Source organism: Notolepis coatsorum (genome assembly GCF_963971535.1).
Source record: "Notolepis coatsorum genome assembly, chromosome: 6".
NCBI lineage: Eukaryota > Metazoa > Chordata > Actinopteri > Aulopiformes > Paralepididae > Notolepis > Notolepis coatsorum.
The window spans coordinates 6,428,714-6,572,892 of NC_140170.1; the positions used below are offsets into that span (position 1 = coordinate 6,428,714).

A 144,179-nucleotide genomic window follows, 5' to 3' on the forward strand; every position below is an offset into this window, starting at 1 on the left:
TCTTCATGAATCTTGATGAGGATCCTTTGATCAAAACTTGATCACAATAAATATAGTGGGAGCAAGTTTAAGAGTGCACTGATCCTCTTATTTGTGTTGTTGATATTCTATTTGTCCGGTGTAGGTACAGGTGTTTGCACAGGTGTAACTTTACATGATATAGCCGGCTGCCAATCAAGGTTCGGGGTCCTAGTAGAGTAATGATGATGCACTTTCTTATGTTATTTAAATGTATGCATTTGATCACCAGAGTGGATGTGCTTGTTCTACTTTTCCTCTAGGTGGTGCTGGATCCTGTCTGGAGACACTAAGGCTCTTGCTACATCCTGTCTCACTAAACAAAAATGAACTCCACTCATAATATATTTATATATATTAATATTTATTTTGCATTGCCAGTGACCATATTCACATGGCGGATAAAACACAACATTAGCTAAAATACTGTGATAAAACACATTAGCTAAAATACTGTGAATACATAACATGACTATCAATAAAGTTGATATCTTTTTCCTATTGAAATACTGAACTATTTACATGTTGGATAACTTGAATGTCACCAATGCAGCTCTGCTGGTTTATGTTGTAACTGACAATGTTTTAGTAAACCAACAATGAGAGACCAACTGAAACTAGGAAATGCAGCTGAAAGTAAAAATATATATATTTAATTCTAGATGTGTTGTTTTATACCACTTTGTGTTAGTAAGCACCAAGCTAACATCCTAGTATGTGTGACATTATAATTTTTAATGGAATGTCAATATGGTAAAGCTCCTGTTTGTACAGACCTGCCTTAAAATCACTGAAGCTCACTGAAATCTACTTTGTGTGTGGAGTAGATTTTAGTTGTCTTCAGTCGGCTTGTATAAAAAGTAGCATGACCTTGACTTTGCTTTGTTTTGTGACTAGCTAGCTAGAGCTAGTATGAGGAACAGCTTGGATTGTGTTGAGAAATAACTCACTCTACTGATTCAAGTCCTGTATAGTGTAGTCCTGTATAGTGTATGTCCATCGTGTCCCATATGTTACTTATGTTTATAGTGTCCTATATGTTACTTTATGTTTGTATTAGATATTTCTTTATATACACCGTGGGAAGGGGGACATTTCATTTCATTTCTCTGTAGCCTATGTCTTGCACATTTTGAGAAGCGACAATAAAGCTGACTTTGACGTTGAATTGACACTTGCTCATTTAAGCTAGCATTCACTCCTTCTCTCTACTATTGAAATGGGTAGTTATGATTTTCTATTTATTACTTACCAATGTTGTTGTTGATGGTAGAGTCCTTCTAGCTCTGACAAGTTAGCCACCAACCAATGGAATGTCAATAGGGTCAAGCTCCTGTTAACTACTGATTAATTAGTTGGTTTTTGAATGTGCAAAAAAAGATAGCATATTTTAGACCTAATATTACAAATTTATTTTAAGAGGCAAGAGGCACAAGGCAACGGGACCCCCTAAGCCCATTACTGTTTGCTGTCGCACTCGAACCGCTAGCAGAGGCTATCCGGTGTCATCATGAAATTGAGGGGGTCTCACTCATGAGCGGGGGCACCCCCCACAAAATAGCTCTATATGCAGATGACATTATACTGTTTCTGTCCTCCCCGAAAAGGTCAGTGCCTACTGTCCTCTCAATTGTTAAAGACTTCGGCGCTATCTCAGGCTACAAAATTAACCAAAGTTAATTTGAGGTTATGCCACTAGGAACCCTGACCCAATCAGACATCCCAGATAACTTTCCCTTTAAATAGACTACGTCAGGATTCACATATCTTGGCATTAAAGTCTCTCCCAACTTAGAAGATTTGTCACGTCTGAATCTGTCACCACAACGGTTAAGAGATATCTGTAACGGTGGCATGACCTCCCACTATCGGTCATGGGACTAGTCTAATAAAAATGAACATTCTACCCCGCCTTCTATACCCTGAAGCACAACTTAATGCCTCATCCTTCCAGTCGGGACCATTTGTCACATAGTGAGAGGTTCCACAGATGCAAACCCCCACAGGGCTTGTATCTTGGTTTGGCTCTTCTCGTTCTTTCTTATGCTATCGGTATCCTATTATTATGCAAAGTCTAGGTGATAGATAAGTGCCGGGTACTTGGTGCACGGCGCGACGAGTCCAGTGAAAATTGTGAAATAATTTTTGTGTGCGCACGCGTGGACATCTGTGCGCGTACTTCTGCTCAGAAAAAACTGCTAGGACGCCGTGGTACCGAGTGGGACCACCACTGCATCACTGCAGGTCGGTTGGGTGACGCCTGTACAGCAGAGACAGGAAGTATCGGGGGCAGCGTGAGCCTCCCACGCGTTACTCCTCGCCACTGAGAGTCCGCGCTGTCTGGTGAAAAGATGCAACAGGCTGCCTCCTTGTGTACCGGAGGGGCAGTGATGTACCTGAACGCGTTCAATGAACGATCGTTCGTGAACGTGTTCGTATTTTGGGCGAACGTGAACTGAACGCATGTTTTCCCCCCTAAATGAACGTAATTGAGAACGCGTTCATTCTCAGCACTGTATAACGGTGCTCAAAAGTGCATTCATTCTCAGCACTATATTATAACGGCGTTCAAAAGTGTGCCAGATTTCATATGCCTTTCAGCCGAAAACCCAGTTAAAACACACCGTAAACAGGCTTTAAAATAATGCTGAAAACCACACAATCTGGCAACCGCTCTGGGCGGAGCTTCGGGGAGTCTGGTAGTAGAGCAGCAGCGCTTGCACTTTTAGAAGGCGCTGGACTCGCTCAGAGTCAGACTCTACGACGTCGGTGTATGAGCATTTAAAAGAGTTTTAGTTAAAGTCAGTAAATGTTTTGCACTTTGAATATTGAACTTTGAGGTTAGTTATATTACGTGTAGCTCTGCTCAGCGTCATATGCACATACTTCACTTCAGTACTTGTGCACTGAATGAAAACTCACAATGTACCTTTACATACCAACATCTGTCTGGCCACACCCCCATCCACTACCTACATAAGCAGGGGTGTGGCCATGCACTCACCTCCTTCTTCACTTTCACCACAGGGAAGTGCCTTGTATACCAATCACTTTGAGCTAGGTTGTTAGTCTGAAGAAAGGAGAACAGGACAGCAAGGAGATATGTTGATGTTATATCTTTGTTTTCTCTCTCACTTTTTTCGAGAAAATGTGGCGATAATGTCTTCATCACTGGGGTGTCTGGAAGATGATGATCATTCTGACCTCCACCGGCTTTTTCGTATTAGGGGCTCGCGTCACTGGTCTAATCCCCACCTGCAGTCTTCCAAGCTGCAGCTAGACAGGTATTACCTGCGGGTCTGCAGCTGGACTGTGCAGTAGGCGTCGGCTGTTGTGAGAAACTGGCTGCCTCTGGGTGAGTGATGTTTTTGCTATGCGAGTGCCAGTTGTGTTGCTATAGGGGTTAGCTGCCCAATTTACGAAGGCCGGCCCCAGACTAGTGTCCTTTGTTCGGCCTCTTAGGCGGCGGACGGAGGGTCCTGGTTTGAAGCCCACGATAGTCAAGCTAGTGGGCCGCGACCGAGATCTGTGGTTAAAATCCAGGGTCTCTGGACGAGCGGATTCTTTTCTGTCCCGTGAAGGCCCCATCTTTCAAATGAATGGAAGTTAAACCCTAAACACGAGGAAAAGTGGGTTTGGATCTTCGTTAATGGGAGATCCATGCTCAAGTTGGCTGCAGCCCATAAGGGAATTGTGCCGACTCAGCTGTATGTCTGTTAAATCACCGTTCTGAAAACGGTGTTGACTTTTCTTTTTCTCTTCTCTCTTAGGATGAGGAGGGAGTCAGACAGCGGCCTGTCTGAAGTGTGGCTTATTATGTTCTTGTGTACAGTTCAGGTGATAGCTGCTTAGCTTGCGTGCTAGCTGGGTGGCCTACCTGTTAGCCAGTTAGCTGTTAGCTGTGGCGCTAGCTCGTTGCGTTCACTAGGCTAGGAACGTTAGCTTGTTGCTATCAGTCGGCCTGATTTGGATGTTAGCTTAATGCTACACTGTTGTACATTGCTGTGTGAATAACAAGCCTTAACACTCTGACTACGACGTCATCTTTGACAGAGGATGTTAGTCGGCCCTACACCGTGTGCCCTGCCAGCGAGAACTTCGTCAACATGGAGAACGTAGCGGCTGGTTGGCGCAGAGGACATTGCCCTCGTCACCAACGCAAGAGATGCCGGGTTCGACTCCGGCTGTCGCCGTTGACCAGTGTCTCAGCGCTCAGAGTGTAGGTAGGAGTCCTTTGGACACCTCTTCTTTCCTTCCCTTCTAAATGTTTTGTAATGACGATGTTTTTCCAAAACGTATGTTGCTGCACTACATTTGGGATACGACATGTGTTGTGTGTGAATTGTCTTGTCGCTGGTATAGGTTCTCTCTACCTAGAAAATCGGCGTTGTGTTTTTACGTGAGTAAAAATGAACTGGTTTAGTTGTGATGAGAACTTGTGGGTTCATGTAACATTAGTAACGTGGTTGTGCTCACAACTAGTTGGGGTATTTACCCTGCAAAGCTATGCTTAGTGACATGTGATCGAGGAGTGAGTCCTTCTCTCAGCCTGTGATGACAATAAACAGGTAGCGTGTTCACATATTAACAGGGCAGTACCTGTTCAACCTGGTCGTATCAAGGGTAAGGTGGGGAGGGGTGATTTTCCCCCCGGGTTCCCTGGGGCTTTTCCCCCCTCCTCTCAAACATGTTTTGTTTACAATATATTGTGTCACTATGTTTGTGGGGATACTGTGTAATCCCTCAGCTCTGCTGGGGTTGTGCTCCTGCTTGAGAAAACGATTTTTCCTAGGGAAAAGATTTTTTGGTTGCTGTCATGTGGGCTTAGCAAGGCCTGTGGCCAATACATAATCGAGGACTTGTGTCTTCTCTCGTTATGAAAAACGGCGTTCCTCTTACGGTAGTGAGAGTGTACTTTGCCTTTTTTATTGTGATGAAGGGTTGTGTGTGTCGTTAAGATCTACAACTGGTTTAGGTGTTGGCCTACAGAAGCACATGTGTAAGTCTGGTACCAGGGCTCTTAAAGGGGCCCTATCTGGATCTGTGTTTTTTCTTTGTAAAAATCAGATGGCTGTTTTCTCTGGGTCTGTGTTTTTTCTTTGTAAAAATCAGATGGCAGGTTTCACACATGAGTCTATGTGAGGCTGTTAAACGCTTCATGTAGCATGCTATGACTGGTGTCATGGCTCTACTTTGTCATTACATCGTATCAGGGGTGAGGGGTCGTAAAGGGGTGAACTGGTAAACCTTCCTCCCCTTTTTCTGATTGGTCGTTCGGGCTTCCTGTCACATTGCTGGATTAGCACGTTACAGGGTAGGGGGGGGGGGGGGGGAAGGGAGTTTCCTGGTCCCACGCCATGAAAGATTGGGCGTGTGGACCGCGGAAATTCCCCCGCCATAGAGTACGTCACTGGGCGCGTTTCTATTGGTAAGACTTCCGTGGGTTATTCAGGCTCCATGTTCTGGACCTCTGTTACAGGGAGTTTCAGAGCATCCTCCTCAGGGAGTTCAGAGCCTCCTCCTCAGGGAGATTCAGAGCCTCATGTGAGTTCAGACCCTCCCTCCCAGTGAGGGAGCCTCCTCAAAGTTTCGGAGCCTCCTCCTCAGATTGTCAAGGTGAGTAGAACTTAAAAAGAAGTTCTGCTCTGTTGTATGTGGTTGCAATATGTCTTTTCAATCTATTGCTCACGTGGGAAGTCTCTCTGGGGGTTCCCCGTCCTCTCCTTTTTGGAGTAGGTGGACGGGATATTGTTTAGGGTTTCCCTGACTCCTCGCTTTAAAGGTCTGTTGAGTCATGGGTTTCCCCCCGTCATAGGGGTACGTCGCTCCCTGTCCCCTCTTATGAAGTATGGTTGACGGGGTGGTGTTTCCCTCAGCCGCGTCACATGGGACCCATGTCCGTATTATTTTTTCTTTTTTCTGTAGAAAATTTAAAATTTAAAAAGCGGCTTCTTGTCGTTCTCCCAGGCGGCTTGGAGGAACGGTATCTGGTGTCTTGTTAGACTATCCATTGATGTGTTTTGGGTCTCGACGTGTACATAGTGCTGGCCCTGGGTGTTTCTGATAGGAATCACGCATGAGGCTTGCGCGCCTTGGTTGCTCATCATTAAAACTGCGTTTTTATGGGGCAACTGGGATGGAGTTTGTCTCTTCCGAGCGCCAGTTTACTAGGTTTGTCTCGACGAATTCTCGTTCATATCTGGGGGATGTTAACGGAATAGATCAAAGCATAGGTAGAGGGGTCTCACGCCCTTGGGGTGGGCCACTGAGCGCGGTACGAACAGGACCGTCTGGGTGGCGCCCTTTATAATGTTTTGGATCAACACGCGTACCTATCCCCTCCTAGTGTTGGGGATGTCGGTGTGATTAGGGCACGGGACTGGTTCTGGTCACGCCGGTCCAGGTCAGTTAACCCGTTGTCCGCCGGGGACGCAGATCTGCTGTTCTGGTACCCTGAGGGACTTGTGCTTTTTTCGGGGGGAAAAATGCCGGGTCGGCCCGGGTGTCACAGGGTTTGGCGTTATGGAGATGTTCGTGGTTGTGTTACTACGGATTACCCCTCACTGTTGCTTGGTCCATGTTGTGTTGTACCTTGAGCTGCGCTAAGGGGGCCTGGTCCTTCTCCATTCTTTTCGCCCCTCTCTTCTCCTGCTTACGCATGGCTGAGAGGGGGCTGTTGAGGTGGTTCTTATGGAACTCCTCTGGCATCCCTGTGTACGTCCCGGTCCGCCGGGCCCGGTCCAAAGTAGTTTTCATCCACCCGTAGGCCTGGGATAACCCCTTTTTGAAAACTGAAACACTTCTACTGCGGTATAGCCAGTGTATACCCGCAGGTGTGTTTTGGAGTTTTTTCCTGAGGGGTTATAGGAACAACCACCTCATGTTTAACCAAGAGGGTGGTTGGTTCCCTGGTGTGTTGGAGCGCAGTCAACTCCTGGGTTAACCGATTGAGTGTGCCCCCGCACGTTTCATGACGTCTGCCAATCGTGTCAGCCTTCTCTGCCTCGGCCCCTCTAGAGAGTCAGGGGGGTTTTGTGGAGGCTGTGACATGGTGCACAACAATGCCAGCATACGCCCCTTCTGCCGGGGTGCTGTTTCAGCTGACCCCTTTGGCGCCTGTCTAGTCCGCAGTGCTCCAGGCTCAGGTCAAGTGCCTGCTGCCTGGATTGAGGGATCGACCTCTTCTGGAGGTCGTCTCCCTGGTGCGCTGCCTGCTCCCGCTGTGGGTGTAGCCTCTTGAGTGCTTCGAGTTACAGCCCTGCTGACTGCCTGAGTATGCCAGGGTCAGTGAGCTAGGCGGCGTGCTATTGTGGGGAAGGGCCTGCTATTGGATGGGCCCTGTCCGAATACGCTGGCGATGTGGGGGGCGGTGTCACTAGTGACCACCTGGTGAGGTCTCGATGCTGTGGCGTCATTGGCCTCTCCAGGCCCCCTTTCTCCAGGGGGGTCCTGTCCCTTCTGGGTCTGGGTCCTCCTTCGCGCTCCGCAGCTACGGCCTTGCCACGGGGTTGGGCTTTGCTCTTGACCCCATGATTTTAGGGGTGGTAACGGGGGTTTGTTCCTTCCCGTTCGTTCCATAGTGGCATGCGGGTTGTGCGTTTTTGTGTAGTCGTGGGTAAGCCCCACGGTATACTCACCCTGTGCGCTGGAGTTGCTCAAGCTCCTCTTCGCGCACTCGGATCCGTCTCCCTCCCATCCTCCAATAGGGAGGGTCGGGGGGGCTCGGGTCCTCCCCGGTTCTGATGGTTGTGCGGGGCCTCAGTGGGGTACATTTGTCGAGCTCAGCTCTGCTCAGCTCCTGTGGTGCATATGACGCTGACCAGAGCTACACGTAATATAACATACGGTTATGTATATAACCATAGTTATATGAGTGTATTGACGCTCAGCGTCAGGACTCCACTGCGGCCCTTGATCTTGCCTTGTGGTGAAAGATTGAGAAGGAGGTGAGTGCATGGCCACACCCCTGTTTATGTAGGTAGCGGATTGGGGTGTGGCCAGACAGATGTTGGTATGTAAAGGTACATTGTGAGTTTTTATTCAGTGCACAAGTACTGAAGTGAAGTATGTGCATATGACGCTGAGCGTCACTACACTCATATAACTATGGTTATATACATAACCGTACGTTTCATACCTCAACCTGGTTCCTACCTTGCGTTGTGTTAGTACAGAGTTATGTCGGCACATGTTTATATGTTATATGTTTGCACAATGACTACTTTCACTTTTGGTACTTTAAGTATATTTAGATTATTATACTTAATAAAGACCATTCAAGCAGCAGGTTTTTCCTCATGTTTTTGAAAATATACTGTAGAGATGAAAGCTGCAGCTGCTACTAGTGTGGACTGAATGGGCGGCAGCAAAGCGTTATGGAAATGCCAGTATTCTGTGGTTCTATTATGGGTTGTAGCATTGAAAAATAATAGCTTGCAGCAACGTATTGAAAAAAGAACTATAAACTATAGTAGTCTAGCAATGTTCAAGACAGGGGAGGGGAGAATTGAAGGGGAGAATTGGCGATACGAAATTAGGATGGGAGAAAAATAAGGAGAAAAAGTGGATACAAAAAAAATGTATATATTGCTCTAATTATATTGTGCTACATTTAATTTCGTTTCTATCCCATTTAATATTCAATCTCTTTATTAAGTTGTAAAGCCCTGGCCTATATCTGATTTCATAATTAGATTATAGTGAAGGAGAGGAGTTCTTATTAATTAATTATTAATACATGTTTTATTTAATAATAATAATAATAATAATAACTTCATAATAATAATAATCATGACATTGCACTACTGCACCTATATCAGAAATAAATTTTTACTGTATTGATCATCTCAGAACCAAGCATTTGAAATGTCAGTGCTTAGCCTTATTTCTAAATCACGCGGTGCGAAGGCTATTGATGCCGGTAACGCGTTACTAAGTAACGCGTTATTGTAATCTGATTACTTTCCCCCGAAAATAGTAATCTAACGCGTTAATCTTTAAAAGCCAGTAATCTGATTGCAGTTACTTGTCCAAGTGGCTGTGCATTACTATTTCGTTACTATCTCATCATAAATTCATAATGCAGGCGGAATGCAGTATTTTATTTCGTTTTCGACAGTCAAAAATACATTTTGAGCTGTTTTTCTTTTGGGAGTGACGTAGTGTGGCAGTGAAAGGGTTACACAAGAATGTGTCCCCGCGGCGTGACTGGACACTCTGTCTGTGAGTGACATCTGCTTTGGTACAATCACATTCCCCATCCACAGTCTGCGAATCAGAGGCAGAGTAGGGCGGGTCTTCACAGCACGTCATGTGACATATGCGCCAATCGTGTGACAGCAGGGCTCCGTCGTCGGAGAATTCCACCCCAAAACGCTTGGCAAAATTAAAAGTGAGTTTCTGTTCAGACTTCCATCCCAAAACGCTCGTATAGCCTCAGTCACTACTTCACGTTCATATGCGGAGGAAACAAAATACTGTCTACCGCTAAAAACAGCACATCCAATTGCATTGAAAGCATCTGGAATCACAACACTGGGGGACCCTGATGTAAACAAGACAAAAAGTCTTTCTCTGGTCTGCATCCCCTTAACAATTGTATGTATTGAGCTGTACTGTACTGTACCCATTCTGCAATCTGTTAATAAAGTTTTCATTCATTCATTCATTCATTCACTAGCCGACGCTTCGACTAGGTACAGGAGGACTCGGAGGCCAGCCAAACAGCAAAAGAGAGAGATTGTTTCTTTCCCTTTTGATTAATGTATATTTGATGGTGGCAGAGCAAAAGCTCTTATTTGCCAGATTTACAGTTAATTTACATGTTAAAGAGAGACTGATTGTATGTTTATAGAGAGACATTTATAAAAACAATTTAATAGTTACAGTTGATATAATTGAATAGTTCAGCCTGCATTTGTTAGATGTGAATGGATATACACTGGTTTTGTAAAACCACTGGCTGGCTGCTCTAATGCTGTGAGCATATTAGACTGTTGATTTACCATACTTGATGGTACAGAAGCTGAAGCACTAGTTTAACAATTTACGTTATGTGCAGAGAAACAAGTTAAAAACAATTTATGCACTTTCAATAAAGCGGTTAAAAAAAAACGGTTGGGGGAACGACGACGACTTCGTAACCTAGTTACTTTCAAAGTAACTAAGTTACTCTGATAATCAAGTAATCAGTAAAGTAACTTGGATTACTTTTTAAAGGAGTAATCAATAATCAGTAATCGGATTACTTTTACAAGTAATCTGTGGCATCACTGATTGGCACGCGGCTTTATATTTCTCAAACAAGTTAGATACTGTTCATAACTCATAAAATCTATTTTCTTTAGTATTCCGTTCATTTTGTATTGTATTTTGTTTACTTCGTAATGTATAGAGGAGTGCAAAATAATAGAATCTTTATTGTCATCGTTGGTACATTGAAATTGAGTTTAGAGCATCACCACATACAAACATACTGAATATAGCATGTACAAAATAATAATATCAATAATATAATATCAATGTCCCAAGTGTAATAGTGCTAGTGCAAATAAATAGTACAGTGACAGTGTTATGGTTTGTAACCGACCTCAAACGCAACGGCACAGACAGGAAGTTCAGAGTTAGCCAAATGCTAGGGCGTATTTATTTACAGAGTCAAAAGAAGGATAAGTACAATAATCAAACAAATAGGGAGACTGCCTTCGGCAGAGTCATCTGCCGCTCTGCAGAATCCTCCTGGTGATAGTGGTGGGGAATTGGCATGTGACGTTGTAGCGGCTCTGCAGATACTCCCAGCAGATAGTGGTGGGGAATTGGCATGTGGCGTTGTAGCGGCTCTGCAGATACTCCCAGCTTTCGCTCAAGGTGGAAAACGGAGAGAGAGAGAGAGATATCAGAAACAGTCCAACGAAACACAGAGGCAGTGTGGTTCCCTCCTCCCTAGCTGGGTCCAGAACCAATTGACAGTGACGGTCTTCAGTGTTCCCCACAACACACAATTTAGAATAATCCAGAACCAATTGATAGTGACAGTCTTCAGTGTTTCTTCAATACACACAATCAGAATTATCCAGAACCAAACGATAGTGACAGTCTTCAGTGTTTCTTCAATACACACAATCAGAATAATCCAGAACCAAACAATAGTGACAGTCTTCAGTGTTTCTTCAATACACACAATCAGAATAATCCAGAGGGGTTTGGTTCCACTCACCCAAGCGCAACGCGTAAAGCGGGCAAAACGAGGCGCAGCTCCAAACGGGGAACAAGGTTCTCAACAGCGGTTCTCCACAGAAAGGTCCTGGAGAGAAAGTAGACCAGGAACAGCAACGGGGAAAAAACAGGCAAATGCAGTTGTATTCCAGAACGACCCGACAACGATAGAAGGAAGGTCCCGGTATATAAAGCCTTCTGGGGCACTAATCACAAACTATGACAGCTGCGTGATGAAAGTGGCAATCGTTCAAAAAGCGTACAGCGGGGAATGCACCAATCAGCACCATACCTCAGGAGAGCATGTGGCGGGGAACCAACCAAACCTCACAGTACCCCCCCCTCCACGGGAGCCACCCGGCGACCAGCCCGACCCGGCTCGCCCGGATGGGCACGATGGAAGTCGGTGATCAGGCCGGGATCCACGATGAGCTGGCGGGAGACCCAGCTCCGTTCCTCCGGGCCGTACCCCTCCCAGTCCACCAGGTACTGGAACCCCCGACCCCGCCGTCGAACGCCCATCAACCGGCGGACCTGCCACTGGCGGTGACCGTCCACCATCACGGGAGGAGGTGGTTCCGGAGCAGGAGGCATCAGGGGACTGAGAGAGACAGGCTTAACTCGGGACACATGGAAAACGGGGTGAATGTGCATGGACGCAGGAAGCTTAAGACTCACCGCCGCCGGACTGAGTACCTTCAGAACCTCAAAAGGACAGACGAACCGGGGGTTAAGCTTCTTGGCCGAGGACCGAAGCGGAAGGTCCCTTGCGGAAAGCCACACCCTCTGCCCAGGGTGGTACATCGGCGCAGGGACCCGGCGCCGGTCAGCCCCACGACAGGCATGCTCCGATGACCGGAGCAGCGCAGTCCTGGTGATCTCCCAGACCCGACGGCACCGGTCGAGGTGGTCCTGTACGGAGGGAACTGCCACCTCCGACTCCTGTGCAGGGAAAAGAGGGGGTTGGTAGCCCAGGGATACTTCAAAGGGTGAGAGGCCGGTGGCGGAACTGACCATGGAGTTGATGGAGTACTCGACCCAGGGAAGGAAACGGCTCCAAGAAGCGGGTTTATTGGCAGCCACACACCGAAGAGCAGACTCCACACTCTGGTTCATCCTCTCTGTTTGTCCGTTAGTCTGGGGATGATAACCAGAGGAAAGACTGACCGTTGCCCCCAATCCCTTGCAAAAAGCCCGCCATACCTGGGAAGTGAACTGGGGCCCTCGGTCCGAGACGACGTCCTGGGGAAACCCATGGAGGCGAAACACGTGGCGTGTCAGGAGGTCCGCCGTCTCGGCCGCCGAGGGAAGCTTGGGAAGGGCCACGAGGTGAACCCCCTTGCTGAACCGACCACGGTCAGTAGGCACGTGTTCCCCTGGGAAGAAGGAAGACCCGTGACGAAGTCCAACGCCACATGGGACCAAGGGCGGCTCGGAATGGGAAGCGGCTGCAATAGCCCGGAGGGTGCCTGGTGGGAGGCCTTGCTGCGGGCGCAGACTGCACAGGCCAGTACGAACTCCTTGACGTCGTTCCTCATGGTGGGCCACCAGAATCGACGAGCCAGGAAGGAGAACGTGCGATGAACGCCTGGGTGGCAGGCGAACCGGCTGGTATGGCCCCACTGGAGGACCCGGGACCGGACTGAGTCGGGGACGAAGAGACGATGAACCGGTACATTGCCTGGAGCGCGATGGAAGCGTAGGGCACGCCTTACCACCCCATCGATGCCCAAGGTGACTACTCCTACCACCCTGGCCTCTGGGAGGATGGGAGTCGGGTCCTCAGTGGTTGGAGCCCCCTTGGAGTGTAACCGGGACAGGGAGTCGGCCTTCGTGTTGCGGGAACCAGGGCGAAACGTCAGCGAGAAGTCGAACCGACTGAGGAAGCTGGCCCATCTTGCCTGCCGGCCATTGAGGCGCTTGGAAGCACGGATGTACGTCAGGTCCTTGTGGTCCGTCCAAATGGTAAATGGCTCCTCGGCCCCCTCTAGCCAATGACGCCACTCCTCCAAGGCAGCCACAACCGCCAGCAGCTCCCGATTGCCGATGTCGTAGTTCCTCTCGGCAGGGAGGAAACGACGTGAGTAGAAGGCGCACGGATGTACCTTCTGGTCCGTTGCCGACCGCTGGGATAAGATAGCTCCCAGTCCAGTATCCGAGGCGTCCACCTCTACGATGAACTGTCTCTTGGGGTCTGGATGGAGCAAGATCGGGGCGGAAGTGAACCTCATCTTGAGGGAGCGGAACGCAGCACACGCCGCTGAGGACCAGTCGAACGGCAGGGCGGGAGAGGTCAGCCTGGTAAACGGTTCCGCCACCTGACTGTAGTTCCAGATGAATCTTCTGTAGAAGTTGGCGAACCCGAGGAAGCTCTGTAACTCCTTCCGAGTGGTGGGTTCCGGCCACTCCTCCACGGCCCGGATCTTGCGAGGGTCAGCTCGGGTCAAGCCTCTCTCCACGATGAAGCCCAGGTAATCGACGGAGTCAGAGTGGAATCGGCACTTCTCTGCCTTGACGAAGAGCCGATTGTGGAGGAGGCGCTCCAGCACACGGCGGACATGCTGGATGTGTTCCTCGAGGGTCTTGGAGAAAATGAGGATGTCGTCTAGGTATACTACCACAAACTCCTCCAGCATGTCACAAAGGACATCGTTCATGAGCGCCTGGAATACCGCCGGAGTGTTGGTGAGGCCGAACGGCATTACCAGGTACTCGTAGTGGCCCCTGGGAGTCTTGAAGGCGGTCTTCCACTCATCGCCCTCTCGGATACGGACCAGATGGTAGGCACTCCGGAGGTCCAGCTTGGTAAAGACGGTAGCCTGGGTGAGAGGCTCGAAGGTGGAGTTCATGAGAGGAAGAGGGTACTTGTTCTTAATGGTGATCTCGTTGAGCTGGCGATAGTCGATGCAGGGTCGAAGGTCTCCGTCCTTCTTCCCAACAAAGAAGAAACCGGCCGCCACAGGGGAGGAGGAAGGCCGAATGAGTCCTGCTTCCAAGGACTCAGAGATATATTGATCCATCGCTGCCTTCTCAGGGACGGTCAGACTGTAGAGGAAGGGGAGCCCCTGAGCGGAGGTCGATGGCACAGTCGTAAGGCCGGTGAGGCGGAAGGGCCTGAGCCCTGGACTTACTGAAAACCTCCTTGAGGTTGTGGTACTCGGGGGGTATGGTCGAGAGGTCCGGAGGCAGCTCACAAACGGATCTCCGGGGCGAGGGACAGGACGCCGCCTGAAGACACTGGGCATGACAGGAGGAGCTCCACCCCCTGATGGTACCGGAGGACCAGGCGATGTGGGGCTCGTGCAGCGCGAGCCAGGGCCGGCCCAGGACTACTGGGACAAGAGGGGATCTGGTGATAAAAAACTGGAGTCTCTCAACGTGGTTACCAGCAATGGTGAGCAGGACAGGACAGGTGCGTTGAGTGATGTCAGTCAGGCGGTGTTGGTCCAATGCGAACACCTCCAATGGCCTCACGAGGTCCTCTAGTGGAATGTTGGCCCGGGTAGCAAACTCGAAGTCTAGGAAACTCTCGTCAGCACCCGAGTCGATGAGTGCCTCCACCGTGGCCCGTTGGTCCGCCCAGGCCAGGGTGACGCTCATCAGACGGCTAGGTGGTGCACGGCTCTGGGAACGAGAAGAACGGCTCACCAGGATCTCCCGGGGTCCCGGCGAGCTTGGTCTTTTGGCCGGGTGGGGCAGTTGGCGATACGGTGTCCCTCCCGACCGCAGTAGAGGCAAAGGCCAGACCTGAACCTCGCCTCCCGTTCAGCTTGGCTAAGATGTGAACGTCCCAGCTGCATGGGTTCCTCCCCGGGCACCAAACGGGAGGGGAAGGAACCACCAGTTGTGTTGGGAGCAGGGCGGACCGCAGTACTGTCACGAGTACGGGGGGTCTGGGGAACCTCTGGAGGACCCGGTCGGGTTCTCTCACGTCTTCTCTCCTGGAGGCGTCCGTCGATGCGAATGGCGAGGCTGAATAGGTCTTCGAGGGACTCAGGTTCCTCACGGGTCGCGAGCTGGTCCCTGACTGCGTCGTTGAGCCCCCTCATGAAGGTGAGACGAAGCGCTTGATCGTTCCAGCCGCTCTCCGTTGCCTCCAGTCTGAACTCCAGCACGTAGTCGGTGACCCCGCCACTGCCCTGCCGGAAGGTGCCCAACCGAGCTCCAGGGTCCTGGCCACGGGCTGGGTGGTGGAAAACAGAAATCAGCCCCCATTGCCCAGGAGGCAGTAACCCACTGGGCTGCCGGCCTGAGAGCAGGTTAGTCATATAAGCCACTCGGGCTCCCCTTGAAGTGAATCGGCTGGGTTGATGACGAAAAACCAACTCACATTGCATGATGAATGTGGCACAATCCTCGAAGTTACCATCGAACAACCGTGGTTCGGAGAGACGGGGCTCCCGAGATGCGGGATCGGGAGGCGCAGGGCCTGCCACGGCTGCGGGTGATGCTCCGGCCGAGGCTCCTGAAGTAGGTGGGGTCAAAAGCAAGGTGTTAACGGCTTCACTCAGTGCTTGTAATTGGTGGAGAATATGTTCTGACCCTGTCTGTGTCGGCTGAGGTCGTCATGGTCGGGTCGTAATGTTATGGTTTGTAACCGACCTCAAACGCAACGGCACAGACAGGAAGTTCAGAGTTAGCCAAATGCTAGGGCGTATTTATTTACAGAGTCAAAAGAAGGATAAGTACAATAATCAAACAAATAGGGAGACTGCCTTCGGCAGAGTCATCTGCCGCTCTGCAGAATCCTCCTGGTGATAGTGGTGGGGAATTGGCATGTGACGTTGTAGCGGCTCTGCAGATACTCCCAGCAGATAGTGGTGGGGAATTGGCATGTGGCGTTGTAGCGGCTCTGCAGATACTCCCAGCTTTCGCTCAAGGTGGAAAACGGAGAGAGAGAGAGAGATATCAGAAACAGTCCAACGAAACACAGAGGCAGTGTGGTTCCCTCCTCCCTAGCTGGGTCCAGAACCAATTGACAGTGACGGTATTCAGTGTTCCCCACAACACACAATTTAGAATAATCCAGAACCAATTGATAGTGACAGTCTTCAGTGTTTCTTCAATACACACAATCAGAATAATCCAGAACCAAACGATAGTGACAGTCTTCAGTGTTTCTTCAATACACACAATCAGAATAATCCAGAGGGGTTTGGTTCCACTCACCCAAGCGCAACGCGTAAAGCGGGCAAAATGAGGCGCAGCTCCAAACGGGGAACAAGGTTCTCAACAGCGGTTCTCCACAGAAAGGTCCTGGAGAGAAAGTAGACCAGGAACAGCAACGGGGAAAAAACAGGCAAATGCAGTTGTATTCCAGAACGACCCGACAACGATAGAAGGAAGGTCCCGGTATATAAAGCCCTCTGGGGCGCTAATCACAAACTATGACAGCTGAGTGATGAAAGTGGCAATCGTTCAAAAAGCGTGCGGCGGGGAATGCACCAATCAGCACCATACCTCAGGAGAGCGTGTGGCGGGGAACCAACCAAACCTCACAGACAGTCCAAATGGATGGAGGGGGGGGGAGGGGGGGGGGACAACAGTAAGATTTTGGTGGGACAAAGTGGGACAGATAGATAATGTAAATTCTTTAATTAGAATAACTGGTCTTCACCGAATAGATAAAGGTTAAATACAGATTAAAATATAATTAGATCTCTCCACATTCGAAGGAACGGCATGTGTCCTTTGCCGTTCTTGGTTTTAACTGCAGGTTTCTTTTTACTGCTTTCCAACTTGATTTCTTGATTCCTAGTTTATTTTCTTTTTTTGGACAGCGCGCTACATTTTGAAACACACATTTCTGCCAAGAGCGCTGTCAGGGGTGCAGAGTGCAGACTGCTCGCGAGCCACATTGGGCGTGTCTGCGCTGGTATCTCATCGCGCAATGTGCTTTCATGGATAGCTCCCAGACGCAGAGCAGGCTCCACGGATGCAATTTGCTTTGCGCAATCCATTCTTTGTGGATTCCGCCCTTAGTGTTTAGGTAGCTTGCTCTGCTAGCTTAGCTCTGTGAATAATGCTGGTGTTCACATCGACAAGTGCCCCTCACAAGATATTTTATTTTATATTATTTAGAAATGTTTCCTAAATAGAAAAATAAAGATACAAACTTTTAAAATAACGCTTAAATTGCATTGTCTTCCTCACAGAAATTATTAAATACTGAGACATGCTTCTTTAATATAAATTTGTACAACTTTAAAATCAAGAGGGATTTGCGGCTCCTTGTGGAACTTTGGCGACCGTTAGTGGGGGTCGGACCCCCAGGTTGGGAACCACTGGTATATTCTATAATAATTGCTCAATATCCTCTAAAGAAATGTATCATTTGTTTGTCAGACAGTTCCACAATAAGTTTATACTCAAACATTCCATCATGTCCTCCAGTTTTAAATTTTTTGTTTTTCAGTTTTCCCCAATAGTGGCTCCAGCTTCCATCTTTGTCTGCCCCAAATCCAAACACATTGACCTGGAAAGACAGACAGACAATGTTACATGCATTTGTTTCCTTCTATTTTACTAATGATTTGCCACAAATATATTTTAAGTCCCTCAGTGTGGCCACTGATTGGAGGGTTTCCTCTTATTCAGCTCAATCCCGTCCCGACTACACCATTTAGTTTGCTGAAGAAGTGATGTTTCTTCATGACAAGGTTACACAGTACAGGTCTCTAATATAATATAATATAATATAATATATTTACCTCGTCACAGATGTGCATGCTAAGCATCAGAGCCAGGAAGCCAGTAGATGGTTGGGTTCCCCTATTTCTCAGCCATATTTGATGAACATATCTCATGAAAGCAGGATGGAGGACCGACACCTGTGTGGGTTATTAATCAACAGTTAACCTATAGAAATGTCATTGGACTGATATATCTATATATTTTTTTACCTTTTATCCACTACAGCAGTTATTTGTGACTCATTGGTCAAAATGGAAGACCTGTTTCTGTTTGACTCACCAAGTCCTTGTTAGCCTTTATCTTTGCTTTCACGCGTTGGTATGTTCTGTTGGATGAAATGATACAAGAACATGTTATGGAAATATTATCTATGTCCATCTGTGTTTAAATCTCTGTTCAGCTTGACTAGTTTAATATAGGTCAACTAGTATAACAGCCCAGACACGAGGCTACAGAGTGACACTGTCTCTTTAACAACGACCAAGGTTTGAGGAGATTCAGATTCAGATTCCTTTATTAAGCCATTTGTGTAAAAACACATTGGTAATTGTTGTGGCATTACAGTGTATGCATTTTTTCTAGTGCTGTCAGGCGATTAAAAAAATTTATCTAATTAATTACAGGATTTGTAATTAATTAATCTAATTAATCACATTTTAATCGCATTACCATTTTAGGCCTGATATTCTATATTCTATAATCATATTTCAAATGGCATGTGTCCGGATGGCAGAATTCAGTACTGTATCTACAAAACCTTCTGTTTAATCATATTCCATTTATTCATTTGCTTATATTTTTCAGGTCTGGTCAATTTTAGCATGGTGTTATTCTCAGTCAGAGATAAAAAAAAAATTATTGATATTCTCATTTGGTTCATTACAATTTACTCAAGCCTAGTAACAGACACAGTATTTCTGACACTGGGAATACATTCCCTGAGATCCATAGATGTCCCTAGAATCAGATACAGATTTTTTCTTTTTTTCGATTTTTTTAATTTTGAGTTCATTTTCATAACGCGATAATTTGCTGTGTAATTAATTAATCTAATTAATGCGATAAACTGACAGCCCTAATTCTTTCATTATTTTTTTCACAGTAACAACAACACAGACACAGGACAAAAACAGTGCAGTGGATTAATAATTTAAATACATATATAGTGTAAAATGCAGAGTTCCAGTAAAGACCAGTGCAGTGTCATTGTGCCAGTGTCACTTGGGGGCGGAGGGGGGTCCTGAGGCATTGATCAGCATGGCGGCTGAGGGGAAGAAACTCAGTCTGTGACGAGCTTTCACAGCCTTTGGGATCCTCAGCCTTCTCCCAGGGGGGAGCAGGGTGAAGAGGCTGTGTCCGGGGTGGGAGGGGTCGGCCATGATCTTTCTTGCGCTCTTCAGCGCCCTGGAGTCGTGCAGGGACCTGAGGGAGGGCAGGGGACAGCCGATCACCCTCTCCGTGGAGCGAATCACCCGCTGCAGCTTGGCGAGATCTTTTGCCGCTGCAGCGGGGAACCACTCCCACTAGGGTCGATTTTGTTTACCTTTCTGTCATATCTGGATGTCTAATGTACGCCATTTCAATTATGTATTTAATCTGTGTGTGACCAGACCTCTTGGTCACTTTCTGGTCAGACACTTGTGTGTACACATGTGTGTCTCTCTATAAACTGATCTCTGTGGAAGCACAGACATTAAACCATGTTCTTATGTTTTTATAAACAAATGACTCGATCTCAATTTCTACGGTTCACTGCCGATGGCTCATTTTAAATATTCCACAACAAACATTTAATTGTAAAGGGATTTGAATGGAAAACATACTATTTGTGTGTGTGTGTTCTTCTTTTGCAAAATGCGTTATATCTCATTTTGGCTTCAGTGGCTTGCTTTGTCCTATAGGAGTGGTCTGGTGCCAATAGGCGCCCACTGAAATAATTGTACTCAATGCACCAATCACTGATCAGGACCACGCCCCTCTGCTTTGCATATCATAAGCTTGTGTGGTAGCCGCTTAATCTCCCTCCCGCTTGTTTCAGACTGAAATTTGGCTCACTAGCATCTGTACTGTATAAGAAGATGTATTATAACTAGGAATGTTTGATATTGGCTACCGATATACCGATATTGTCCAACTCTTAATTTCCGATACCGATATCAACCGATACCGATATATGCTGGGTCCCCCCCCCTTCCCCAAAAACGAAATAATATATATCTCTTGTTGTGGAATTAACACAACAGTATGCATACTTTTGACAATAAAAGTGCATTGATGTGTTAATTTCACTGGATGCATTCAACAAGGCGTTCTAGATGTAAACATTATCTGTGCAAAATATGACAACTACTTCAACTTAAGTTAGGCTGGAAAAAAGTGCCATATTTATTTAGTCTAAAAGAGCAACTTGGACCACACTCTCCCTGAAATAATCCTGACAAACACCCACTACATAGGGCACATTTCAACTTCCTCACAAAATGTTAACCACATTGTACCTATACAACTGGTAAAGTGCAAACAACTGAAATAAGATTTTTTTTTAAATGCTGGTGTTGGTCATTAGCCTACTTGGGGTAACACACTCTTTAAAATAAACTGGGCTCAATCCCTTCTCTGGATGACCGGGTGTTTTTTTTTTCTGTGTTGCCTGTTCCTTCTTTTCATCATTTTGCTGCACAAACGTTGCATTTATCTCCGGATGATTCTTGCTGAGGTGGGAGATAACATTTGAAGTATTGAAGGAAGACGTCTTGGTTCCTCCTCGCATAACCTCCGCTTTACAGTCACTGCGGCCACCTCAGGAAGAATCATCGGGAGATACAGGCAACGTTTCTGCAGAAGCAACAGGCGACACAGAAAAAACCCACCCAGTTGTCCCTTAACTTAAATGGCAAGTTTAATATCTGGAGACACTTTGAAATAATTCCAAATCAAAGACATAGTGAGCGACTCCACTAACAGTCTTGTTGTTATGCTGCAAGTGACAATGCAGTTTGATGATGGCATCAAGCGCGCGCCGATAGACGTCTGCCCAAACATCTTCAGGGTCGTGTCAGAAATGCGAAAGCCACAGCATTTATTTCGAGTTGTGCCAAACAAACATAAATATCTCAAAAACTATACATCACAGCTCTCATATTGACATTTTGAGTGAGAGGAGAAGTAGCTGAAGAGTTTGATGTATAAAATGTGCATGTTGTATAAAAGTTGTGTCATTAAAAAAGTTAAAACCGATACCGATCATTTCCAATATTACATTTTAATGCTAATATCAGCCGATAATATCAGTAGGCCAATAATGCACCTGGGAAAATGCCTCTCAGAAGCGATGTATTTATAATATTTAGGACATGACTTGAAATACTCTCGAATATCTGCTTTAAAAATGCTGTGGTATAGGGTCAATAGAGGAAGTGGAGGAGGTACATTCCATGACAGTTTTATAGAGCTCAGTTGATGTAATGCAAGTGAATGTTCCTATGGTTACGTTTTAGCAGGGTTTGCAGATGGTATGTGTTTGCATCAGGACTAATGTTGGCTCTAATTTAAGTTATTTTGTTATTGAAGAATAATGTGGAGGGGTGGGGGCAGGGTCGATGGCTCAGAATAATATAAAGAGTTTCCAGCATTTTCTGTGATAATCATAGAAAAGTATTCCTTTCTTGCCACTCGTATTTGTTTGTTATAGGCAGTGTGGGATATTTGTAGATATCCTGATGAAGAATGTGCTCAGTCAACCGAGGCTTGGATAATAACAAAGGTTTATTAACCAAACAGATAGAATACATAGAGAGAATGGCTGAGGCTCTCGCCCCAGGTGATCAGCTGAAATTACCCAGATAAGAAGCCTTGATTGTGGTCGGGAGGAGCCCTTTATAGTTCAACAAAGGGGGTGTGTGGTCCCATTTGATAGGTCAGATGGGGGGGAGGGGGTACAGGTTTGGGGACACAGGGGAGGGGGGTGATTCCACAGAGAGGGGGGGGGGGCACAGGTAAGGGGAACATATTTACATGAGGACATATTATACCACAATACTCACTTTTCTTTCTTATAATGTGGGTGAGATTAATGTATAATATACCAGGATTGTTTGGAACAGGTAAAAGTGGGGACCGATGTAATCCATCGGTTATCAGATAATGAAAAAAATAGAAAATAATTAAAATAATGAAAATGTTGGCCAATGTGTTCTGTTGGTTGGCCTAATAATTTAAACTAGTATTATTTATATACATGATTCATGACATGATCGACTGGACTGCGGTCTGTGTTATTTTGATATCAGAGATGTGGGAATAGATGTCACCCTTTTCTTTTATTAATCGCTCAAAATACCTATATCAATGAGTGGTCCTCATCTCTGATATCAAACAACAATTAACATAATCATTTGAAGCTATCGCTGTGCAAATATCTTGGCATACCTTCAGTCGTTCATGTCGTGACTCTGGGGAGCTAATGTGATCGTTGTGCATACAGGCATCGTAATAAACCAATTAAATACATGCACTGTCTGTGTGGTCAGAGTGCACAGGGTGAAAAAACAAAATTGTGTGCATAATTATTAGGAATAGGATTTACACATAAGGCTAATGTGTACAAAAACATTTTAACAACCGTTAACCTGGTGGTTAATAAAACTAACATGATTGATTATGGGAAACTGTTCAAAAATATATATATATATTTGTGCACGTTTTATGATGATTCTTGATGAAATTACTTAGGATCCAGTTGTATTTACCCTGAGTTTGAGTGTCACTTTCATCTGTGATTGCCTCAGTTTTGTTGGTCTTTACTTAGAATCAGGCAATTTTCTCCATTTCTTCTCTATAAATGAGGAGATAAAACGTCTTATGCATCGCTTCTGTATGTAATTCTAGTGCATATACTATCAATGGTTCACCATACAGGTGCAAAACAACGTTACATGTCCTCTTCTATGAGAGAATAAAACAACTGATTCTTTCTTGTCTGACAATACAATTTTGTAACCTAAGTAATTCAAATGTGATGTAATGTGATCATGTGGTCACTTCTTCCTTCAGCAATACATTTTAGCTCATTATTACTAACCATTGTTAATGCTTTCTCATTGATTTCTTTTCATCACATCCCTAGTTCATCGTTTTGCAGATACATACAATTGTGTGAAAAGTTTCCTGCTTGTGAAGGTATTAATCTGAATGATGTTGCGTCGTTGTTGACAAGGTGTTCTCTGTCGGTCGTGTGGCAGGGCCAAACAGTAACACATAAAAATTAAATAAATACATACAATAGACATTACCTTAGTGGCTAATGTGTCAAAATAAAATTGAAAACCGTTACCCTAGTGGTTAATATCAAAAGGTGATTATGATAATCGTTATGCATTGTTCTGTGGTGCATACTATCAATGGTCAAAACAAACTTGGTGTCTTGGAACAATCCAACTGGTTCTGCCCTGTTTAACAATACCATTTTGCAATGTGACTCTGTGATCATTTCTCATTGTCATTATAAAATTGGTTAATGCAATCTTACTGATTGTATTTCATCATATTCCTAGTCAATAATTTTCCAGATACATATGAACTCTGTGAAACAGTTCTTGTTTGTGAATCTGACAGTTGCTGTGAAGTGTTGATCATCTGTTCTCGGTCTGTCGTGTGGCAGGGCCAATACATACATAACAATGTGGACAATGTGTGTTCAGAAGTATCTTGTTCCACAGGTCTCTGATGATGTCTCTTCTTGACGATGCAGTCGGGAACATTCACTGGTCGTCGTTCATTCAGAGGGGGCCTACAGGGGGTCGCCGTCCGCTCCCTGTGTACCTTGTCAAGGGTCACCGGTAGCAGTCAACTATAGTGGTCTTTTCCTGCAGCCTATGTTGTTCTCCACCACAGTCACATGTCTGCCACTGTGCTCACGCTTGGCCCCTATCAGGCCTAGAGACATGGTGGTCAGGGCGTTCTTGAACGTGCTGTGTGGTGGTTGGTCCCCCCCGTTCCTCGTCATCGCGGTACTAGAGGGGCGAGGGGGCGGGCGTTTTTGAATGTGTTGTGCTGGTTTCGCTGTCCTCTCCTCGTCATTGCGGTACCACTTGATGGAGGGCGAGGGCCCGCCGGTGTAGTGGCTAGTCAGTAGGACGCTCTCTCTCACACGGATGACAATCTTGTCATGGGAATCCACCTTGATGGTCGGGGCTTTGGTTCCCATCTGTAGGTGATGGGTTTGGTCTGTCGTGGTCTGCAGTGCCGGGGTGGGGGCCGTCAAAAGGTTGATCTCCTCTTCGTCAGTGTCTCCTTGGTCAGTCTCCTTCGTGGTCCCCTGCTCCACTTTCTTGGGGATGTCTGTGGGCTGGGTTGGATGGTTCTCCCACGGTTGTTGTCGTCGCCTCTGGTTGTGTCCGCAGCTCCTTGGCGGCGTCCCTGGTGGTTCTATGCTGTCGTGGGTCGCTCAGGTCACTGGGTTGTGTTCCTCTCTGTCTGGTCCTGCCGCCGTTCGTGGTTCAGGTCACGCGTCGTCTCACTCGTCCTGTCCTCTCACCAATTCGTGATCTGAGGGTGATAAACACTGCCTTAGAAAACTCCTCACATAAATGATTCAACGCCTTTCTGCTAAAGTGGAAAATCATTTTGGGATTAATTCAATTCATTGTAAATAAAATCACTTAATTGACAATAGGAAATGCAAACCAATTGCATTAGCAGTGATAAAATCACTTAATTGACAATAGGAAATGCAAGCCAATTGCATTAGCAGTGATTCCTTACGTCAAGAAGGTCACATTCACTACAATTTATCAGGTCTTGTATCTAACTAGATCTTACAGCATTAGGCTTTAAATAAAATTTGTAAATGAATGGCCAAAGTCTTGAATCAGATAAAATAGCTCCTTGTCTTCATATTCTGATGGTCTTAAATTGAAGTTGATCTTACCTCAGGCCGCGTACGATGGTGTGCTTCTTCAAGATACTTACCTCGCCATGACTTCTCGGTTGTTCTTCACATCTCAGTGTGGCTCATCATAGCATAGCATGGGGAAAAAACATAAAATCTAGGTAGCCAGTTAATTTTGCATGAAAAACAATCATTCGTTCTGTCATCTAACCCTAACTAACCTTACTGTCATGCATTTGTCCTAATAAACTAACCTACACTGTAGCACTCAACACTTTGATGACCATTGTTACTCAGCTGATAGAGGTGTGCCTTGCCTGATGTCCTGTCGTACAGAACCTGTGAGTCGCTTTGGATAAAAGTGTCAGCTAAATGATCAATGTTGTTGATATCTTGTACATTTAGATAATTGTGCTGCAATTTTGGTGGTTGATAATTTTGCAGTCATGGAAAGTATTAGTTGTTAAAAGAATAGTCTAAGGAATAGTCATGCATGTTATTGGTTATAAACAGAGAATAGGAGGGGATTGTAAGTAAAGTTGTTTTCATCATTAATCTTTCATCTCGGGCACTTCTCTAATTCATGTGCCTCTTGAAAAGAGATGATGAAAACGACTGGTTAGTTATTGTTAGTATGGGAGTTAGGTAGATTTTCATAACTGCAAATTCAAATTCATCACCTGTGTCTAATTCATGTTAATTAAGTGGTTCTCTGTTGCCATCCACCGCCAGGTGAGTTCATCAAGTCTGTGGTCACGAGTGTAGGCATTTGCATTGCTTTGTCTCCCAAGTGTAAATCTGCATCTAAAGCGATACTTCCTACTATACTAAGTGGAGATACTAAGTTGAGTCTCTATAGATGTGGTCAGACTGGCTATTTGCATTGTCTTTCACTCCACATCGTCCTCAGCTGGTTTGAGTGTTCAAATGTAGATTACTTTGGGGTCTCAATTTAAATGATTGTAGCTGGTCTCACTTTGTGTCTTGTCTGTGTTCAGATGCAAATCACTGGAGTTTCAACTTTTGTGATACAATGTGTTTACACCCATTCTGCATCTTGACCCAGAGCCAGATCTCTTGGTTGTCTGTAAATACAAACACATGTTAATTTCCCACTCTTTTCTTTTATTCTGGGTGAATCCTCTTTGACTGTCTGTGTGCTCAACAATTTGGGTGTAGTCATTCATTGTTTTGCATCTTGCCTCAGAGCCAGATCTGTAAATACAAACACATGTTAATTTTCCACTCTTTTCTAAGACCATCTGAGTGGGTTCTCCTTGATTGTCTGTGAGCTTAACAAAACATCAGCTATTTCTCATCCATCCCGTCCTAGGATGTAATGATAGTGTTATCATTTATCAATCATATCGCATATGTACACAAGCATCATATGAATGTGGACCCACACATTTTGAATCATGTTTAAAATGTCTTACAATGGAAAGGGCTAGTTATCTTTCATTGGTTCTTTAGATAAACACATGAACTCAAGTGAATATAACCTAAACATCTTACTTTTAAACATGATCTATGTTGTTTGTGCCCAAGTTTTTCAACATTGAAAGCTTATAAAGTCTAATCTAACGCTGTTTATGTGGACAATTCCTGTACTGCCATATACTGGGAACCGGAAGTGTTTGTTTAGCTCCCATGGTCAGTATGACCGGTACGCCCACAGATGTATTATAATTCTGAAACAGACATTGTAATTAGCTTTATGTGACTTATAATGTGTAAATTAAAGCACATAAACACTCAAGTGATCTGATATAGTTGTAATTTACTGTAACTGAGATGATAGTTGTGTATGTACAGTTTCTACGTCAAATGACTCCCTTTTCTTGACTCCTTTTTTATCACAACCAGTACTGAATTTTCAAATCTGGTATGTCATAAATGTACAGATGTAGCAGTACTGACTATCTGTATGTCATGTATGTCATAATATGTCCTGATAAATTGAAAATGGGGGACCCTGATGTAAACAAATCTGGTATTGAAAATGGGGGACCCTGATGTAAACAAGACTAAAGTCTCTCTCTGGTCTGCATCCCCTTAACAATTGTGTGTTGAGCTGTGCTGTATTGTACCTATTCTGCAATCTGTTAATAAAGTTTTCAATCAATCAATCAAAGCATCTATATTTATGATTTTCATACTCACCGGGGGAAGCTGTTTGTGTTGACGTCGGTTCCTGAGGCTGTAGCACGTTACGTGTCGTTAATGCAATGTTCGGTTCGTTTCTCCGGTGGTCTGGGATAATGTAATCCTGGAAACACTCTTCTGCATCTCGCCACCGCAACTCAACACTTTCCAATAGCAGCGCGCACATACATATACAAATAAAACATATACTACACGTGGATTTCATATACCTTCGGCCTTGGGCATATTAAACTTTACGTTTGCCTATGGATAGTTTAATATAAAATCATAACTTAACGGCGCGCATAGCGTCACGTCATTGCTCCATGCGACGTTCGTGTGTTCTCATTCGCCTCGGAAATAACGCTTTGCAATTCATACAGTATTTTTCCCACGAGCTCTCAATAGCCTGGAATTCCTATACCAGCGTTTTGTTACCGAATGAACGCGCCTGTGCACATAAAACTATACTTCCCCAAATGGCCGTTCCCGTGGGCCGGTGTTCTGCGGAATCCGGAAATTACTATCCTAGTTTGTTCCCGTGAACTGCACTTCAATGTTATTCTTTGTATAACGGTAACTCGTCTCTCAATGCTCGTCGCGCTATCCGCAGCCGGTTCTTGACTCAATAAAGCAACGCGACGGGTCCTATAATACTTGTGCACATACGAACGAGACTTAAACAGACAAACAAACAATAATACATATAAGTTAACGTGTGTGTATATCTGACTGTATTGGATCGCTGTACGTTTAGTCGGCCAACATCTGTTGCGACAAGGCATTTATACCCTTGATATATAACTACACATCGTTATTAAAATCATAACGACCGAACCTGACTTCGAAATTTACCAGCGATATATTAGATTATATATACCTTTTAATCATACTCTCGGCCTCTTAACCCGCGACTAACGTCCTGTTTAATGTACTTTCCGCGACTGATGTCCCGTTTAATGTACATTTACGTACTCCCGGGACATCGCGTAATCATGTACTAACTAGGACATCGCGTGATCATCTTCCCGCTATCTGTATTGATCAATTGGTTAATTTAATCCAAAATACATCGTTTTCAGGAATGGAAGAGATTGTGAGCTTAGTTTGAGGTTGAAACAATGAATATTATGACGCTACTCTGGTAATTTCTAATTATGATTCCATCAGCTTCTCGGTCCTACTTCCCGCCTCTTTGCAAAGGAATCACAGAACGTTTTTAACAGAGTAGCGTTTTCAAGGATATCACATCATAATAAGCTCACGTATCTTCTTTTGTTGCCTATATTTTTTAGTCTGCATCAGCTAGACTAGGGGTAGCAATCCATCAACCTGTACTGTGTGCCTTAGCTTTTGGTCGGCTCCGACTCGACCTGGAATAGCACTTCAACCTTTGTGCCTAAACTTTTGGGACTAGCACATATAACCCATCCTTTCAGAACCGCCTGATAAGGACCCAGGTGCACGCGCGCCCTGGTAACGATTCTCAATACAGATCAGATATATTAATGCACATTATTCTTACTCAGCCATGATCTCAATATTTGACAACATTCTGTAATATTCACCTGGCACCGAGAAAAGCGGGACGTTTTTTAATTCCTTTCCATAAATTTTTGGTCGACCAGTCTATATACTCACTTTTCTCTGTATAGATGAAACGATACAGCATGCCGGGAGGACGCAAAAAGTCTGTCACAAGTTCGTAGACGCCAATTGTGGGATATTTGTAGATATCCTGATGAAGAATGTGCTCAGTCAACCGAGGCTTGGATAATAACAAAGGTTTATTAACCAAACAGATAGAATACATAGAGAGAATGGCTGAGGCTCTCGCCCCAGGTGATCAGCTGAAATTACCCAGGTAAGAAGCCTTGATTGTGGTCGGGAGGAGCCCTTTATAGTTCAACAAAGGGGGTGTGTGGTCCCATTTGATAGGTCAGATGGGGGGGAGGGGGTACAGGTTTGGGGACACAGGGGAGGGGGGTGATTCCACAGAGAGGGGGGGGGGCACAGGTAAGGGGAACATATTTACATGAGGACATATTATACCACAGCAGTCATGGCTTCTTTATATTATATTGCAGACTCGCAGTGAACTGTTAGCTTAGTTTTCCCCCATTTTCATTTAGTTGCTCTACAAATTCCATCAGGGACTGCACTCTCCTTTGTTTAACTGAGACTTGGTTGAAGCCAGCGGTACAAGACCACGCTATCCAGCCCGCCGATTCCTTCTCCGTTCACCAAAAGGACAGAACAGAAAGAACCACATTTCTACAGAGAGACTCAGAAGGAGCTTCTATCCCCAGACCATTAGGATGCTCAATGACTCTATGCAACACTAACTCATCCATTCTACATTCATTGCACACACACATGCACACACTCACTTTAAACATTCACTTGACACTTTTGAACACTACACCATATTTTATGTATTACTAAAATATTTGTACTACATCTGTACAAAATATTTGCATTTTTGTTTGCATTTTGATTTTGTACTTTAGCTTTGTGTATATTTTATATAGTGTTTGGTCTTTTTTTTTAACTTGTTTTACTGTATGAAGCACAATCACAGGAGGCTCAAGCATTTCACTGTATTGTGTCATGGTTTTGGCTTTATTTCGCCTTTCTGTGAGGGACAGCTGTCTTTTTCGTCTTCCTGTGAGGGACAGCTGTCAATCACTGGCCTCTGTGGTTAATTGACTGCGGTCAAGTCAGCCGTCTTTTGCTTTTGCGTGGTCAAATCAGCCGCTCTTGTTTTTCGAGTGCGCGATTAGTTCCAGGTTTACGGTAATGCATTCAAACAACCCTGGGACGCTGTTGTAATGAACCGACGTGACTTTTGAACACAGTCTCACAAGTAGATCTTACAGAAATACTTAATATGACATTGAATGCGCATCGAATCAATAGGACGTTTAGTCTAATCAATAGGACGTTTCGTATGTGCAGTATTATTGAACATCGAATCAATAGGACGCGCAGTATATTCGACCACTAAACTAAAGCTACAGACAATTCCACAGAGGAACACTTCCGGTGAGGATTTCAAAGTAAAGGATGGCATGTGGTTCATTTCTATTATTTCATAAGTAGTTTATTACACTGCCATGTTTGTACTTAATACTTCTCAAGACTACTTGCACAAATAATATTAACTACTTTTACTGTGTACTTTGAGTAATTTGAGTATCAAAGTCCTTTTTATAGAACAATGAGTTCTAAGTTCGACTAACTTTGATGTGGGATAAAAAAAGATTTTCCCATAAGCAGTTTATGAAACTTCCATGGTTGTACTTAGTACTTCTTAGACTACCTGTACAAATTATATGAAATATTTTTACTGTGTACTTTTTGAGTAATTTCAGTTTCAAAGTCCCCAGAATCAGCATTTTCGACTAACTTTGATGTGGGATAAAAAAATATTTTCCCATAAGCAGTTTATGAAACTGCCATGGTTGTTCTTAGTACCTCTTAGACTACTTGTACTAATTATATGAAATATTTTTACTGTGTACTTTTTGAGTAATTTCAGTTTCAAAGTCCTCAGAATCAGCATTTTCGACTAACTTTGATGTGGGATAAAAAAATATTTTCCCATAAGCAGTTTATGAAACTTCCATGGTTGTACTTAGTACTTCTTAGACTACCTGTACAAATTATATGAAATATTTTTACTGTGTACTTTTTGAGTAATTTCAGTTTCAAAGTCCCCAGAATCAGCATTTTCGACTAACTTTGATGTGGGATAAAAAAAGATTTTCCCATAAGCAGTTTATGAAACTTCCATGGTTGTACTTAGTACCTCTTAGACTACTTGTACTAATTATATGAAATATTTTTACTGTGTACTTTTTGAGTAATTTCAGTTTCAAAGTCCTCAGAATCAGCATTTTCGACTAACTTTGATGTGGGATAAAAAAATATTTTCCCATAAGCAGTTTATGAAACTTCCATGGTTGTACTTAGTACCTCTTAGACTACTTGTACAAATTATATGAAATATTTTTACTGTGTACTTTTTGAGTAATTTAAGTTTCAAAGTCCTCAGAATCAGCATTTTCGACTAACTTTGATGTGGGATAAAAAAATATTTTCCCATAAGCAGTTTATGAAACTGCCATGGTTGTACTTAGTACCTCTTAGACTACTTGTACTAATTATATGAAATATTTTTACTGTGTACTTTTTGAGTAATTTCAGTTTCAAAGTCCTCAGAATCAGCATTTTCGACTAACTTTGATGTGGGATAAAAAAATATTTTCCCATAAGCAGTTTATGAAACTTCCATGGTTGTACTTAGTACTTCTTAGACTACCTGTACAAATTATATGAAATATTTTTACTGTGTACTTTTTGAGTAATTTCAGTTTCAAAGTCCCCAGAATCAGCATTTTCGACTAACTTTGATGTGGGATAAAAAAAAGATTTTCCCATAAGCAGTTTATAAAACTTCCATGGTTGTACTTAGTACCTCTTAGACTACTTGTACAAATTATATGAAATATTTTTACTGTGTACTTTTTGAGTAATTTAAGTTTCAAAGTCCTCAGAATCAGCATTTTCGACTAACTTTGATGTGGGATAAAAAAATATTTTCCCATAAGCAGTTTATGAAACTTCCATGGTTGTACTTAGTACTTCTTAGACTACCTGTACAAATTATATGAAATATTTTTACTGTGTACTTTTTGAGTAATTTCAGTTTCAAAGTCCCCAGAATCAGCATTTTCGACTAACTTTGATGTGGGATAAAAAAAGATTTTCCCATAAGCAGTTTATGAAACTTCCATGGTTGTACTTAGTACCTCTTAGACTACTTGTACTAATTATATGAAATATTTTTACTGTGTACTTTTTGAGTAATTTCAGTTTCAAAGTCCTCAGAATCAGCATTTTCGACTAACTTTGATGTGGGATAAAAAAATATTTTCCCATAAGCAGTTTATGAAACTTCCATGGTTGTACTTAGTACCTCTTAGACTACTTGTACAAATTATATGAAATATTTTTACTGTGTACTTTTTGAGTAATTTAAGTTTCAAAGTCCTCAGAATCAGCATTTTCGACTAACTTTGATGTGGGATAAAAAAATATTTTCCCATAAGCAGTTTATGAAACTGCCATGGTTGTACTTAGTACCTCTTAGACTACTTGTACTAATTATATGAAATATTTTTACTGTGTACTTTTTGAGTAATTTCAGTTTCAAAGTCCTCAGAATCAGCATTTTCGACTAACTTTGATGTGGGATAAAAAAATATTTTCCCATAAGCAGTTTATGAAACTTCCATGGTTGTACTTAGTACTTCTTAGACTACCTGTACAAATTATATGAAATATTTTTACTGTGTACTTTTTGAGTAATTTCAGTTTCAAAGTCCCCAGAATCAGCATTTTCGACTAACTTTGATGTGGGATAAAAAAAAGATTTTCCCATAAGCAGTTTATAAAACTTCCATGGTTGTACTTAGTACCTCTTAGACTACTTGTACAAATTATATGAAATATTTTTACTGTGTACTTTTTGAGTAATTTAAGTTTCAAAGTCCTCAGAATCAGCATTTTCGACTAACTTTGATGTGGGATAAAAAAATATTTTCCCATAAGCAGTTTATGAAACTTCCATGGTTGTACTTAGTACCTCTTAGACTACTTGTACAAATTATATGAAATATTTTTACTGTGTACTTTTTGAGTAATTTAAGTTTCAAAGTCCTCAGAATCAGCATTTTCGACTAACTTTGATGTGGGATAAAAAAATATTTTCCCATAAGCAGTTTATGAAACTGCCATGGTTGTACTTAGTACCTCTTAGACTACTTGTACTAATTATATGAAATATTTTTACTGTGTACTTTTTGAGTAATTTCAGTTTCAAAGTCCTCAGAATCAGCATTTTCGACTAACTTTGATGTGGGATAAAAAAATATTTTCCCATAAGCAGTTTATGAAACTTCCATGGTTGTACTTAGTACTTCTTAGACTACCTGTACAAATTATATGAAATATTTTTACTGTGTACTTTTTGAGTAATTTCAGTTTCAAAGTCCCCAGAATCAGCATTTTCGACTAACTTTGATGTGGGATAAAAAAAGATTTTCCCATAAGCAGTTTATAAAACTTCCATGGTTGTACTTAGTACCTCTTAGACTACTTGTACAAATTATATGAAATATTTTTACTGTGTACTTTTTGAGTAATTTAAGTTTCAAAGTCCTCAGAATCAGCATTTTCGACTAACTTTGATGTGGGATAAAAAAATATTTTCCCATAAGCAGTTTATGAAACTGCCATGGTTGTACTTAGTACCTCTTAGACTACTTGTACTAATTATATGAAATATTTTTACTGTGTACTTTTTGAGTAATTTCAGTTTCAAAGTCCTCAGAATCAGCATTTTCGACTAACTTTGATGTGGGATAAAAAAATATTTTCCCATAAGCAGTTTATGAAACTTCCATGGTTGTACTTAGTACTTCTTAAGGGGTCCCCACACGGCGAGCGATTTTAGCCAGGCGACCGATTTTTTTAGCGAGCCGACAGACAGAATTGTATCGCCTTCATTGTTATGAATGAGAGAACCCACACGGCAGGAGATTCTGAAGCGACGGTCGCACAGCTATTTCTGTCGCCTCGCTCAAAATCGCCTCGATCCTATTTTTGGAGGCGACGGCAGGCAGGACAATGAGGAAATAACATGACTTCTACAGTAGAAGTAGTACAGAAGTTCTACTGGTGTATCATTTGTACACCATTAATGTATCATTCAATACATTCATTGATCAATAACCTACGTATTATTACCATGCTACTTATGTTCATTATTATTAACGGGAACAATTTAAATAAATAACGTTAGTTTGAGACGCTGTAGTGGCCGCTTGTCATTAACTAATAAATGAACAATGCGCCACGATGCACCTACTAGTGTTTTTATACTCGGGTAACAAAAGAAGTTGTGGATGTTGACAGAGTTTAATGTCCAGGCTGCAGCTGATGTAGTTTGTAAGGTTTATTGTCCAAAGAAAATTATGGTTGAGAACAAAACAGTTTGCGTCTTCCGTGAAAAAAACACTCTCTCAGCAGCTGCATAACAATACTTGTCCAATCGTTGGTAATGAACGTATCGTAGCGATCAGGCATGCAGTAATGTCAGGAAGAATGAGGAGAGGTTGTATTCGTATATGGTGGTTTAATTCCAGCTCAATATGGGTTTTACAGGTTAATACTCTCTCGTACTGCACAACACAGCTACCTGCTAACCCGCTTCACAACAACCTAACGTAACGTCCGGGACTCCGGTCCCGGCGGTCCGCCCTCCTATATCTCCCGGGGGGAAACACCCCCAGCTAAACAGAGCGACACATAGCTTATTATACCTGAGAACGGTCGCCTCTGGTGTGGGGGGCTAAGCGATTGTCATTGAGCGACAGGCAATCACATCGCCAGGCGACGTCTGTCGCCCGCCGTGTGCAGACCACTTTAGACTACCTGTACAAATTATATGAAATATTTTTACTGTGTACTTTTTGAGTAATTTCAGTTTCAAAGTCCCCAGAATCAGCATTTTCGACTAACTTTGATGTGGGATAAAAAAATATTTTCCCATAAGCAGTTTATGAAACTTCCATGGTTGTACTTAGTACTTCTTAGACTACCTGTACAAATTATATGAAATATTTTTACTCTGTACTTTTTGAGTAATTTCAGTTTCAAAGTCCCCAGAATCAGCATTTTCGACTAACTTTGATGTGGGATAAAAAAAGATTTTCCCATAAGCAGTTTATAAAACTTCCATGGTTGTACTTAGTACCTCTTAGACTACTTGTACAAATTATATGAAATATTTTTACTGTGTACTTTTTGAGTAATTTAAGTTTCAAAGTCCTCAGAATCAGCATTTTCGACTAACTTTGATGTGGGATAAAAAAATATTTTCCCATAAGCAGTTTATGAAACTGCCATGGTTGTACTTAGTACCTCTTAGACTACTTGTACTAATTATATGAAATATTTTTACTGTGTACTTTTTGAGTAATTTCAGTTTCAAAGTCCTCAGAATCAGCATTTTCGACTAACTTTGATGTGGGATAAAAAAATATTTTTCCATAAGCAGTTTATGAAACTTCCATGGTTGTACTTAGTACTTCTTAGACTACCTGTACAAATTATATGAAATATTTTTACTGTGTACTTTTTGAGTAATTTCAGTTTCAAAGTCCCCAGAATCAGCATTTTCGACTAACTTTGATGTGGGATAAAAAAAAGATTTTCCCATAAGCAGTTTATGAAACTTCCATGGTTGTACTTAGTACCTCTTAGACTACTTGTACAAATTATATGAAATATTTTTACTGTGTACTTTTTGAGTAATTTAAGTTTCAAAGTCCTCAGAATCAGCATTTTCGACTAACTTTGATGTGGGATAAAAAAATATTTTCCGATAAGCAGTTTTTGAAACTGCCATGGTTGTACTTAGTACCTCCTAGACTACTTGTACTAATTATATGAAATATTTTTACTGTGTACTTTTTGAGTAATTTGTGTTTCAAAGTCCTCAGAATCAGCATTTTCGACTAACTTTGATGTGGGATAAAAAAATATTTTCCCATAAGCAGTTTATGAAACTTCCATGGTTGTACTTAGTACTTATGAGACTACCTGTACAAATTATATGAAATATTTTTACTGTGTACTTTTTGAGTAATTTCAGTTTCAAAGTCCCCAGAATCAGCATTTTCGACTAACTTTGATGTGGGATAAAAAAAAGATTTTCCCATAAGCAGTTTATGAAACTTCCATGGTTGTACTTAGTACCTCTTAGACTACTTGTACTAATTATATGAAATATTTTTACTGTGTACTTTTTGAGTAATTTCAGTTTCAAAGTCCTCAGAATCAGCATTTTCGACTCACTTTGATGTGGGATAAAAAAATATTTTCCCATAAGCAGTTTATGAAACTTCCATGGTTGTACTTAGTACTTATGAGACTACCTGTACAAATTATATGAAATATTTTTACTCTGTACTTTTTGAGTAATTTCAGTTTCAAAGTCCCCAGAATCAGCATTTTCGACTAACTTTGATGTGGGATAAAAAAAGATTTTCCCATAAGCAGTTTATGAAACTTCCATGGTTGTACTTAGTACCTCTTAGACTACTTGTACTAATTATATGAAATATTTTTACTGTGTACTTTTTGAGTAATTTCAGTTTCAAAGTCCTCAGAATCAGCATTTTCGACTAACTTTGATGTGGGATAAAAAAATATTTTCCCATAAGCAGTTTATGAAACTTCCATGGTTGTACTTAGTACTTCTTAGACTACCTGTACAAATTATATGAAATATTTTTACTGTGTACTTTTTGAGTAATTTCAGTTTCAAAGTCCTCAGAATCAGCATTTTCGACTAACTTTGATGTGGGATAAAAAAAGATTTTCCCATAAGCAGTTTATGAAACTGCCATGCTCGTACTTAGTACCTCTTAGACTACTTGTACAAATTATATGAAATATTTTTCCTGTGTACATTTTGAGTAATTTGAGTTTCAAAGTCCTCAGAATCAGCATTTTCGACTAACTTTGATGTGGGATAAAAAAATATTTTCCCATAAGCAGTTTATGAAACTTCCATGGTTGTACTTAGTACCTCTTAGACTACTTGTACTAATTATATGAAATATTTTTACTGTGTACTTTTTGAGTAATTTCAGTTTCAAAGTCCTCAGAATCAGCATTTTCGACTAACTTTGATGTGGGATAAAAAAATATTTTCCCATAAGCAGTTTATGAAACTTCCATGGTTGTACTTAGTACTTCTTAGACTACCTGTACAAATTATATGAAATATTTTTACTGTGTACTTTTTGAGTAATTTCAGTTTCAAAGTCCCCAGAATCAGCATTTTCGACTAACTTTGATGTGGGATAAAAAAAGATTTTCCAATAAGCAGTTTATGAAACTTCCATGGTTGTACTTAGTACCTCTTAGACTACTTGTACTAATTATATGAAATATTTTTACTGTGTACTTTTTGAGTAATTTCAGTTTCAAAGTCCTCAGAATCAGCATTTTCGACTAACTTTGATGTGGGATAAAAAAATATTTTCCCATAAGCAGTTTATGAAACTTCCATGGTTGTACTTAGTACTTCTTAGACTACCTGTACAAATTATATGAAATATTTTTAATGTGTACTTTTTGAGTAATTTCAGTTTCAAAGTCCTCAGAATCAGCATTTTCGACTAACTTTGATGTGGGATAAAAAAATATTTTCCCATAAGCAGTTTATGAAACTGCGATGGTTGTACTTAGTACTTCTTAGACTACTTGTACAAATTATATGAAATATTTTTACTGTGTACTTTTTGAGTAATTTGAGTTTCAAAGTCCTCAGAATCAGCATTTTCGACTAACTTTGATGTGGGATAAAAAAATATTTTCCCATAAGCAGTTTATGAAACTTCCATGGTTGTACTTAGTACTTCTTAGACTACCTGTACAAATTATATGAAATATTTTTACTGTGTACTTTTTGAGTAATTTCAGTTTCAAAGTCCTCAGAATCAGCATTTTCGACTAACTTTGATGTGGGATAAAAAAATATTTTCCCATAAGCAGTTTATGAAACTGCCATGCTTGTACTTAGTACCTCTTATGGCGCTTTTCCACTGCATGGTACCTACTCTACTCTACTCTACTCTACTCGGTATTTTCGGTTTTCCATTACCAAAGTACCTGGTACCAGGCTGGTACCAGGTACTTTTTCGGTACTTTTTTAGTCCCTGCTCGAGTCTGGTTCCAAGCGCGAGCCAAGCGGGTAGAACTGGTACTATAAAAGTCACGTGAAACACTGCAGACCACTGATTGGTCAGAAGAGAGACGCGAGAGTCTCAACTGGTCTGAACGAAAACAGAAAGCCGGCGCCGCCATCTTTAATGTCTCGCATAGGATTTCATTATGGTTGCAGCAGGCACAAGTTCAATAAACAAACGATACAGTCACTGTGTATTCTGCCTCATTTATTGATTAAACAAAACCGACATCAACACAATTTGCCACCGAGCGGAGAGTTTAGTCTCGCAAAAAGATCGCTGACTTGTTAAGGCTTAAGCTCCACAACGGTGGAAGGAATGTTCTAATGTGCTAGCGTTTTAGCATGGCTATCGTACATAGCGGGTTCAATATAACTCGCTATTGATTGTTTGTATGAGTAACGTTAATGCTAGTAGAATAGACACAACGTGAGGTAATCACCATCCATTTTAAACCGGTTATTACCTAATGCTAACGTTAGCAAATAGACGCGACTGGTAACGTTACAGCGTTGTTGTTAGCCTAATGCTAACGTTAACGTTAGCATATATAGACAGCCTAGCTGACGTTAACGCTTGTAGAATAGACACGGGAGAATGGCGGCAAAGAAAAGAACAAAGGCGACGGCAGGAGAAGACACAGAGGGAGACGAGGAGGTATCAGATTGAGACTAAAAAGAGCTGCTTACCGCCCAGCAATTCCATCCATCTTTCTGGCGAATGCCCGTTCGTTGGAGGGTAGGATGGATGATCTGAGAGCGAGGGTCCGGTTCCAACGGGAGATGAGAGACATCAACATTATATGTCTCACAGAGACATGGCTCACGTCGACGACCCCAGACAAAAGCGTCTCTCCCTCGGATGCCTTCACAGTCTTACGTGCAGATCGCAACGCTGGCTCAGGAAAGACCATCGGCGGCAAAGTCTGCCACATCACGAACAATTCCTGGGTTAATCCCGAGGGGGTGCAGGTCCTCTCAAACTCGTGTTCGCCGGACTTGGAACATCTTTCTATCCTATGTCGTCCGTTTCACCTCCCGAGGGAGTTCACAGCAGTCGTCATGACTGCCGTGTATATTCCCCCACACGCGAATACGGGAAAAGCGCTGGGCGAATTACACGATCATCTCAACAGACACCAGATCAAACACCCAGACGCAGCGATGGTAGTGGCCGGCGATTTCAACCAGGCCAACCTGAAGAAAGTGATGCCGTCCTTTTTCCAACACATCGCTTGCTCCACCAGAGGGAAGAACACACTCGACCACTGCTATTCCCCGTTCAAAGCGGGTTACAAGGCAGTAGCCGCTCCGCCATTAACGGGGTCCACAAGCTCGAGCGATCATGACTCCATCTTGCTATTTCCGGCATATCAACAGAGATCACGTGACGCCGTCGTGTCACGTGAGACTAAGAAGTGGACCGACGAATCAGAGGCCACGCTCAAGGACGTGCTTGCAGACACGGATTGGGATATGTTTATAGGAAGCGCCAGTGACGTCAGTGAACTAGCAGACATAGTGGTGTGCTACATAACAACAATAGCTGATGGTATTGTCCTCAGGAAAACGGTGCGGATTTTCCCAAACCAGAAACCGTGGGTGGATAGCACTATTAGAGCAGCTCTGAACTCTCGTACCACCGCCTACAACCTGGGTAGAGAGTCAGGAAACATGGAGGAGTATAAGGCTTCAGTCTATACTCTACGCAAAGCAGTCAAACTTGCTAAGAGGACATATGCTGACAAACTGGAGACACAAATGGCACAAAACGACACAAGAGGATTATGGCAGGGACTGAAGTCAATAACTGACTATAAAGTCAGCGCCCCGTCAATGGGGAGCGACGACGCCTCCCTCGCGGACAAGCTCAACACCTTCTACGCTCGGTTTGGTGTAGACAGTGGCGCTGCTGGCTCTCCGGCTAGTGACGTCACTGGCGCGCCGGCTGTTGTGGAGGGGGGGGGGCAACCGCGAGGGGGGGGGGACGCTCTCTCGTTGTCGGAACACAGTGTGAGAAGAGCATTTATGCAGGTGAACACCAGGAAGGCTGCTGGCCCAGATGGCATAACAGGACGTATACTCAAGACCTGTGCCAACCAGCTGGCCCCTGTGTTCACCGCCATATTTAATCAATCACTGGCGGAGTCAGTGGTCCCTGCCTGCTTCAAGAGGTCTACCATCATCCCTGTGCCGAAGAAACCCTCCCCAGCATGTCCAAATGACTACAGACCGGTGGCACTCACCTCTGTGGTCATGAAATGTTTCGAGAGGCTGGTCAAGGACCACATTTGTGCCTCCCTCCCCAGTGATATGGACCCTATGCAATTTGCATACAGGACAAACAGGTCCACCGACGACGCGGTCTCCCAGGTACTGCACAGCACCCTCTCGCACCTTGACCGTCAGAAGGGGGGCTATGTGAGACTGTTGTTCATTGACTACAGCTCAGCGTTCAACACCATAGTCCCCACCAGACTGGTGGACAAGCTGATCGAGCTGGGTCTGAGCTCCGCCCTGAGCGCCTGGGTACTGGACTTTCTGAGCGAAAGACCCCAGGCGGTCAGGGTGGGGGGTCAGACCTCCAACACCATCACCCTGAGCATCGGGTCCCCCCAGGGCTGTGTTCTGAGCCCCCTGCTGTACTCACTCTACACACACGACTGTGTGGCCAAGTTCAGCTCCAACTCCATAGTGAAGTTCGCAGATGACACGGTGGTGGTGGGGCTGATCTCGGACAACGACGAGAAGGCCTACCGGGAGGAGGTGGAGGTACTGGAACGCTGGTGCCAGGACAACAGCCTGCTCCTGAACATTGGCAAAACCAAGGAACTGATCGTGGATTATAGGAGAGGACAGCAGGGGACACACACACCACTGATGATAAACGGGGCTACCGTGGACAGGGTGAGCAGCTTCAAGTACCTGGGGGTCCACATCTCAGAGGACCTGACATGGTCAACACACATAGGCACAGTAGTAAAGAAGGCGAAACAGCGTCTCTACCACCTGAGACAGTTAAGGAAGTTCAGAGTATCGGGGAAGATACTCCAGTCCTTCTACTCAGGAGCTGTAGAGAGCATCCTGACCGGAAACATCACTGCCTGGTATGGAAACAGCACGGCACAGGACAAGAAGGCCCTACAGAAAGTGGTGCGCTCAGCCGAGCGTACCACGGGTATTGCACTACCCCCCCTGCAGGTTCTATACAACAAGAGGTGCAAATCCAGAGCCTGCAGGATAATGAAAGACCCTCACCACCCCAATAACAGCCTGTTTCAGCTGCTGAGGTCAGGCAGACGCCTGCAAATCCTAGCTACTAGGACAGAGCGGCTTAGGCTCAGCTTCTTCCCCCAGGCCATCAGAGCCATGAACAATGTACATTGAGTGCTCAGAACATTGAACTGTCCACACACAAGCACACATGAACACACACACGACACGCACACTGTGCACGCTCACACACGAGCAGCCACTTAACACTTTAACATGAGCGGGCACACACTCATGTCGCACACACGCACACTTATGGCCAAAGGAAAGGACACTTTAAATTAGAATAACAGGAACAGTGTATTGCACTACCAAAGCTAACTAGCATGTCACACATGCGCTGTAAATAACTATGTACAGATACCGAGATGTCACTCCATGTTACTTGCTATCTGTTACTGCACAATGTTGTTTCTTCTTTTGATTCTATTATATGTACCACTGTATTGCACATCGTTGCGGGCAAGACCACCCGCATTTCATTGTATACCTGTATGCCGTGACAATTAAAACTCTTGACTTGACTTGACTTGACAATGAGGGGTAACGTTAGCGTTAGCAGAATAGACACAACGAGAGTCTCGTTAAGTCCTCAGAATCAGCATTTTCGACTAACTTTGATGTGGGATAAAAAAATATTTTCCCATAAGCAGTTTATGAAACTGCCATGGTTGTACTTAGTACCTCTTAGACTACATGTACTAATTATATGAAATATTTTTACTGTGTACTTTTTGAGTAATTTCAGTTTCAAAGTCCTCAGAATCAGCATTTTCGACTAACTTTGATGTGGGATAAGAAGATATTTTCCCATAAGCAGTTTATGAAACTTCCATGGTTGTACTTAGTACTTCTTAGACTACCTGTACAAATTATATGAAATATTTTTACTGTGTACTTTTTGAGTAATTTCAGTTTCAAAGTCCCCAGAATCAGCATTTTCGACTAACTTTGATGTGGGATAAAAAAAGATTTTCCCATAAGCAGTTTATGAAACTTCCATGGTTGTACTTAGTACCTCTTAGACTACTTGTACTAATTATATGAAATATTTTTACTGTGTACTTTTTGAGTAATTTCAGTTTCAAAGTCCTCAGAATCAGCATTTTCGACTAACTTTGATGTGGGATAAAAAAATATTTTCCCATAAGCAGTTTATGAAACTTCCATGGTTGTACTTAGTACTTCTTAGACTACCTGTACAAATTATATGAAATATTTTTACTGTGTACTTTTTGAGTAATTTCAGTTTCAAAGTCCCCAGACTCAGCATTTTCGACTAACTTTGATGTGGGATAAAAAAAGATTTTCCCATAAGCAGTTTATGAAACTGCCATGGTTGTACTTAGTACCTCTTAGACTACTTGTACTAATTATATGAAATATTTTTACTGTGTACTTTTTGAGTAATTTAAGTTTCAACGTCCTCAGAATCAGCATTTTCGACTAACTTTGATGTGGGATAAAAAAATATTTTCCCATAAGCAGTTTATGAAACTTCCATGGTTGTACTTAGTACTTCTTAGACTACCTGTACAAATTATATGAAATATTTTTACTGTGTACTTTTTGAGTAATTTCAGTTTCAAAGTCCCCAGAATCAGCATTTTCTACTAACTTTGATGTGGGATAAAAAAAAGATTTTCCCATAAGCAGTTTATGAAACTTCCATGGTTGTACTTAGTACCTCTTAGACTACTTGTACAAATTATATGAAATATTTTTACTGTGTACTTTTTGAGTAATTTAAGTTTCAAAGTCCTCAGAATCAGCATTTTCGACTAACTTTGATGTGGGATAAAAAAATATTTTCCCATAAGCAGTTTATGAAACTGCCATGGTTGTACTTAGTACCTCTTAGACTACATGTACTAATTATATGAAATATTTTTACTTTGTACTTTTTGAGTAATTTCAGTTTCAAAGTCCTCAGAATCAGCATTTTCGACTAACTTTGATGTGGGATAAAAAAATATTTTCCCATAAGCAGTTTATGAAACTTCCATGGTTGTACTTAGTACTTCTTAGACTACCTGTACAAATTATATGAAATATTTTTACTGTGTACTTTTTGAGTAATTTCAGTTTCAAAGTCCTCAGAATCAGCATTTTCGACTAACTTTGATGTGGGATAAAAAAATATTTTCCCATAAGCAGTTTATGAAACTTCCATGGTTGTACTTAGTACTTCTTAGACTACCTGTACAAATTATATGAAATATTTTTACTGTGTACTTTTTGAGTAATTTCAGTTTCAAAGTCCCCAGAATCAGCATTTTCGACTAACTTTGATGTGGGATAAAAAAAGATTTTCCCATAAGCAGTTTATGAAACTTCCATGGTTGTACTTAGTACTTCTTAGACTACCTGTACAAATTATATGAAATATTTTTACTGTGTACTTTTTGAGTAATTTCAGTTTCAAAGTCCTCAGAATCAGCATTTTCGACTAACTTTGATGTGGGATAAAAAAAATATTTTCCCATAAGCAGTTTATGAAACTTCCATGGTTGTACTTAGTACTTCTTAGACTACCTGTACAAATTATATTAAATATTTTTACTGTGTACTTTTTGAGTAATTTCAGTTTCAAAGTCCTCAGAATCAGCATTTTCGACTAACTTTGATGTGGGATAAAAAAATATTTTCCCATAAGCAGTTTATGAAACTTCCATGGTTGTACTTAGTACTTCTTAGACTACCTGTACAAATTATATGAAATATTTTTTACTGTGTACTTTTTGAGTAATTTCAATTTCAAAGTCCCCAGAATCAGCATTTTCTACTAACTTTGATGTGGGATAAAAAAAGATTTTCCCATAAGCAGTTTATGAAACTTCCATGGTTGTACTTAGTACCTCTTAGACTACTTGTACAAATTATATGAAATATTTTTACTGTGTACTTTTTGAGTAATTTAAGTTTCAAAGTCCTCAGAATCAGCATTTTCGACTAACTTTGATGTGGGATAAAAAAATATTTCCCCATAAGCAGTTTATGAAACTGCCATGGTTGTACTTAGTACCTCTTAGACTACATGTACTAATTATATGAAATATTTTTACTGTGTACTTTTTGAGTAATTTCAGTTTCAAAGTCCTCAGAATCAGCATTTTCGACTAACTTTGATGTGGGATAAGAAGATATTTTCCCATAAGCAGTTTATGAAACTTCCATGGTTGTACTTAGTACTTCTTAGACTACCTGTACAAATTATATGAAATATTTTTACTGTGTACTTTTTGAGTAATTTCAGTTTCAAAGTCCCCAGAATCAGCATTTTCGACTAACTTTGATGTGGGATAAAAAAAAGATTTTCCCATAAGCAGTTTATGAAACTTCCATGGTTGTACTTAGTACCTCTTAGACTACTTGTACTAATTATATGAAATATTTTTACTGTGTACTTTTTGAGTAATTTCAGTTTCAAAGTCCTCAGAATCAGCATTTTCGACTAACTTTGATGTGGGATAAAAAAATATTTTCCCATAAGCAGTTTATGAAACTTCCATGGTTGTACTTAGTACTTCTTAGACTACCTGTACAAATTATATGAAATATTTTTACTGTGTACTTTTTGAGTAATTTCAGTTTCAAAGTCCCCAGAATCAGCATTTTCGACTAACTTTGATGTGGGATAAAAAAAGATTTTCCCATAAGCAGTTTATGAAACTGCCATGGTTGTACTTAGTAACTCTTAGACTACTTGTACTAATTATATGAAATATTTTTACTGTGTACTTTTTGAGTAATTTAAGTTTCAAAGTCCTCAGAATCAGCATTTTCGACTAACTTTGATGTGGGATAAAAAAATATTTTCCCATAAGCAGTTTATGAAACTGCCATGGTTGTACTTAGTACCTCTTAGACTACTTGTACTAATTATATGAAGTTAGTCGAAAATGCTGATTCTGAGGACTTTGAAACTGAAATTACTCAAAAAGTACACAGTAAAAATATTTCATATAATTAGTACAAGTAGTCTAAGAGGTACTAAGTACAACCATGGCAGTTTCATAAACTGCTTATGGGAAATTTCCTTTTTATCCCACATCAAAGTTAGTCTAAGAGGTACTAAGTACAACCATGGAAGTTTCATAAACTGCTTATGGGAAAATATTTTTTTATCCCACATCAAAGTTAGTCGAAAATGCTGATTCTGAGGACTTTGAAACTGAAATTACTCAAAAAGTACACAGTAAAAATATTTCATATAATTAGTACATGTAGTCTAAGAGGTACTAAGTACAACCATGGCAGTTTCATAAACCGCTTATGGGAAAATATTTTTTTATCCCACATCAAAGTTAGTCGAAAATGCTGATTCTGAGGACTTTGAATTAACCATGTTCTATTTCTTCCCTATAACTGTTTTAAACCTGTAGCGTAGCACTCTGGGATCCCATCGAACAAAAAGCGCATCACAAATCCAATCCATTATTATCACTATCATGTGTGGCTGCCGTCCTGGCGGACATCTGTGCTCTACTGAGTGCACCCTTCTAGTCCAGCGAGAGCGCTGACGCTCCGTATTTGAGCAGGGTTGCCGTCTGTCAACACAAGTTGGAACCCTGGAGGAAGCGATACAAGGAAACAAATTGCCAATAACTGTGAAGTTATCTTCGAACCCGTATCAGGAAATAAGCCCTCATCACATTCTGGTTAAATTGAATGCGAAACAAGACCTCATGCGCGTCTCATGTTACAAACTTGTCCTCGTGAGCAGAGCGCATCACAACTACATCTAAAGGTGCATTGTTTGCAAACATTAGAACGGACACGTGACTCATACGCACACAGGAACGGGAGAGAGGGAGGGAGGGAGAAAGGGAGGGAGAGAGGGTGGCAGGGAGGGAGGGAGAGAGGGAGGGAGGGAGGGAAAGAGAGGGAGGGAGGGAGGGAGAGAGAGGAGAGGGAGGGAGGGAGGAAGGGAGGGAGGGAGGGAGGGAGGGAGGGAGGGAGGGAGGGAGGGAGGGAGGGAGGGAGGGAGGGAGGGAGGGAGGGAGGGAGGGAGGGAGGGAGGGAGGGAGGGAGGGAGGGAGGGAGGGAGGGAGGGAAAAGAGTACTATATCTGCATGGGGGGGCACACACTATGGTATAGAGGGAGATGATATCTCATCTCCACAGCGGGGCGGGGGGGGGGGGGCACACACCATAGAAGCTATGAAGGGAGAGACTATGAAAGAAAGGAAGCATTCCAGGGAAGGAGCTGTACCATAGGGAGCTCACACCATATAATAAATGGAAGGATGGAACGGAATGTGGTGCCCGCTATGATAGTGCAGGATAGATGGAAGGGGGGAGGGGAAGGGGGCACACACTATGATAATGCAGGACGGCACCCATTATAATAGTGCAGGATGGCACCCATTATAATAGTGCAGGATGGCACCCATTATAATAGTGCAGGATGGCACCCATTATAATAGTGCAGGAGGGGGCACACCCCATAGGGAAGGCTACAGTGGGGAGGGGGGGCCCTGATGAAACTTCCAGTATCCTCTCATATACTGTACCATTTTAGGGGAAAAAAGGAGGGAGGGAGTGTAAATGGGAGGGAGGGATGGAGGAAGAAAAGGAGGTGAGGGAGGGAGAGAGAGAGAGGAGAGGAGAGGAGAGGAGAAGGAGGGAGGGAGAAAGAGAGAGAGAGACCTAGGGAGAGAGGGCCAAGCAACAGCAGAGGTGTATCCATTTCAAAGACAACACCGCCCCCTGCTGTCTCTATTCGCACATCAACCCCATTGCCCCACATTACACCCAACGTCCTATGGGAGGAGCCCTCACCCTCCTAATACAACTGCGTCATCACGCCGCCACCCACTTCATGGCGTCAGCTAACACGCTCAATATGTGAACCCTAATTCCCAGAATCCTCTGTACCGACTCGTAGTCCGCCATTAGGGATGGCTTCCCGCGAGACGTCGCCACAGGCTTACGTCACGTTTACACACACAAGGTCCCGCTGTCAGCAAAAATAGCATCACGCGATATTCCCCGAGACTCCCAGCATGCAACATTGTTAGCACAGGTAGCTTTAGCATGTTAGCATAGTTAGCTTAGCATTTTTAGCATAGTTAGCTGTCCACTGCTAACACCATTAGATTAATACTGTTAGCCCAATTAGCTTAGCTCAATGTTGCTATCGCTCGATTAGCCTAGCACGGCTAGTTAGCTTAGCCTAGCCCCTTACAATAGCGTTTCCTACACGGCCCACTATCCTGTTGATTTGAGCGGCACAACACATCGCGACGTTTTGCACAACCCAGTCATACTCTATAACATAATTTTAACTTTATTAAGCATTCCTTTATAAATCCTACAGTAACATTTTCTCGTTTGCCCGCCCGTCCGGCCCCGGCCGGCTCCGTATTTTAAATCTAACGCTCCCGATCCAGCCCCGTATTTCAAATCTAACGCACCCCCTCTAGGCCCCTCCAAACAGATGCTCATAGTGACGTCATCAGTGGTGGCCGCGATCTGCCATTTATTCACCGAAGCAGAAGAAGAACCCTGCTTTCTTTGATCTTTTCCACATTAAACCACGACCTCATTACCACTGATTCAAAAAATTTCAAAGAACGTGACACATCCTTTTGGTTCCATCTCACTCGCCATTCACTCAATTCATTCGATATCGCATCGCAGCGTCCATACGGTATGTACGACGTTCTCGCGGACAGTGGTATGGTGTCCCCGCGGCCGTTTCCTTCCCTAGAGTTATCATAATGATACAAAAAATACTGGCATCCACTTCATAACCTCTAGCAGACTCATTTACACACATTCTCTCTCATCCGCACAGTTACACTCATACTTCCATTCAGCAACATAATCATTCTTAGCACTGGTCAACCTTGCACATCATGTAGCATCATTTGGTAGCCTTTCAGCCACCATGGATGAAGCTATAAGTTCCGTCATCTCAACACAACAGTCGTACTAAACATTAATAACCCCCAGCATTCCCTGTTAGCTTGCAACGTAGCTTAGCATGTATTAGCCCTGCTTCGTATAGCAGTAGCTTCCCGGGTATAAAACGGCTCTATTCCGTATACTGCAACAATATAGTAATCCGCGACGTTTAGCGTTATGATGACGTACGTTTGATCATAGCTATGATACCATGCATGTGTCATCCTATTTCATCTAAACAACATATATACATTGTTACATATCAAAGTCCTTATATAATGCCTCATCGCTTCTAAGTGCAGTTTTTTAGTTCGAACATAAGCGCAGTTCTTTATAACCCCCCAGTGCACAAGTGCCAATTTTTCCGAGGTTTAAGAGGACTACCTTACGCGCTCCAGATCTCTTGTTCCGTAAGAATTAAACGGATTCGTACGACGTCGATTTGTCTTTAGCAACGTACAAACCAGACGTCTCTAGTTATTGTCATTGCATTTGAACCTACGATTCTAAACAAGAGTCTCTGTCGCCTAACCTGGCGCAATCCTCCCGCCCCTCAGCAGTGCGCGACCTGAACTATATTATTGTCCAACCCGATCGCGCCAATCCCCTTCATTTCATTAGTGCCGATACGGCTGTGCGCTCAATCGTTTAACTCGATCGCGCCAATGCAACCATTCCCTACCCCTGTTCGAAATCTGCCCAAACAAACCCCGACAATACAGACACATCTTCAACTCACCGTTTGACCTCTGCTGGTTGTTGTCGCTCGAGGGTGGTGTAGTCAGGCGTCGTTGCTCTGCTCTGAGAGTTTTTGAAGTTCTGTTGTCCTTGTCCTGGGTTCCGTTCGGATGTACAGACCGGCAGTCACGGCGCCAGATTAATGTATCTTCTCAATGATTCTATAGCTATATGATCGTTCTCTAATGTATAGTGGAATAGCTGCTTACTCTGCTGTTGTATCACGTTATAATAAAGAGTTCATTCATCTGATTGGTCCTTTGAAAATCACGTGGAGACAGGAGACAGCGCTGCGGGTGAAAACAAGTCTGACTGTTGTTTTATTGGAATATCCAACAGCGTAAATTATCTGGTTCACAGCATCAATTATTTTCTATCTCTAATCAGCTTTTCCCGGAGGGCTTCTTAGTGGCGTCTCTTATTCTCGAACTGGTGGGGTGGATTCTCCGTCTCTGCTTCTCCGTTCTCTCTGTTTGTCTCTCTGCGTCTCGGTGTCTCCGTGTCTCTGTTTTTCCTCCATCATTCAACCTGTAGGTTTTATAGAGAAGAGAGAATCCCCCCCACCCTTGCCCCATCCAGTGCCGTCACCCCAGAGAGCCTGCTTTTCTATTGGCTAGAAGGTCTCCCCTCTAAGTGAGTCATTTGGGTCTTGCGAAACAGCGTTACAAGGTGACCTTACAGAGGGGACAGGAACTAGTCTTCTCTTAGAATGATCTACCCAAGTGTCCCTGAATGCGACCCTCATACAGATTGAAATAATGGCCTTTTTGGACTGCTTAGCTAAAGTAAACAGAACTCTAGTGCTGGCCTTCAGGCCTGACTTAAAGTTAAGTATTGGGCCCTCCATCCCACTTTGTTGTGTGGGGAAAGAGGTTTCATCCTGTGGTCTCAGTACATCTGTATGAAACGATCACCCTTCCTTTGAACTGTGGGGCTGTGTAGTCATAAAATCTCTTCTAAACCTTACACAAACACGTTTTTCTGCTGGTCTCAGCTTATTTGAAGGCTACCATTTAGACTGAAGCCAGTTAACAGCCTTCTTGTTGACTCAAATGTATGGTTAACCTAACAGGTGATTTGGCATGGCTGGGAGTCTCTATTTTTCTAAGAGAAAATAACCTAGTTCTTTGCTATTTCATATATGTGCATAATTTCTATTGTTTAATGTACAGGTTTTATTTAGATAAATATACGACATTTACCTTAATAGCCCCGTGCCTACATAAGAATGACCATGCCCCTGCGCGCTACTCGCGCACGTTAAACCCCCTGACTGCTGTGCTTTTTTCTGATGCTTTTAACTGTTCCCCATTTCACGCCTTGGGCGCAAACTGTGTTTTTAATAGATTACCTAATTTCAATGTTTGACTCGACTTGTAAAAACATTTTAGACTCTGTTGCAAGTGGTGCGTTATTGAAATCATCTGGGGTGACACGCACCACGTGCATGCGCGCTCCCGTGAATGCGCATTTAATGTCCCCTCGCTAGGGCACAGACTAAAGACCAGGCATGCGTTCTTCATGGGACGGGGTTGCACTCCGTGCCACCCCATGATAAGTACTCGCTATTTGCATATCAATAGCGCCGGTCGTCAGGTGTGTTAAATACGCTCTCGGATACATTCACACCCAACCTGTTGTGAAGACATGTGTTACATTCCATTCGTAGAGGCTATCAGGCACTGTCTCCAGTCTGCGCTCAAGCGAGGGGACATTAAATGCGCATTCGCGGGAGCGCGCGCACGCGCCGGGAGCGCGCGTGCACGTGGTGCGTGAAACCCCCGATGATTTTAATAACGCACCACTGCTAAAGACTGTGCCTAATTGCCTCTACGAATGGAATGTAACACGTCTTCACAACAAGTTAGGTGTGAATGTGTCTGAGAACGTATTTAACACACCTGACGACCGGCGCTATTGATATGCAAATAGCGAGTACTTATCATGGGGTGGCACACCGTGCTACCCCGTCCCATGAACAACGCACTTGCACCTCTCAGGTCCAAACGCAGCAAAACACTCCAAACACCATGGCTAAATGACTCCACGCGTGCTCTCAGACGCACATGTAGGCGTGCGGATAGAAAGTGGAATAAGGATAAGCTCCACGTCTCCCTCAAAATCCTACGTGACTGCCTATCTGCATATCAAAATGCTGTCAAAACTGCTAAATGCGAATACATCTCCAAATTGCCACAAGCCCCAGATTCTTTTCAAAATTCTTAACTCCCTCATTAACCCCCGTGATCCAGTTGTGCAATCATCTGCTCTCTGTGAACGTTTTTTAAACTTTTTTATTGATAAAATCTCTGCTCTCAGACCAGTTCTCATTACAGCCTTCCCAGCCCCCCCCCCTTCTCCCCTACACTCCCTGCCTGCTGTTTTTGAGCAGTTCGAGCCCGCCTCTCCCTCCTCTCTCTCTGACATAATTAAACACTTACGGCCCACAAACTGCCCCTCAGATAGCCTTCCCTCTCGCCTTCTAAAAGAAGTGCTCGATTCAGTCTTGCCCACTATTCTGTTGCTGGTAAGTTCCTCTCTCAGCTCTGGCTGTGTCCCAACCGCCTTTAAACACGCTGTGGTTCAACCCCTGATAAAAAAGAAAAACCTTGATCCCTCTATTTTATCTAACTTCAGGCCTATTTCCCAATTACCCTTCCTGTCAAGTCTTGGAGCGAGCAGTTTACCTCCAGTTAAAACTGTTTTTAGATGTTTATCAAATCCACGAAAAGTTTCAGTCTGGCTTTAAACCGCGCCATAGCACTGAAACAGCCCTCCTGAGAGTTCAAAATGATCTAATTTTAGCTGCAGATTCTGGAAATCCCGCCATTCTCGTGCTTTTAGAGCTTACAGCCGCCTTCGACACTATAGACCACACTGTCCTACTGTCGCGCCTGGAAAAACATGTTGGCATCACAGGCGTCGCCCTAAGCTGGTTCAAGTCCTACCTGACTGACCGGAGCTTCTCAGTCCAGCTTGGAGAATTCTTCTCTTCAGCGGCCCCACTTACCTGTGGGGTGCCCCAGGGGTCGATACTGGGCCCCATCCTCTTTTTATTATATATGTTGCCCTTAGGCTCAATCATTGCAAAGCACAACATGTCCTTCCATTGCTTTGCCGACGATGTGCAGATATATCTACCCCTACAAGCAAAAGGCAAGGTCACATTACAACCACTGCTAGATTGCCTGGCTGATATTAAATTATGGATGAGTGCAAATTTTCTCAACTTAAATGAGCGCAAAACAGAGATGATTTTATTTAGTAATGATTCACCTGACCCTACAGCCATTGCCCTAGGCCCCCTGGGCTCAAATATCCGCTCCTCTGTCAGAAACCTCGGAGTAATCTTCGACAGAAATTTTAAATTTGATAAGCAGGTTAGTTCGGTGGTCAAAACTAGCTTTTTCACCTCAGACTCCTAGCCAAGACCAAACCATACCTCTCCCAGAAGGATCTGGAGAGGGTGATCCATGCCTTTATCTCGACCCGGCTGCAATTACTGCAATGCGTTGTATGTCGGCATTGACCAGTTGCTGCTTCGTCGCCTGCAACTGGTACAAAATGCGGCTGCCCGCCTGCTTTCCGGTACCAGGAAACGTGACCGCATTACACCAGTTCTGGCGTCTCTCCACTGGCTCCCCGTCCGTTTCCGTATTGATTTTAAACTTTTACTGACTGTTTTTAAAGCACTACACGGGCTGGCTCCACTGTACCTAGCTGAGCTCTGTTATGGGAGATTAATAATATAATAATGAGCAATAACTTGTTCTGAGTCCAAAAGTTGAAATAAGAAATAGAAAATAGATTTAATTCCTCACATAGATCAATTGATAAGGAATGCACAGTTGAAGATCAGACCATGTAAACAAATGTCCGATCACCAAGTGAGGACGATCTCTCGTCCCGCAAGACCGTTAATACAAAATTAATATATACATATGACGTGGAAGGAACTGGAACATCACCCTGAGGATTGGCTGAAATGACTATTATGGCTGCTTTACAAGGAAAACAGAGCGGATCCCATAACAATGTCACTTATGGCCTTATAGCAAGGATCAACATAGATCATAACCAAATTGTTTTGACTGGCTAATGTGTGCTTCTCTTAAAGAGAAACGCACATACTACGTTGATATCTGATGACAGCGCCCTCTCATACAATACCACAATGGTATGATAATATATTTCCACGACAGCTCCTACATCACCCCACCCCATCCAGAGCCTTAAGGTCTGCTGACCAGCTGCTGCTGGAGGTGCCTAGGACCAGGCTAAAAAACAGGGGAGATAGAGCTTTTGCTGCTGCTGCCCCCAGACTCTGGAACAGCCTCCCCCACATAAGATCTGCCCAGAGCCTGGAGGTTTTTAAATCCTTGCTCAAAACACACCTCTTCTCCCTGGCCTTTGACCAGAGCTAGCCCAGCATCTATACATGACGTCAGCTGTCACTCTGCACTTTTTATCAAATTTTCTTGTCTCTTTTATTGCACTTTGCCCTTGCTTTCCTATATGTACTGTACTCTACCTCTTTTTCTAGTGTATTTGTATTGCATTGTATGTGTTTTTATCATGTTGTGAAGCACTTTGGTTTGGCTGTTAGTCATTTGTAAACGTGCTATATAAATAAAACTGACTTGACTTGACTACATACAATTGTTAAGGGGATGCAGACCAGAGAGACGTTGGTCTTGTTTACATCAGGGTCCCCCATTTTTTTAATTCATCATAGTCACAGTGATCCACTTGGATAAACAAAACATTGCTGTTTCACTCTGCATTGCTGGTGGAATACGTTAGCCCTAGCCCCTAATCGAGACGTATCGTTAATCGGATTTGATTCAAATTCATCGTACAGCAGATCAACCAGATTGAAAGGTAACAGTAAAGTGCACAACACTAGCCACTATGAATTGAAAATGGGGGCCCCTGATGTAAACAAGACAAATGTCTTTCTCTGGTCTGCATCCCCTTAACAATTGTGTGTATTGAGCTGTACTGTATTGTACCCATTCTGCAATCTGTTAAATAAAGTTTTCGGCAGGTGGCGCACGGAGATTACGTTCGTCACCAACACCGGGAGACACTAGGATTCGCCTGTTCGAATCCAGCTCCCGGCGTTGCTATCAGCTTGGCTGTCCTCTCACGCTGATACAATTGGCTGTATCAGGGGGTGGGAAGCTGAAGGGTGGGTCCTGGGCGTTGTGGACAGCGACCCCTACAGTTCGGTCGGGGCGCCTGCTCAGCGAGGGTTGGATCTGAGGAGAGATAGTGTGGCCTCCCACACGCTACACTCTCCCCGGTGAGAACCTGCGCGGCCAGGTTGGCCTGCCCCAGGCTGCACATGCGTTGGAGGAAAGCATGTGACAGTCTCCGGTCTCCCGGACCAACAGTAGGGGAAAGTACGCAACAACCAGGAAGGGTGGGATGGGAGAAAAATCGGGAAAAAGGAGGGGAAGAAAGATAATAAAAAAAAAAAAAAAGTTTTCATTCAACAATATCCAATGTAAGACGTGATTATATGGAATATATAACGAGCTACTGAGTAAATATGCTAATCGTGTGTGTGTGTACAGTGATGCAAGTATAAATACACTCGTATAGATTATACTAGCCAGTGGTATAAACTATGTATGGGATACATATAGATATAAAGTGTATGTATATGCAGGTGTGTGTACAGTATATCTATATATATTATAAGATAAGATATTCCTTTATTGATCCCCTTGGGGAAATTCAGGCATCATAGCAGCATGGGGGAAGGGGGGGGGGTGGGGGTGGTACAGGTAGTAAAAACAACACAAGCAGTGTAAACAAATAGGTCAATATAATTTACTATCTAACTAACTGAAAAAAAAGAGAGAAAAATATTCATACAGATATAGATGCATGTATATACAGTGTTATTGTACATGGCGATCTTAGTGTTATATGGATAGACTATAGGTTGAGGTAGGTAGTTAGGAGTACAGTGTAAGGCAGTATATAAGTATTAAGTATTGATTGAGTATAGGTAACAAAGTTCAGAGTTCATACAGTATGGGCAACAGAGCCTAGAGTATAAGACACAAAGTACCTTTGAAATTTCTTTGCAACACCTGTACCGTACGACAAGCGTTTTGATAAGAGAAAAGCGAGACAGACTTAATTGTAGGATTTTTCAATGGTCGTATATAAGGGACGGACTCGTCCAACCATGTTGGCGTGCATCACAGTCCCGAAAGGGGCTAGGAAAATATGAAATAAAAACAAGATTTCTACATGACAGCTGATGTGTATACTGTATACTCTTATCAATAATAATAAAACAACACTCATTATGTACTACAACAACCTGCTTTGACCCTCCTGTAGAGGGCCTACTGTCCAGTTTATTGTCAAGTGTCTCCCAGGAACTTGTCCGTGTCCTCTGCCTCCTCCCCTCGGATAGTGATGGGAGTTGGGGCCTCTTCTGGCTCTGTTTTTAGGGTGTGCTCCACAAGACAAAAGATAGCTGCATATAGAGATGTGTGAGGGTCCATCCAAATGGTCAATAGTAGCACAGTTGTCTCGATTAGGTCTATTACACACACACACAAAAAAAAAGAATCGATTAACTAATAGGCTACTTTCAGAAAAATATTTTTTAAATCCTTGATCGCCAAGAGGATGTCATTGTTTACCCACCATAATTTCACCACTACATCACTTCACAAGTTAACGTTTTTCTGCACTTCATTCTCCCGGACCGTTTCTCTAGACCCTTTGATGCACCAGAACTCAAGGCAAACTCCCATAGGGTCATAGACTGTGATCCGAACCGAAAGGAGGTTGTTGTGAAAACCGGAAAAGCTGCATCAAAGACTTACACATTTGACATGGTAAGTGGCCAAGTACAGAAGCGTTGATTCATTGAAGCATCGTGGGTGAGTGGGGGGCCCTGGGAGTACTGTAGTGGGAAAATAGGGACTTAAAACGAAGATGATGATGATGATGGGAGTGTCTCCTGGTCACTGGCAAACCCAGGTTTGTATTTGGTCTTGTCAGGAACACATTTCCATCAAGTCCAATTTTAAGGCCACTATCGATCGTTGGATAGAACACCGAGCGGACATTTTCATGTGCAAACCATTGTATGCTTCCTTGCGTCGTAACGTTTCCTTTTGTTCTGCCTGTTCAGGTGTTTGGCCCGAACGCCAAGCAGATTGACGTCTACAGGAGCGTAGTCTGCCCTATTCTGGATGAAGTCATCATGGGATACAACTGTACTGTGTTTGCGTAAGTAGTTGCTTGTGAAATTGACTAATCTCAAACCCCACAATCTTTTCTCGATCCTCCAATCTCAACTGTCTTACCTCTGGCAAACCTTGTTTGGGTTCTATGGAGGATCAAGAAAAGGGTGCAAGGTTTGAGATGGTCAACTGGTGGTGATGTTGCACGTTCAGCATGAGTATCATTGACCATAACAAGTTTAGGCTCTTACCTGCTACATTTCTAAATTCCTTATGTGAGATTTTATTTACTTAACCTTAACACATTCAGGGCCAAACCCGCGATATCCCGGTTTAACTCGCCGAACGCTGGGCGCCAAACCCGAGAAAAGTCGGGTTTCGTTGTTATTTCTTTTATTCGATATTTCCATTCATAATTCATCCATCCAGCCTGATGTTATCATTGGGAATGGGTCTGAGCTCGCAAAAGGCCAATACCGCCGCCTAACGCCTTGCGGCCGCTATTGCACTCCATTTGAAACGATGTGGCTTAGTGTCTGGGCCGAGCTGTGGCGTGCGGGCGGGGTCTAAACACTCCGGCAAGACCAGCGCTTATAACTAGGGGTGTAACGATGCATCGATTAATCGAAATGCATCGATTCTAATGTGATGAATCAACTGCATCGATTTGAAAATGTTAGAAGTGATTATAATCTAAATGTATCTAAATAAAAAATAGAATTTTTTTTGAGAAATCAATTTAATGTTTTTTTGTGTGTATTGTTTTTATTGACCTATAGTCCATTCATGCTGAGTGAATCAGTTCCCCCAGCCACATTTGTGTATTCAATTTTTTTTGGGCAATTAACTGATAGGAAATGACCGTAATCGAATTGAATCGTGGTCAAATGAAGAGATTTCATGATGCATTGAATCGTTGCCTGAATAATCGTAATCGAAATTAATCATTGTGAGGTCGCATTGTTACACCCCTACTTATAACGGATGCATCGACAAGGGTCCCCGACCCCCCATTCATGTTCAATGCTGGATTACGTTGGAAACACGCTCGCGATCAGTACTTGGAATGGCGATCAGATAATTGGATTATTCTTTTTGCAGTACATCATAGACAAGGTAAGGGCTATATGTTATCAATCTTGCGTTGATCCGATAATTCTTTCCCCGCGATCGGAGCGTGTGTCTGTGGTGTGTGTGTGTAGCATATTCCGTTGGTTGCGATCAAAGCACGGAGGGGCGGCTCCCCCCCCCTTTCATGCATCCATGATGAAACATAATACCGATAATCTAGCATTGATTTCAGATTGATTATTGATCCAGGCGAAAAATGGCACGATTTATAGTTGAATGCAGTAAAACGCTGTTTGGCGGAGTTTCCTGGGATTACACAGAATTACTCTGAAACTATACTCACCACGGTATAAAACGGGAATGTATTGATGAGAAAATTATCAGTTTTTTGCATCTTGACCAGAAGTAACTCAATGACAATCGACTATCATTAGATCCATAGCTATAATATTTAATATAGTTTTAGCACTGCAAACACTGGCATTTACCCCCATTGCATTACAGCTCTGGCACACAGGGCCATACGCCCACAGCGACCTCTGGCGTCCAATGTGTTAAAGGCCCAATCCATAATCCATATATATATATATTAAGGCTGTCAATCTATTAAAATATTTAATCTGATTAATCGCATGATTGTGCTTAGTTAATCGTGATTAATCGCATATTTTTTATCTGTTCTAAATCTACCTTAAATGGATCTTTTTCCAGTTTTAATACTCTTATCAACATGAGATAGTATACTCGTTACTTGATCGTTATTTATTTTATTCGCTATTTCCATTCATAATCCATCTAGGAAGACTGTGTAACCATAGGGAATGAGTGTGAGATCGCAAAAGTCCAATACCGCCGCCTGGTGGTATGCGGCCGATGTTGCACTCCCTTTGAGACTCTGGGCTAGATCCACAAAGAATGGATTGCACAGTGCTAGTTGCACCCTACTTACAATTTATTATGAATTGAAAATGGGGGACCCTGGTGTAAACGAGACGAAAGTCTTTCTCTGGTCTGCATCCCCTTAACAATTGTGTGTATTGAGCCTTACTGTATTGTACCCATTCTGCAATCTGTTAATACAATTTTCAATCAAATTTGATTGATTGAAACTTTTAAGAGATTGTAGAATGGGTAGAATATATATATATACATACAGCAAATGACTAGCCCCACCACCAAAAAAACGAATAACTGGAATGAGGACAACATTTACATTTTCTAGTTGTTTGAGCTTTCAATGCAAAGTTTTTAATTGTATTTGTTATGGTTTGGGACTGTAAAAAGTTTGTTGTTGTTTGTAAACATTGGACCAAAAACACATATATTCTGAAAATATTCTGCAAATCAAAGTCTTTGTTAATTGTAAACGGACTGCATTTTTATAGCGCTTTTATCCAAAGTGCTTTACAACTTATGCCTCACATTCACCCACCAACGGCGGGGGCAACCATGTAAGATGCCAACCTGCTCAAGTGTCTTGCTCAAGGACACTTCGACACGCTGCAGGGAGAAGCCGGGAACAAACCGTGAACCTTCTGATTACCAGACTCTACCTCCTGGGCCACTGTTGCCCCATGTATGATAATGTAACATACCCTAATTGTATGTGGTGTCTATATATATATATATATAAATAAAAATCCTAATTCATGTTCTGTATTCTTTAGGTATGGGCAGACTGGAACCGGGAAGACCTTTACCATGGAAGGAGAAAGATCTCCAGATGGGGAATTCACATGGGAGGAGGTATGTTTGTTTCGACACACTCCTGAAAGGATGGGCACCAATCTGCCTTTAATTTCTATTAAGACACATTTTCTTGCCTTTTCACCATCGGCGATGCCGGCTTTGGGCATTGTCCTGGTCACACTGGCTCTGATATTTGCTGCTCGTTCCCCAGGACCCGCTCGCCGGCGTCATCCCCAGGACACTGCACCAGATCTTTGAGACGCTGAAGTCCAACAGAACCGAGTTCTCTGTTAAAGTGTCTATGCTCGAGATCTATAACGAGGAGCTGTTTGATCTGCTCACAACCGGCTCGGAGGTGGCGAAGTTGCAGATCTTTGATGACAAGGTAGATGCCAGACGAGATGTACTGTATTAATCTGCTGAACAATTGAAGTGGAGACATTGGGTGTTATTTTTTTCCTTAGGTGTTTGAAATTAGGACTTTTGTGATAAATCAAACATCACTTATAAAAGTATTTAACAAATACTACTTGTATAAACTTGATACTATGTCGTATTGTGTAATAAATGAGAGTCCATGTTATCCAAATATTTGCATAGGTAGTAGTACTTGCGAGGGCAGTAGATATTTGCCGAGATGTATATAAATGTCTGAAACAAAATGACTAACTAAAATTCAGAATGTCATGTTATCCACTTCAACCTAATGACTGCTTGTTCCTGTCAGGAAGGGTGTGGTGGCGATGTCATGGTATCCATAGCAAGCAACTAGGGATGCTCGATATTGGCTTTTTTACCTATACCGATATTGTCAAACTCTTAATTTCCGATACCGATATCAACCGATACCGATATATGCAGGGTCCCCCCCCCCCCAAAAAATTGAATAATTTCAGGTAATTAACATTACATATCTCTTGTTGTGGAATTAACACAACATTATGCATACTTTTGACAATAAATACAATCAGAATTTGTTCTTACTTGCTTGCCTGGGTAAATAAAGGTTATAGAAATGTAAAAAAATAAAAAAATCTTTTTGGATACCGATATTTTCCGATATCACATTTTAATGCCGATATCGGCCGATAATATCGGTAGGCCGATAATATCGGACATCCCTAATAGCAACCTAATGGCTATCTGTTCTCATCAGAAGGGTGTGGTGATAAAGGGTCTGGAGGTGGTCACGGTCCACAACAAGGACGAGGTGTATCGGATCCTGGAGAGAGGCACCGCCAAGAGGAAGACCGCCGCCACGCTGAGCAACGCCTACTCCAGGTACTTCGGCCTAATTTGATTGGAAATGTAAATACACAAAGCCCCAGTAGTTTCCAATGTTATCTAAATAAAATGTTGCATACAATTCCACAGTAAACAGCATTTTAGTTATTGCTTCAATGGCAACAAAGTTAAAGGAGAAATCGGTGGCCGTTGATTTTGGGCAGAACTTAACCCCCTTTACCCCCCCTTCCCGACGAGTCCTTAGTTTTATATGATACTAGTACCTTCACTTTAGCTTTATATCTGACTCTGCGGTCTCTTGGAGAGTTAAAATAGTTTGTATGATGGACCAGGGGCGTATCTAGACCCTGCACTACAGAAGGGCACCAAAAACTATGAAGCGTAGCGCGACCGCGAGAAAAATTTGGCCGGTTTGTGGGTGAAAATGGGTGGATTTTGTAACTATTTTTTAAAAACTTTATTTCGGTTTTAGGGTTAGGTTAGGGTTATGTTATTTAATTATTTGGGGGAGCCAGCCCCCCAAACTCCTGAAATGCATAGAAATCTATGAAATAAATAAAACAATCTGACATTTATATTAAAAAGAGCTAGCCCCCCAAACCCCTAAAATACATAGAAATCTATGCATTTGGGAACAGTTACTATATATATAGTCAAAGCATTTAGTCATACTTAAAGTTTAAAGTGCTTTACTTGCATTGAACATTACATTGAGGAGACATCATTAGAAAGCACAATGTATGTTTCCATAGTTACGCAGATTACACACAATTGTACATCTCCGCTGAACCAAATTATCACACAGCTATAAACTCCATTTCCGCCTGTCTCTTAGCAATAAACAAATGGATGACGAACAACTTCCTAAAATTAAATGAGGGCAAAACTGAAATCCTACTAGTCGGTCCTATAACAAAAAGAGAAATGTTACAGAGCAATATGGGGCAACTTACTCCTTGGATCAAACCCAAAGTTACAAGTAAATAACCTACACTGGCTTCCGGTAACATTTAGAATTGATTTCAAGGTCCTCCTCCTTATATACAAAGTATAAACATTGCGATCATCTACTATTGAAGGTTCCAAACCACAGTCTAAAGAAAATCGGGGATGCAGCCTTTGCTAACTATGCACCAAAGTTATGGAACACACTACCTATGGACATTAGGGAAGCTAGATCTCTTAATATTTTCAGAAATAACCGAAAAACGTACCTCTTCACCATAGCCTTCTAATACACCCGCTGTTGATTGTACTGTAGCACTATTTTACTCTGGCCATTCTATTGCATAATCTTACTATCTATTCTACTATTCTATTATTGCACTGTATTATTTGTGTGCAAACCAGTCAACTTACAAAAAATAGCCTGTTGGAGGATTTCAACAAGATAAATGCGACAACATTGCAAAATATTTCACTATAATATTTCAAAGTGAAGTAAAAAATATTATAATAATTATTTGATCATGTTAAATGATCATTTGATCATGTTAAAAAAGGGGAAATAAAAAACATTTGTTAAAAAAAATATATATATATTTTTAATCACTGGGGATGATCATCAGTAGGGCACGTGCCCTACTGATAGTAGTCTAAATACGCCGATGTGATGGACGTATTCATATAAAAACCTTTTTCATGTGAAGCTTTAGGCCTTGTCCAGACTAAAACGATTTTGATCTTTTTCGTTTTCATTTTGTTTATTAAAAAAAAAAAGTTTCCGTAAAAACTAAACCGTCTCGAGAAATAAGTGCGTGCCACAAATTTACAAAATAAATGACTTTCCTGTTTTAGACGTCGCTCTTTTATTTTGAAACCCCCTGACCGGAAGTGTTATCGTTGTTCGTTGTTGTGTCGTCCGGTTCTGTGTTTTTGAGCTAATGTAACGTTAGTTTCCAAAGGAGTGGAGAGAGAGACCGTGGCTCGAACTACCTGTGTTGTATTTAAGTCATTGATTGATGTTTAACTTGTCCCTGTGTCCAGTCATTTCGACTAGCAAACGTCTGTATTTAACGTTACCTCAGGATACCAGGACACTTTTTGTATCACAACAGTACTGTATTTGCAAATCTGATATGTCATAAATGTATAGATGTAGCAGTACTGTCTATCTGTATGTCATGTATGTCATATATGTTATGATGAATTGAAAATGGGGGACCCTGATGTAAACGAGACGAAAGTCTTTCTCTGGTCTGCATCCCCTTAACAATTGTATGTATTTAGCTGTACTGTACTGTACCCATTCTGCAATCTGTTAATACACTTTTCAATCAATCAACCACTGTCTATTGTATTTAGTTGGTTAGCTATTTAGATAATGTTGATAGCATTGAATAGCATCAACACTAGCAGGCTGGCTACAGCTCAACACCAGCCATGGGAATACTATTTACAAAATTATGGAGGCTTTTTAATCGTCAAGGTAAGAGAGGATTTGTCATGATTAACTGAAGGCGTATGCTATGGAACAATATGTGCTTGGCTACTACTTGGGTTTTCAGAGAAAGGCCAGCTAATCTCTAGCTAGTATCGTGTATTGCATCACACTAGCCTCCCGGTGTTCAATAAACACTTCTAGCCAGGACATATAAGACATGTATGTATCATGTTTATTTTTTGTTTGCTGGGCTTGCACATCATGCGGATTAAGGGAGATGTCAATCTGTTGTCGACGGTGGTAGTACAGGCACAATACATTTAGCTGTAAAAGCCTGATCAAGCTCAATAGCTTCTGTAACACGAACGCAACTACTCTGTATGATGCCATTGTTGTTGTGATGTGGGAGTTTGCACACGTGGGTTAAGGGAGAGGTGGGCTATCGCGTCAACGGTTCAGGAAAAGACTTGTATCGCTTGTAAAGACGGCGACGCAAGGGGAGCGTCTTCAGAATTGCGCACTCTGGAAGCCGGTTTCAGAAAATAGCGTCTTCAGGCTATCGGAACGCAGTTCCGTGTGGATGAAAGGTGCACTGCATACGATAAAATACTTTGATTGATACGACCGAAATCGGTTTAGTCTGGACATGGCCTTAGTCTTATTCTATTCTTCTCACCTTTTCTTTCTTTCCCTAGTCGTTCCCACTCTGTGTTCTCGGTGACCATTCACATGAAGAGATCACCCTGGAAGGAAAGGAGCTTGTGAAGATCGGCAAACTCAACTTGGTATTATACCAATTCATATGTTGAATGAATAATGAATGGGTCCTTTCATGAAATTTTTCTTGTCATCAAGCTGGTATAGTGAAAAATTGTACTATAAAGACAAAGACATTGTAAGTGCAACATAAGTCAACAGACCTTGACTACCAAACGCAACCTTTAGATTATTCCATCCGCCTGTCTTAGCTCAACTGTCCAGAAGGTAATTTGTGCATTTCATGTCATGATTTGTAATTTAAAGGCAGTTTCTTTGACCCTTTCAGTGCTTTAAGTGCATCAGTAGATTTCTTATGTGGGGCATCCAATGGGAATCCTAACCCCAGCCAATAATGCCATGTTCTACCCATAGTTACAGTGGAGAGGGAACTAGCCTAGATGGTGTTGTTCATGTATTGCTCTATGGTTCCCAAACTTTTTCAGCTCGAGACCCAAAAGAGAAATTTGGTGTTTCCCCGGGACCCAAACTTACAAAAATACATCATGAATTGCCATAACATACATTTATAAACTACTGATAAAGAACGCAACAAACCATGAATTTAAAATGTATATGAAATGTATTTACTTAATTATAAAAGTACATCACAGCAATAATCTGAGTGTAATGTTAAGTTGCTCACCACCTCATAACATACAATTTTGTAACACTTTTAGATGAACAAACGTGTTCTAATCTCCTATTTCTCACTCCTTTTTCAACTCTCCATTTCTTACCCCCTCCCTCAGTCCCTCAACCTTAAACCCCAACATTGAGCAACATTCTGATTAATTTGTACTGACTTATTTTAAAATTCTACTGACCTGAACTCATGTTAGATGGAGGTATAATATTTCATCTATGGCACAATGAAATCTAATGAGAGGTATGTGGCTGGTTGAAGTTTTCAACCAGCAGATCTATTCTGGGCATGGTTTTTGAAAGTGCTATTCTGAGTCTGTTTCTGTATTTGTTTTTCAGGTATGCTAGAGTAGAAAACCCAGATTCACATAAGTATGTGGTGCCAAACTGAATCAACACATCTACAGCTTTTTTATTTATAAAAAAATAGAATATATATATATATATATTTCTTTTTTACTTGTTTTTGGCGACCCAATAAAAACGGGTCCGCGACCCATTTTGGGTCGCGACCCAGAGCTTGGGAAACGCTGCTCTATGGGACTATAACCCTGCCTCATCATCGTCTGCCTCTCTCTCTCTCTAGGTGGATCTTGCAGGCAGTGAGAACGTCGGTCGCTCAGGTGGTGTAGATAAGCGAGCTTGTGAGGCCGGGAACATCAACAAGTCTCTGCTGACATTGAGCAGAGTGATCAATGCCCTAGTGTTGAAGGAACGCCATGTCCCCTACAGGTACATTAGGCCCGGCTCTATGTGAAAGGAAGTTAGTCTCCAAGGAGTTATTTTTTTTATTGATTGGTCTTTATTTATTTGCAACACAACAAATCACGGTAAAGACAAAATGTAGACATAAACAAATTAATTTGTCTTCATCCATAGAAAAACAAACGGATGAGTTTGAGAAGGGGCAGAAGGACACACAGCTTATCTAGGCCTGCCCCTTTCTTACAATGTCATAACATTTAAAGAAATTATAAATGAGGTTTAACCTCTTCCGCACGTGCAGTCCGATGCCGGACCGCAAATGACATCACGTCATAAATCAAGCTCTCCAGACTGAAAAAGAAATACGATAATTATGTCAGACAAACGTCTTCAAGAATAAACATCATAACCATGTCACAACAGCAGTTATAATGTATATTTTCATCAATACGTTTGTTTACCAATAGGTTAAAGTGTTATTAGTGAGATTTTAGTTTAAAAAAACGTGTTGTCGTGGAAATCGGCCATTTTTAATTACCGGCCGTCTGTGAATGTAGTAATTTTGATATCCAGAGCTTTCAATAAACGTTGGAATTTTTTAAAACGACACTTCGCAAAGGCTTCTAGCTTTCTGCGAGCAAATTACTTCCTGATTATTATTTTTCTTATTACTTGGGATTATATACCACAAAACTGAACGTTATTGGCATATATTGGAGCGCAGTTATTTTTGCCGCTTTTCCACTGCATAGTACCTACTCGAGTCGACTCTACTCTGCCTTTTCTGTTTTCCATTGATGAAATTTGCGTTTGGTACTTGGTACCGGGTTCTTTTTTAGTACCTGCTTCCTCGAGGTTCCAAGCACCCAAGAAGTGGTACCAAAAAAGTTACGTGAAACACTGCAGACCACTGATTGGTCAGAAGAGAGAAGCGTTGCACGTTGGAGCGTCCTGCACAAAAACAGAAACCCGCCATCTTTAAAAAAAAAATATATATATATATACATATTTTTTTTTTACCTGCAAAATCAACTCTGCCTCTCTTTGTTAACTACAACAAACAATGCCGTTTGTTATTTAAGATGAGGTCCGACTCGGCACTGACAGATTTTTGTTCATTGTACATTATAAAGCCTCAAATGACGGCTTACAATATTTCATGAAAGCAAAGTGTTTAGTTTGTCTAAGATTTAAAAAGGTTTAAACTTACTTGGCTGTGTAACAGCAGCCACCCAGGCAGCGCAGCTCCAGACTCATTATTAATTTAATTAATCCAATCCACTTTATTTATAGAGCACATTTAAAAACAACAAAGTTGACTAGTGCTGTACAAGTCCCACAACATAAAAAAAATGTAATTTTTTTAAAAAAAAAATTTTATCTCGAAGCTTCGAATTAAAATAGAATCTCAGCCCAGAAGCTTCGAATGCCAATTCTTTTTTGAAGGTCAGCCCTATACAGTAAATGTCATTATCTGTTCTTCATGCATGCCTGGTGATACTAAATCCAAATGTACATTTACATTTAGTCATTTAGCTGACGCTTTTATCCAAAGCGACTTACAAGTTCTGTACGACAAGACAGCAAGAAGGGTACAACTCTTATCAGTGGAATAAAAATGTTCATCAAAGTGTTGCGTGTTACAGTGTAGTCCATTCCATAGCGCGCTACCCCACAAACTGAAATGCACATGCAATTAAGACTGGTCCGGACAATACGGAGGGTAAAGGGAAAGCACAGCACCGTTTAAATGTGTGCATTTCCATTGATTCGGTCCCAACGCTCCACCAGAGCAGTCTGAGCACGTGCCGTACCCCCATCTCCCACTGGGTGACTTACTGTTGAATATATTGGGCCTCCAAGATATTGGCGATGGCCAAATTAAAGGACCTTGCAGTACTTTGCCTTCTGAAATGAGAATAGCAGGAGGACTTGATAAAACGCAACTCTATATTTGCAGGGAGTCCAAACTCACCCGCATCCTGCAGGACTCGCTTGGAGGGCAAACCAAGACCTGCATCATCGCCACAGTGTCCCCGTCTTCGGCCAACCTGGAGGTGCGTGTTTCATTCTTTTTGTTCATTTTCACATTTGGACATGTGGAAATGGTTTAAAGTAAGTTTTGTCTTTGTGGTGTGTCTGTGTCTCAGGCTGTACAGTAGGCGTGTCTGTGCTCAGGCTGTACAGTAGGTGTGTCTGTGCTCAGGCTGTACAGTAGGTGTGTCTGTGCTCAGGCTGTACAGTAGGTGTGTCTCAGGCTGTACAGTAGGTGTGTCTCAGGCTGTACAGTAGGCGTGTCTGTGTCTCAGGCTGTACAGTAGGTGTGTCTGTGTCTCAGGCTGTACAGTAGGCGTGTCTGTGTCTCAGGCTGTACAGTAGGTGTGTCTGTGTCTCAGGCTGTACAGTAGGTGTGTCTGTGTCTCAGGCTGTACAGTAGGCGTGTCTGTGTCTCAGGCTGTACAGTAGGTGTGTCTGTGCTCAGGCTGTACAGTAGGTGTGTCTGTGTCTCAGGCTGTACAGTAGGCGTGTCTGTGTCTCAGGCTGTACAGTAGGTGTGTCTGTGTCTCAGGCTGTACAGTAGGTGTGTCTCAGGCTGTACAGTAGGTGTGTCTCAGGCTGTACAGTAGGTGTGTCTGTGTCTCAGGCTGTACAGTAGGTGTGTCTGTGTCTCAGGCTGTACAGTAGGTGTGTCTCAGGCTGTACAGTAGGTGTGTCTGTGCTCAGGCTGTACAGTAGGTGTGTCTCAGGCTGTACAGTAGGTGTGTCTGTGTTCAGGCTGTACAGTAGTTGTGTCTGTGTTCAGGCTGTACAGTAGGTGTGTCTGTGTTCAGGCTGTACAGTAGGTGTGTCTCAGGCTGTACAGTAGGTGTGTCTCAGGCTGTACAGTAGGTGTGTCTGTGTTCAGGCTGTACAGTAGGTGTGTCTGTGTTCAGGCTGTACAGTAGGTGTGTCTGTGTTCAGGCTGTACAGTAGGCATGTCTGTGTCTCAGGCTGTACAGGTTTCATCTTGACATAAACATTCTAAACTGACCCATGTTTCAATGTGTGCTAATGCAATAACTTGACAGGAAATACACTTGGGTCCAAACTGTTCCTTGGTAACAGAATTCCAGTGAAAGAACATTGAACAGTCTCTGCTATTAAAAAAAAAACTGCCTTGCGCAGTTATTTTATTTATTGTAGTATATATATTTTTTTTTTAAGAAAATGGGGGAAAAGTTGTCTCTTCCGTCCATCTGCAGGAAACTCTGAGCACGTTGAGCTTTGCAGACAGAGCCAAGAACATCACGAACAAGCCAGTGGTCAACCCGAAACTCACCAAGACTCACCTCATCAAGGTGTGTACAACAACGCACACAGGTTTTTCTCCACACGGTTCTGATGCCACACACTGAAATGGGGATAGGCATAACGGTTAATTGCATAGCTCTTACTTGACCCTTTCTCTACCACACTACAGAAGGTTAACTGTAGTGTGATAGTGATAACCCTTTGTCGTGTGGCGGCAGTGAAAGGGTTAACCCTTTGTCGTGTGGCGGCAGTGGAAGGGTTAACCGTCTGTATTGTCGCAGTGAAAGTTTATCCATTTGGTAGTGAAAGGGTTAAAGTATTCTGCCGATCTGCCCATTTCACGTTCTAATTATCTCTCAACGCGACGATACAAATCCATCTATGCATAATGTTAGTAGCAACACTAGTAGCATCATTAGTGGCAACACTTGACTGAAACTCGTGTCTACAGTACAGACCCCGTCTTCAAAACCTGTGGTTGCATAGTAGTGTGAAGAGGTGGAGAGATTGTGAAGATGATTCTCTCTCTCTCGCTTCCAAAACAATGACCGACATGATGCTGGAGCCAAGCGAACACTATATCACATCTGTGTTAGTTTCACTTTCACTTTTGGCAAAGTTGTAAAGAGTCCGGCCTCCTGTTTGATTGGTTGACGGGAAGGTTGTTTGTTTTACACACCTCCACTGCACGCTTTTTAAAAAAAATTTTTTATCTCGAAGCTTCGAATTAAAATAGAATCTCAGCCCAGAAGCTTCGAATGCCAATTCTTTTTTGAAGGTCAGCCCTATACAGTAAATGTCATTATCTGTTCTTCATGCATGCCTGGTGATACTAAATCCAAATGTACATTTACATTTAGTCATTTAGCTGACGCTTTTATCCAAAGCGACTTACAAGTTCTGTACGACAAGACAGCAAGAAGGGTACAACTCTTATCAGTGGAATAAAAATGTTCATCAAAGTGTTGCGTGTTACAGTGTAGTCCATTCCATAGCGCGCTACCCCACAAACTGAAATGCACATGCAATTAAGACTGGTCCGGACAATACGGAGGGTAAAGGGAAAGCACAGCACCGTTTAAATGTGTGCATTTCCATTGATTCGGTCCCAACGCTCCACCAGAGCAGTCTGAGCACGTGCCGTACCCCCATCTCCCACTGGGTGACTTACTGTTGAATATATTGGGCCTCCAAGATATTGGCGATGGCCAAATTAAAGGACCTTGCAGTACTTTGCCTTCTGAAATGAGAATAGCAGGAGGACTTGATAAAATGCAACTCTATATTTGCAGGGAGTCCAAACTCACCCGCATCCTGCAGGACTCGCTTGGAGGGCAAACCAAGACCTGCATCATCGCCACAGTGTCCCCGTCTTCGGCCAACCTGGAGGTGCGTGTTTCATTCTTTTTGTTCATTTTCACATTTGGACATGTGGAAATGGTTTAAAGTAAGTTTTGTCTTTGTGGTGTGTCTGTGTCTCAGGCTGTACAGTAGGTGTGTCTCAGGCTGTACAGTAGGTGTGTCTCAGGCTGTACAGTAGGCGTGTCTGTGTCTCAGGCTGTACAGTAGGTGTGTCTGTGTCTCAGGCTGTACAGTAGGTGTGTCTGTGTCTCAGGCTGTACAGTAGGCGTGTCTGTGTCTCAGGCTGTACAGTAGGTGTGTCTGTGCTCAGGCTGTACAGTAGGTGTGTCTGTGCTCAGGCTGTACAGTAGGTGTGTCTCAGGCTGTACAGTAGGTGTGTCTGTGTCTCAGGCTGTACAGTAGGTGTGTCTGTGTCTCAGGCTGTACAGTAGGTGTGTCTGTGTCTCAGGCTGTACAGTAGGTGTGTCTCAGGCTGTACAGTAGGTGTGTCTGTGTCTCAGGCTGTACAGTAGGTGTGTCTCAGGCTGTACAGTAGGTGTGTCTGTGTCTCAGGCTGTACAGTAGGTGTGTCTGTGTCTCAGGCTGTACAGTAGGTGTGTCTGTGTCTCAGGCTGTACAGTAGGTGTGTCTGTGCTCAGGCTGTACAGTAGGTGTGTCTGTGTCTCAGGCTGTACAGTAGGTGTGTCTGTGTCTCAGGCTGTACAGTAGGTGTGTCTGTGCTCAGGCTGTACAGTAGGTGTGTCTGTGTCTCAGGCTGTACAGTAGGTGTGTCTGTGTCTCAGGCTGTACAGTAGGTGTGTCTCAGGCTGTACAGTAGGTGTGTCTGTGTCTCAGGCTGTACAGTAGGTGTGTCTCAGGCTGTACAGTAGGTGTGTCTGTGTCTCAGGCTGTACAGTAGGTGTGTCTCAGGCTGTACAGTAGGTGTGTCTGTGTCTCAGGCTGTACAGTAGGTGTGTCTCAGGCTGTACAGTAGGTGTGTCTGTGTTCAGGCTGTACAGTAGGTGTGTTCAGGCTGTACAGTAGGTGTGTCTGTGTTCAGGCTGTACAGTAGGTGTGTCTGTGTTCAGGCTGTACAGTAGGCATGTCTGTGTCTCAGGCTGTACAGGTTTCATCTTGACATAAACATTCTAAACTGACCCATGTTTCAATGTGTGCTAATGCAATAACTTGACAGGAAATACACTTGGGTCCAAACTGTTCCTTGGTAACAGAATTCCAGTGAAAGAACATTGAACAGTCTCTGCTATTAAAAAAAAACTGCCTTGCGCAGTTATTTTATTTATTGTAGTATATATATATTTTTTTAAAGAAGAAAATGGGGGAAAAGTTGTCTCTTCCGTCCATCTGCAGGAAACTCTGAGCACGTTGAGCTTTGCAGACAGAGCCAAGAACATCACGAACAAGCCAGTGGTCAACCCGAAACTCACCAAGACTCACCTCATCAAGGTGTGTACAACAACGCACACAGGTTTTTCTCCACACGGTTCTGATGCCACACACTGAAATGGGGATAGGCATAACGGTTAATTGCATAGCTCTTACTTGACCCTTTCTCTACCACACTACAGAAGGTTAACTGTAGTGTGATAGTGATAACCCTTTGTCGTGTGGCGGCAGTGAAAGGGTTAACCCTTTGTCGTGTGGCGGCAGTGGAAGGGTTAACCGTCTGTATTGTCGCAGTGAAAGTTTATCCATTTGGTAGTGAAAGGGTTAAAGTATTCTGCCGATCTGCCCATTTCACGTTCTAATTATCTCTCAACGCGACGATACAAATCCATCTATGCATAATGTTAGTAGCAACACTAGTAGCATCATTAGTGGCAACACTTGACTGAAACTCATGTCTACAGTACAGACCCCGTCTTCAAAACCTGTGGTTGCATAGTAGTGTGAAGAGGTGGAGAGATTGTGAAGATGATTCTCTCTCTCTCGCTTCCAAAACAATGACCGACATGATGCTGGAGCCAAGCGAACACTATATCACATCTGTGTTAGTTTCACTTTCACTTTTGGCAAAGTTGTAAAGAGTCCGGCCTCCTGTTTGATTGGTTGACGGGAAGGTTGTTTGTTTTACACACCTCCACTGCACGCTTTTTGTTTTCTAAATCACCCCTGTGCTCGTGGCGTGCGCGTCTTCGTGTGTGTGATGGAAGAGCATGATCTTCTAGGAGGACATCTTTCTAGTATGCGCCAATTGGACGTCAAACTATTAGATACCTTTTTAATAGGGATGCTCGATATTGGCTTTTTTACCTATACCGATATTGTCCAACTCTTAATTACCGATATCAACCGATACCGACCGATACCGATATATGCAGGGTTTCCCCCCCGCAAAAAACGGAATCATTTCAGGTAATTAACATTACATATCTCTTGTCGTGTAATTAACACAACATTATGCATACTTTAACAATTATGGAAATGTTGAAATTCCTGTCTAAATTATTTGGGGTTTTTTCATCCCATTGTTCAGATGTTATCAGTTTTAATCTCCCTTTTTGGAATATCAGTGACATGGTGTACTGCTCTGTACAGTCTGTAAGAGTGGTAACTTCCACATCTAACCACAAGCCCACTTGTCCCCTGCTTCTGTTACATGTTGAACTTTGGTCCCTAGGAATACACGGAGGAGATTGAGCGTCTGAAGAGGGACCTGGCTGCCACAAAGAGCGGCGTTTACCTGTCCGTCGAGAACTACGAGTATGGTCACCCGAATCGCTCATCGCTACTATATTGAGTACCGCAGATGAAGAACCATATTCCCTTTTTGGGTTTTCAGATGAACAATGTTTTCAAACATTTAGTTGTTAAGAACACAAGTGTTTTGTTTGTTCATTGTTGAAGACTAGAGAGGTTGAGTACTATCTTGTGATAAACCGTGATTTGGATTGATCTTTACAACTGCACAAAAATGTGCTGTACTAAAGAATTTAAAAACGGAGTTATATGGTTCTTAATTGTATTAAGATGGCAAAGTGAAGAGAAGAAAGTAATTTGTTAGCTGTTTGGAAGAAGAGAACGAGGTACAACCTATGCAGTGTGATCACAGCAGCTAAAAAGGAATACCCACTGCTAATTATTGCACATCGCATAACATACACTTTTCTTGTTGGAACTGTACATAGCCATTGTTATTTATATTTCATATAGTATTTTTTATAACTGTATATAGTCATCTTGCTGTTATTTTATTCTATGCTATTTAGATTTTAGTTTATTTATATTATATTTGATGCTGCTATGGTCGAGGAACCACAACGAAGTGAATTTCACTTTTTTTGCTGTATGGTACTGAATGACACGACGATAAAGGAATCTGAATTAGGTCTGTATACTTAGTATTTACTTATTTCTGTTCTGAATGGTACTCTAGGATAACCGATCTCTGCTGCCTGTTTTTCCGTGTCTCCCTGTAGTAATATGAGCGGTCAGCTCACCTCTCGGGAGGAGCAGATAAAGGAGTACACGGAGAGACTCTCTGTCCTGGAAGAGAAACTCAAGACAGTATGTTAACAGTGTTGTAGCCTCAGCAGATTTGAAACGCTATCGCACTGTCTTACTTCCCTCATCAAACACTACTAGCCTAGTATCTGAGTTGTTTGAATGGTTTATAAAAGATGACTTAAGCCCAAAAGTAATCACCAAAACGAGGCACTTTTTGAGAAATGTTTAGAATACTACTAATGGCTAATTCTACTCGCCAGTTATTTGTCGTTTTAGAATTATATCCAAAACTGCAGATATTTTTTTTTGTCTGCAGATGCCATTGACTATATTCACACGGCAGCCGTTTTGTCAGGTTGGGTTCCTTTCCTCCCTGTTCCCACCTGAACCCAACCTGAACATAACATTGGAGCAAAATGGCCGCCTTGTTGTGAATGTGGTCAATGCAGGCCTACTGATGACCTGCCTCTTTTTCAGTCTCTTTCTCACTATGTGACAGAACTGTTTGTGGACATTAACATTAAACCAGACCAGTTTTCCATAGATCTGATGGTTATGCATGTCTGTCTCTCTTGTCCTCATCTCCCTATTGCTGTATTTCTCCTCTAGGTGATGGGGCTGTTTGGAGACAGTAAAACCAAACTGGAGGAATACATTGTGAACTTGGATATGCAGCAACTGAGGTTCGATATGCAGCAACTGAGGTTAATGTATAATTATAAAACTGATAGTTCCCGGTCCTTGATTGTGATTGGCTGAGCCATGTTCGAAGCAGTTGTATAAACACACACGCCTATGACAACTGGCTGATCACTGTTCTAAATGAATGCGCTGACATAATATCCTGCCATGGTGTCTGAATGCTAAAGTTATGCTAGCAGGCATTACAGTTGCTAGCGTTGCATAAGGTTTGCAAACTGAACATGATCTAACAGTATTTAACAAATAGCTTAGGTAGCTATCCAGCCGTACAGTTTGTCTGCAGCAGATTCTAGTAGCAAGAACACTGAGCTAGTCCATTTGTGTTTATTGTCATGTTAATGATTTTTGTAACTGAGGGGTACAATTCCCTGACTGTATTGATAAGTATGGTATCATTAAACCACTACCGCTTTATGTACTTTAATTACTGGCCATACAGTACACGATATATGAATATGATGAACACTTCCCACAATGAAATCGGTTCCACACAAAGGTATAATCAAGTATTTAATGGAGCAAAGGGTACATAATATACTTTACATTATTATTTGAATGCACTTGTAAGGCAAAGGAATGTGCGTAGGCAAATCAACAATGAATGTCTATTCTCTGGTTACGCAGGAGGTAATTATACAACCTGAATCTTAGGGAATTATATCTATGGTACACTAGTAATATAGCGGGAGATACTGGAAGGGTCCCCCTGGTTGTAAGCCAGCAGGGGTAGAAGATCTGTCGGTAGTAGAAAGTCTGGTCAACGATGACTAAGGAGACTCCAGGTACAGGAGCCGGTGCAATAGCCTCTTGATCCACAGACGAATACAGCTGTTCTCCGTAGACTGTAGCTCCACAGTGAAGAAAGCTAGTCGGCCTCAGGCTCTCTGAGGCGCCGACTCGACTTGACTCCTCGCGGGGTAAATCCAACACGTGCAGGCGTCGGCGATTATCCGCTCCATAAATCACAGGACCAAAGCAAATATATTCCAGCCGCAAAGGGCTATGTAGTCGTCGGGTAGATTAATCCAGTGTACATGTCCATACGGTTCTCGTCTAGGTCTCCTCGGGTGAAAGCGCCATGTGGTCAGCCCAGCCTGGATAAGAACTCTAGCTAATACGAGGAAGCGTTGGAGATGCTGGTCACTGTAGAACTTTAGCCGCACGATACACTATACACAAATAGACTATTATTGACTTAATAGAAATATGTCGCACTCGACGGTATAGCGCCAAACTCTGACAATTCAGTTATTAATTCGCACGCGGTCTCAATGCTCTATTCTGGGGCCAAACAGGCCATACTTCACCGCACGTTGTATCGTGGGTGAGGCTTCAACTTATTGGGTAACATACTAAGGGGCTTCTGTATTCACCTGCGCCGTATTTATACGCACGGTGAACAAACTAGTGCCAATCTCATTTCTGTCGCGTATCCCTGGGCAAGGCCGGGCATGTCCAGACACGTCTTGACGGTGACTTTGAACCTGACTCCGGAGGCCGGTCCCTGGCGCCGGTGGACCGCTGTCCAATAGGAGAATGAAATATTATGGTCTGGGCTAAAGGGATATTCCGTGTATATGTACAAGGAATATACAGGGGATATCAAACGATATACAAATACTATGCAATATATATCAATAAATAAATATATATATTCGGTTTAATCTGATCCTTTGTAACAATTTTGGTTGAATGCTAGCATAATATTAGCTTTCTAGCTGATGAACTGCATTGCTTGGTGGAAGAATGATTATTTGTTATTAATACATTGTTGCATTTTTTGTTGTTGCTGTGTTTATTTTATGTAGTAGTCGTTTAATAAAAACAATAAGGCCATGCCTAACAACGCCCCTTAGTTCTAAAATCACTGTAAACCATGGTCTCTTGTTGCTTAGTGCTTGTGTGTGTGTAGTCATTCCCAACAACGATGCACTTTCCAATTAAGGCTGTAAGGCGAAGTTTAAAGTGGGTGAATAAATTGGCTGTTGTTCTTTCATTTAGGCTAGAAGAGACCGGCCAAGATCTCCAGGAGACTAAGGTGAAGCTCACCCAGGAGGAGTTCATCAGCTCCAAGTTGATGACCACACAGGGGAAACTCTTCACCACAGCCAACAAGGTGGAGAGGGAACACAGTAGCGCCACATCCTTTAAGAAAATGTATATATATATTATTGGTAAAATGGTACATGTCTTGAAAAGAAAATGCTGGTATTAATGGTATTTTGTCTCGTCTAGTCTTGTCTACTGTAATTGTTTTCTGAGACAAAGTTGAAACTGGATTTTTTTTAATCTTCTGTTCTCCGTCTTCTCTGTTTTCACTTTACAAGTTGCTCGGTACGGTCAACGCCAGCACCAGTGACGTATCTGATCTCCATGAAAAGCTGGACAGGAAGACTGAGGTGATGACTTGTCTCTTCTTCATTTCTTTTTTCTTTGAGTTTTGTATTTACATTTTTTTAAATTATACTCTTGTTCAGTATGATTTTTTTTTAATTGTCTTTTTCCCCCTCCTTTTTTCCGATTTGTCTCCCATCCCACTGTTAGTCGTTATGCCAATTCCCAACCCCCTTCCTGGTTGTTGCGCACCCCCCCCCTACTGTTGGTCCGAGAGGCCGGAGACTGTCGCATGCTTTCCTCCGACGCATGTGCAGCCAGCCGGCAGCCAGCCTGGCAGCGCAGATTCTCACTGGGAGAGTAACGTGTGGAAGGTCGCACTACCTCTCTCCAGATCCTACCCTCGCTGTGCAGGCGCCCTGACCGAACTGTAGGGGTCGCTGTCCACAACGCCCAGGACCCACCCACGGCTTCCCTCCCCCTAACTCAGCCAAACGAGTTAGTATAGCGATCAGCCCAAGCCAAGGCAATGCTGACTCTCCGGGAGTCGAGACCGCAGCCTCTTGCATTGGTGACGAGCACAATCTCCGCTACGCCACCTGACCGCCCTCTTGTTCAGTATGATGGTCTTGTTATATGTTAAGGTTATAATATAATAAACCATGATCAAGTCAAGAGTTTTTTATTTGTCACGGCATACAAGTATACAATGAAATGCGGGTGGTCTTGCCCGCAACGATGTGCATAATACAATAGTAATATATAATAGAATCCAATAGAACGACATTGTGCAATAAAACAAGTAAACAGAGAGGCGGCTAGGTGGTGTAGTGGGCAAGGCACTCGCCACCAGTGTGGAGACGCTAGGATTCGCGTGTTCGAATCCAGCTCTCCACATTGTTTTCAGTTTAGCTGGTCGTCCGCAGTAATACACATTGGCCGTATTACGGGGAGGGAAAACTGAAGGGTGGGGATCGAACGTTGTGAACAAGCGACTCCTACAAGTCGGTTGGTGCGCCTGCGCAGTAGAATCAGGAAGTGTCGGGGGCAGCGTGAGCCTCCCACGCGTTACTCCTCGACACTGAGAGATCGAGCTGCGCAGGTGAAAAGATGTGACTGCTGTTACCTCAAGTACCGGAGGGGACTTGTGCTATGTATGACTTAGTCCACATTGCAGCCGGCTTGTGGGAGGCAAGAAACAGCGTTCGTGACAGGGGAGGGTTGAATTGGATGATACGAAATTGGGATGGGAGAAAATATAGAAAAAATGGGAGAAAAAGTGGATAAAAAAAAAAAAAAAAAGTAAACAGAGTAGGGCATATCGGTATATATACATGAGTTATTTACAGAGCATGGTAGGACATGCTAGGTCCTGTGGTAGTGCAATACACTGTTGGCTACGGATCATGGACTCTTATAAGAATGGAACAATGAGAAAGTGATTTAAACTTCAGATTTTGAATCTTGCAGGTGGAGCAACACAACAGTCGGGCCCAGATCCACTTAACCCAGCGCGTGGAAGCGGAATTCAGCGCCATCCATCGCTACGTACAGCAGCACGGCACCAAGCACCACAGCATGCTCTGCAGCTTCTCGCATGCAATGGGTAAGAGGACGGGGGGAGAAGAATCAGTAGCTTCTCACAGGCCATGGGTAAGAGGACGGGGGGAGAAGAATCAGTAGCTTCTCACAGGCCATGGGTAAGAGGATGGGGGAGAAGAATCGGTAGCTTCTCACAGGCCATGGGTAAGAGGACGGGGGGAGAAGAATCAGTAGCTTCTCACAGGCCATGGGTAAGAGGACGGGGGGAGAAGAATCAGTAGCTTCTCACAGGCCATGGGTAAGAGGACGGGGGGAGAAGAATCGGTAGCTTCTCACAGGCCATGGGTAAGAGGATGGGGGAGAAGAATCGGTAGCTTCTTACAGGCCATGGGTAAGGACGGGGGAGAAGAATCAGTAGCTTCTCACAGGCCATGGGTAAGAGGACGGGGGGGAGAAGAATCAGTAGCTTCTCACAGGCCATGGGTAAGAGGATGGGGGGGAGAAGAATCGGTAGCTTCTCACAGGCCATGGGTAAGAGGATGGGGGAGAAGAATCGGTAGCTTCTCACAGGCCATGGGTAAGATTTTATTTTATTGATGGATTAAAAACACACAAGGATCCAAAGGATAACATGAGAGAGTAAAACCCGTATTTCCGTCATGGTCCCAGGGCTGTTAGGCCACAACAAAAACACGACAATAACACAAAACGCATACATTTAAAACATAAGACTAACCTATCACTAAAATTGTATACCCCACAATAACTAAAAACTGATTGGAAACCCATTCAAACTATAGGGGGCTATTCCTCTATTCTGTCCATGAGCCACTTCCTGACGCTTCCCTTGAAGCTGTGGAGGCTCAAGCTCTGCTTGATGGGGATAGGCAGATTGTTCCAATCCTGGGCTCCAGAGAAAGTAAGGGAGCACTGGCCCAGATTGGATCGGAAAGAAGCAGGCTTCAGGTTTGCTATGCTTGCTCTAGTTCTGTGGTTGTGGGATTCGTTGACCGGGGTGAAGTAGTTCTGAAGGTATCTAGGGGACCTTTGGTTTATAATAATATTGTGCACTATGTTCAGTCTGAGCTGGGTAAGCCAGTTTAGCTCCTGAAAGTGTCTCCTCCCTATGTGGGTGCGAGGGCCAAGACCCATTACCACCCTTACCAGCTTATTTTGGGAAACCTGAAGCTTCTTTTTTATGGTCACTGTCAGGCCCTCGAACCACGACACGCTACCATAGTCAAAGAGTACTAGGCTATTTGCTAGTAGCCTGAGGCTATCTCTGCCAAGGAGGTTGGCTTTCCTAGCTAGGTACCTGGTGCGAGCGTTGACTTTCCCCAGTACTTGGGAGGCCATAGCCTCCCCATCTAGGCTCCCGTCTATCATACAGCCTAGATACTTCGCTTTTTTTTGCTGTTTTAGGGTTACAGCTCCTAACTGGATGTTAAACTCCCGTGCTTTCCTGAGCTTGGGCTTGGAGCCTAATAGTACTGCCTCTGTCTTACCTAGGTGAAGAGAGAGCCTGTTGTCCGAAAGCCACCTGCTCACCCCTGCAAGTTCTTCACCTAGCATCTGTTCTAGTGTGTTCTGATCCTTGTGAGACTAGCAGGGCTGAGTCGTCTGCAAATAAAAACAAGTTACATGAGCATGCTGCTGACATGTCATTTATGTACAGTAAAAAAAGGAGAGGTCCTAGCACGGCTCCTTGTGGGACCCCACATACAATGGGCTTGGCCTCTGACATAGTGCCACTGACCTCAACCCGCTGCACCCTATCAGAAAGGTAGGAAGAGAACCATCTGACCACTGTCTCAGACATACCCAAGGCCTTAAGCTTGGAGAGCAGTAGGTCATGGTTCACTGTGTCGAAAGCCTTCTGTAGGTCTAGAAGAACTAGCCCACACAGCTTACCTGAATCTATCTCCCTCCTGATACTGTCTGTAAGATAAAGAAGACATGTTTCAGTAGAGTAGGACTTCCTAAAGCCGGATTGGAGGTCGTACAGGAGGTCATGGCTGCTTGCATATTCCTGGACTTGTTCATGGACTATCTTCTCTAGGACTTTGGATAACACACTTAAAATTGAGACTGGTCTATAATTGCTGGGGTCAGATTTACTCCCTTTTTTATATATACGGATGACTTTGGCATTCTTGAAGTCGGTGGGTACCTTGCCTAGGTCCAGGTAGAGGTTAATAATATGGGTTACTGATGGAGCTATAACTCCGGCTGCATCCCTCAGAAACCTGGCACTGATGCCATCTACACCTGTGGCCTTCTTGATTTTGAGCTCACCCAGCATCGCAGCCACTTTGACTACTGACACCTTGCTTAAGGAGAACGAGTTTGCCTTAACCCCTCGTTGGCTATAGTAGTTGGAAACAAAGTCATCACCAAACTGCTCTGTCTTGGGAGGTAGGTTAGAGACAAGCTTACTTGCTACCGTTGTAAAGAAGTTATTAAAGATTGTGGCTACATTCTTTTTATCAAACTCTATTCCCTTGTCGGTGGACAGGCCTATGTTGGACTCAGTAGTCCTTTGGTTGGCATCGCCCCCACAGCCTAGCTGCTTGAGGGTTTTCCACAGTTTAGTTGGGTCATTGCTGTTCTCCTTGATGGTTTCTGCAAAGTATTCTCTCTTAGCTATCCTGATCTTTTCCTGAGTCTGGTTCCTGAACTCAGGAACCAAAGTCAGCCTGATCGTGAGAACGGTTAAACTTGGCTAGGGCAGAGTCCCTCCGTTTGATACTATCACCTATGATGTGGTCAAACCATGGGTCTGATCGCTGCTTCACTCTGGTTTGTCTAAGGGGGGCTACAGAGTTTATAACCTTCAAGAACAGATTTAAACGTGCCCCATGCTTGGTCTACCTCATTGGCCCTGAGAACTTGAGACCAGTTCACCTGCTCTAGCTGGGCCCTAAGAATGTCCCCTGAGTAATTCTTGAGGGATCTGGCAAAGATAGTTTTATGACCAGTTCTCTGCACCTTCCTCGAACAATAGATGAGATAGTAGTCACTGACCCCATACTCTATGACCCCACTCCTGGGGATGTTCACTTTGTCTGTAACTAGGATTAAATCAATAGTAGTCTTGGATACATCAGTTACCCGAGTGTGCTCTGAGATCCATTGCTTCAGACTGAACTGTTTACAGAAATTGGTATAAGCTTTGTGGGTTGGAACAGAGGGATTTGTGACATCGGTATTAAAATCGCCCATTAATATACATTCTTTCTCCTCTCCTCCCAAAGTTGACAATACAGCCTCAAGGCTCTCATAAAGAGTTCGAGACTGGGGGTCTGTAGCAAATTCCAAATAGAATTGGCTTGGTGTGTGGCTGGTAAATGTCAAAGAACAGGGATTCGATTTCATCAGTAGAGACCGATCTAAGCTCATAGTTAATGTCTGAGTGGATGTAAGCGCAGACTCCGCCGCCGTTTCTGTTTCGATCTCTTCTCACAAGTGAATAATTGTTTATACCAATTTCGGAGCTGTCAATGGAATTATCAAGCCATGTCTCCGAGCAGCAAAACAAACTAGGATTTGTCACGGTAACGAGAGAGCGGATTTCCTCCATTTTGCTGAGTAATGGGGGGGGGGAGAAGAATTGGTAGCTTCTCACAGGCCATGGGTAAGAGGATGGGGGAGAATAATCAGTAGCTTCTCACAGGCCATGGGTAAGAGGATGGGGGAGAAGAATCGGTAGCTTAGCAGGAGGCTAGTTGTGTGAATTGTAGTTTTGAAAAGGTGGACCTAAATTCCATCCTCTATGCATCCGTATCCACCTCCTGTAGACCTGTGTATTTGGAAGTGATCAAATCCTCTGGAATAGCATTCTGTGTTTATCAAGTAAAGTGTAGCTGGATTCTCGAGTGGGAATGTTTGTTTATTTCACTATTTGATTTTGATTCTTGGGGTCACTATTTTATTTCATCACAATTCGATAGATTAACTTTAGGCTTGTGTATTGGGCTTGTGTATTTCTGCTTGGCTAATCTTGGCAATATTTCTTTGATTTTGGTGAGGTATACATTTATACTTTTTCTGTTTCATATTCTTAAACTTGACTGATCTTTATCTATCCTATGTAGATGGTTTGCTGGCTGGGAACAGATCGGCCTTTAACGAGGCTCTGACGACAGTGGAGGCGTCGCTGAGTGGAGTCGAACAGCTGGTGGTGGAGGGCGTGGCTCAGCGCCAGGCGGAGCTCCAGCAGCAGGGGGCGCTCTGCCTCAACAACAAGGCCGGCCAGCTGCAGCTACTGGTGAGGAGGACCGGACGACCAATTGGAATCGCACACATTTACATAGTGCAGAAGTAAAACCGGCTGTCAGTCGATATGACAAGTTGATCTCAAATCCCGCCCCTTTCTTGAACCTCTAATCACAAGTTACTGTTGCTTTCCTTGGACTTGGACTTGGGATTTGAATTTCCTTAACTATTTTTTTTTCTTTATCCTTCTATTTGCAGAAGGAGCACAACAGAACTATGGAAGATGTTCTGTTGGCTCAGGTTCTTCCAGGTCTGTGTTCTGTTAAAGTGGTGCTGATTGACGCTTTGAAGGCCATGGTGGACACCACGCGGGCACTGGCGAACCAGGTGAAGTAGAGTTGGCCGCGTCACTTTTTATTGACTTGCACTGGTTGTGGAAATATCAGTTCTTATCAAACTAGTAGACACAAACCGTATCTTCAATGCCATTTCTTTGGTGGAAGGCTACCTGTTTGATAGTTGCTGGCTACAAATCACCTTTTCGAAAGGAGCAACGGTATTGGATTCGGTTGCCTCAACTTTGTCGCGTTCACTTGTGGGAATCCAGTGCAGATAACTTATTATTCCGGTTTTGCTGCATCTCTTCTCTTCTCAGATGGAGGAAATGAAGGGGATGAGTGGGTTATTTTACTGTTTGGCTCGGGACCTGGTTGTCCTGAGGGAGACCACCTCTGCGGGCTTCAGCTCACTGCAGGCGGATCAAGACCATCTGCAGGAGCAGATCAGATTAGCGCAGTTGAAAAGCCAGATGGTAAGAACCAGCAGATCAGACTAGCACAGGAGAAACACCAGGTGGGAAGAGGAACAGTTCAGACTAGCACAGGAGAAACACCAGGTGGGAAGAGGAACAGATCAGACTAGCACAGGAGAAACAACCAGGTGGGAAGAGGAACAGATCAGACTAGCACAGGAGAAACAACCAGGTGGGAAGAGGAACAGGTCAGACTAGCACAGGAGAAACACCAGGTGGGAAGAGGAACAGATCAGACTAGCACAGGAGAAACAACCCAGTGGGAAGAGGAACAGATCAGACTAGCACAGGAGAAACACCAGGTGGGAAGAGGAACAGATCAGACTAGCACAGGAGAAACAACCAGGTGGGAAGAGGAACAGATCAGACTAGCACAGGAGAAACACCAGGTGGGAAGAGGAACAGGTCAGACTAGCACAGGAGAAACACCAGGTGGGAAGAGGAACAGATCAGACTAGCACAGGAGAAACACCAGGTGGGAAGAGGAACAGATCAGACGAGCACAGGAGAAACAACCAGGTGGGAAGGGGAACAGGTCAGACTAGCACAGGAGAAACACCAGGTGGGAAGAGGAACAGATCAGACTAGCACTAGATCCTGATCAATCTGGCCAGTATCACGTCTTCGTTTGTTTGGCTCTCCATCCAATTCCCCTGCGTTGTGTCATTTTAATGGTCCTGACGTCTCTCCGACACTGGCTGATAAGATCCTTATCTCTCCCAGTTAGTACAATCCGCAAACCATAATAATTCTCCACCTCCGTAAGAATTCGACACTCCGACAAACGTGAAATACCTTACAAGGAAAAGCGTGGTTTTATTGCTATAAACAGAAACCTCAGCTCAGATGTTAACAGATTGTATTGTCCTTGAAGAGTCTATTCTAATCTTTCGGTGTGTTCGTCTATCGTCCTTTTGTTATTCAGTCCAATAGTGTTCAGGCCTGGTCTTTAGCCTAACCCTCCTCGCGTTAGCCGAAGCTAATGATGATGTGGCATTCCCCCCCCCCCCCCCCCCTCTCTGTGATGAGAGGAGAGTGTCTTCTGTGTGATCTCAGTCCTACTCGCTCTTGGTCAGATTCTAGTCTGCCCTACACCCGGAAACACCGTTCGACTTATAGATGTTCGTCGTCGCAACGGCGGCCCCGCCTTCTGGTTGTCATGCGACGTGTTGTCATGACCACTGCGTTAATAACCTTTACACACATTTCACGTTTCATTAAGATGAACCTCTCTCCCTCCTGCTCTGGGCCTACACTCCACTCGCTATCAGTGTTCTTACAAGGAATGCAAAACATTCGGCTGGCTGCTAAACATTCTGCTGGCTACTGCCTCTGAACCGCTTCTTCTATCACCGTCTTCCATGCACATTTCGATCACCGTTTTAGCTGTGATCATCTCCCCCAATCTATACATCACATACATTGAAAAAGCACCCCAAATCCTTCACACAGGAGAAACAACCAGGTGGGAAGAGGAACAGATCAGACTAGCGCAGTTGAAACACCAGGTGGGAAGAGGAACAGGTCAGACTAGCACAGGAGAAACACCAGGTGGGAAGAGGAACAGATCAGACTAGCATTAAGTGCTCCTTTTGTTTGAGACTGAACAGGAAAACATTTGTTTGAGTAGTCCCTTACCTGAATCTTGCAGTTGCAATTGAATGTGTGGCTGCACTGTCGATATGCTGTACCTTTTTTAGTTTGGGGTCTTTTTGGCTGCAGCAGTTTGCGCACTTTGCGCAGTGTGTCTCATCCATATGAATGTATAATAAACCCTCGTTATTTGTGGTGTGGTTTTCCTGTCCCTCCAGGGCGTGAATGATGTCCTCAATGTGCTCCAGAGTCGGCTCGGCCTGCTATCTGTGGACAACGACACTGGCTACGCTGGTCTGCAGTCAGTTTATGAAGCCATGAGAGAACCTGTAGAGAGCATGAAGCAGAATATCTCTACGTGAGTAGAGAACATTCTCTCTTTCTCTTATTCTCTTCTCTGATGTCTTGGTATAGTGGGCAGGTTGTTAGGAAGTGTAACTCGGTTTCCACCTCGTCTTGTGTGCAGTGGGTGCACACAGTCCGTCTTCTCTTGGCAGCCAGGTCTGCCTATGGCGGCCTTTCTCGATGGCAAGGCTGTGCTCGCTGAGTCTGTACCTAGTAGGGGTGTAACGGTACACGTATTCGTACCAAACTGTTTTGGTACAGGATCTTCCGTTCAGTACCCGCTGTGTACCAAACTTTTTTTTGCGTGGAAACTGAATTCAAAACTCCCAAGTTCACCCCCAAAATATAACTAGTGCAAAGGGTCGGATGTTGTTAATTCAGCCCATGCACACCACTGAGTGATTACCTGTCATTTAGCAGTCTCATAGTATGGTGAACGCAAACGGCAAGCCAGAGCTAGAAGACTTACCCTGAGGGATGATCCAAGTGCTAAAAACTGAAAAGTAGGCTACTTACATTCTTGACACTAAAACTCCCAAAATAGCGTTAGCCAAAAAAAAATTTAAAAAAAAGTAGGCCAGCTGTAGTTTACATAGCTTGCATACAACTTTGTCTCAAAGTTACACAAAGTATTTCCAACCGGGGCTTTAGATTGCGGAGTGCAAATCACTGTCTTCGTGACAGATGGTCGCGGTTCACAATCTAATTATTTTTCCTTAATTTTTTTTTTTTTTATTTTTATTTTACCTTTATTTTACCAGGTAGTCACTTGAGATCAAAGATCTCTTTTTCGAGCAAGACCTGGCCAACTCAAGTCTTATTTATTTGAATATAGAATATTTGTTAACAGCCCTACTTAACAGTAACTGCACACTACATCACCCCTGAGTAGAACATGGAAAGCCAATCTTTAACCCACTGTACCGAAAACCCGTACCGAACTGTGGTTTTTGTGTACCGTCACACCCTTAGTACCTAGTCAAGGATCTCCTTGGTTTTGGATCAGTCACAGTGCTCAGGTATGCTGCCACTCTGTTTAGGGCCAAATAGCATTCCAATTTGCTCTGGACTTGGGTTGATTCTTTCCAATGTGTCGGATAGTTTCCTTTTTGTTTTCTTATAATTTGGTGTGGTTTCCGTCTGGTGGCTCTGTTTGTGAGCAGAGTCCCAGAACCTGCTGGTTGAGTGGGCATCTCTCTAGGGTATCTCTGTAGGTGATCTTCCTAATACTGCTCTGCATGCATTATTTGGTGTTTTCCCTTCGGTGTGCGGAGAATGGATTTGCTCTGTGTGTAGGTGTAGGACATCTCTGCCAGCCTGCTAAACATCTCTGCCAAAAAGAGACCAAATCTGGACCAGTTCTGAACATCCACAACCTAATTAGTTTGAAAGAACCTTTTTAAATACTTTTGAATTGGGTGTATACAGTGTTGTGGAATATTTTAAATTGGTTGAGACGGTGAACTGTAGAAATTCAGATGAGTCAAATTGTATATAAAAATAGAACGTAGTTTATTTCCGTTTTCTGTGGCCACAGTTTACAATCGGAGACAAGTGTACACACAAGCGTCTGACCAGAAAGTGAGAGAGCTCTGGTCAGACTTACAATTGAGTACCAGCTGGGAATGACAAATGAACAAACATGAGAAAATGAAAACAAAGATGGGTTTAGGGGGTTTGTCGTGTCTCACACAAGACTGGCGACAAGAAAAAATATGTGATTTACTTGGTCAGGTCATATCTAAGTCAAACTGTCCTGGGCCTTGGCCGTTGTTTTAAGAACACGTCAGACTGTCGCCTAGTGTCTTGACTAGTTAAAGCTTTGTACTGAGAAATATGTATTTTATAACAGAGCTATGAAACATGTCTAATAAGCTGTACTAATTATGTAACTTATAATAAATGACCATTACAACAAGAGTTTCACAAATAACCAAAAATGAAGCTCGTCTGAACATTCACGAGTTAAGCAGAGTTCTTCCTCTTTGGGCAGAGATGTTAACACCATTACAACAAGAGTTTCACAAATAACCAAAAATGAAGCTCGTCTGAACATTCATGAGTTAAGCAGTTCTTCCTCTTTGGGCAGAGATGTTAACAGTGGAACGTCGTCCAACTCTCTGCGTAGGAGAACGGGCTGCCCTACCCCTCTGACACTTCACAGTAGAATACAGAACTTATTTGGAATGGTATGTGTTTTTAGAATGGTATGCGTTTTTTAATCCTCCTCCAAGTGCTTGCAGTAGTGTGGAGTCCCAGCTCTCGGCACAGTCGGACCTCCTCTCCTCCACCTCTTCTCTGGCCTCCTCGCTCCAGCAGAGCGCTGAGGAGACACAGCAGATGCTGGGGGAGAGCATTGGCAACCTCCACAGCTCCCTTACAGGTGGGGAATCTCACATCATTCACTTAGAAAAACGACTAATAGGGCAGTCGCGGTATGACATTTTCTCACCGTGGTTGTGTGTGTGGCTAATCACCGCGGGATGCGGTGGTACCGCACTTTTATTCAATTATTTTTTGGGATATATACCTCTGTATATATATTTTTTTATTAATAAGACATGAGTTTTAAAGGTCGTAGGAGTCCCGAAACTATTTTAAACATGTTTGATAATCTATCCATCTGTCCCTCAACATTCTGAAATGTGATAAAAGTAGAGTAGGGTGTTGCCTGCTCCTTTAAGAGTGATGCGTTGTGGGATATACTGTAGGTCTACGCAAGCAGCGAATTGAGGCACACATCCCTTCAACTTAAAACTAACGTTATTTGAGCGAACATTTAACGTTATTATAACACTATTTTAACGTTAGTGAATTTGAATGCACATACGTAGCTAGTTAAATATCACAACTTGTGTCATTGTTCATCATTGGGGGAAACTAGCCAATTAGCTAACATTATAGATGGCGAACGTTAACTAACGTTTGCAAACAAAGCTAACGTTATCCAGTTGACCTTACATATCATAATAGCTATGATAATGTTAACGAAAGTGAGAGTAGGGATTAGGGAAACGTTGGATGTAGTCGGAGTGTAGCGGGAACGGTAGAGAGAGGCAGCACTTAATTTGCGTGTAACGTTAGTCAATAACAATATCACAATTTGTGTCATTGTTCATGGGGGGGGGGGGGGGGGGAACTAGCTAACGTTATAGATAGCCAACATTAACTATTGTTTGCAAACAAAGCTAACGTTATCCAGTTGCCATTACAGATAATAGCTATGATAACGTTTTAACTAACGTTAACGAAGTGAGAGTAGGGAAACGTTAATGTAGTCCTGAGTGTAGCGGGGATGGTAGAGAGAGGCAGCACTTAATTGGCGCGTAACGTTAGTCAATAACATTAAGAATAGAGAGCTGCAAACGGAAATTAATGCCCAATCCTTGAGAGAACGTCTACTGTCACCACCTTACAGAGGGAATTACACCGAAGTCCGGCTAGTTATAACAAGCACGTTACATGACCGGCACTTCGGCCCGGGAGTGTTAGGAGAACGCTCCCCTGTACTCTACTACGGTTCAGATTAATACAGGGAAAGGTATACATTGGGGGCTCGAGTCCGGGATATGAAAATAAATCCTGATTTCATCTGAGTTGTAAACTGTATGGAAACGTGAAGTTAGCTCATGCTACTGGAAAACGGATGCACGAGGCAATACATTAACTGAGTTAAAAATGATGACGCCCCATTTTGTATTTTTTCTTTTACCACGGTTGTCTGTTCACCGCGGGATTGCGGTGATGCGGTTACCGCGATAGCCTAATATATATATATACTTGGGGGGGGGGGGGGGGGGGGGGGGGGCTTGTAATCTGGAGGTTCCCGGTTAGATTCCCGGGCAGCGTGTCAGAAGTGTCCTTGAGCAAGACTGTGTTAACCCCCAATTGCTCCCGATGAGCAGATTGGCACCTTGCATGGTTGCCTCTGCTGTCGGTGTGTGAATGGGTAAAAATGTGAGGAACAAATTGTAGAGCGCTTTGGATAAAACCGCTATATAAATGCAGCCATTTACAAATATGTAATTTATTTGTTTTTTTGCACCATGGAATTGAATGTTAACAATACATTCAAATAAACGACTATTTGGGAATTTCAGCACAAAATACAACTCAATTTGAAATGACCGCCTGCTAGATGAGTACAACCACCCTGGGATTCCAATTGTTTAATTTTCAAGCTAACATTTTTCAAGCAGATTGAGTTTATTTATGTATATGGTTCAACTGAGTCCACTTCCTGATAATCACTAACTATCTCTAGGGAGGTTGATCCTGCTTTTTGGCTAACTTCCTGTAAAAACTAGGCATTGCAGATAAAATATGAATTAAGATCCAGCAATTGCATATCTTGTCATGTCATATCATTGTCAGAAACATACTTTAGTGAAACGTTAAGGTGGAAGACGAGAGCGTTTACGAGCTACCGCCCTGTTAACTGCTATTTCCTGCTACACGGCCCACTTTGTGGAGTTCTCTCCTGATTGGGAGACTCATGTTAATGACATGACACAACACTATACAAGTGATGGCTGTTGGAATGTAGAGCTACTTAAAGGAACACGCCAACCTTTTGGGAAATTTGCTTATTTTGCAATCTACCCTGGAGTTGGACAAGCAGATGCATACCCTTTTCTTCTCTGTGCATGCATTAGGCTTAGGGAACAGCCGCACCGTTAGCCTAGCTTAGCGTCATTCACTGGAACTAGGTGTGCCAGTGTAGCCTAGTTCCCAACAGTCACGAAATACACTCCAAATACAACTCTAAAACATGTTGTGACCTGTGTATTTACCACGTGGAGAAAAAAAATGTAGTAATTATTAAATTAGACATTTTCGTTTTCTAAGCAGATTATACTCTGCTTATATACTCTGGGCTATTTTTCATCCTCAAAAGCCCAGTTTTTCAAAAAACAACATGACTTATTTTTGAGGCGATGAAGTCACGACGCTAGGCTAATGGGTGTGGCTGTTCCCTAAGCCTAATGCATGCACAGATAAGAAAGGGGTATCTGCTTGTCTAACTCCAGGGTAGATTGCAAATAAGTGAATTTTCCAAAAAGTTGGCGTGTTCCTTAACACTTATTTTTAACAAAAAAAGAAAATGTCACTTACAGCACATGAACTTTTCTTAACTCCCCCTCCATCATAGGCCTGGCGGAGCGCCACGGCCAGTGGTTCTCCAGAGCCATGGACCAGGCAGAGACTCAAGCCCAGGAACAGGTCTCCCTGCTGGAGAAGAGCACTGCTGCTGCTCAGGCTCTGCAGCAGGTAAACAACCTCTGTGTATATCATCACAATTTCCCAAGCCCTGCCCTCTTTTCTTGATCCTCCAATCACAACTGTTGTTTTTCCTCTGACAAACAAAATGAGGGAAGCGACAGTTGTGCTTGGAGGATCAGGAAAAGAGGGCAGGGCTTGAGGTTGGTCAATATATTTTGTCCATAGTGTGCAGCCCTGATGGATCATTCATTGTGGTAGGGGTGGGCGGTATAACGATTGAACTGGTATACCGGTAAAGATTTTACTCTACCGGCTGTACCACAAGAAGGCTACTTTTAGGCTCTTTGAATGTACATTTTTTTTTTCACATTTACAAATGTAACGCAGAAAGCTAGGGGAACTGCGTGCTGCCATTAAAAGATAATAAACGAGTCAAGAAGTTGGCCTATTATTGGCTACTAAATAAGTATGCATGGTTAAATGGAGGGTCCCATTACTGATGCAAACAATAACAATGAGTTTGCAAGAAATGTGCTTCGTTCATCATCTGGCCGTGGTTTGGGTTTAAAATGTCGGACATTGAGCATAAAACGTATCCGCAAGCGATGTCGAGCACCCTATTCCCTGTACCTGGTTCAACTAAGTCGATCAACTTACACTTTGCGTGACATCCAGGCTTTTTTTACCGTCGGCGTTTGGGAATTTCATGTCGACAGGTAGGTGAAGTGAAATTAAAGTTTTCAAGGCGCGACCCCTGAAATAACGTGTCAGAGAGCCTTGGAAGCTATACAGTTTCACTATTAATCAGGTTTTAATCTGTTTCGGACATCATCCATACATGCATTGAATTGATTAACCTTTGGTTTATACCAGTGACACCAGTCATGTTAATCATCAGATAACAGTGCTTGAACAGATAAATGCATTTTCTCATTCATTCATCAAAACGTCAAAGGCTTGCAATTGCTCATTCATTTTCTCAAGTCACGTCCACGTCAAATCCGCCAAACAGCGCATCTCATCAGACATTTTAATCCCAGTTACAATATCACAATAACGTGTGAGTGACAGTGATACAATTCAACAATCCACAGATTCCAGGGCTGTACAGTGCAATGATATCGTCGCGAATTGCCCCTTTAATTGGCCGTTGCGATTGGTAAATATTATCTGGGGGCGGGCTTGCGAGTAGTGCTTTCAAGCCTTGGATTCGTATTTCACTCCTAAATTATCCAAGGCGTGTGATGACGCGATGACGTCACTCACGCGAGCTGAGCAGTGAGCACTCAGCAGGTATGATCAGCGGCGTCTGCTCCTCCTCCAGCCCGTGGCTGTTGTAAACACTGGGACCTCGGTGAGCCTGCCAGCCGGCTAGCTACTGATAGCTATCAACAAATGCTCCAGTAAGTCTAGTAGTGCATGATAGCTTGCGTTAGCTTACTGTTCAAAACGAAACGTCCCATTAAACTAAATAGCTCCGTCCTGATATCAATGTCTTATAACACTGAGTTGATGCGTATTCGAGCTGAGGGCACGCTGAATATAGTCAATAGGGACCAGCTGCAGCGCCGGAGAATCCTGGTCGTAGCTGGAGGCTACAGTATAGGGCCCAGCTGCAGCTCCGGAGAATCCTGGCCGTAGCTGGAGGCTACTCAGTACACACAGTGGAGCTGGTTGCATATAGCGAGCATTTAGACTTGTTGCGTGGTGGCGATGTCTCGCAGATAATACAACTACAAGTATGATTATATAATATATATATTTTATTAAAAAAATATATATATATATATATTTTTTTTTATTTTTTTTTATCAAAAACAATCGATATAAATAATGGTAAAATTGTTATTTAAAAATTTGCCCCTAAAAAATATTTTTTGCCCCTAAATTTCTCATTTAGGGGCAAGTGTGCCCCTAGTGAAAAAGCTTAGCGTACAGCCCTGGATTCAGATTTGGCGTAATTCATATCCACAATCCAGCATGAAGACGCTTCAATTTATGCTTGAATGAAACACAATCCGGGGCGCAAATACATCCACAGCCGAGAATATGAAACTAATCAGAGCCAAACGCCCGCGGGGTTCACATTTGCAATGATCCGTTATTAAAACAACCACATAGTGTGTGTCGCGACTGCGAGAGCCGTATATGACGTGCATTATTTAGGACAAAGTATAAATCCATAGGCTGAATATGATTTATTATCAGCATTTTTGTTATGGTTTGACACCGACCCCAAACGCTACGACACAAGAGAGTTGGATTCAGAGTTGCCAAATACGAGGGCTTGTTTATTTGGTAATAAGAATAAGTGAAACAGGGAAAGCAGGTCAACAAGAACAGGTACAATGAACAAGGGGCAAAGTTCTGCTGCTCTGCAGCTTCTCCCGGAAGGGTAGTCTTGGGAAGCAGGAGCAGACCTCTGTACCGCTCTGCAGACTCTCACGGCGGATCTCTCAGATGTTGTGCAAGACCGAGAGAGGGAGAGAGGGAACGAGTCAGTGACAGAGCAGACTTGAAACGAGCTGGAGGACAGGGAGTAATATTCTTCGTGTTAAACAACACAGTGATGTGCAATATTCCAAAAACAGCCCAAGTGAATATCTTCATGTAAACACACAGTGAGCAAAAATCCAAACACCGTCCAAATGTGAAATAATATCTTCGTGTAAACACACAGTGAGCAAAAATCCAAACACTGTCCAAATGTGAAATAATATCTTCGGCGTGAGCAAACACACAGAGGGAGGTGGAAGATCCCAAAAATATTATTCCATAAAGGAAAGAGCAAAATCGATAATGGCTGGGTGAGTGACTGTCTGACAAAAAGGTGGTAGACTTCAGTGTAAGGGTTACACACGAAAATCGGAAATAGGTCAAGACAGTCAATCTAGAAAACTCACCCAGACGAGCTGCGTAAAAGGAACAGGAACAACAGTGGAGGCGAGCGCGCGCCACGGAGCAGGTATCCAAGCGAAGGCTTCTAGGAATTCCTGGAGAACAGCACAGTGAAACAGCAGCAACGGGGAAAAACATCCAGCGACAAATCAAGACGAACCAACAACTTAGGGTGGGGAAAACGGGGTATAAATAATGAGGGATCGATTGATTGAAAAGCAGTGACAGCTGGGGAATGTGATTGACAAGCGTGGGGAAGTGAGAGAACCAATCAGCGACGTCTCAGATGACGTCAACGGGGAGAAACGTGTGAACGAGGGAATTGAAATACTTGACAGAAAAAATGAATGAAAACAAAGCGAGGGTGGTTAAAGGAACAGAACGAGTGAGAAGGCAAGGACAGAAACCTCACAATTTTAGGTATATTATTTTACATTTCAAAAGCCCCCTCTAGAAAAACGAAGCACAAAACATAATTCAGAATGGTATAATGGGATCTAGACTGTGAGGATTATTTCAGGAAGGAGAGCTGGCATTTCTTTGCGAGGGCGTGGCCATGGTTTATCCAGCTAACTGAACTTAACCCTGCCCTCGACCAGGTTCAAACTTTTTGATCTGTTGCCATAGTGATTTAGAAAATCGCATGTCGGGGAACCGAAAGGTCTAGCTTAAGTCAAGTTATCCTGAAAATTATCCGGCTAACTCAGTTAGCCAGGTACGAGGAACAGGGCCCAGGTCAGACACTGTTTTTATGTGTCCTGTTTTTATGTATTTGTAAATTTCTTACTGTTTCTATGAGTCCTGTTTTTATGTTTGGGGACAACGGATGGAAATTAGCCTCGTGCTAAATCCGGCAATTTTTACACTCCAGTGTTCATTAATTTTGCATTGTCCCGTCCAAATAAACAAATTGAAAAAAGAAAAGCAAGCGGTGGAAGGACATTACAGATTTCATGTTCAATGACCTAAACGAAAGTTAGCTGTTAATGCTGAGCCAGATACCCTTTCTTTCTCTCACTCTCTGTACGTTCAATGATTTTAAGTAGCCAAATGTTTTTTTAAAGTCCAAGTTGTGGTCACTCAACTGGTTGTTTTGCAAGGGACGTTTTGTCAGTTCATGTAGCTACAACACAAAAGCCTACACCTGGTTGCACCGTGGGTCTGGACAGTTTCGAGCTCCCCCCCCCCCCCCCCTCTTTTCTTTCAAACAATACTGGTGGGTAGGATGGGTCAAATGCAGAGGAACAATTTCCTCACAGGCATTAATAAAGTAGAAGCACTCGCCTACCACCACAGAAACTCTGGGATCGAATCCAGCTGTCAGCAGTACCTCCGGCTTGGTCAGTCGTCCCTACTAACACAATTGGCAGTGTTAGCGGGTGGGACCCGCTATGTGTCCTGGTCGTTGTAAACTGCAGTTCCTACTGGTAGGTCGGGGTGCCTGTTCAGTAGGGAGGGGATCGGGGGGAAATAGCGTGAACCTCCGCACACGTTACATTCCCCCAGTGAGAGTCCTCGCTGTCGGGTGAAAAGAAGCGGCTGGCTGACTCCACATGTACCGGAGGAGGCATTTGATTTGATTTGATTGACCTAAACATATACAGATCACATGTGTATTTGCCTCATCAGGGATAGAACGAAAAGTCCAGGTATTTCCATCGTTGTCGTTGTGGTAGTTCTACACCCTCCCTAGGCCGACAGTGGGGCAATGCACGCAACGACCAGGAAGGGAATTGGCATAACGACTAAATTGGGATGGGAGCAAAAATACAGAAAGTGAGGGGGAAAAAAATATTTAAAGAAAATAAAAAGTAGAAGTTAATTTGTTTATTTTTTCCCCAGAGTTTAGGGGACAAATTATCTCTTTAACGCTTCCTCTCTCGCTCTCTCCCCAAGACTGTAGAGGCTTGGTCTGCAGAGCAGCTACAGGGGTCCAGGACAGACCTGGCTCAAAGGCAGAGTAAATTTACTCAGGCTGCTGAGACCGTCCAGAACCAAACCTCCATGCACCACAACCTCCTGGACGAGCAGCAGGCTGCGGTCCAGGACCACATCGACTCCGGCATGGGGATAGTCCATCGCTTCCTGGAGGAGGAGCTAAGACGAGATGTCTCGACGGGTAAAGACGAGTTGAAGCCTCCACACGAATAGCTGTTTTTTCTCTTACCGTCTTTCGTCTCTGTAGAATGAGTATAGGGTGTGTACCTGCTGGGAAGGCCTCTATGTATGCATATTCAAGGTTTATCATACTATATTTGTAGGAGAGTATGTGTCCACACAGACTTGGGTTCGATGTTTTCCTGTTTGGGCGGGGGGTACAGAAGGTCTCAGTATTATACTAGTCTCTTAACGAGCTGTTTCACCCTCCTCTAGGTAAGACCCCTCAGCGGAGAGAGTTTGCGTGTCCCAGGGTGCTGGCCGTGCGTAGCCGCAAGGAGCTGCTCGAGGATCTGCGTGGGCAACAGGAGGGGGCTGCCCTGCCTCAGTGGAAGAGGAGGCGGAGGACTCATAATCGTTTTCAAATAAACGCTAGATGGTCGATAGTATATGTGTGCGCCAGGGTTGGAAATTAAAATTTTTTTTCAAGGGCTTTTTTTGCCCCCCTTAATTGATTTTCGGGGGCTTTTTTTTTAATTTCGGGGGCACTGAATTTTTATGATAAACGGTAGGGGTGGGACGGTTCACAAAATGGACGGTTCGTTTCGTACCACGGTTTTGGGGTCACGGTTTTCAGTTCGGTTCGATATACGTAAATCTTTATAAAAAAAAATGTAACACTCAAATCTAAACATGCTTCTCATTTATTAACACTTTGAGTGCCGGGACACGTCTTTTCACGTCTTTGCTGGCCATGCTAAAGTTGCCGGGGGACGCTGTACAGCGTCCTTATATCAATATTTCAAAAATCTGCGATCGGATTCATAATGTCCCTCCGCTGGCCAGAGATCCACCAGCAGGACCCACTGAGCTCTCTGGCGGTTCAGGAGCACCATCTGGTGGCCGATCGGCGCAATCGCCAAACAGGATGTTGAATAGAGGTTGTCATGACGACCGTAGTACTTCCGGGCGCTCGCTATGGTTCATGGGACTCTGGCTCGTCACGCTACACGGTGATCGATTGGCAATAACTCGATAAACAACATGATTTGGACGTATATACCATTATACAAGCTGGAGATGGACCGGGTAAAAATATATCGCATAATGATAAAATTTCTACTCGACTATGATCGCCCAACGGCGCGCGGAGACTGGGGTGAGTTTCAGCGTGTAACGTTACCGTCTTAGATACTAACTGCTATTATCAACATTTGACCCACATTAGATGATTGGTATAACGCTGCCCACGGAATTATAAACGCCCCCTCGCCCATCCGGTCAACATCAGATGACGTGTAGTAACTTCTAGAAGTAAGTCTAGTTGGAATTTTTAATATCGCGCTGATTGCCATCAAACTGTATTTCATCATCAATATAATGCATATAACCACCTGTCTAGATCCTGGCGTATTTTATCATAAGTACCCATGAAGTTGTACTTAGTAGTTTGGTTCAGCGTGGGGAATATCTCTATGCCCAAGTATTTAAAATGTTCTACTATGGGGATATCAGCTGGTAGTCGTACCGCCTTGGCCAGTTCATTAAGAGGTAGGCAGGCTGATTTGTTCCAGTTAATCTTAAAGCCTGATAATTTACCAAAGTCGTCGATTATCCTCAATAATTTTGTGGCCGACCGGGAGGGGTCGTCCATGAAAATCAGCAGGTCATCCGCATAGAGAGCAATTTTGTGTAGAGTATTATTGACCATTATGGGGACGATGTCCTCCGATTGCCTAATAAATTGGGCCAAAGGTTCGAGGGAAAGCGCGAACAGTCCTGGGCTCAGAGGACAACCCTGTCTAGAAGATCTGGAGACTGGAAAGAGTGTGGAACAGTTTTTGCCTGTCAGTATCATCGCAGACGGCGAGGCATACAGGACTTTAATCATATGAATAAAACTCTTCCCAAGACCCATGACCTCAAGTACCTTCCACAGGTATGACCACTCAAGTCTGTCAAACGCCTTCATGGCATCCAAAGACAGAACTGTGGATGGAGTTGTATTGTCTTTACTGTTATCGATTACATGCAACAGCCTCCTAAGATTATCTGCAGCCAGACGCCCCGGGATAAAACCAGTTTGATCGCAGTGTACCAATACAGACATAAATCTCTGCAGGCGACAGGCCAGCACCTTGGCAAACACTTTTAAATCGGCCCAGAGAAGACTCAAGGGTCTATAGCTACCACAATCATTGGGATCTTTGTCCTTCTTGAGAAGTAAAGAAATCAACGCCATATTGACATCTCTTGAGAACTCCCCTTGTTCGATAGCGTAATTGATCATATCGAGCATCAATGGACCCAGTTGGTCCCAGAAAGCTAAATACACTTCGGGTGGAATACCATCTCCCCAGTTCCTTGGCCTCTTCCTCAGAAATGTGGGGTATCTCAAGCCCGCCAATGAACGATTCAAATTTAGAGTCCTCAAGATTACCCTCTGAGCTATATAACTGAGTAAAACTCTTAAAGTGTCATTGATCTTTTTCGAATCAGTAGTGACTGCACCCTGGCTCGTCCTAATCGAGGGGATATCCGAGAAATGATCATTTGAGCGTATTTTCATTGCCAATAGATGGCTAGGTCTGGAGCCGTGAAAATAGTAATTTTGTCTTGTCCTATGTATCAAGAACTCAGACTGTTGTTTAAGTATGGAGTTTATTTCTTTTTTGACTATCTTACGTTGTGTGTTTAGTCGTTCATTATAGTTAGTTTGCAAGGATGCGTATAGGTCCGCATATAATGATTCCAGTCCTTCTAGCTTTTTTGACCGGGATTTTCGCAAATTGGAGGCAAATAGTGTGACATGACCCCTGATAAATCCTTTCAATGCGTTCCACAGGACCCTAGGGTCATCTACTGTGCCAACGTTGATCTGCAAAAATTCAGCTAGTTTACTCCTAAACTCAGAACAGAAGTCATCGTTCTTTAGCAAAGTCGAATTAAAACGCCATCTGGGAGCTCTTGCCAAAGGTTGCCGTAAGGAAAATCCCTTTGTGGTCTGAGAGAGCCAAGGGAACCAATGAGACATCGAAACTATCAAACATATTAGGGGACGCGAATGCATAGTCAATTCGAGAGAAGCTTTTGTGTCTGGCTGACAGGTGAGAGTAATCTTTGAGGGTGGGGTTGGATGAGCGCCAAAGGTCTGTGAGCCCTGTGTCCTTGGCCCACATCCTAAGGGCCTTAGAGGCCCGTTTTTGGTCGCTCGTTTCAGAGGGCCCGGACCTATCCATCTCCGCATCCCAGCACGCATTAAAATCGCCACCCACAATGAGAGCGTATCCATTAAGTTCCAACATATTCTTCGTGATTGTATTATAGAACGCTGAATCAAATGTGTTAGGAGCATACAATGCTATTATAGCCATCTTCCTATGCAAGAATTCAACTTTTGCTATAGTAATCCTTCCCTCCGTGTCCGACCATACATCCAAGACTTTGATATCAAGGTTACGTCTTGTAACTATGACTACTCCTTTCGTCTTATCGGCTGAGGATGAGGAGATAACGTGATATTGCCGATTTGCCAGTCTTGACACGTCACCTACCAATAAATGCGTCTCACTAAGGAGAGCAAGGTCAATATTTCTCCTCTTCAATAGCCAAAGGACACTGGCACGCTTGTGTGGGGCGTTAAGCCCTCCTGCGTTCCAAATTAAAATATTCAATTTAGCCATGGTCGAGCTCGTCTAAATGCGTAGAGAACATACCAGTGCAGCCAGGCCGAGTACAGAGGCGCTGATCCAGGCGGGCCCAGACAGTCAATCCCAGGAGTTCAGAGGAGGAACAATTACACACATATAAGACAACAGTACATAAAACACATAAAAATACCACCCCAGCTACAACCCCCCCCTCCTTCTACTCTAAACCCTAACCCACCCGTCCTATTATAAGCCCCCCTATACCCACTCTCCAATCCCCACCCTATGCCCCATCCACTGAGGATGGTCATCTTCCTATCACTTCCCACTAGAGACATGGATCCAAAAAGACGCTCCCCACTCCAACCCCCCTCTAGATAAACCCCTGAGTAAACCCCCACTAGTCCAATAAACACAAATAATAATAAAAATAAAATTCAATAAAGATATCTGTCGAAAACCACCTGAGCCCTGGCCCCAACATAAGACAACCATAATGGTAAAAATAGCCATTATTAAATAATAACTCCACATCAACCTGCAACCATCTATTTCCGAATCTGCGCTTCAACGTCGCAATGTTATAGCCCAAATGGGTACAGGAAAATTCAAAACAAAATTAAATTAAAGCATCCCAGCCGATAGTCTAAGGCAGGATCGGGTCACAGGTTAATTGTGCGAAATTGTGTGAACAATGTCAATTAAACAATGACAATAATAAGAAAGGGAAAAAAGGGGTTATGGTTAAAGTGCACCCCTGAAGCAGTCCCTCTGATCAGGCACAACGGCTGAAATGACATAACCTATGTAAGAATCGACAATAATAGGAAAAGGAAAAAGAGGGTTATGGCTAAAGTGCAAGCAAAGTTAAACCTGACCCAGCCTGTTATCACATATTTATGTATATTCGTTCGAGAGCCAACGTGAACCTTGGCCCTAACATGACAGCTATAATGGAAAAATTAGCCATTATTATATAATTACTCAACATCAACCCTGTGACCATCTACCTCGTAGTCTGCATATTAATGTTGCAACATTATAGTATAAATGGATAAAGGAAAATTCAAAACAAAATCAAAGCATATCAGCAGTTAGTCTAAGGTAGGATCGAATCACAGTTAAATTGCTCATTCAAATGCCATTAAAACAGCGACAATAATAGGAAAAGGAAAAAGAGGGTTATGGCTAAAGTGCAAGCAAAGCTAAACCTAAGCCAGCCTGTTATCACATATTTTATGTATATTCGGTCGAGAGCCAACGTGAGCCTTGGCCCTAACATGACAGCTATAATGGAAAAATTAGCCCTTATTATATAATTACTCAACATCAACCCTGTAACCATCTACCTTGGAGTCTGCATATTAATGTCGCAACGTTATAGCACAAATGGATCACGGAAAATTCAAAACAAAATTGAGGCATATCAGCAGTTAGTCCAAGGTAGAATCGGATCACATTTAAATCGCGCATACAGATGACATAAAAACAGCGACAATAAGAAAAAAAAAAGGAAAAGAGGGTTATGGCTAAAGTGCAAGCCATATAACCATATAGCCATAAAGTGCAAGCCATACCCGACCAAACCTGTTATCATATATTGTATATGCATATTCAACCGACCTTGGCTTCTACTATTGGATCCCAAAGCTCAAAACAACCTGGATATAAAAATAAAAGCATACCAGAAGTTAGTTAAGGACCCGATCACTCTTGAATTGTGCAAACCAATGTCACTTTGAACAGCAACAGCAACCAAAATACGTAACCATTAACGGGTCTCGAATGTCTCAGCGCAGACGATAGACGAAGCCCGCTCAGCTAGCCCGAGGCTAGCGCGTAAGCTAGTGATGAATCCGGATAGCACGTTAGCCTATTATGTACATTGTTCAGCTAGCTCGTTAGCTTCCAAAGAGGCGATACACAAGTACGACCATGAGGTCAGCTTTAGCAAGTAACAGAAGTCATTGGGAAGCCCCGCTAGTTGGATGGGCAGTGGGCAGTTAGCATGTCTGGGCATGACAGCAAGTATTTGTGAATAGTCGGCCTAATCGTTGTATATAGGCCCACACCGCCAAGTCACTCACCCGACATAGATATTAAGCAACAGTCCCGGGTATCCCCGCGAGATATTCCTTCGCTTTAGCCAACGACCAAAATGAACGCTGACCATCGACCTTCTCCAATACAGATAATTTCGCGGGAGCGAATAACGTGGGCCTCAGGCCTAGTTTCCATAGCTTAGTCAGGACCACCTTGTATTCGCCTCTCTGTGCTTGAACCTCCGGCGTAAAGTCTTCGAAAATGGCCACTTTGTGATCGCCAAGCCTCAGATTACCCCTTCTTGTACGAGCCGACCGCATGATGAGTTCTCTCTGCTGAAGCCTGTTCAGCTTGACTATGATGGGCCTCGGCTCTTTGTTCACGCCGGGAGAAAACCTGCCCGCTCTGTAGGCCGACTCACAGACAGGAGGCGAAGGGAGGACGTCCGTCCCTAGTATTTTCTGCAGCAGTTCGGGCATGGTCTCAGAGAGACGGCCTTCACCGCTGGCCTCCGGTACTCCAACAATCCTGACGTTGTGGCGTCTATCCCGGGACTGCATCTCCTCCATTGCCGACTGTAGTTTGTTGACTTCAGCCTGCCTAGCCAGCAGGGCGGATTCGAGACCCACCATCTTCTCGCACTGTAATGATACCTCCGTCGTTAGCATGGCTAGTTCGTTAGCATTAGCCGATGAGGCAGCGTGAATCGACTCCATCTTGTCTGTCAGCGGGACCACCGCCAGCCGTATCTCTTCCGATATCTCACGACGGAGGTTGACACAAAAATCCGCCAACACTTTCTTCTGTGCTTCAGCGACGCGTGCCTCAGAGTCTGCGTGTAGCTTGGTCATGACCAAGAGCACAGCTTCGCTTATTTCCCCGACACCGGACGACGATGCGGCCAGGCCCGGTGGTGGTGGTTTGCTGGTTGGGGCGCTCATGGCTCTAGTTTCCACCCCCGTCATCGCAGAAAGTCAAAAAAAGGCGATGACAGTATACTAAACACGACGACCTAGCAAACAGATAAAAAACAAATAAAAATAAAATAAAGACTAATGGGAAGAAACGTATATTCAGCACGGTAGAAGGGAGCTCATGTGAAACACGTCTACTCCATGATCGCTCAGCTCCGCCTCCCAGTAAAAATATTTCATATAATTTGTACAAGTAGTCTAAGAGGTAGTAAGTACAACCATGGCAGTTTCATAAACTGCTTATGGCAGGGTTCGAAATTAACGGGGGCTTGGGGCATAATGCCCTTGAAAATGGACAAAATGCCCTCAAATCAGTTAAGGGGGGCACAAAATGCCCCCGACAGTTTACTAATTATATATATATATTTATCCGGTAATGGCGCGTCTGTGTATTGTACCGTTCAGATGACGCGCAAATAAAAATAATTCATTTGGCGGAGGTGAGCACTGGCTGCTGCAGCACTGCAGCTGAGCCAGGTGCTAGTCAGTTTGTGTACAAATGGCAAGCACAATCTAAATCAATCTTCATTACGACTTTAAAAACATAGCCATTAACATTACATAGGCATACACACATCTTGCCATAGCGTTAGCAGTTTGTACAAAACAACGCACGTTTTAACTATAGAATCAGCCCGCGAGGTAATACAGTCAACGAAATGTTACCGTAGCTACTAGCTAGCAGAGAAGGAAATGGGAGTCTGAGAGGCGGGGTGTTTAAAGACAATGATAGGCGTTTATTCAACATCCAAGAAGGCTAACATACAACTGTGTTTTACTAACTCCAACCGGGACTATTGCCGCTTTCCCACTGCATGCCATCACCTCCTAACGTTACCGGAGCTGATAATAACATTGCCTGAGCTGAAGGTGCGTGACAATAAAATGTCCGTGGGGACCCGGCGCCAACCCATAGATAGTTCCAACTCACCGAATTACGTAATCCACCACAGTTGCACTCAATATTTAAATAATGTTAGTCTAAATAAATGTAGACGGATACATAATAATTTCAAGGAGAACACGAATCTTTCCATTAAGAACTGACAATCAGGGAATTTAAACATGGTTGACATTGTTTTTTTGTGTTTATATTAAAGAAAGGAAAGTCTAGTGCTGGCTGAGCATATTGTTTGTTTGCACTAAGTTAATACTACAAATGTAGCCTATATTTTTCAGTCAGTTCGGTCTTTGTGTGCCAAACATTATTTAAGGCTGTAAACACTAACACTTGTCAACTTTTTTATTTTTTTTTAATAAATGAGTGTTTAGATTTGAGTGTTACATTTTTTTTTTATAAAAATTTACGTATATCGAACCGAACTGAAAACAGTGACCCCAAAACCGTGATACGAACCGAACCGTCCATTTTGTGAACCGTCCCACCCCTACCGTTTATCATAAAAATGCAGTGCCCCCGAAATACAAAAAAAAAGCCCCCGAAAATCAATTAAGGGGGGCAAAAAAAGCCCTTGAAAAAAAATGTTAATTTCTAACCCTGGTCTGGTCCTCACTGCCTCTCAGCTCTGATATAGTCTGGTCCTCCTCACTACCTCTCAGCTCTGATATAGTCTGGTCCTCACTGCCTCTCAGCTCTGATATAGTCTGGTCCTCCTCACTACCTCTCAGCTCTGATACAGCCTGGTCCTCCTCACTGCCTCTCAGCTCTGATATAGTCTGGTCCTCACTGCCTCTCAGCTCTGATATAGTCTGGTCCTCACTGCCTCTCAGCTCTGATATAGTCTGGTCCTCACTACCTCTCAGCTCTGATACAGCCTGGTCCTCCTCACTACCTCTCAGCTCTGATATAGTCTGGTCCTCACTGCCTCTCAGCTCTGATACAGTCTGGTCCTCCTCACTGCCTCTCAGCTCTGATATAGTCTGGTCCTCACTACCTCTCAGCTCTGATACAACCTGGTCCTCCTCACTGCCTCTCAGCTCTGATATAGTCTGGTCCTCACTACCTCTCAGCTCTGATACAGCCTGGTCCTCCTCACTGCCTCTCAGCTCTGATATAGTCTGGTCCTCACTACCTCTCAGCTCTGATATAGTCTGGTCCTCCTCACTACCTCTCAGCTCTGATATAGTCTGGTCCTCACTACCTCTCAGCTCTGATACAGCCTGGTCCCCCTCACTAGTGCACTGCCTCTCAGCAATAATCTAAAGCAATAATTGACACTGTTTATAGACACAAGTCTTTATCAAAATGGACGAGAGCCAGGCCTGACACCATTCATTACAGACAATGTGTTTTTATCAAGACTTTTACCTGAATGACGACCCTAATCCCTAATTCTTGAACACTTCCCAAAACACAGATTAGGCCTATATATTAATCCCAGCATGGTTTTTAATAATGTGTGGCAGAATTAGTCAAAAGTAAACCATTAAACCGATCTGAGCTTCTCCGAGGGGAACATAAGGGGAGGATAGTTCATAAGGGGAGGATAGTTATGAGTGTAAAAGGTTGTGTGGTATAATATAATGTCCTCATGTAAATATATTCCCCTCCCCTGTGTCCCCCTTACCTGTGCCCCCCCCCCTCTCTGTGGAATAAGACATTCCCCTCCCCTTTCTCCCCAAACCTGTACCCCCCCCCCCATTTGACCTATCAAATGGGACCACACACCCCCCCCTTGTTGAACTATATAGGGCTCCTCCCGACCACAATCGAGGGCTTCTTACCTGGGTCATTTCAGCTGATCACCTGGGGAAAGCCCTCAGCCATTCTCTCTATGTAATCTATCTGTTTGGTTAATAAACCTTTGTTATTATCCAAACCTCGGTTGACTGAGAACATTCTTCATCAGGATATCTACAAATATCCCACAATTGGCGTCTACGAACTTGTGACGGACTTTTTACGTCCTCCCGGCGTGCTGTATCGTTTCAGCTATACAGAGAAAAGTGAGTATAATAGATGGTCGACCAAAAATGTATGGCAAGGAATTAAAACCTTCCCGCTTTTCTCTGCCAGGTGAATATTACAGAATGTTGTCAAATATTGAGATCATGGCTGTGTAAGAATAATGTGCATTAATATATCTGATCTGTATTGAGAATCGTTACCAGGGCGCGCGTGCACCTGGGTCCTTATCAGGCGGTTCTGAGAGGATGGGTTATATGTGCTATTCCCAAAAGTTTAGGCACAAAGGTTGAAGTGCTATTCCAGGTCGAGTTGGAGCCGACCAAAAGCTAAGGCACACAAAATAAGGTTGTTGGATTGCTAACCCAAGTCTAGCTGATGCAGACTAAAATATAGGCAACAAGGCAAGAAACGTGGGCTTATTAGATGTGATATCCTTGAAAACGCTACTCTGTTAAAAACGTTCTGTGATTCCTTTGCAAAGAGGCGGGAAGTTAGGACCGAGAAGCTGATGGAATCATAATTAGAAATTACCAGAGTAGCGTCATAATATTCATTGTTTCAACCTCAAACTAAGCCCACAATCTCTTCCATTCCTGAAAACGATGTATTTGGATTAAATTAACCAATTGATCATACAGATAGCAGGAAGATGATCACGCGATGTCCTAGTAGTACATGATTACGCGATGCCCCGGGAGTACGTGAATGTACATTAAACGGGACATCAGTCGTGGAAAGTACATTAAACGGGACATTAGTTGCGAGTTGAAGAGACCGAGAGTATGATTAAACGGTATATTCACATCTAATATATCGCTGGTAAATTTCGAAGTCAGGTTCGGTCGTTATGACTTTAATAACGATGTATAGTTATATATCAAGGGATAAATGCCTTGTCGCAGCAGATGCTGGTCGACTAAACGAACAACGATCCAAAACAGTCAGATATACACACACGTTAACTTATATGTATTAATGTTTGTTTGTCTGTTTAAAGTCTCGTTTGTATACGCACAATATGCCGACTGATATCGCGCCGAGCATTGAGAGACGAGTACCGTTATACAGAGAATAACATTGAGGTGCAATTCACGCGACAAACTAGGATAGTAATTTCCGGAACCAACAACCGGCCCACGGGAACGACCATTTGGGGAAGTATAGTTTTATCGTTTCAGTTTGTTTACGTTTCACATATGCACAGGCGCGTTCATTCGGTAACAAAACGCTGGGTTTAGGTAAATTCCAGACTATTGAGAGCTCGCGGAACTAGTATGCAGGATTGCAAAGCGTTATTTCCGAGGCGAATGAGAACGCACAAACGTTGCTTGGAGCGATGACGTCACGCTATGCGCGCCGTGGAGTTATGATTTTATATGAAACTATCCATAGGCGAACGTAAAGTTTAATGTGCCCAAGGCAGAGGGTATATGAAATCCACGTGTAGTATATGTTTTATTTGTATATGTATGTGCGCGCTGCTATTGGAAAGTGTTGAGTTGCGGTGGCGAGATGCAGAAGAGTGTTTCCAGGGTTGCATTATCCCAGACCACCGGAGAAACGAACCGAACATTGCATTGACGACACGTAACGTGCTACAGCCTCAGGAACCACTATTCGATTAAAGATACACATGGGCACAAAAGGGGGTAAGTTAATATGGTTATTCAATAACTGAACTGAACTGTGAGGATCCAACGTGAACACAACAGCTTTCCCCGGTGAGTATGAAAATCGTAAATATAGATGCTTTGATTGATTGATTGAAAACTTTATTAACAGATTGCAGAATGGGTACAATACAGTACAGCTCAATACACACAATTGTTAAGGGGATGCAGACCAGAGAAGGACTTTCGTCTTGTTTACATCAGGGTCCCCCATTTTCAATTCATCAGGACATATATGACATACATGACATACAGATAGTCAGTACTGCTACATCTATACATTTATGACATACCAGATTTGCAAATTCAGTACTGTTTGTGATACAAAAGGAGTCAAGAAAAGGGAGTATATACATTTTACGTAGAAACTGTACATACACAACTATCATCTCAGTTACAGTAAATTACAACTATCTCAGATCACTTGAGTGTTTATGTTGCTTTAATTTACACATTATAAGTCACATAAAGCTAATTACAATGTCTGTTTCAGAATTATAATACATCTGTGGGCGTACTGGTCATACCGACCAATACGGGGAGCTAAACAAACACTTCCGGTTTCCAGTATATGGCAGTACAGGAATTGTAGTCCACATAAACAGCGTTAGATTAGACTTTATAAGCTTTTAATGTTGAAAAAGGGCACAAACAACATAGATTATGTTTAAAAGTAAGATGTTTGGGTTATATTCACTTGAGTTAATGTGTTTATATAAAGAACCAATGAAAGATAACTAGCCCTTTCCATTGTAAGACTAAACATGATTCAAAATGTGTGGTTCCACATTCATATGATGCTTGTGTACATATGCGATATGATTGATAAATGATAACACTATCATTACATCCTAGGATGGGATGGATGAGAACTAGCTGATGTTTTGTTAAGCTCACAGACAATCAACAAAGAACCCACTCAAATGGTCTTAGGAGTGGAAAATTAACATGTGTTTTTATTTTCAGTCAGGCTCTGAGGCGAGATGCAGAGACCTACACCCAAATTGTATCACAAAAGACTGAAACTCCAACAATTTGCATGTCAACCGAAGATGGTGTGGAGCTGAGAGACAATCGATTGACCATTTAAAACAAATCTGCATCCAAACACCCACATGTAAATTGTGTTTACAGGAAGCAAACAGACAATCAAGAGACAGAAAGGGACTGAGTTAATCTACATTAGAACACAAAGCAGTTTGGAGCTAAAGGGAAATCAATTGTGAGACGATAGCAGACACTATTCAGGATGGACACTTGAAACCCACAGGGTATGGAACCACTTAGTTAACATGAATCAGACACGGGTGAAGAATTTGCAGTCATGAAAGGCACCATATTTCCCATACTAACAAAATAACATAACTTGCATGCTATCCCCTCCTTCTATTCTCTGCTTATAACCAATAACATGCATGATTCTTTTAACAAACTAATACATTTCCATGACTGCAAAATATCAACCACCAAAATTGCAGCACAATTATCTAAATGTACAAGATATACAAGTACATTGATCATTTAGCTGACACTTTTATCCAAAAGCGACTCACAGGGTCTGTATGACAGGACATCAAAAAGGGCACAACTCTATCAGCTGAGTAACAATGGTCATCAAAGTGTTGAGTGCTACAGTGTAGGTTAGTTTATTAGGACAAATGCATGACAGTAAGGTTAGCTAGGGTTAGAATTATTTGTATCAGTTGAAAGCAGGATAATCATTTACACAATGATTATCAAAATGCACAAGGTATATTAGAGGTAATTAAATTAATACTACTTAATAGTAGACGAGAAAATGAATGATTGTTTTTCATGCAAAATTAACTGGCTGCCTAGATGTTTTTTCCCCATGCTAAATTATGACGAGCCACACTGAGACGTGAAGAACGCCAGAGAAGGCGTGGCGAGGTAAGTATCCTGAGGTACACCAAACGCATCCTGAGGTAAGATCAAATTAAATTTGACATCACAGATTATAAAAATAAAAAATAAATGTTTCTGATTCCATGCAAAACGATATCAAATGCACGATGGTATTACACAATGAAATTAATTAACCCTAAATGATTTTCCTCTGTAGCAGAAAGGCGTTGAATCATTTATGTGAGGAGTTTTCTAAGGCAGTTTTTTTATCATCCTCAGATCACAAATTGGTGAGAGGACAGGACGAGTGAGACAACGCGTGACCTGAACCACGAACGACGGCAGGACCAGGCAAAGAGAAACACAACCCAGTGACCTGAGCGACCCACGACAGCAGAGGACCACCAGGGCGACGACAACAACCGTGGGAGAACCACCAGCCCACACAACACAGACGTCCCCAAAGGAAGGGGAGCAGAGACAGAAAGGACGACATGCAGCCTCACCCCGGCGACCCGCGGCAGACCATCTGCAAAAGGGAACTGAAGTTCCCGACCATCAAGGTGGATTCCCATGACAAGATTGTCATCCGTGTGAGAGAGAGCGTCCTACAGACAGGCCACTACACCAGCAAACCCTCGCCCCTCTGGTACCACGATGACGGGGAGCGGGGGACCAACCACCACACAGCACGTTCAAGACCACCCTACCGCCATGTCTCTAGGCCTGATAAAGGTCAAGCGTGAGCACAGTGGCAGCCATGTGATGGTGGTGGAGAACAACATAGGCTCCAGGAAAAGAGTCTGCAAGGCCACTACTAGCATACTGCTACCGGTGACCCTTGACAAGGTACACAGGGAGTGGACGGCAACCTCCTGTAGGCCCCCTCTGAATGATGGAGGAGTGAATGTTCCCGACTGCATCGTCAACAAGAGACACATCATCAGAGACCTGTGAACCAAGAGACTTCTGAACACAGTGTCCACATTGTTATGTATTTATGTAATTTTTATGTGTTACTGTTTGGCCCTGCCACACGACCGACAGAGAACACCTTGTCAACAACGACGCAACATCATTCAGATTAATACCTTCACAAGCAGGAAACTTTTCACACAATTGTATGTATCTGCAAAACGATGAACTAGGGATGTGATGAAAAGAAATCAATGAGAAAGCATTAACAATGGTTAGTAATAATGAACTAAAATGTATTGCTGAAGGAAGAAGTGGTCACATGATCACATTACATCACATTTGAATTACTTAAGTTACAAAATTGCCTGATTCTAAGTAAAGATCAATCTTTCAATCACAGATGAAAGTGACACTCAAACTCAGGTTAAATACAACTAAGTAATTTCATCAAGCATCATTATAAAATGTGCATATATATATTTTTTGAACAGTTTCCCATAATCAATCATGTTAGTTTTATTAACCACCAGGTTAACGGTTGTTAAAATGTTTTTGTACACATTAGCCTTATGTGTAAATCCTATTCCTGCACACAATTTTGTTGTTCACCCTGTGCACTCTGACCACACAGACAGTGCATGTATTTAATTGGTTTATTACGATGCCTGTATGTACAACCATCACATTAGCTCCCCTGAGTCACGACATGAACGACTGAAGGTATGCCAAGATATATGCCCAGCTATAGCTTCTAATGATTATGTTAATTATTGTTTGATATCAGAGTTGAGGACCACTCATAGATATTTTGAGCGATAAATAAAAGAAAAGGGTGATATCTATCCCCACATCTCTGATATCAAAATAACACAGACCGCAGTCCAGTCGATCATGTCATGAATCATATATGTAAATAATTCTATTTTAAACTGTTATGCCAACAACCAGATCACATTGGCCAAAATTTTCATTATTTTAATTGTTTTCTATTTTCACTTTTACCTGTTCCAAACAATCCTGGTATATTATACATTAATCTCACCCACATTATAACAGAGAAAAGTGAGTATTGTGGTATAATATAATGTCCTCATGTAAATATATTCCCCTCCCCTGTGTCCCCCTTACCTGTGCCCCCCCCCTCTCTGTGGAATAAGACATTCCCCTCCCCTTTCTCCCCAAACCTGTACCCCCCCCCCCCCATTTGACCTATCAAATGGGACCACACACCCCCCCCCTTGTTGAACTATATAGGGCTCCTCCCGACCACAATCGAGGGCTTCTTACCTGGGTCATTTCAGCTGATCACCTGGGGAAAGCCCTCAGCCATTCTCTCTATGTAATCTATCTGTTTGGTTAATAAACCTTTGTTATTATCCAAACCTCGGTTGACTGAGAACATTCTTCATCAGGATATCTACAAATATCCCACAGTTGCCACTAGATCACTAAACTGATGATGGGTCTAAAAGGAAACCACTGAGGCTGGGGGGTATTACTGTACATCAGAAGGCTCTCTGCTATAGAATGGTAGGGCTGGGCAATTAATCACTGTCTTGTGTCAATTCTGATTTTGACGTCCCCACGCTCATGAAAACAAGATAATCAAAATAAAACGATTATTCTGCCGAATGCCGCGTGGCTCTCATTTTGTCTCGTGTTGTAAATGCAGCGCACCCTTCCTTCACAGCGCTGGTTTTCTAATGTTGCATACCAGGGTCGCGTTTCCTCTGCTCTATTGTGTTTCAGGGTAACATAAAACCCCTGCAACTCCCCACTACTTATCCAAGGGAAGAAGACTCATCTACAACAAACGGCTTTAAGCTAGCAACATTCAGAGAAATAGATATTAGTAGGGATTAGTAGTACAGTACATTGCACCAGATGCACTATCGATATCGGAGAGGATTGTTCTGACAATGTTTACGTTGTGCGTACTGTAAACGGAGACCTAGTTTCAGTCAAAACGATTAGACGAGACACTCGACTGTGTGTTACTCATCTTGTTCATGGCATGACACATTTCAGAACATATCAAATGTCAACGTCTCGTTAAGTATCAACAAACATTGAACTGAAAATGTGTGTGTGTGTGGGGGGGGAATCAACCCAAGCCTTTACAGGGAGCTCTCTGAGGTAAGAGTGGAAAATCAATAGTAAACCATTTAGTCAAAATGGACATCTTTTGATGTTACATACAGGGGCTTGATCTGGTTTGCATTATCCAATAACTGTCTAATATAAAAGAGGAAATCAACACACAGGACAATAACAGGACAGAAAACCCACCTGATCAGCCCCATAGGCAGCCGCAAACGCCATGAACTCTTCGATGCGAACGAAGCCATCGCCGTCCTGGTCCAAAGCGTCAAACACCGCCTTCAGCGGGGACACGTCCTCCTCCCTTTGACTCTGGGTGGAAACCATGGGCATGGAGTCGGACACCACCATTTTAGAGAGGGAAATTGTCTCCGCCGTTTCCCCACTAGTCCATCCGGGCTCAGGAGACGAACTGCCTAACTCCCGAACTGGAAAACCAAAAGTATCCGTTTCGTGACGGTCCGAGAGTCAGAGCGGGTTCGAGTCCGTCGACCTTTCCCCATCGCCCTGCTCACTTTGCAAATCAGGAACATGGTGATCCTGATGAACGCCCTCGGGTGGTTTCAGACCCCACGCTTCCTCCTCGTCGTGGAGCTCATTTGTGGTCAAGCACTGATCCAGAGCCATTTCCTCAACCCTCTCATGTTTGACATCAGAGAGACGTTTACTTTCCATCAAATCCCGTGAGCCATTCCTCTCGCAACGGTCACCGGGCGAGTCACCCAGCGCCGGCGCATCCCCATCAGAGTGCAGCCTTAGTGACGGGGCCTCCGTTGATGTATTACAGTTCGGGGATGGTCGGTGAAGGGAGAGATCGCCCTCCTCACCCGGGTGCTCCGAGGTCGGGTTTTTAACGAGAGCAGCCAACGTGCCACGTTCCCTCCGCGGTTCCTCCGAGGGCGACGACGAAGGCAAAGCGTGACTAACGGAGGAGCCGAGGCCGCTCTCGCGATCGGGAACCTCCGAATCCAGTAAAGGCACAGATCCGTACGCTGCCTCTGGCGAGCTGCCGATGCAGTCGGTGGGGATGGTGTTGTGCGAGAGCCGGCGACTCTCAGGTGAAGCATCTGGGGTTGTGTTACAGACTGCAGGCAGATCAGTCCCCGGCTCCCAGGATAAACCTTTGTCCCTGGTTTCAGGTGACACCGGCGCCTCCCCGCCCCGTGGGAGAGGGAGGGCCCCCTCCTCCGTCAGTGGCGGGAGCGACGGCTCCTTGCTGACACCCGGTGGGTTGAGCTCACCTGAGCACTCTGGGCTGAAGAGAGAGGGGGGGAGTTCACACGACAAGAGCTCTGCCAACAGAGCGGATGCCGTGCGGGCGGCTGCAGTCCTGTCTGAATTCTTCACCGGGGAGGAACATTCGGTAAGAGCTATTAGCAGCCCCAGATTGTTTGCGTCGTCGATGGGTACGTCCTGCCGGGGGTTCGGATCCTCGCGAGCGGGGGTTTTCCGCCGTAAATCTGCAGGACTGGGAGAAAATGGCCACGATAGCGTGCAGTCAACAGGTTCCTCAGCCTTTTCTCTAAGAGGCGATTCCCCTAGACGTGTACTCTGGAGAACGCCGTGGGAATCACTAGATCGATCTCCCCGCAATGGAGACAAGATGTGGTTCCCGCAGGAATAACCGGAGGTCCATAGCAGGCTGTTTAAATCAAGGGCGTTTTCTGGGAAAACCTCTTCACAGCTTGGAGATACATCGTCGCTCAGGTCGATGTCTTTGAAATCCAAACCTTCCTCAGGGAACGTGACTCCTTTGTCCGAATCCATAAGGTGAAGTCCAAGGGGAGATGGGTGTTCCAACTCCAGCAGCCCTAAAGGGCCGGGCGGCGCCATCTGTTCCATTTATGCAAAATGTCCTTAGCGGCGTTGAGAAAAGCTGCTTATCTCAAAGACAAGACCCAATGGTCAATTTGAATATTGTCATGAACACGTCCTCAACAAAGGCATCATGTAATTCTTTGAATGATAATAATGTGCGAGACTCTATCCTATCCTCATTGTCTAGTTCTGAAATTACTGAACAAAACTAAACTGATATCATAGAAGAAAAACAGCACAAGAAAACAGCTTCAAGATTTAATTAAGCTGTTCTCTGAATCAGTGTCGGTGAGGCAAAATAAAGACTCACCCCCATATCACACAAGGTTCTGGGTGATATCATGCCATGTCCAGTAAATCTGACAAGCTTTCACAATGTTCACAAATAACTGACTAGTTGCCAGCAACATTTTGGACAAACCCCAAAAGGGACTTGATAGAATCTTATTTTGACTTTACTATGTCATAATAACTGGTCGTGGCAGGAGGAGGACCACTCCTGGCTGTTGCCAGATTATCTTGCTGCCATATCAGAGCTGATGTCAACATGCTTCCACTGCTGTGGCCTGAAGCGAAATAACATCCTATAGTAGAATTGCACTGACAACAAACACGACCTCCAAGCAAACAAGCTGAACAAACACATGAGACACAAATCAGCGTTGATCTACACTCTGTCTCATTAGCTAATCATCTCGCTGAGGATTATCTCTCGCAAGCTCATTTGTAACGTTAGAGGAGAGAGAGAGTGCATCGCAGCCAGTGGTCAATCAAAACAGAGCCAGGAGGACTTCCTTTGATTCAAAGCAATTCAATGTTACTCGGAGAAAAAAAATCGCAATGTCATGATGTGGATGATATGATTATCTACCTAGAGACGCGACCGGCTGATGAACGGTGTACCGACGCTAGCGGCTAACTCCACACCGACCACCGAACCCATTACCCGGGGAAGCGGCTATAGCTAACGTTACCCAAATAATTAGCTTGTTAGCTATAGCTAGCGAGCAGCACGCCAAACAGTCCATCCTCATCCCCCCTCTCTCTCTCTCTCTCTCTCGAATGGGAAATAACGGTAGAGGATAATATATCGCTAACAATATCCCTCGATAAAAACGTATAGATATGGAGTTGTTGTTGTGGAGATGTTTATATCCACATTTCGACATTGTTTTCCATATTTAAACCGCTTCGAACGGGAGAAAAATCCCAATAACATCCACCTGTGTGAAGACAGGCCAGGCTGCTGTGCGAGGAAAACGTCCTTTTTTTCTTCAGTTATTATTCCCGTTCCAGAAACACATTCACCAGAACCGAACGCGCCGTCGACACCGGTAATGATATTAATAATAACAACCGACAGCGGTGTCGAACCACGTCGCCATAGAGGTTCATTCTTGTTGTGTTTTTAACAGATGACGACCGTCCACCACACCGCGGCCGGGGTCCAGAGGGTCTCGCGCCTCAGCGGCAGCATCAGCAGCAGCAGCATCCTCCGCCTCGAGCTCAGTGCAGACAGACCGACACAGGCACAGCTGACGTTCCACGCACGCGTACAAAACAAACCGCAGTATCATTGTTTTTTTCAATCAATATTTAGTTTAGTTTAGTTTACTTAGTTTATTTGAGGGACAGACAGTGCATATTAATCAACAGTGTATACATTTATAAATTAATACAAATAAAAAAAATAAAATAAAAATATGCCAACATTAGCAGGGTTGCTAGTAGAGGACCCTAGGACCCTGATGTAAACAAGACGAAAGTCTTTCTCTGGTCTGCATCCCCTTAACAATTGTGTGTATTGAGCCGTACTGTATTGTACCCATTCTGCAATCTGTTAATACAATTTTCAATCAATCAATCAATCAATCAATCAATCAGAGCATCATCGATGTTTTGTCGATAATCCAATGTAGTTACACCCCCCCCCCCCCACCCGCCTACCCATCCCCCCCCACCCCACCCACCCAACCACCTCCAATGTACAGTGTATACCTAACCCCCCCCACCCCCTCCAATGTACAGTTTCTTCGTCAAATGTATATACTCTCTTTTTTTTTTACTCTTTTTGTATCACAAACAGTACTGTATTTGTAAATCTGGTATGTCATAAATGTATAGATGTATACATGTAGCAGTACTGTTTGTGATACAAAAAGAGTAAAAAAAAAAAAGAGAGTATACATTTGTATACATATGTTATGATGCATTGAAAATGGGGGACCCTGATGTAAACAAGACGAAAGTCTTTCTCTGGTCTGCATCCCCTTAACAATTGTGTGTATTGAGCTGTACTGTATTGTACCCATTCTGCAATATGTTAATAAAATGTTCAAGCAATCAATCAATCAATCAATCAATCAATCAATCAATCATTCTCTGTCAAATAGAGGCTTCTGGAAAATATTCCACGTACGTCATCAGACCGCGACTGTTGTTGTCAAGTAGCTACCCATCTCTTCATGGGAGCAAAGCAGGTAGGTCAAATGCTCTAATGTATACATTCAAACGATAATCTAATTGTGCGTTGATAAAACGAAATGATTTTGTTACCGGTGTGTATGATGATTAGTAGTACTAATTTATACATTTTATACCCAGTTTAATCACCTGTATATTGTATATTACTATGGCACTTAGCCCCTTTCGTGACTGTGATGCACAGAGTGTTACATTTGCACTCTGGTTGGATGCCAAACTTATTTTCGTTGTACTGTACTTATGCTGTATAATGACAATACATTGTAATCTAATCTAAAAAGTATAGCTAGTTAATCGAAGGTATAAGCTGGGGGACCCTGATGTAAACAAGACCAAAGTATTTCTCCGGTCTGCATCCCCTTAACAATTGTGTGTATTGAGCTGTACTGTATTGTACCCATTCTGCAATCTGTTAAATACAAATTTCAATAAATCAATCAATCAATAAGGTTAGACCAGGTGCCGTTGAGCTAGTCAACGTTAACATAGTCTGTGACTCACAACAAATATTACCCAGTGCTTTCTGTTTGCGAACACAAACACCGTTCTATTTGTATAGAAGGGGCAAAACAAAGGCACATTTCTCAAGCAAGAACAAGACGAACATTAAAAACATCCACTAACATCACCTTAGTCATGGTACAATTTACTGTGTTTTAGTGTCATCTAGTGGTGAATAGGAGCTTTTAGTTCAACATACTGTAAAAGCAATACATTGCCAAATACAGTATTATAGTTTATGTAATAACTATAGTCTCAAAAGTAGGCTAAACAAAGGACAGCTGTAAAATTTAAATATAAGGACAAATCTGCATGCCCCCCCCCTTAATTTCAAATGTTTAATGAATTATTGTCTATAATATTGACTTAATGTAATTCGTTGACCTATTTATGGTGATTTCTCAAGGTTTGAGTCCTGATGACGGCTGCCACTCGTAAGGAGGTGCTGTCTCTATATATGAGGGTGTTTCGTATTGCCCGAACCTGGCAGGCCCAGACGTCTCTCTCCCAGGATACAGAGGCTGAGAGGAAATACATTGTCCAAGAGGCCCGCACTCTCTTCAAACAGAACCAACAGGTGTAGAAAGATTCAACTCATAGAACCAGCACTAGTTTATATATATATATATATATATATATATATATATATATATATATATATATATATATATATATATATATATATATATATATTGCATATTCCTTACACATAGTGTATTTATACCGGTATCACTGTACATATTAATACTACAGCTCTGTACATACATCTGATTAGTGCTATTACTCAGTGCTACTAATTTATATATTTTATAGCCAGTTTAATCACCTGAACATTGTATATTACTATCGCACTTTACCGTTACATTTTCACTCTGGTTGGATGCCAAACTTCTTTTTGTTGTACTGTACTTGTGCTGTATGATAATACATTTGAATCTAATCATATATATATATATATATATATATATATATATATATATATATATATATATATATTTATTAGAGCTTTTATGACTAATCTCCTTCATTGTTGTTTTTCTAAAGCTAACAGACCAGGAATCAATAAAGAAGTGCATGGGAGAATGTGAAGCAAGGATAGAAATTGGTAAGAGAAGACAGATGAGATGTCTTGTTGATTTCTGGACTAAGCGTGTAGAGCAGGGGTCCCCAACCTTTTTTGAACCAAGATCTACTTTTTAATTTACCACCTAGCCGAGAGCTACCAGCCAAAATTGTATATTGTAAGCCGTCATTTGAGGCTTTATAAAAGCAGCATAATGAACACAAATCTGTTAGTGCCGAGTCCGACCTCATCTTAAATAACAAACAGCATTGCTTGTTGTAGTTAACAAGGAGAGGCAGAGTTGATTTAGCAATTTTTTTTCTTTTTTTATAATCTAATTTTATTAATCGAGATCTACTTGAAACCAGCCCGCGATCTACCTGTCGATCGCGATCGACTGGTTGGGCACCACTGGTGTAGAGTGTAAGAGTGTAGCCCACCTGGGTTTTAACCTGGGTCCCCCGCATTGGGAAACCAAACATTTACGCTTAGCCAAAGGAGAATCTCCCCCTGGCCAAGGGAGATAATAAATAATAATAATAATAATACATTTAATTTGTAACACACTTTATATTTGTAACAAATCTCAAAGTGCTACATGAAAGGAGATAAAGATAATAAAATTAAAATGTATAAACCAACCAATGAAATGAAAGAAACATTCAGATCAAAGTCAGCTCTAGACGGCAAAAAAAGAAAATATCACGTTTTAAAAAACCCACAAGGCATCAGTCGGTCCATTTAGGCAAATGCCTTGTTAAAAATAAATGTTTTTAGTCCCCTTTTTAAATGCCTCAACGGACTGTGGTGCTCTCAGATGGTCGGGGAGGGCATTCCACAGCCGAGGAGCAGCTGAGCAGAAGGCCCGGTCGCCCATTGTGCGGAGGTGCGTTTTGTGTTTGGGTTTGAGTGTGTTTGAGTTTCCAGAGCGGGTGGAGGTCGGGGGAGTGATGAGTTCCTTTAGATTTGTTTATTTATGGATCCCCATTAGCATTAGTCTACACCCATGGGGGAAAGACTATTCTTCCTGGGGTCCTAACACACAACCTACAAGATTACAGTACATTACATTACAGTAACAAGAAAACAATAAAAACATAAACACCTTAGCCTAAGCACATTCTCAACATCTTCAAAATCTCACAAAAAAAACACTGGCTCTAACTACAAATACAATACTAACTAACTAATCTAACAATACTAACTAAATAAATCAGTAACTCAACTGTATTTTGCCAAACAGCATCCTTCAACTTTTTCTTAAAAGTAAATGTGTTGCTGATAGGGGTGTAACGATGCAACCTCGCAACGATTAATTTCAATTACGATTATTCAGGCAACGATTCAATGCATCATGCAATCTCTTCATTTGACCACGATTCGATAAATGTTTGATTCATTTTCTATCAGTTAATTCCCCAAAAAATGTTGAATACACAAATGTGGCTGGGGGAACTGATTCACTCAGCATGAATGGACTATAGGTCAATAAAAACAATAAATTGTTTTAAATTTCGATTATAATCGATTCTAACATTTTCAAATCGATGCAGTTGAATCGTCACATTAGAATCGATGCATTTCGATTAATCGATGCATCATTACACCCCTAGTTGATCATCATTATCTTCACAGGTATACAATTCCAGTATGCAGCAGCTCTATACATTACGTTTCTCTTAAGTGCATTTGTTCTTGGTAGAGTAAAATGAAGACCCACTGCGTGTCTGGTGACATAGCCACGTCTAGTATTGGTGGGTTGTAGTTCTGACCACAAAGACTTAGGTTTACCAGTTTTATAAATATTAAACAAAAATGTTACAAGGCTGCATGCCAGCCTCTGATCCACTCTAAGCCAAGGCAGAGCGGCATGCATTCCCCCAACACTGCTCCTCACAGAGCAGCGGAGGGCGAGACGTGCCGCTCTGTTCTGAGCAAGCTGACGTTTCTCCAGATCCCGCTTTGAAGCGCTCAAGCAAATTGTTGGGCAGTAGTCTAAGTGGGATAGGACTAAAGCTTGTAACATTAGTTTAACTGTCTCTTCTCACTCAATAGATGAGCACACCTAGGAGAGCACAGATAGGAGGGGGCATTGCTGTGGATGCACTGATGGGTAAGGAGGGAGAACGTGTACTCTATCCTGAAGGAGACGGGAAGCCAGTGTAGAGAATGGAGTATGGGCCCATACTGGTGAGATCTTAGGCTCCAGGCTCCAGGCAGGGCTACTCTGCTAAAGGAACTCAAAGGTTCCATCCTTAGGCTCCAGGCAGGGCTACTCTGCTAAAGGAACTCAAAGGTTCCATCCGTAGGCTCCAGGCAGGGCTACTCTGCTAAAGGAACTCAAAGGTTCCATCCGTAGGCTCCAGGCGGGGCTACTCTGCTAAAGGAACTCAAAGGTTCCGTCCGTAGGCTCCAGGCAGGGCTACTCTGCTAAAGGAACTCAAAGGTTCCATCCGTAGGCTCCAGGCAGGGCTACTCTGCTAAAGGAACTCAAAGGTTCCATCCGTAGGCTCCAGGCGGGGCTACTCTGCTAAAGGAACTCAAAGGTTCCATCCGTAGGCTTCCAGGCAGGGCTACTCTGCTAAAGGAACTCAAAGGTTCCATCCTTGGGCTCCAGGCAGGGCTACTCTGCTAAAGGAACTCAGAGAGTTCCTTTAGGCAGGGGAGAAGAGATCGGTCTTGAGGCAGGGTTGAAGTATCTAATGTGTTGAGGCAGGATTAAGTGTCTAATGTCTTGAGGCAGGGTTGAAGTATCTAATGTGTTGAGGCAGGGTTGAAGTATCTAATGTCTTGAGGCAGGATTGGATTGTCTAATGTCTTGAGGCCGGGTTAAAGTATCTAGTGTCTTGGGGGAGGGAGTTCCAGAGCCTGGAGGCAGACCCTGACCCCAAAATCTGCGAAGCTTGGACTTGGGGGTGGAGAGAAGACAGGCTGAGGTAGATCAGAGGGACAGAGAGGGTCGTAGGGGGAGAGGAGGTCGGTGAGATATGGGGTAGTTAGTTGGTGAAGGGCTTTGTAGATGAAGACCAGGGTTTTGTAGTAGATCCGGGGGGAGACAGGAAGTCAGTGGAGGTCTTTTAGGACTGGGGTGATGTGGTACCATGCTGTTGTGTGGGTTAGAAGTCGGGTGGATGCGTTCACATACTGATGTTGTCATGTTAAAGCTTTAGTCGTTGAAGAGATCTGCAAGTAATATCTGTGTGCTCCAAGTAATATCTGTGTGCTCCAAGTAATATCTCAGTGTGCTCCAAGTAATATCTCAGTGTGCTCCAAGTAATATCTCTGTGTGCTCAAATTAATATCTCAGTGTGCACCAAGTAATATCTCAGTGTGCTCCAAGTAATATCTCAGTGTGCACTAAGTAATATCTCAGTGTGCACCAAGTAATATCTCAGTGTGCTCCAAGTAATATCTCAGTGTGCACCAAGTAATATCTCAGTGTGCTCCAATTAATATCTCAGTGTGCACTAAGTAATATCTCAGTGTGCACTAAGTAATATCTCACTGTGCACTAAGTAATATCTCAGTGTGCACTAAGTAATATCTCAGTGTGCACTAAGTAATATCTCACTGTGCACTAAGTAATATCTCAGTGTGCACTAAGTAATATCTCAGTGTGCACTAAGTAATATCTCACTGTGCACTAAGTAATATCTCAGTGTGCACTAAGTAATATCTCAGTGTGCACCAAGTAATATCTCAATGTGCTCCAAGCTTAAGACACAAGCTCTGTGCATGTTGCATGTTCCCTGATTACATACGACTTTGAAGAAAACTTGACCCCCCCCCCCCCCCCCCCTTCTATTTTGACAGGTCTACATTACAGGAACCCATATCCAAGACCTGTAAGTCATAAAGCTTTTATCGAAACAAGTATCGGTTTCTGTGTCCTGTGTGTACGGCCGCAGTGCTACTGAGAAGCTGAATCCCCTCGTGTCGTCTCGCTGTTCTCCTCCTTGCAGATCTACCTGCCTCCGATGGGACTGGCGACTCAGAAAGGCAGGAAGCTGCGAGCGCAGCAGCGCCTGCGGAAGCAAGCCAAGCCGCTTTACTTACAGTCACATGACACAGAGACCTGACGCCGGCTCGCCCCCGTCCTCCTCCTCCTCCAAGAGGTCATGTTACCAGGAACAGGAGATCGGAAACACGGACACGAGAGATGACCTCAGTCAGGAGAACGGGTTTGATTATGACCACTCTGCAAGAAATGTAAGAAGAATTCTATGGCGGAGGGGAAAAAGTCATTTTTTTGTTTATTTTCTGACACGTTAAGTGTGAAGAATCTTGCACTGTATGATTTGTACGACATTCAATGCCAGCCAACGTTCTGTTGTTCTGCCATTTCAGTCTGTCTTGTAATATAGGAAGCCATCAAGATGTATTTATGTTGAATTTATTTATTATTTCTTGTAATAAAATGTGATATTAAATAGCGCCTCTTGTACTATTTATTCTACATCAAAAACAGAACCGAATAGAAAAACAAGACGCGTTGAAGCTACTGGTTCCTACTAGTTGTCCAGCTGGCAGAGACGGGCCACGCCCCCCGGTTCACCCAGCTGGTTCCTACTAGTCGTCCAGCTGGCAGAGACAGGCCACGCCCCCCGGTTCACCCAGCTGGTTCCTACTAGTCGTCCAGCTGGCAGAGACAGGCCACGCCCCCCGGTTCACCCAGCTGGTTCCTACTAGTCGTCCAGCTGGCAGAGACAGGCCACGCCCCCCGGTTCACCCAGCTGGTTCCTACTAGTCGTCCAGCTGGCAGAGACTGGCCACGCCCCGGTTCACCCAGTGCTTCTCGGGCCGGTCTGAGGGCACAGCTCCACCGACATGACGAAGTTGGTGGAGTGTCCCGTGGTGGACAGGGTGCCCTGGCGGGCGCTGGTCTTGTAGACGGGACAGACGTAGACGTGTCTCTGTGCTGGAACGTGGCCATCTCTCCGGGCCTCAGCCAGATGGTGGGCACCGGTTCGAAGAGGATCTTGGGGAGGGACTCTCTCCGAGGACCAACCTTCTGACTGTCCCAGCGCGCCCCCTCCAAGAAGAGGCCCCTGACGTAGGCGCCGTCCTCCGGCTTGTCCTCTATGTCGGTCTCCTGCTTGGTCACCTGGGAGAATGACGGGGGAAAAAATAAGAAACTCAGAAGACAAAGCGGGTTGACGAAAAAAAGACGCTTGGAAGGAACTGGTCGCTTTCACTGCCACACTACAGAAGGTTAACCTTTCACTACCACACTACAGACGGTTAACCGTCTGTAGTGGTGAAAGGGTTAACCCTTTGTCATGTGGCAGTAAAAGGGTTAACCTTCTGTATTGTCGCAGTGAAAGGGTTAACCCTTTGGTAGTGGTAGTGAAAGGGATAAGATGAGATATTCCTTTATTGATCCCCTTGGTGAAATTCAGACAGCAGTATGGGGGAGGGGGGGTACAGGTATGGACAGGGTAATAGTAGAAGCCCGCTCTGACTTTAAAGTGCTACTCCTCACCTACAAAATTTTAAATGGGCTTGCACCGCTCTATCTATCCGATCTCATCTCCCGATACTCGCCCGCTCGTGCTCTGCGCTCACAAAATGCGGGGCTTCTATCGACCCCTAGGGTTAAAAAGAAATCCGCCGGCCACAGAGCCTTTGTCTACCGCGCTCCCTACCTGTGGAACAAATTACCTGCCGTCATCAGGGGCGCCTGCTCTGTCGAAGCTTTTAAATCCCTGCTTAAGACTCATCTTTTCTCTCTCTCCTTCAACCTACCTTGATCTCACCTGGTCAGGGACTGACCTTTAGATTAATCTGTGTAGTTTAGTTATGGTACAGGGTACTACATGGTACCACTGGGTAGTTTACTATAGGGTAGTTTAGTTAGGGTACAGGGTACTACATGGTACCACATAGCTCTACATGGCACTACATGGAACTACATGGCACTACGGGGTACTACATGGTACCACAAGGCACCACAGGGTACTACATGGCACTACAGGGTAGTACAGGATACTACGGGGTACTACATGGCACTATGGGGTACTATAGGATACTACATGGCACTACGGGGTACTACATGGCACTACAGGGTACTGCATGTCTGCTCCTTTGCAGCACCACAAACATGGGAACTCTCTAACTCTTCCCCCCCCCCCCTGTGTTTCACCACACACATGAGTGCATGCTTACCAACTGTCCGTCTGCAACACTACTATCACCAACATCTAAGAAGGGAGATCCCCCCTTGAATGGCCCTTCTAAGGTTTCTCTCCTCCACACTGCCTGTGGAGCTTTTTTCCCTATTGTTAGGTTTTAGTGAGTTTTTCCTTACCTTCGCGTGGGGTATGTCTGGGAGTGCTTGCATTCTTTCATTTATTTGCATTCATCTAAAAAATGTTTGGACCTTATGGTGTTCTTGTTCTGTTCTTGACTTATTGTTATGTTGTCTTCTTGACTTGTTTAAAGAAGACCTGTACGGCCCATGGGGACATTAACGTGTGTTGTCGGGCCCTATAAATAAATTTGATTTGATTTGATTTGATTTGATTTAGAAAGACATAAATACAGGCAATAAAGATTATAGTACAGTAGAAAAGTTAAAATAGGCACTATAAACAATATAATTAACTCTGAATATATATACGCAAGAAAGAAGCATTTCATATAAAAGTATTCTGTATTTTTGTATGACAACTAATAAAGAAACTTGAAACTATGCGCAATATACTTCACCTCGAATTGAAAGCAGATGTGGTCGATGGCGATGGTGTACTTCCTGGCAAAGTTCTGGCAAACTCCAGTGAGGAAGGACTGGGTGAAGTAGAAGCCAGAGAGCCAGAAGACGGTGGGGGGGCCGCTGTCTATCCAGTCCTGTACAGAGAGACATCCAAGCACATGGTACATTTATATATCTCTTTTATCCAAAGCGCTTTACAATTTGTTCCTCACATTCACCCATTCAAGTTCAAGTTTTGTTCCATTTGTCACAAGCGGCACGGTGGTGTAGTGGTCAACACTGTCGCCTCACAGCAAGAAGATACAAGAGTTTTATTTGTCACGGCATACAGCAGGGCTATTCAACTGGCGGCCCGCGGGCCAGATCCGGCCCGCGGGATGATTCTGACCGGCCCGCCAAAGATTACATGATAATAAAAAAAATTAAAAAAAAACATTTTTTTTAATATATTTTTTTTTTTTTTTTTTTTTACTTTTTTTTTCTTCATGTCAACGTTAACACGCACAATTGAGCCAAAAGTCACTCAATTAATGACAGATTTCATTGATAAATTGAGGGAAAACTTTGCAAGTCGATTTGATGAATTTGACATGTCCAGAGAATTGATGCATTTTGTGAGCAACCCATTTGCCAATGTAGCTGCTATTTCCACAAAAGGACAAGAGTTCCTTGCATCGCTTCACATTGATGAAGGTCTCCTGCAACTTGAAATAATTGACATGCAAGCATCATCTGCTCTGAAGCAGGCACTTGAGAATGAATCCACCACAACATTTTGGATAAAGTGTATTCATGTCAAGACATTCCCCAAAATAAAAACGCTGGCAATATCTGTGCTAACAATGTTTGGCTCAACATACACCTGTGAATCCAGTTTCTCTCACATGAATGCCATTAAAACAAGCAACTGTGCCTCCTTGACAAATGAGCATTTGCATCACTGTTTGCGGGTAGCCCTCACTTCCTATGAACCCTCTTTCTCTGCCATTGCCCAGTCAAAGAAGTGCAATCGCTCTCATTAGATGTGTGTATGTAGGCTAGGCCTGTCTGCCCCCCACCCCCCTGATGTTTGAGAGTTAAGAGTGGACAATAAGTGCTGATAAGATGCTGTGATTTGCTGTTGTTGCACAGACATGAAGCACTTTTTCATAAGCTCAGCTGCACTATAAATGTGTTTTTTTGTTCAAGTGTTGAAGTTAGAATGTTCAGATGCACATCATGCAATTGTTTGTTTTTTATTTTATTTTTATATTGAAATGTTGAAGAGGAGATGTTGCAGTTGTTGCACAGTCATAAATTAAGCACTTTTTGCAGGAGATGTTGCAGATGTGGCACATAAATGAAGCACTTTTTTTGAAAAGTATACTACTTTTGCAATGTAGTTAAATAAAAGTTGTGAAAATGTGGTTGCGTGTTGTGTCAAGTGTACATATATTCATAGCACGGGGAGGCGCCGTGGCAGTCCGGCCCCTGGCCCCTTGGATTTCTGACAATGTGGCCCCCTGAACAATTTAGTTGAATAGCCCTGGCATACAGGTATACAGTGAAATGCGGGGGGTCTCGCCCGCAACGATGTGCATAATACAAGTAATAATATAAGACTCCAACCAATAGAGCGACATAGTGCAATAAACAAGTAAACAAAGTAGGCATATCGGTATCTGTACATGAGCTATTTACAGAGCATGCCACAGGACCTGTGGCAGTGCTGTACAAGAAGGTCCAGGGTTCCGTGATGCCAGTTACCCAGGTGGGGTATCTCCCAGGCCTTTCTGTGTGGAGTTTGCATGTTCTCCCCGTGCTCGCAAGGGTTCCCCCCCCCGATAAGAGAAACCCAATGGAAAAACATGCACACAACAGATCGCTAACGCTGTCGTGTCTGACGAAGACGTACAGGAGCACTTGGGGGAAGGACGACGGGATGGGTTAAGCTCAGAGGAGTATCGCATCGGCGATCCTACAAAAACAATGCATGCGTGTGTGTTCCGGTGTGTGTGTGTTAACCGCTAACATTGAGGATAATTGCATGCCAATTAAAGACCTCTGCGACGGGTCCTGCATTAGTATTATTATTATTACATATAAGGTACATGTACATTACAGTGAAATGCGTGGTTCTGTATGAGCCCCCTGAGATTGTGCTTCATACAGTAAAACAGAATAAAGTCCAAACACTATACAAACTAAAGTACAAAATGTAAACAATGAGGGGGGAAAAAATAAAAATGCAAAAACGAGGTGTGGATCCCTCACACATTCACACACCGATGGTCACAGAGGCGACCATGCAAGGTGCTCAACCTACTCATCGGGTGCAGTTAGGGGTTAAGTGTCTTGCTCAAGGACACTTCGACACGCTGCCCGGGGAGAAGTGGGAATCGAACCGGGAACCTCCGGATTACGACCGCTCTACCTCCCGAGACGGGCTACTATTTCACCCCAGGTCTGCCTCAGCGAGTTCCTTCTCACCTGCAGGAAGAGCAGCCTGGCCAGGAGATCAGCCACGTAGCCGCCCAGCGGCTTGAGGGAGGGGTAGGACCGGGCCGCCCACATCGCAGGCACCCTGCCCACCAGCATACTGTCGAAGACGTCCTCCAGCTCGGCGGACATCACCACCAAACCCTTCAGGGCCTTCCGGATGTTCACCAGGCTGCCACGCACCACCTGAGTCAGCCTGAGAGGACGGGCAAACGTTCACCATGAATCACTAAAGCCACAGATGTGTATCAGCGCCGCGGTGGTCACACACTGTAGTTCAAAAGAGCAAGGGTCACTCGACCTGCATTTGTGTGAATAAAATAGGCTCAAATTAGTTGGCAAACAAATAAATAAAAAGTTAATCATTTTAAAATAGCAATCAACAGTAGTAATACAGAATCATTAGCTAGGCTAGTCGCTAAATTACAATGCCGATAAAGCACAGTGCGTTAACCTGCTTCAGCCTTTACATCTGTATATCTTATTGGCAGTAATAACAGTGAACAGTGATACCTTTAATACAAATTGGTCAAGAGGGCGTTTGAATAAACAAACACAAGCGCACATAATTAAATGCTCCTCGCGTCAAACGGCTATGTGGACATGCAGTTGCTTTCAGTTTAGCTGGTCGTCCACACTAATACACATTGGCAGTATTAGGGGGAGGGAAACTGATGGGTGGGGATCGGGCGTTGTGGACAGCGACTCCTACAGGTCGGTTGGTGCGCCTGCGCAGTAGAATCAGGAAGCGACGGGGGGCGGGGCCCCTCCAAAGCCCAGACCCCTGATGCTGAAAGATGCGACTGCTGTTACCTCGAATATCGGAGGGGACTCGTGCTATGTATGACTTAGTCCACATTGCAGCCGGCTTGTGGGAGGCAAGAAACAGCGTTCAAAGACAGGGGAGGGTTGAATTGGATGATACGAAAATTGGGATGGGAGAAAAATTGAAAATGGGAGAAAAAAACGGGGAAAAAAATATTTGAAAACATAAAATGTGAATATATTTAACTGTGTTGCTATATTTCTGTTACCTTCTGCCGTTCCTCGTTTACTAACGTATCCATGAAGAAGCCGGTTCGTTTATTGGTCAGTGACATAATTAAAATCAAAATGTTTCCTTCAAGACATTTTCAACTTTTCAACCGCGTCATTAGCAACTTTGTTGACAGTTGACAGGTCACAGTTTTTGGGACCAAATAAGGTTTCGGCGATAATCCAATGTACAGTTACCCCACCCCGCCTACCCAACCCCCCCCACCCACCCAACCACCTCCAATGTACGGTTCCCCCCCTCACCCCTACCCATACCCCTCCCTCCACCCCACCCACCCAACCTCCTCCAATGTACAGTTTTCTTCGTCAAATGTATATACTCTCTTTTTAGACTCCTTTTTATATCACAAACAGTACTGTATTTGTAAATCTGGTATGTCATAAATGTATAGATGTAGCAGTACTGTCTATCTGTATGTCATATATGTTATGATGAATTGAAAATGGGGGACCCTGATGTAAACAAGACGAAAGTCTTTCTCTGGTCTGCATCCCCTTAACAATTGTGTGTATTGAGCTGTACTGTATTGTACCCATTCTGTAATCTGTTAATAACATTTTCAATCAATCAATCAATCAATCAATCAATCAATCAATCAATGGTTTTCCAAACAATAATTTCTCAAGTCATTGTAGGCTAATAGCTATCTGGCTATAGTTATACCAACTGTACCGACTGTACAGCTATGACAAAACGAAATAAAGCATGGCTTTGGACATCCTTAGCAATTGACTTGAAGCACAGAAAAGGGAAGATTTAGATATAATTGTGGAAGCTGAACTGATAATAATAATACAAATACAACTGTATGTGTATAGCACCTTTCATATAGAAACTGCAGCTCAAAGTGCTTCACAACGGAAAAAGACAGGCATAAAATGAGCACAAAGTGCAGACATATAAGGATTAGGATCTAACATCCCAACAGGCCACCTTGGTTATGGTTTGATTAAAAAAAAATCACAATAAAAATAGACAATAATAAAAAGAGTAAGATAGAATAGTCAGAGTAAAATAGTGCAATAGTGCAGTGCAACAAGTAGTAGAATAGAATAGACATGAAATGAGCACATAAAGTGCAGACGTATAAAATCTAATTTTTATTTTTTTACAGTGCAATAAAATAGTTCTGGATTACTGTTTAACAGTTTAAAGTCGTCTTTACTTTCTCTGTTTGGTATCCGTTTAAAACCTGACAGTCTTCCCTCCTGTTTTATACCCACTTTGACCCTTCAAACTTCTCACTCAGGCCAAACCTCCCTCTCAGGGCCCAGTTCCCGCACTCAGGGCGCAGTTCTAGGCCTGGGTCCTACACAGTTTTAAAGCCTGACAGTCTTTCTTGTTTGATACGCACACAGTTTAATTTAACAGATTGTTTAACACAGTTTAACACAACTTTAAGTTAACTTTTAGATTGTAGAATGGGTACAGTACAATACAGCTCAATACACACAATTGTTAAGGGGATGCAGACCAGAGAAAGACTTTCGTCTTGTTTACATCAGGGTCCCCCATTTTCAATTCATAATGACATTTATGACATACACAATATACAGATATACAGATATAAAAATCGATTCTAATCATCTAATCCATAGGTGTCAAACTCACGGCCCGCGGGCCAAATCCGGCCCGCCACGTCATTTGATGTGGCCCCCCAAGAGCTCAGGTAAAAAAAAAAAAAAAAAAAAAAACGTTTTTTTTTTTTTTTTTTTTTTTTACATTAATATTGGGTTAAAAAATAGCAGTGTTAAAATAATTGTGGGTTAATGCGTTAATAAAGCTTTAACTTTGACAGCCTTAGTTATTACACATTCTTACACATACATGTATGTTGAACATCTGAGGTAACAAAGGAAAAAAGCCAAAAGCACTTACTCCTCAGACATTCTTTGACAATTTTACAGCCCAAAATACAAAAAAAATCCAGGCGGAATAGGTAACAAAGGGTTGAAGAAATATTGTCTGAACTGTCAGATGCAAACTGGCTGTGTGACATAACCGAGCATCTCGCTCAATTGAATAAGAAGCTGTAGGGACGCAAACAAGTCCCACCCAAAACTTTACCAATATAGTTGTGAACTGAGACAACGCTTATTTTGTTATTTTTGAGTACAGTTACAGTTGTGTGTTCATGCAGACACATAATAGCAATTTCATTACGAATTGAAAATGGGGGACCCTGATGTAAACAAGTCGAAAGTCTTTCTCTGGTCTGCATCCCCTTAACAATTGTGTGTATTGAGCTGTACTGTACTGTACCCATTCTGCAATCTGTTAATTAAAGTTAATTAAACTATCTTCCATTAGTTGGATGTATGGCCTCTGCAAGGTTGTGTGCAGCCATTTGTTTTTGTAACATCTGCTACATCTGTCCCACGTGTTCTTTGCAGCTCACAGTTGTTAGTTCTGCCCCTCTTGACTGTGACAAAAAGGTTTTGAACAAACTTAATGTCATAGCTTGTATTTGATGATATTCTTCTTTGTTATTTACTTGAATGGTTTGATCATTGATTGGTGGAGTAATATGGGGTTCTGATAAACTAAAATTATTTGTTAAAATAACATAAGCTAACATATATTTTTACATTTATGCAAATGAATATGCAATATGTATAACTTGAATAAGTAATAAATACAGAAACACCATGTTTAACAATATGTAAATGTGTAGCTACATTTATTTTACATTACATTAACATTTATACGGTCTTTGGCCCTTTGAGGGCAACCATAATGCTGATGTGGCCCTCTGTGGAAATGAGTTTGACACCCCTGATCTAAACTAATCATGACATTTATGACATACAGATATGCAGTACTGTTACATTTGTGACATACAAGATATGCAAATATACAGTACTGTTAAACAGAGATCCTAACAGTAAATATATACATACGAGGGGGAGGGAACTGTACATTAGGAGGGGGTGGGAGGGGGGTTCAGACATTTACGGGGGCCAGTTTAGAATTGCAGCCTCCCGTAGGTGCTCTTTGAGAGCGGTTTTGAAGGTGGGTAGGGATTCACATTTTTTACGGCTGTGGGTAGTGCATTCCACATTGATGTGGCATAATTGCAAAACGTGCAGGGGTGTAAAGTACTTGAGTAATTGTACTTCGTTACAATACTTAAGTACTGTTTTGGGGGATTTGTACTTTACTCTATTATTAGGGTTGTATACTTTGTACTTTTACTCCATTACATTTCAGAGGAAAAAAACATACTTTTTACTCCTTACATTTAAAATGAAGACCTACAAAGTACACATCTCACATGTCCAACAATTTTAATTAGTATATTTGAATTGTTTATCTGGCTGAACTAACATTAACGTTATTAATCCTGCGACCGCAGGTAAATCAAATCCCCATTATGATATTATTCAGGGTACTCCAGTATTCTGTCTTTAATATTGTGATATTATTCAGGGTACTCCAGTATTCTGCCTTTAATATTGTGATATTATTCAGGATAATTCCAGTATTCTGTTTTTAATATTGTCATATTATTCAGGATACTACAGTATTCGGTCTTTAATATTGTGATATTATTCATGCTGTGATGTGAATGCCGTCCATGTTAGTTTACCTTCAATGGAGAAGTGCATTAAATAATTTTAATGCAAAAAAAGTGTCCTCTGTTCTTTCATTTCAGCATTGTCTATCGCAGAACACATTCCATTGTGGGCCGAGTGTATGCTTGGTTTCATTCCAGCCTTGCCTAAACACCAGCTGATGATTTCACTAATTGGCTCACCTCTTCAACTAACTCACCTGGTGCTATGTGTAGTTAAAATGAAAACTTGGCCAATGATGGAATGAGTTTGAGACCCCTGGTCTATCCCCTTTTTAACTTTTTAGTACTTAAGTACATTTAAAAGTAGGACTTTTTGACTTTTACTCAAGTGTGTTTTTATCCAGATACTTTGACTTTTACTTGAGTCCGATTTTGAAAGAGTACCCATACTTTCACGTAAGTATAATTTCTGGGTACTTTTTACACCCCTGAAAACATGTTTAGACCCTTGTTTGTGCCGAATCTGGGTTGAACATGATTTGTGGAACTCCCTCTGGTGTTGTGGTCATGGTATTCACTGACCTTTGGGAAGTATTTCGACATGTACATGGGTACCTTCGTGGTGTAGTGTATCTTGTAGACTAGGCCCATTGCAAGTTGCTGTACTCTGTTGTCTACTCTAAGCCATCCTATGTTGTCAAAATGGGCAGGGGTGAGGTGGGTTTTAGGAGTCAGGTCAAGCAGTAGTCTGACCAGTTTGTTTTGTGATGTTTGTAATCTTGTTTTAGTGCCTTTGAGGGGCTTTGGTACCACCATGAGGTGCAAGCATAGTCGTAGTACCCTTGAATGAGTGCTCCTGCTAGAGTCTTCAGGGTATTCTTGTTTACCAGAGAGGAGATCCGGTACAAGAATCTTGTTCTTTGCTTGATATTTTTGATTACATTGGATGCCATTTTGTCACAGGAAAGATTTGCCTCTAGGATGGAACCCAGGTATATAATTTCATCTTTCCTTGTGACAATATTATCACACACTGTAACAGTTGTTGTTGTTGGTTTTGCTGAGTTTGTTATTTGATCCGAAGAGAATGGACTCTGTTTTACCCAGGTGTGTGTAATGATAGTTTGTTATCAGCGAGCCAGGTGCAGATTCTGCCGAGTTCTGAGCCGAGGGTTTTTTCAACCTGTAACTTGTTCTTGTCAGAGACCAGCAGGGCTGAGTCGTCCGCGAACAGGAACAAGTTGCAGTCACAAGCTCCAAATTCCTCAGAGACTCAGCAGCCGCCATCACCCCAATCATCACACACATAATAAACCTCTCCATAAAACAGGGACACGTCCCCAAGGACTTCAAAATTGCGAGGGTGACCCCTCTGCACAAAAAGGGCAGCAAATTAGACCCAGGCAACTACCGCCCTGTTTCTATTCTCACCTCCATCTCGAAAGTCATGGAAAAAATAGTCTACGAACAGGTCGAAAAGTACCTAGCGGAAAAAAATCTAATCTACGAATTCCAATCTGGCTTCAGAACATCCCACTCCACTGACACATGCCTTCTCTATTTGAATGACCACATCAAACAAGAGGTGGACGCAGGCAAATACTGCGGCATGGTCATGCTGGACCTACAAAAGGCCTTTGACACGGTCAATCACTCCATTCTGATTGACAAGCTAAAAGCAATTGGTTTTGATAGTCTATCAGTGAGCTGGATGCAATCCTACCTTGAGGGGAGGGAACAGATGGTGGAGGTAAACGGTACCCTATCCCCCCCCTCACAGTGAGCTGTGGTGTTCCACAAGGAAGCATACTAGGACCGCTACTGTTCCTAATTTATGCAAATGACATGTCGTCAGCTTGTGACTGCAACTTGTTCCTGTTTGCGGACGACTCAGCCCTGCTGGTCTCTGACAAGAACAAGTTACAGGTTGAAAAAACCCTCAGCTCGGAACTAGGCAGAATCTGCATATGGCTCGCTGATAACAAACTATCATTACACATGGGCAAAACAGAGTCCATTCTCTTCGGTTCAAATAACAAACTCAGCAAGACCGACGGCTTCTCAGTTACAGTGGGTGACAATATTGTCACAAGGAAAGATGAAATTACCTACCTGGGTTCCATCCTAAAGGCTAATCTCTCCTGTGACAAAATGGCATCCAATGTAATAAAAAAAGTCAACCAACGAACTCGATTCTTGTACCGGATCTCCTCTCTGGTAAACAAGAACACCCTGAAGACTCTGGCAGGAGCACTCATTCAGGGGTACTACGACTATGCTTGCACCTCATGGTACCAAAGCACCTCAAAGGCGCTAAAAACAAAATTACAAACATCTCAAAACAAACTGGTCAGACTACTGCTTGACCTTACTCCTAGAACCCACCTCACCCCTGCCCACTTTGACAACCTAGGATGGCTTAGAGTAGACGACAGAGTACAACAACTTGCAATGGGCCTGGTCTACAAGATACACTACACGACCAAGGTACCCATGTACATGTCAAAATACTTCCCAAAGGTCAGTGAATACCACGATCACAACACCAGAGGGAGCTCCACAAATCATGTTAAACCCAGATTCGGCTCAAATAAGGGACTAAACACGTTTCGCAATTATGCCACATCAATGTGGAACGCCCTACCCAAAGCTGTAAAGGAATGTGGATCACTACCCACTTTCAAAACCTCTCTCAAGGGACACCTACGGGAGACTGCAATTCAACACTGGCCCCTGTAAATATCCTAACCCAACCCCCTCCAATGTACAGTCATTTACCTAGTATGGTTTTGTCAATAGTTCAATGTACAATTTTGTTTGTTTGTACAGTGTCTCCTCCCCCCCCCCCTCAATGTACAGTATTACTTGTTTATACAGTGTGCCCCCCCCCCCCCCCCCCAACCACCTCCAATGTAAATTACCCAGTATGGTTGTCAATATCCCAATGTACCCAACCCCCCCCACACAACCTCCTCCAATGTACAGTTTCTACGTCAAATGTATATACTCCCTTTTCTTGACTCCTTCTGTATCACAAACAGTACTGTATTTGCAAATCTGGTATGTCATAAATGTATAGATGTAGCAGTACTGACTATCTGTATGTCATGTATGTCATATATGTCCTGATGAATTGAAAATGGGGGACCCTGATGTAAACAAGACGAAAGTCTTTCTCTGGTCTGCATCCCCTTAACAATTGTGTGTATTGAGCTGTACTGTATTGTACCCATTCTACAATCTGTTAATAAAGTTTTCAATCAATCAATCAATCAACAACATTTAATTCTACGAGGATAGCCTAGTCATGAAACAACTGTTTGGCATTCAATATTAAGTATTTCCCTACATATATACACCAAGTTTGATTTACAGCAAAGCTTTATTTCGTTTTTGGCAGAGCTTTGAACAAGGCCCATTTATTTCTCTTTTATTTTGAAGGCTAAATCAGTCAACCGGACGTGATCCTGTGGGCAACTGTTGGACGGAGCTGTATATAAGTGATTGATTGATTGATTGATTGAAAACTGTATTAACAGATTGCAGAATGGGTACAGTACAGTACAGCTCAATACATACAATTGTACACTGTACATTGGAATACTGACAAAGCCATACTTGGTAATTTACTGTACAACTGGTTTAGGACATTTGTAGGGGCCAGATGTCAGATTTGCGTTAGCCAGATTGGACACGAGTCTGAAACCTTTTTACTGCCCGCACTAAAAATGAAATGGTAAACGAAAGTCTAAAGAAATTCTGTCATTACAACTATGTTTATCCAGTGGAGTGCCATAGGAATTATAACTTCTCTGTGACAGAGAAAGGATGTAGGCTGGATGATACAACACCTCTTTATAACCACCAGGGGGCACAATATACCAACTAGCGACCAGCAAGGAATTGAGCCGTCTTTTGCTTTTGCGTGGTCAAATCAGCCGCTCTTGTTTTTCGAGTGCGCGATTAGTTCCAGGTTTACGGTAATGCATTAAAACAAGCCTGGGACGCTGTTGTAATGAACCGACGTGACTTTTGAACACAGTCTCACAAGTAGATCTTACAGAAATACTTAATATGACATTGAATGCGCATCGAATCAATAGGACGTTTAGTCGAATCAATAGGACGTTTCGTATGTGCAGTATTATTGAACATCGAATCAATAGGACGCGCAGTATATTCGACCACTAAAGCTACAGACAATTCCACAGAGGAACACTTCCGGTGAGGATTTCAAAGTAAAGGATGGCATGTGGTTAATTTCTATTATTTCATAAGTAGTTTATTACCCTGCCATGTTTGTACTTAATACTTCTCAAGACTACTTGCACAAATAATATTAACTACTTTTACTGTGTACTTTGAGTAATTTGAGTTTCAAAGTCCTTTTTATAGAACAATGAGTATTTTCGACTAACTTTGATGTGGGATAAAAACCATTTCTCCCATAAGCAGTTTATGAAACTTCCATGGTTGTACTTAGTACTTCTTAGACTACTTGTACAAATTATATGAAATATTTTTACTATGTACTTTTTGAGTAATTTGAGTTTCAAAGTCCTCAGAATCAGCATTTTTGACTAACTTTGATGTTGGATAAAAAAAGATTTTCCCATAAGCAGTTTATGGAACTGCCATGCTTGTACTTAGTACCTCTTAGACTACTTGTACAAATTATATGAAATATTTTTACTGTGTACTTTTTGAGTAATTTGAGTTTCAAAGTCCTCAGAATCAGCATTTTTGACTAACTTTGATGTTGGATAAAAAACCATTTCTCCCATAAGCAGTTTATGAAACTGCCATGGTTGTACTTACTACCTCTTAGACTACTTGTAAAATTATATGAAATATTTTTACTGTGTACTTCTTGAGTAATTTCAGTTTCAAAGTCCTCAGAATCAGCATTTTCGACTAACTTTGATGTGGGATAAAAAAATATTTTCCCATAAGCAGTTTATGAAACTGCCATGGTTGTACTTAGTACCTCTTAGACTACTTGTACTAATTATATGAAATATTTCTACTGTGTACTTTTTGAGTAATTTCAGTTTCAAAGTCCTCAGAATCAGCATTTTCGACTAACTTTGATGTGGGATAAAAAAATATTTTCCCATAAGCAGTTTATGAAAATGCTGATTCTGAGGACTTTGAAACTCAAATTACTCAAAAAGTACACAGTAAAAATATTTCATATAATTTGTACAGGTAGTCTAAGAAGTACTAAGTACAACCATGGAAGTTTCATAAACTGCTTATGGGAAAATATTTTTTTATCCCACATCAAAGTTAGTCGAAAATGCTGATTCTGAGGACTTTGAAACTTAAATTACTCAAAAAGTACACAGTAAAAATATTTCATATAATTTGTACAAGTAGTCTAAGAGGTACTAAGTACAACCATGGCAGTTTCATAAACTGCTTATGGGAAAATCTTTTTTTATCCCACATCAAAGTTAGTTGAAAATGCTGATTCTGAGGAATTTGAAACTGAAATTACTCAAAAAGTACACAGTAAAAATATTTCATATAATTAGTACAAGTAGTCTAAGAGGTACTAAGTACAACCATGGCAGTTTCATAAACTGCTTATGGGAAAATCTTTTTTTATCCAACATCAAAGTTAGTCGAAAATGCTGATTCTGAGGACTTTGAAACTCAAATTACTCAAAAAGTACACAGTAAAAATATTTCATATAATTTGTACAAGTAGTCTAAGAGGTACTAAGTACAACCATGGAAGTTTCATAAACTGCTTATGGGAAAATATTTTTTTATCCCACATCAAAGTTAGTCGAAAATGCTGATTCTGGGGACTTTGAAACTGAAATTACTCAAAAAGTACACAGTAAAAATATTTCATATAATTTGTACAGGTAGTATAAGAAGTACTAAGTACAACCATGGAAGTTTCATAAACTGCTTATGGGAACATATTTTTTTATCCCACATCAAAGCTAGTCGAAAATGCTGATTCTGAGGACTTTGAAACTGAAATTACTCAAAAAGTACACAGTAAAAATATTTCATATAATTTGTACAAGTAGTCTAAGAGGTACTAATTACAACCATGGCAGTTTCATAAACTGCTTATGGGAAAATATTTTTTTATCCCACATCGAAGTTAGTCGAAAATGCTGATTCTGAGGAATTTGAAACTGAAATTACTCAAAAAGTACACAGTAAAAATATTTCATATAATTAGTACAAGTAGTCTAAGAGGTACTAAGTACAACCATGGCAGTTTCATAAACTGCTTATGGGAAAATCTTTTTTTAATCCCACATCAAAGTTAGTCGAAAATGCTGATTCTTTTTTTTTGTATTTTATTTTTTTATTCTTTTTTAAACAAACATATAAACAAACATGACAACACACGATAAGATATACAAGCATTAATTGTCAGGGCACATCCAATGAGATCACCTTTTGGTTAGTTGTTTTATATAAGATATACCCATAATACCTGTTATCTAAAAAAAAAACCCTACACACATATGCTCAGCTCGAACCCCCCCCTCCCGGACCCCACCTTGAGAAGTACCTCCACTATCCCTCGCACCTAACCAGACACTACCATTATAAGCTAGCTTTTATTCTCTCCACCACTTCTAACCACATTGACATTTTGGATTCATTGAGACCCAGAATTCTTGCTGTAGATATTTCATGGTAAATTACATCGAGATATGTAAGAAACCAAACTTTACGGCAAATTTTTTCCGGTTGAAACCAGCGTGATGCGATCAGCTTTTTGGCTACTGTGATACCCGATAAAACCAATCTCTTTAGCTGTGGATTCACTGCAAACTCAAAAACATCATTCAACAGCAATACCGAGGGGTGTACAGGTATATTCCAAGATACGAGTTTTGATATTTGTTGGGTCACATCTTTCCAGAATGCCTTAACTGGTGAGCAGTCCCAATACATGTGCATAAATGTCCCTTCGTCCCCATTTGTACATTGGGTGCATTTGGAATCTTGTTTGAGCCCCATTCGGCACAGTCTTATAGGAGTCAAGTATGTCCTGTGAATATAGTTAAGATTGATTTGTTGATGATCCGGGTTCCTTGATGTAAGTCGGACATTTGCCCAGGCTCCTTGCCAATCAAAGTCATTTTCCAGGTCTGGTATATCCCTCCTCCAGACAGAGTCAAGTTGGAGGGTTTCATACGAGGACGTTAGTAATTGATGATAAAATTCTGAAACAAAACCTCTCGATGTCTCTCTTGAGTAGAAGAATTTGTGGTATCTGTGGTGTTCAATTGGTCTGTCTAATGGAACACCGTGAGACTTCAAACATAGCTCTAACTGTTTGTGAAAAAGCCATGTGGACTTGGTGAGATTAAATTTTTTGCGTATTTCTTTATCACTACAAAAACCCTGTTTGTTAAAAACATCCCCTAATGAGTGTATGCCTTGCTCTTCCCATATAGGGAATCTTATAGGTCGTTTTCCAATTAAGAGAGCATTGTTATTGAATAAGGGAGTATGATTGTGCCATTCTTGTGGGTTAGGATTTTTTTTTTGTGATTCACGCCATATCCGGATCGCATGAGTAATTATGGGGCCAAATTTTCGTTCACAGTGCTTGATTGGAAGTTTAGTGTATGCTATGTCCTTCAGTCTATGTGGGGCTACTATGTTTTCTTCTATTTTTCTCCAAGATGCTAATGCTTGGGAGTCAAACCATGTTGTCAATGGACTTATTGAGTACGCCTTAAAATATAGGAAAAAATCTGGAAATGCCATGCCACCATCTGCTTTATTTCTCTGTGCGGTGGATCTTTTTATACGTGGTGGTTTGTTATTCCAAATAAATTTGTATGTGGAGGAGTGTAATCTTTTCCAGTAACCCTCTGGAGGGGGTAACGGTAGCATTGAACAGAAGAAGTTGATTTTAGGTAGTACATCCATCTTAACTATTGATATCCGTGCTTGTACTGTGTTCTTAAGTTTTGCCCATCTATCAAGGTCGTCTTTGATTTTGTTTTGGATTTTTGTGTAGTTGTGCTTCACCGTTTGTCTTATGGTAGGGAATATTTCCACTCCCAAGCATCTGAAATGTTTTACCATCGGTATCTGTCCTGGGAGGGTTGTATCTTTTTTTGCAGGGGTGTTAAGTGGAAGGAAAGCCGACTTCGGCCAATTTATCTTAAATCCCGATAAATCACCAAAGTCCTCAATCAACTTGAGCAGATGAGGCAATGTGGTGTTGGGGTTTTTCATGAACAATATTACATTGTCCGCATATAAACAAATTTTTTGTTGTGTGCCCTTGATTACGATGGATTGGGATTGTCTTATATATTGTGCTAAAGGCTCTAATGATAGATTGAACAGTCCGGGACTAAGAGGACAACCCTGTCTGGCAGAGCGTGATACCGGAAATATTTCAGAGATGATTGTGCCTGTTGTAATCATGGCCGATGGGTCTTTGTATAATACTTTAATCATATCGATGAATCCTTTTCCTAACCCCATCCTTTCTAGCACTGCCCACAGATACGACCATTCCAGCCTGTCAAAGGCCTTCATAGCATCCAGGGACAGCATCGCCTTAGGTATGGTGTCCTCCTTGTCGGCATCAAGTACGTGCAGTATACGTCTTATGTTCTCAGTGATCAGGCGGCCTCCTATGAAGCCAGTTTGGTCCGGGTGAACTAAAGACGTCATATGCTTTTGTAATCTGATGGCTAATACCTTAGAGTACAGTTTGATATCTGTTCCGAGGAGGCTTACAGGTCTATAACTACCGCACTCGTTGGGGTCTTTGTCTTTTTTAAGGAGGACTGTTATGAGTGCAATATTGTCAATTTTATGGAAGTTCCCCTCCTTGACTGAGTATAAGATCATATTTAGTAATAAGGGGCCAATTATGTCCCAACAAGAAAGGTACATTTCTGATGGGAAACCGTCTCTTCCTGGAGCCTTACCACTTTTCATTGCGGTTATGGCCTTCTTGAGTTCCTCTAGTGTGATCGGTATTTCTAACTGTTTAGCATCATCCTCTGAAAGTTTAGGGAGAATAATTTGATTAAGAAATGTGTCCATTTTGTTTTGATCGAAGGTCATTTCTGATTTATATAAATCGGAGTAGAATACTTTGAATGTATCGTTTATTTTTACAGGATCTGTTACAAGTACTTGTTGTGCTCTAATGGTAGTTATATCTGCAAATGTTGCATTAATTCTTAATCGCATGGCTAATAGGTGGCTGGGTTTGGAACCATGGGAGTACTGCTGTTGTCTTGTGCTGCGTATTTGTATTTCCGATTGTTGTCTGTATATGTCATTGATCTCTATTTTTAGTACGTTAACTTGATTTTCTAGTCGAGTTGAGTTGTTGTATTTCAGAGAATTAAATAACGTTGAGTAAAGCGTTTCCAGCTCATCCAGTTTTGTGCTTTGATTCTTGCGCATTTTAGAGGAAAAGCTATCCGTGAAGTCTTTGATCATTCCCTTTACCGACATCCATATTATTCTGGGGTCTTGCACCGAGTTTGCATTCTCCCGTTGGAATACTATAAGAGCTTCTTTGAGTTGTGTAATGAATTCCTTGTTGTTAAGCAGCAACGAGTTAAATCGCCATCTTGGGGTTCGGGAGGATAGTATACCAAATGTACCTTTAAGGAGTAAATAACAGTGATCTGATAGTGCGTTGGGTATCATTTCCACTTCATAATTATCAAATAGTCTCTCTGATGCAAAGACATAATCTATTCTGGATAGTGTCTTATGTCTCGCAGATCGACAAGAGTACTTTCGGGTCGTGGGATTAAGTAACCGCCATAAGTCCTTTACACCTGTAATCTTTGACCAATCCTTTAATGCCTTCGATGAATTCTTTTGTTCGCTGGAAAAGGCGAGGTAAGATTTGTCTATCCTTGGGTTCCAGATGGCATTAAAATCCGCTCCTATTATAAATGAGTAATCGGGAATGTCTAACATTGCATTGGTTAGTGTAGTGAAGAAATCTTCTTCGTACAAATTTGGGGCGTATACCGCTATCAACGCTATTTTCCTGTTCTTATGTTCAATCTTAGCTATAGTTATCCGACCTTCTACATCAGACCATACTCCCTTTAGTACAATATTCAACTTACGTTTAACGACTATTGCTACACCCCGAGTTCTCGTACCAATAGAGGAGTGACTGATATTATGGTATATGTTGTCCGCTAATTTACCTATGTCTTTCCCTAGAATGTGTGTTTCGCTTAGCAGAGCAATGTCCACATGTTCTTTTTTCATCAGTGTGAGCACGCTTTTGCGTTTGAGTTGGTTATTTATTCCCCCGGTGTTCCATATCATTATATTCAAACTAGCCATAGTCTATACATGTTGCATTGTAATTTTTGGTAATGCTTCTAGAGTGCGAGGCAATAATAGATATACATCCCACTAGTGAGGTCCCGTTGAGAGCCGAGCTTAAAAACATACATATATACAAATAAAAATCCCCTACCCTTCCCTCCCACCGAGAGTCGTACAGGATTGTGTTCCATGAACACAACCTTTGCGTATGACTCTCTCCCTTGCACCACCGGATATCCCAGAATGATCCAATTATCCTTAACATTCCTATGTATACCATAGGATCTAACACTCTAAATTCTACCATAAGTAGAATGTCGACTGTGGCTTGGCCACTTACCCGTAAAAAATAAATAAATAAAAATTTAAATGAGATAAACTAAAAATAAAGACCAAAAATAAGCTTCAATTGTCATGCCTTAATCACTTACATTTTATATGAACTTGTAATTTATAGTAATTTATAGTAACCCATGAATAATATGAAGGTATTGAACTGAAGAGAGAGCCTCAATAAATCAGAGAGAGCGGATGAAAAAAAAAAAAAAAAAAAAAAAAAGTAAAAGGAAGAGAACATTAACTTAGATCTTAAAAGAGCATTGCTATGCTTAAACATCTAAAGTATTAATTGGAGAAGTAGTGAAATTATTTCCCATTAATAAAAAACAATTTTTAAATACGTATATGCAGCATTTCCCCCGACCGGGGTGGGCGATGATCGTTGTGTAGAGTGATCTTTCAGCCGGCCGGCTATGATGGCTCTGTGATTCTGCATCTAGATAGCTGTTGATTATTCCCCCGAGGGGCTTCTGGTAGAATGAATGACCACGTATTGCTGATATTCCAGAATGCTCCATATATCAAAGAATGCTTCGATGTTCTAGATTATTCCAATATGTCATTTTTACATTGTCTGAATGTTCCAGTATGTTCTGGAGTGTTCCAATCTTAAATCCAATATGTCCGCAATAATATACACGTCGGGGAAAGCATTCAAAAACTCTGAGCACGTAGGTCTCTCTGTCCCAAATCCTCGGTTATTAAAGGTTGTACTATATGGTGACCTTGCATAACTGAGATTTAAAAGGCCATTTATACACTATTCTGCTCCTGTTCAGACAGGAATTTGGCTGCATCTTCAGGCGAGTTGAGGAGAACCTTTGCTCCTTGTTTGTCGACGACGCGAAGTATTGCAGGGTATATTAGTAGGGGTCTGTATTTCCCCAGGTATAGTTGAGACATCACCGTCTTGAACTTGGCACGCAGTTCCACTACATCACGACAATAATCTTCAAAGTAGTGTATTGGTACCTCCATGTGTTTCAGATTGCCTTTCATCCTGCGAGTTTCACGCATAATCATTTCTTTTATTCTGACTTGGCGCAGTATAACTAATATCACTCTGGGCTTAGCGTTATTGCCAATGGAGCGGGGACCCAATCTGAAGCACTCATCCACCTCCGGTATTTTAGGAAGGATTCCTGTTCCCAAGATTTTCTGTAATTCTGTGGCAAACTCTTCAGGGTTTTCACATCTCACTGATTCGTCCAGACCGACAATACGAATATTCAGCCTGCGTTTTTGATATTCCATCTCGAATATTTTGGCTTTCTGTTCTTTATTGATTCGCGTGAGCTCCAACGTTATTTCGCTGAGCTCCGTCTTGATTTCATTGTAGTTCCCCTTCATCTCAGCAGTTAGGTTAACTGTGTTAGCCTCTACTTCCTTGTAGATGCGAGTGAAATTGATTTCGTGGGCTTCCACTACTTTTTCCAGAGCCTCGGTGCGTTTATTCTGTGCGTCGGCGTCCGCTCTCAGCGCATCAATTTTGCCTTCAATAGATTCTTTAATAGCATCTACTTTTTGAGTTATTATCTTCTCCGACAGTTGTGATTGGTGGATCATTTCCTTCATTATTGTCTTCCCCATTTCCTCCATTTTCCGGATGATATGTTCGGTATCTGCGGAGGTGTTTGATGGGGATGAACTTGAAGCGGCCTCTGTCAAGTCAATATTTTCTGCTGTCCGCTGTACGAATCCTGGGTCCCGCGGCGGGACCTCTTCGACTGGTTTTGGGTCTTTCTTTGGGTCTTTCTTTGGTGACATCTCGATTCTTTTGGTCAATATAGTTAGTTGATAGTCTCAGTTGATATATGCGTCAAGTTTTAAACGCATTAATGGTATATAAATATGTTTTTAAAACGAAAAAAAAAATAACGGGTGAGCAGCTGTGTCACATGCGACCTACTCCATTCTAAAGCTAAACCGGAAGCCCGAAAATGCTGATTCTGAGGACTTTGAAACTTAAATTACTCAAAAAGTACACAGTAAAAATATTTCATATAATTTGTACAAGTAGTCTAAGAGGTACTAAGTACAACCATGGCAGTTTCATAAACTGCTTATGGGAAAAATCTTTTTTTATCCCACATCAAAGTTAGTCGAAAATGCTGATTCTGAGGAATTTGAAACTGAAATTACTCAAAAAGTACACAGTAAAAATATTTCATATAATTAGTACAAGTAGTCTAAGAGGTACTAAGTACAACCATGGCAGTTTCATAAACTGCTTATGGGAAAATCTTTTTTTATCCAACATCAAAGTTAGTCGAAAATGCTGATTCTGAGGACATTGAAACTCAAATTACTCAAAAAGTACACAGTAAAAATATTTCATATAATTTGTACAAGTAGTCTAAGAGGTACTAAGTACAACCATGGAAGTTTCATAAACTGCTTATGGGAAAATATTTTTTTATCCCACATCAAAGTTAGTCGAAAATGCTGATTCTGGGGACTTTGAAACTGAAATTACTCAAAAAGTACACAGTAAAAATATTTCATATAATTTGTACAGGTAGTATAAGAAGTACTAAGTACAACCATGGAAGTTTCATAAACTGCTTATGGGAAAATATTTTTTTATCCCACATCAAAGCTAGTCGAAAATGCTGATTCTGAGGACTTTGAAACTGAAATTACTCAAAAAGTACACAGTAAAAATATTTCATATAATTTGTACAAGTAGTCTAAGAGGTACTAAGTACAACCATGGCAGTTTCATAAACTGCTTATGGGAAAATATTTTTTTATCCCACATCGAAGTTAGTCGAAAATGCTGATTCTGAGGAATTTGAAACTGAAATTACTCAAAAAGTACACAGTAAAAATATTTCATATAATTAGTACAAGTAGTCTAAGAGGTACTAAGTACAACCATGGCAGTTTCATAAACTGCTTATGGGAAAATCTTTTTTTAATCCCACATCAAAGTTAGTCGAAAATGCTGATTCTGAGGAATTTGAAACTGAAATTACTCAAAAAGTACACAGTAAAAATATTTCATATAATTAGTACAAGTAGTCTAAGAGGTACTAAGTACAACCATGGCAGTTTCATAAACTGCTTATGGGAAAATCTTTTTTTATCCAACATCAAAGTTAGTCGAAAATGCTGATTCTGAGGACTTTGAAACTCAAATTACTCAAAAAGTGCACAGTAAAAATATTTCATATAATTTGTACAAGTAGTCTAAGAGGTACTAAGTACAACCATGGAAGTTTCATAAACTGCTTATGGGAAAATATTTTTTTATCCCACATCAAAGTTAGTCGAAAATGCTGATTCTGGGGACTTTGAAACTGAAATTACTCAAAAAGTACACAGTAAAAATATTTCATATAATTTGTACAGGTAGTCTAAGAAGTACTAAGTACAACCATGGAAGTTTCATAAACTGCTTATGGGAAAATATTTTTTTATCCCACATCAAAGTTAGTCGAAAATGCTGATTCTGGGGACTTTGAAACTGAAATTACTCAAAAAGTACACAGTAAAAATATTTCATATAATTTGTACAAG

At 42.7% G+C, this 144,179-nt stretch overlaps 2 protein-coding genes across 2 annotated transcripts; both read left to right on the forward strand.

Annotated features, from left to right (window-relative positions):
* Positions 1 to 4,124: 4,124 nt before the first annotated feature.
* On the forward strand, positions 4,125 to 94,332 carry LOC311230759 (kinesin-like protein KIF11-B; the record flags this gene model as incomplete). Its single annotated transcript, XM_084317118.1, is given in 24 exon segments — positions 4,125 to 4,143; positions 55,470 to 55,573; positions 55,873 to 55,970; positions 58,663 to 58,741; positions 58,896 to 59,069; positions 59,841 to 59,965; positions 63,008 to 63,042; positions 63,045 to 63,097; positions 64,300 to 64,445; positions 66,379 to 66,475; positions 70,422 to 70,517; positions 71,692 to 71,774; positions 72,491 to 72,578; positions 73,128 to 73,201; positions 75,222 to 75,336; positions 75,548 to 75,619; positions 77,025 to 77,160; positions 81,191 to 81,363; positions 81,570 to 81,698; positions 81,967 to 82,122; positions 83,934 to 84,073; positions 86,295 to 86,443; positions 89,213 to 89,331; positions 94,078 to 94,332. Coding segments are annotated over 24 exon segments (2,715 nt in total).
* Positions 94,333 to 115,589: 21,257 nt separating this feature from the next.
* Positions 115,590 to 120,462, forward strand: LOC311230565 (LYR motif-containing protein 1-like; the record flags this gene model as incomplete). The annotated part of the gene is made up of 4 exons (XM_084316881.1): positions 115,590 to 115,748; positions 116,216 to 116,276; positions 120,048 to 120,079; positions 120,197 to 120,462. The coding sequence occupies 4 exons, from the start codon at positions 115,590 to 115,592 to the stop codon at positions 120,311 to 120,313; spliced, it is 369 nt and encodes a 122-aa protein (XP_084173007.1). The 3' UTR covers positions 120,314 to 120,462.
* Between the last annotated feature and the right edge of the window lie 23,717 nt (positions 120,463 to 144,179).